The sequence below is a fragment of the Scyliorhinus torazame genome, chromosome 30, assembly GCF_047496885.1.
Source record: "Scyliorhinus torazame isolate Kashiwa2021f chromosome 30, sScyTor2.1, whole genome shotgun sequence".
NCBI lineage: Eukaryota > Metazoa > Chordata > Chondrichthyes > Carcharhiniformes > Scyliorhinidae > Scyliorhinus > Scyliorhinus torazame.
Window position 1 is genome coordinate 19054999 of NC_092736.1, and position 144179 is coordinate 19199177.

The 144179-nt window shown below is 50.6% G+C and overlaps 1 protein-coding gene and 1 long non-coding RNA gene across 2 annotated transcripts; both read left to right on the plus strand.

The window, feature by feature from the left end:
- Positions 1 to 31858: 31858 nt before the first annotated feature.
- insyn1 (inhibitory synaptic factor 1) lies at positions 31859 to 36803 on the plus strand. Its single transcript, XM_072492903.1, has 3 exons — positions 31859 to 32270; positions 32436 to 33545; positions 35037 to 36803. The coding sequence occupies exons 2-3, from the start codon at positions 33393 to 33395 to the stop codon at positions 35793 to 35795; spliced, it is 912 nt and encodes a 303-aa protein (XP_072349004.1). The 5' UTR covers positions 31859 to 32270; positions 32436 to 33392; the 3' UTR covers positions 35796 to 36803.
- Positions 36804 to 38634: 1831 nt separating this feature from the next.
- LOC140404409 (uncharacterized) lies at positions 38635 to 82144 on the plus strand. Its single transcript, XR_011938502.1, has 4 exons — positions 38635 to 39512; positions 41632 to 41704; positions 42724 to 42923; positions 81836 to 82144. It is a non-coding gene; the product is annotated as an uncharacterized lncRNA (long non-coding RNA).
- Positions 82145 to 144179: the final 62035 nt, after the last annotated feature.

The window sequence follows — 144179 nt, forward strand, 5'->3', positions numbered from 1 at the left end:
GGGGCCCCCCACGCTTACGGGAAATCCATGTGCGTGAGTGCGCTGCAGGTGAAGCGGAGGACCCAGTCCGTGATTCTTAGGAGGTTGGCAGGGTCAATGTTGGGAGGATGTCTCCACTCATGGGAGAGTGTAGGACTAGAGGACATAACCACAGGGGTGCTCATTTAAGACAGATTTGAGGAAGAATTTCTTCTCTCAAGGAGTGGGGAATCTTTGGAATTCTTTACCCCAGGAAGTTGTGGAGGCCGAGTCCTTCAGCATCTTCAAAGCTGAGATTGATAGGTTTTTAATCAGGATGCGAATTAAGGGTAATGGAGAGAAGGCAGGAACATGGACTTAGTGATTGTTAGATCAGCCATGATCTTATTAAATGGCAGAGGAGGCTCAAGGGGCTGAATGGCCTTCTCCTGTTCCTATTTTGAATGGGCCTCGTATGAATTCAATTCAAATCAGATACAGAAAGAGAGATAATGAGAAGAGAAGAGAGAGAATATGTTGTAAGGGTCCTTCCTGTTTATTCCCTTGTTTCTCCTATCTTTATTTTTGCTGTAACCATTTTGATCCATGGATGTTCCATGGACATGTGTCTTTAAGTAAAGCGGCAGAGGGAAGGAGGAATTCAAAAAGATGCAGCCTAGTATATGGTGTTGCTAGCTTTGGACAGTAAGACCCAGACTTTTGGGCACCCGAGAGATGGGGTGGGACTTGGTTTGATTGGTTGGTTGGTGGACAATGAATTGGCCAAAAGGCCGTATTCTGCCCGGTAGCAGCTGGCGATTGGGTCCTACTCGGGTAGAATGGTTTTCAGAGACCCAAGGAGCTCAGTTTGGATCCTGGAAACTCAGGGGAAAGGACTCTCTCTTTCTCTCTCTCCAGAGAGACTGTGAGTGGCTGAATGTCGGAACCTACAGAGATCCTGAATGAATGAATCTGCAGTGAAACCATTTCTGGGTGCAAAATGTGACCTGGATCTGAAAGCTTACTTTGTAGGAAGGTCTGCTTAAAGCAATCATCTGCGACAAAGACTCTTTTTCTTTTTCTCATTATTTTCACCCCTCTCCTCCCCTCTGTGTTTGTTTGTATTGTTTGTGCGTTTAGAGGATAGGCTAGTTAAAGTGGGGGATTAGGAATTAGATAACAGTCAACCAGTTGTAATGGCTGCATATTTCATGATTGTTCTTGTTATCAATAAAAAAATGGTTGTGTTTAAACTTACAAAGCTGGTGATTGTAATCATCAAACAGCCAAGGGGCCCAAAGACTTTTGGTATTTTTCTGAGAATTATTTGCTGATTTAATTGTGCTCCGACTCTGGGGCAAGTGGGGCTGCAATTGACTGCGCGCTAGCCAGGGCATCGTAACAAAATTAAGTGTCATGTGAGAGCACCTTTAAGAAATGGGTGTTTATAAATGGGTGTGTATATAAATATCTGTAGTGAGAGTACCTTTAAGAAATGGGTGTTTAAGAAATGTACCTTTAAGAAACGGGTGTTTATCAGTGATGTCAGAGTGTGGATGGAACTGGGCTGTCTTGTCAGCTTTTTACTTTTGTTTTAGTTTTGTTTGCTGCAGGGTGTGTTTTAGTTTCATTTTCAGTGTTGGAGCTGAAGCCAGACCAAACAGGTGCACTGCTGTTCTCTCTGCCATCAAAAGACTATCTCTTGATCATTTGGTGAATTCAGAATTATAAATGTTCTCAGTAGTGAATGTACACCTGATGTGCTTCTGTTGAAAGGTGTTTCTTTTGTCTTCTGGATGTTGTTTGGGAAGTTATTACGGATTACTTAGTGTTGTATTCTTTGGGGGTTGTATTTGAATTAATGGTTGCTAAGATGTTCACTGTATGTTTCAAAAAGATTAACTTGAGATCATAGAATAAACATTGTTTTGCTTTAAAAAATACTTTTCCATTTCTGCTGTACCACACCTGTAGAGTGGGCCGTGTGCTCCCCATACCACAATCTATTAAAAGTTGTTGGTCAGGTGAACTCCATGATACACTTTGTGGTTCTCTAAACCCTGGCCCATAACATAAGAGAGTGAAAAGAAAACTAAGAAAAGAATGAGAACATTTTTAAAACCTCTAATATCTGATTGCCACTGGCAGCAAGGAACAGGAAAAATATTAATTGTTCCATTTCTGGGCTGGAGAGATTAATTGGCAGGGCAGGAATATTAATCTCATTAAAAAGGTGCTTACACTGTTACACAGCTAACTACTTGAGGCAGGTTTAATTGGTGATTAACACACAGGGAGGTTGAGCGAGAACTCTAGTTTTCGAGAGGTGAATGTTATCCGATGTCTTGTGTTCTTCATTGCCATGCGTTGCTGGAGACTGCATGCTTTCCTGTTCTGGCTTTCAGAATATGAAAAGGATGTAGAGGCACTGGAGAGAGTGCAGAGATTTACCAGGATGATATCAGGAACGCATGGGTATACCTATCGGGAGGGGATTGACAGACTGGGCCTCTTCGTTCCTGAGGCTGAGGAGCGACCTGCCAGAATTATTTAAATTCTGAAAGGTTTTGATGGTGTGGATACAAAGAGAATGTTTCCTCGTGTGGGGAAGAGCAGAACTAAAGGCCGTCAATCGAAGATAGCTACGAGGAAATCCAGCAGGGAATTCAGAAGAAACTTCTTTACTCAAAGAACGCTGAGAATGTGGCACTCGTTCCCACAGGGAGTGGTTGAAACGAATAATATGGATGCATTTAAGGGGAAGCAAGGCAAGAATATGAGGGGAAAAGGAATAAAGGGCTATTGTGAGGCATTTAGATGTGGAAAGATGGGAGAGGACCCATGTGGAGCTTAAACATAGGCATGGAAGGTTGGCAATGGACTGATTGGTATGGACTTGTTGGCAATGGACTGGTTGGCATGGGCTGGTCATCATGGACTGGTTGTCATGGGCTAGTTGGTATGAACTGGTTGGAATGGGCTGGTTGGTATGGGCTGGTTGGTATGAACTGGTTGGCATTGACTGGTTGGCATGGACTGGTCAGGTTGAATGGCCTGTTCCTACGTTATCCTAGGTCATTAGTAACAACAGGTATAATTAAACCCATCATTACTTTGCTAGCAAAGGCTGGGCCAATGCGTTTTTAAAATTTTTCCCATTGCTACACATCTCTGCAGAGGACTGAGCAGAGAGCTGGTCAGGGTTAAAGCGTCAGTGATAACTTGACATTGCATGAATGTCACTGGTTTCTCCTTCACAGTGCTGTGCAAGTGGACAGGTGAACACGTGGAGAGTAGCCTGGATGCATTTAACTGCACCTCAAGCTGCACAGAATGAAATATTTCTCACATCACGTTTTCATATGAATAAATATCTAGCTTTTCAGTAAAGAAATAGAACTGCTGATGTGAAGTATTTAACTTGCTGCATGGTATTTTCTGTGCAATTGTTGACAGCAGATGCAGAACAAAAGGCTAGATAATTTGAACATTTAGTAATCTGGGAAAGCTAAATTCCAATCCTAGTCCCACACTTTGTGGATTTGACTTAATTTATTCAGAATTCAGGGAATACAAAGTCAAAATCAGTAGAGATTGTTGAAAAATCCAACCACTTCCCCTATGCCCTTTACAGGGAAACCATTGTCCTAACCTGGCCAGGATGTTGTCTGATCCTGGATAATTACTGGAGCCAATCTACACTCAGTCTTCCATTTATTTACGGAGCTGAACATTACAAGCACGCACCTCTGAACTCAACTACACATCCGTTTCAATCATGGGTTCTTTATGTGCGCTCAGGTGAAATGTTATGAAGCAGAATTGGTTTACAATTAACATTTGTGACTACAATCCTACTATAATAATCTGTATTAGTGTCACTAGTAGGCTTGCAGTAACACTGTAATGAAGTTACTGTGAAAATTTCCGACTCGCCACACTCGGGCGCCTGTTCGGGTCACAGAGGGAGAATTCAGAATGTCCAAATTACCTAACATCACGCCCGAATTCTCCGCTATCCGGCGGGGCGGGCTGTACCGGCGCCGAGGAGTGGCGTGAACCACTCCGGCGTCGGGCTGCCCGGAAGATGCAGAATCCCCCGCACCTCCAGGGGCTAGGAGCCTCCGCCGGCCGGCGCGAGTTGGCGCATGCGCCGGCCATGGCGGACTGTTACAGCGGCTGGCGTGGAGGGAAAGAGTGCCCCCATGGCCCAGGCCACAGGCCACCGTGCCCCCCCCCCCGGGGCTAGATCCCCCGCACACACCCCCCGAGGACTCCGCAAGCCGCCCGCAGAGCCAGGTCCCGCCGGTAAGGACCTTGTTTGATTTACGCTGGCGGGAGCGGCCGAGAACGGACAGCCACTTGGCCCATCGCGGAGCGGAGAATGGCCGGGGGGTGGGGGACACTGCCAACGGCCCCCGACCGGCACGACGCGATTCCCGCACCCGCTGAAAAGCCGGCGCCAGAGATTCCGGCAGCCGGCATCGGGGCGGGATTCACCTCGCCCCCCCCCCCCCCCCGGCGATTCTCCGGCCCGGCGGGGGGTCGGAGTGTCCCGCCCCACGTTTTCCGGGACTTGTTGGGGGAAACCGGAGCACCCATGGGAACTCACGCAGACACGGAGGGGGGGGGGAATGTGCAGAGTCCTCACAGGCAGTGACCTAAGCCGGGAATCGAACCTGGGACCCTAAAGTGGACCACATTAACGTGGTTAACACTTAAATGCCTTGTGAACTGCCATTGCAAGCTTGCCAGTTGTATCAAACTCGTTTGCGGGAGCAACTAGTGATGCAGGAGATGGTAGACCCTGTCGGATGGCTCCCTGAGCAGACTGTCAAGGCCATTTGGCAGAATGCCTCATCACCAAAACCTGCAAACAAGAACCAGGGGCGTCATTCTCCGACCCCCCAGCGGGTCGGAGAATGGCCGTTGGCCGCCGTGAATCCCGCCCCCGCCGGTTGCCGAAGTCTCCGGTACCGGAGATTGGGCGGAGGCAGGAATCGGGCCGCGCCGGTTGGCGGGCCCCCACGCTCAATTCTCCGGCCCGGATGGGCCGAAGTCCCGCCGAGAAATTGCCTGTCCTGCCGGCGTAAATTAAAGTAGGTATTTACCGGCGGGACAAGGCGGCGTGAGCGGGCTGCGGGGTCCTGGGGGGGGCGCGGGGCGATCTGACCCCGGGGGGTGCCCCCACGGTGGCCTGGCCCGCGATCGGGGCCCACCGAGGCGCGGGCGGGCCTGTGCCTGGGGGCACTCTTTCACTTCTGCCTCCGCCGTGGTCTCCACCATGGCAGAGGCGGAAGAGACTCTCCCCACTGCGCATGCGCGGGAAACTGTCAGCGGCCGCTGACCCTCCCGCGCATGCGCCGCCCAGGGATGTCATTTCCGCGCAAGCTGGCGGGGCAACAAAGGCCGTTTCCGCCAGCTGGCGGGGCGAAAATCCCTCCGGCGCCGGCCTAGCCCCTCAATGTCGGGGCTCGACCCTCAAAGATGCGGAGCATTCCGCACCTTTGGGGCGGCGCGATGCCCGTCTGATTGGCGCCGTTTTGGGCGCCAGTCGGCGGACATCGCGCCGTTGGGGGAGAATTCCGCCCCAGGATCTAGTTTGACTGGTGGTGAGAAAGGGCAGCCCCATCAGATCCTTCCTTCATGCCCGGAATCTCACCCAGCCTGCAACTTGACTGTGATGGGGAGGAGACTGTTGTTCACCTCCTTGTGGAATGTGCCTTTGCAAAGATGGTCTGGAGAGAGATGAGGGGATGGATTCTCCCAAAAATGGGACTATGCCCCCACGCCAGCGTAAAAACACTGGGGTTTTACTCTAGAGATTCCTGGAAAAAAGATCAGCTAATTCAATGCCCTGCAGGGACCCGGAGTAATTCACTCAGCTTTAGCTGCGGATATGGGCCCCTGCAATTCCGCTTCGGAGTCCGCGCATGCGCATAGCGGCGGCCTCCAGTGGCCGCGCCGAGCTCCATGACGGATTCGGAACGCGGAGCCGCACACAAAAATTGGAACCCCCTCCTCCAATCGGCCACGCGCTCGAGCTTCTAACCACGTGGATCTAACATCTAACCCCCGGCCGCCTATAAGGTCCTCCCACCGGTATCTGATCCCCCCGCCCCCCCCCCGCCCCCCCCCGCCCACCAGGGTGGCCACGGACTGAATCGGCAGCCGCCACACCAGCATCACGACCGGCAATAGGTGGTTAGTACCACACCGCCGGGAACTCGGCCGGTCGGGAGCGGAGGATCGCTGGGCTGGCCTCTGGCCATGGGCCCCCGGCCGCGCGGCGCACTCCGTGATCACGCCCATTCTCGGGTCCCGAAGAATCACCAGACCGGCAGCCGGGCCCGATTTCGGCGGGATGCAGGGCTCTGAGCTCCACGGGCTGTTCCCAGGAACGCACACCGAGACAAACGTCAGCTGTTTCTGGAGGATCATCAAGACGGTGAATGATGCTCTTTGGTCTGCCCGAAACCTATTGGTCTTCCAGTGCAAGAAATAGTCCCCGATCGAGTGTTGCAGACTGGCACATTCCAAAGCCCAGGATTCTGTGCTGAGGGATGCGCTAAAGCTTGGGGCAGCCGCAGAGAGGCGCAATGGGGTAAATTCACTGTCTAAGATCTTTCAGACCAAGCTGGTTCCCTGTGAAGGGTACAGGGGAAGTAATTGGATTTTACAACAATCTGACATTTTATTCCCAGATTTTTTACAAACTGATTCAAATTCTCAAACTGACATGGTAGCTTTATTAGAACATCCAGTCACAGTGAACTGAGGTGAGGGGGGGATTGTATCGAACCTCCTCGGGCTGCACAACTTACTTTGAATGCATACGGTGAATATTAAAATATGTCGCAATTGTATGAAAGCACTGCAGTGTGTAGCCCAATCTATGTGGACAACTTCAACACCATTGCACCTTTAGCAATGACCATTTTGAAATGTCTGTAATGTTTCTTTGACTGTCCACCATCTACAAGGCACAAGATGGGTGGCACATTAGCACAGTGGTTAGCACTGTTGCTTCCCAGCGCCAGGGTCCCAGGTTCGATTCCCGGCTTGGGTCACTGTCTGTGCGGAGTCTGCATGTTCTCCCCGTGTCTGCGTGGGTTTCCTCCGGGCGCTCCGGTTTCCTCCCACAAGTCCCGAAAGACGTGCTGTCGGGTGAATTAGGCATTCTGAATTCTCCCTCCGTGTACCTGAACAGGCGCCGGAGTGTGGCGACTAAGGGCTTTTCACAGTAGCGTCATTGCAGTGTTAATGTAAGCCTACCTGTGACAATAATAAAGATTATTATTCTAACATGGCGTGTGTGGAGAACCTGGGGCGGGATTCTCCCCTACCCGGAGGGGCGGGGGGGCTCCGATCGCGGGCCAGGCCACCGTGGGGGCACCCCCCCGGGGCCAGGTCGCCCCGCGCCCCCCCCCAGGACCCCGGAGCCCGCTCGCGCCGCCTGGTCCGGCCGGTAAGGGAGGTGGTTTCATTCACGCCGGCGGGACAGGCATTACAGCAGCGGGACTTCGGCCCATTGCAGGCCGGAGGATTGCCGGGAGGGGGCCCGCCGACCGGCGCGGCGCGATTCCCGCCCCCGCCGAACGTCCGGTGCCGGAGAATTCGGCAGCCGGCGGGTACGGGTTTCACGTCGCCCCCCCCCGGCTATTCTCCGACCCGGCCGGGGGTCGGAGAATCCCGCCCCTGATTATTATTGCACTTTGTGTGACGGCCATTTTGAAATGTTTGTAATGTTCTTTTAGATATTGTACGAATGAAGTTTACCTTTGCAACAAAAGAAAGATGACTAGTAAACAGTGGCCTTATCTGCGGTGTGTACATTCCAAGAATGAATAAGAAGTGACTGTTAATGTATACTGGCATTCAATGCAAATAGATAAGACATTATTTACACACACCAGGTCACTTTGGTCCCCAAGCATGTCATACATGAAGTCAATGTTCCTTTATTAAATATGTATAAATGCACATCAACCTTAGAAAACTGCAAACTGGATAACAAGGATAAACAGCAATGGAAGCCCAACAGAATATAGATTTGGTGCCTCCTGACTTATAAGCATTAATCAATGGCAGGGATGTGCTCCAAGATTGAACTGCAATAATTCTCATGGTCTGACAGCCTGCTCTTGATGCATGATACTGTGCCATGCTAGACCTTTCTATTGAAGGTCTTTGCAGAGCCTGTTCTGTGATGCCAATGGTTAGCTGCCTTGTGCTATAGTTCAGTGCAGTATCTCAGTAATAGTATGTAGTAAAGATTATTACCCCCCCCCCCCCCCCCCCGTGTATAATACATCGACAATTACAACAATTTTGACATTATTGCTGGAAAGAAACACATGTCGCCAAAGCTTCTCATCTTGCGCTTCTCAGGCCAAGTGCAAGAACGCCAAATTTCAAATGATAACAGCAGTTTATACGACAGGAGCAAAAGGAGTGTTGATTGGTTGGCAAGACAACGCTGATTGGCTGGTGGATTGTCATAGCGAAAGCAAAGGGGAACTATAAGCTCCCCAAACATCCAGGAAATTCAAAAAGGGAACAAGACTTGAACATATTCCTTTTGTTTGCAGAGAACAGGCCCCTGCTTCTGAATGGAATTCGATTATTCGAGAAGGTATAAATGAGCCGCGTTATGATCTCGATGGACTATAAGAACATAAGAACTAGGAGCACGAGTAGGCCACCTGGCCCTTCGAGCCTGCTCCGCCATTCAATGAGATCATGGCTGATCCTTTGTGGACTCAGCTCCACTTTCCCGCCTGAACACCATAACCCTTTATCCCTTTATTCTTCAAAAAACTATCTATCTTTATCTTAAATTGGTTGTTAGTGCGGCTATTAGCGCGCTCAGGATTATTCAGCAAGTGCTGCCCAATGGTGGAATCACATCTAACAGTAGGCGTCTTGTTTTGGGTTTTGCAATTGCGGGCTGGTTGAGTACAGTCTGCAGTCTATTGTCAACAAGGACTCGTCTACATCATCACACTGACTACACCTCACGGGTATGGCTTGAATGTAAAATACTTCAAGATACCCTGAGATCATGAATGGTACTATATAGATTCAAGTTCTCGCTTTCTTTCTGTTATTGTCTTGTATCCAATACACATTTCCTGAGCGACATCCTACTTCCTGTAACATTCTTCCCATCATATTTCCTTGTTAAAGCCTCCTTTTTGTATGCAGTGGGTCCTCCAACTCACAGTGGGCAATGCCATATCAGGGTCAGAATTCTCAGGCCCTTTGCTGGTTTCCCGAAGGCGTAAGTTGGCTTCCACGGGAATTTCCGTTGACAGCGGTGGGAGCAGAGAATCCCGCCGTCAGTGCTGCCTGGGAACACGCGGCTGGGGGCGGCGGGGGGGGGGGGGTGGGGGGGGGGGGTGGCGGAGAATCATCCCCAGGACGACTGACAATAAATCTTGCTTGTAGAGCGCAATTCCTTTAAGCACCATGCTTTCTTCCTGTACCACATTCCCTATCAACTTTTGCCAAACCCCTGTTGTTATGCAAACAGAAGATCTGCCAGCAAAGCCTCAGGAGCTCTATTGGTTTTATGTAAAAACATTTGTTCCCATCATAATCAAGCAGAGATATTTTCCTCAAATACTTTATTTATTTCGACATCCGTTCATGCGATGCAGACACCGCTGGTTAGGTTAGAGTTTATTGAACATCACCGGTTGTCCTTGAGAATGCGGTGGTGAGCTGACTCCTTAAACCGCTGAAGCCCACCTAGTTTAGGTCCACCAACAGTGTTGTTAGGGAGGGATGCACAGGACTTTGAGACAGCGGCAGTGAAGGAACGGTGATAACCGGGGGAGGAGCCTGCAGGTGGTGCTGTCCCCGTGCTGCCTTTGACCTTCCCTGTGTTAGAGGTCATGGGTTAGGAAGGCCCCGTTGAAGGAATCTCGGTGAGTTGCTGCAGTGCGTCTTGTGGATGGCAGACACTGTTGGCACTGTGCATTAATGGTGGAGGGAGTGAATGTTTAAGGCGGTGGCTGACATGCCAATCAAAAGGCTGCTTTGTTCTGCCAATCGAGCTACAATTTTTGAGTTGCTGAAATGGAGATTTATGTTATAAGACTAGTTGACCCACTAGAGGGTAACAGTTTTAAAAATTAATTTACGGGATGTGGGCGTCGCTGGTTAGGCCGGCATTTATTGCCCATCCCTCGTCACCCTTCAGAAGGTGGTGGTGAGCTGCCTTCTTGAACCGCTGCAATCCTTGAGGTGTAGGTACACCCACTGTGCTGTTAGAGATGGAGTTCCAGGATGTTGCCCCAGCGACAGTGAAGGAATGGCGATAGATTCCAAGTCAGGGTGGTGAAGACGTGGAGGTACATTTGGTACAGGAATTGAAGTGGACGCGAGCAATAGTCATTCCCAAGGATGATTGACTCCGATAACCAATTAAATTAATTCTGAACCCTCATTAAAGAGTTTGCACTCGGTTTTCTGCCTAGAGCTTCAATTCATGACCTCGCGATACAGCAACCAACTAAACAGGAGAAAGCTTAGCCTTGGTGGGGGGTTGCTGTTGGGGATTGACAACGCTGCCTGTACAGAGCATGTTTGATACACGTCGAGAGACTTTCAGAGGACACCTCTGTCAATACTTCACCACATTGTCAATACTTCACCACATTGTCAATACTTCACCACAATGTTTATTCTGGAAATTCCCTGAGGCCTTCATTAAGGGTGCCAGGGTGGCACAGTGGGTTAGCACTGCTGCCTCACAACCTCAGGGACCAGGGTTCGATTCCAGTCTTGGATGACTGTGTGAAGTTTTCACATTCACCCCCGTGTCTGTGTGGTTCCCCCCCGTGCTCCGGTGCCCTCCCACAGTCCAAAGATGGTTAGGTGGATTGGCCGTGCTAAAATTGCCTCTTGGCATCCAAAAGCTGGGTGTTGTTACGAGGTTACAGGGATAGGGTGGGGGAGTGGGCCTAGATAGGGTGCTCTTTCAAGAGGGTCAGTGTAGACTCGATGGGCTGAATGGCCTTCTTCTGCACTGTAGGGATTGTATGATTAAAGAGGTTGAGTGCTGTGCTAATTAAGTTATTGGACACTTTTGAGGCGTCATCAAGATAAAGGAAATGGCTGGTCATGGGCTCGAGGGAAGGACTAGCAGAGGAGGAGGTGAGGCTGGGTAGAGTAGCACCCGCAGCTGGAGGAGGGAGGAAGAGGGACGACAGGAGGGCGAGGGGGACAACAGATCTGTGGGACTTGATTGTCAAGTCGGAGATGGGAAACTGTCTCCTCGAACAATTAATAGGTCTCACCCACGCGAAGCAATCTTCAAATGTTGGCACCTTAATGGGTCCAATTAGTGCAGCCAAGCTCCAAGAGGAGGGAGGGCGGGCTCCGTTTTGGAGCAGGAACCTCAAAGGCAGGTGATGGGACCAGTGTCTGCCTTGAGCAAGAGAGGGCGCACCAGTTCAAAGGGCAAAAATCCTCTACCTGTGCTCAGGGAATTGGCCAGACAACCAGCCAACTGGTATTGTGCCCGGTCTCGTAGTAAAGCCACGAGCGGCAACCAAAAAGTTACTGCATGACTTTGTATGCACTAAACATTAATGTGCTGTAGACTGTTTGGGTTGGGTAATTTTACAATTTGAAAATTGGCTTCCGCCTCCCTCCACCCTTGCCACATGGTAGAATCTGCAGAGCAGTTGTCTGCCTGGGCACTCTCCGGAGCACGTGAGCCATGGTGTCACTGCTTCAGGCTTCACAATATCAGAAAACTGGACCAACAATGGTGAAGTTGCAGGGGGAGGACCAGCAGTGCCAGCCTCTGGTGAAGGGGGGCAGTAGGTACCTGTTCCATGTCTCCCACGACCTGCCATAGTAATAGAATCATAGAGCTTTACAGCATAGAAAGAGGCCCTTCAGCACTTAGTGTCCAATGATGCACAGGTTAGGTGGATTGGCCATGATCAATGCGCGAGGTTACGGAGACAGAGCGGGGGAATGGGCCTAGGTAGGGTGCTCTTTCAGACGGTCCCTGCAGAGTCAATGGGCTGAATGGCCTCCTTCTGCACTGTAGCGATTCTTTGTTCTACGTTCTAAATGCACTTGCACAGCTATAACACACAGACAGCACACAAATATCTACACATACACTCAAAGGCAACATGCACACTTAAATGTTGATAGTGCCCTGATGCATGTAGGTAGCTCACATACAAACACATGGACAAACACACACAAATAACATACATATGAACTCAAAGATAATACACACACATACATACACATACGAAACAGCGATACTCATACACACTATTCTAAATTAATACTTTGTTCACCTGTGTGAGGGACGGTATGTGTATTGAAATCAGGGAGAAGGGATGTAAGAGATTAACATAGATAGAGAAGAGGTTCTGAGTTCTCTGGCAGGCTTAAAGGTAGACAAATCTCCAGGGCCAGATGAAATGTATCCCAGGCTGTTGAGTGAGGCAAGGGAGGAAATAGCAGGGGCGCTGGCAATAATTTTCAATTCCTCTCTAGTCACAGGAGAGGTGCTGGAGGACTGGAAGGTCGTCAATGTGGTACCATTATTCAGAAAGGGAGCGAGGGATAAACCACCAAACCACAGGTCAGTCAGTCTAACCTCAGAGGTGGGGAAACGATTGGAAACAATTCTGAGAGACAGAAATTAATCTGCATTTGGAGAGACCGGGATTAATCAAGAACAGTCAGCATGGTTTATTAAAGGGAGGCCATGTCTGACCAACTTGATTAAGTTTTTCAAAGAGGTGACCAGGTGCGTAGACGAAGGAAATGCACTCGACATAGTCTACTTAGACTTCAGCAAGGCTGTCGATAAGGTCCCACATGGGAAACTGATAACAATGGGATTCAAGGAAATTTGTCAAATTGGATCCAGAATTGGCTGAGTGTCAGGAAGCAGAGGGTGATGGTCGAGGGGTGTTTTTCTGACTGGAAGCCTGTGTCCACTGGGGTCTCGCAGGGATCAGTGTTGGGGCCCTTACTGTTTGTGGTTTACATAAATGATTTACATATGAATGCAGGAGGGTTGACCAATAATTTTGCGGATGATACAAAAATTGGTGGGGTGGGAAATAGTGAGGAGGATCGCCTTCGATTACGAGAGGATATAGTCGGGCTGGTCAAATGGGCTGATCAGTGGCAAATGGAATTCAATCCGGATAAGTGTGAGGTGATGCACTCGGGCAGGACAAACAGGGCAAGGGAGTACAGGATAAACGGCAAGACCCTGGGAAGCACCGAGGATCAGAGGGACCTTGGTGTGCATGTACATCCGTCCCTTAAGGTAGCAGAGCAGGTGGATACAGTGTTTAAGAAGCCATATGGTACACTTGCCTTTATTTGCCGAGGCACAGAGTTTAAGAGCAGAGAGGTTATGTGCGCAGTTCTGGAATCCACATTGCAGGAGGGATGTGAGAGCACTGGAGAGGGTGCGGAGGAGATTCACCAGGATGTTGCCTGGGCTGGAGAGAATGAGTTCTGAAGAGAGATTGGATAGACTGGGGTTGTTTTCCTTGGAGCAGCGGAGACAGAGGGGGGACATGATTGAGATGCATAAAATAATGAGGGGCATAGATAGAGTAATTGGGAAGAGACATTTCCCCTTGGTGGAGGGGTCAATGACCAGAGGGCATTGATTTATGGTAAGGGGCAGGAGGTTTTGAGGGGATGTGAGGGGAAACCTTATCACCCAGAGGGTGGTGGGAGTCTGGAACTCGCTGCCTGAAAGGGTGGTGGAGGCAGGAACCCTCACAACATTAAAGAAATATTTAGATGTGCGATCCCAGGGCAGGCAAGGTTAGACCAAGTGCTGGAATATGGGATTAGAATGGTTAGGTGGTTGTTTTTGACTAGCACAGACGCAATGGGCCAATGAGCCTTCTCCCGTGCTGTATGATTCTATGACACTGTCTATAAGTAGAAATATAAGGCTTGGGGTGGCCTGGTGGCACAGTGGTTAGCACCGCTGCCTCACGGCGCCGAGGACCCGGGTTCGATCCTGGCCCCGGGTCACTGTCTGTGTGGAGTTTGCACATTCTCCCCGTGTCTGCGTGGGTCTCACCCCCACAACCCAAAGATGGGCAGGGTGGGTGAACTGGCCACGCTAAATTGCCCCCTTAATTAGAAAAAAAAAAGAATTGGATACACTAAATACATTAAAAAAAGAAAAATAAGGCTGAGATTGAGGAGGCCACATTGGGATTTGTTACTGTCTAGCGGGCACCTGAAAAGCTGTGTTAACACAGCTTTTATTTTAAAAAAATCAATTTCAGGGGAAATAAAGTGCTGTCGTTACATTTATGAATGGAAATATAATTAAAAAGCACAATCGAGTCCATTGAAATGTCAGCATTTACTACGTTTGCGAAATAGAAAGAGCTGAGAGATGTGGATGAGTGGGAGGCGGGGCCTTTATGTGTATGAATGCGGTAGCATACAGTAGGAAGTATCATTGCAATGCTTCAAAGTGTTCAATTATCATGATGGCCATTGAAAATTATAGGGAAGTGATGCTGGCATTGTTGGTAAGAGTATTGCAACTCTCTCATATTCATTGAACCGTCTATGATTCTGGGTGTGGGATTCCTCCCATTACGCTGGTAGTTCCACACAGCAGGCCAGCTTAGACTGGGTATTCAATTGGATAAGTGGTGGTGACAGCATTGCCATGTTTTTCATTGGAAATCTGGGTCTAACTTCTCCCTGATATTAATTGCCCAAGCAATTAAAAATGTTGACATAGGTGTCTCTACTCAGGGCCAGCGAAAGATCCTGGAATAAACTCCGCACAGGGAAAGGACAAGAGTGGACCCATGAGACTTGCTCCATCCAGGGGCAATGGCCCCGGCACCATTGATTCACCAGCTATAAGAGGCTGAAAGAAACACATGTGAGAACTCGATTGGATTTTTCCTGCTTGTTGTACTTATTTCCTTGGTAAATGTAGTGTCATGTGAGAGTCCCTTTAAGAAATGGGTGTTTATAAATGGGTGTGTATATAAATATCTGTAGTGCGAGTACCTTTAAGAAATGGGTGTTTACTACTACAGTGATGTCAGAGATTGGGTGGAGCTGGGCTGTCTGTCAGCTTTTTATTTTTGTTTTAGGCTGTTTGCTGCAGGATGTGTTTTAGTTTCGTTTTCAGTGTTGGAGCTGAAGCCAGACCAAGCAGGTGTACTGCTGTTCTCTCTGCCATCAAAAGACTATCTCTTGACCATTTGGTGAATTCAGAATTATAAATGTTTTCAATAGGGACTTTAACCTGATGTGCTTCTGTTAAAGGTTTTGTTTTTAAGTCGTATGGATGTTAAAAGGAAAGCTTAAAGGATTACTTAGTGTTGTCGTCTTTGGGGGTTGTATTTGAATTAATGGTTGCTAAGATGTTCACTGTATGTTTTAAAAAGGTTAACTTGAGTTCATAGAATAAACATTGTTTTGCTTTAAAAAATACTTTTCCATTTCTGCTGTACCACACCTGTAGAGTGGGCCGTGTGCTCCCCATACCACAATCTATTAAAAGTTATGGGTGAACTCCATGATATACTTTGGTGTTCTCTAAACCCTGGGCCGTAACAGTAGTGTGGACCCACATCCTGAGGAAAGCACCGGGCGTGTCCTGCTTCTCAATTCGCTGCCTCTCGTCCTCTAAGATGCTCCTTCAGCTATAGACCACACTTTACCACCCTTCCTGTCGAGGGGTCTTCCGGTTCCGCCTAAGGCGACCTCCTGTGGTGGGTTCCCGCGGTGACAGAAACGGCGAGCCACACCAAACACCGTAGACATCAGCGGGACCAGAGGATCCTACCAACAGCCAATGGCGTGCCAACTCCACCACTCGAAAATACGTCATGAGGGGCAGCACGGTGGCACAGTGGATAGCATTGCCGCCTCACGCCGCTGAGGACCTGGGTTCGAATCTCGGCCCTGGGTCACTGTCCGTGTGGAGTTTGCACATTCTCCCCGTGTCTGCATGGGTTTCACCCCCAGAACCCAAAGATGTGCAGGATAGGTGGATTGGCCACATTAAGTTGCCCCTTAATTGGAAAAAATGATTGGGTACTCTGAATTTATAAAAATAGAAAATACGCCACGGGTACGGAGGCGGTGGGGCACAAACACCCGCCCTAAACATTTGGTCACCTCGACCTACTATCTCCCATTGGTTCATAGTCAAATGCCCTTTGTTACCCCTGTACGCTTTGTGACATTAAGGGTTTGCGATGTTTTATTTCATGAAAGCCACTATAGAAATAACAAGTCGTTGTTGCTTAATAGCCTCTCGTAGCAGATTGCCCAGCAAATAAACATCAGCATTGAGGGTTATGTGTTAACTGATTATAATAGCATTCGAAAGTGAAAATCATTTTTAGTTGAGCATTTTCCCTTGACGTTCCCAATTGATAAAGCTCTGGAAATAGATGCACTGCCTGTTTTGTTATGCTCTTGACAGAGCATAAGCTGCTTCCTTGATGTGCACTCTGACAAAGGAAGGTTCGGACTTGGAGATAGCTTTAACACATTTATTAAACTGTTAACGATTCTCCTACTTGGATTCGACTCTCCTGTTAATCCTGCTATAGCTACTCAGACTGACGAACCAGTCTGCTACAATCCACGTGGTGGGTGTGATGTGTTTCAATCAACACTGTGTCTGTACTCACTAAGTGTCTCCACTGGAAAGAGACTGAGCATGAGTGCTGTGTCCTTTTATATGGGTTGGGGTAATGCCCCCCTGTGGTGGTGTCATGTCTGGATGTGTCTTGAATGCCCATTGGTCATGTCCTACCTTACTGACCTATTGGTTGAATGTCTGTGTGTCATGATCTCTCTGGTGCTCCCTCTAGTGTTTATCTAGTCTTAGTGTATTTGCATTAACCCCTTGTGTATTTACAGTGATGCATATCACCACACTGCCTTTCCTCTCTGTGGGTGATAGCACTTGGCCTTGGGATGGGGGTAACTGCGACTCAAAATGGGGTTACACATTGCACTGTTGCCCATTTTTCAGTATTCTCCATTCCCTTACCACCCATCATTCCTCTGGTGGGAGAAGACGAGAGCGCGAGGTGGGTATAACCTCAAATTCGGAACTAGGCTATTCAGGGGTGATGTCAGAAAGCACTTCTTCACACGCGACAGGGTGGAAATCCGGAACTCGCTGTCCCCAAAACGTTGTTCAGGCTTTGGGTGGCAGGAGTCAAGTGAGCCTTTCAGAACTGGGAGAGTTAGGAGACTATATTTAGCCCACCTGCCACTAAGGCAGACAAAGGGAAGGCTGACCAGTGCACTCCGACCTCTCCCCTCCCCCAATCCCCATCCATCCCACCCCCAGTGCAACAACACACACCCTCCAGCTCACTAGAATAATAAAATGGGGAAGCTCCTAGTAATAGAATCTTTATTAGTGTCACAAGTAGGCTTACATTAACACTGCAATGAAGTTACTGTGAAAATCCCCCAGTCTCCACACTCCGGCGCCTGTTCGGGTACACAGAGGAAGAATTCCGAATGTCCAATTCACCTAATGGCACATCTTTCGGGACTTGTGGGAGGAAACCGAAGCATCCGGAGGACACGGGGAGAATGTGCAGTCTCCGTACAGACAGTGACCCAAGCGGGATTCGAACCTGGGGTCCTGGTGCTGTGAAGCAACAGTGCTAACCACTGTGCTACCCTGACGCCCATAATGGTGTCTTCTTCACACAGAGGGCTATTGTAAGCAGGCAAAATTTGTGCGGAGCAGAAACACTGGCATTGACTGGTTGGGCTAAATGGCCTCTTTCTGCACAGTAATAATTCCATTTAAATGCCAAATAGACCTTGTGGTTCAGCGGGTAGCCTCCGAGCAGGAGCTCCAGGCTTGAGTCCCATTCTAGGCCTTGATGGGCAAGAAAGTTATGTTCATAATGCGGCCAAACGGGTTCATTATCAAGCTGCAAGTCCTTTCAAACGCACCAATGTCTGGCGTTAAGAGTGGGAGAGACTCCTGGTCAGACACGCTTGACGTGGAGTGGCGCAAGCTATGAGCCCCCTGGCGACAGACTAGCTCCGGAAACAGATGACTAGGTGCGCAAAGAGAATTGGAATAGGAATGTTGAAACGTTGAATGCTTTCCCCTGAGTGAGCAATTGAAGCAGAGGCATTGCTTTAAAACAAAATTGGGCAATTAGCTGTGTAGAAAAGTGGAGGAGGGCACAGGGAATGGCAGTACAATAGGTAGCTGCTGCTACAGACCAGCACTGACACAAAAAACACCGTAAGAAGTCTACCAGTGCCGGCAACTCCACATCATGGCTACCATCGACACAAAAAACACCGTAAGAAGTCTACCAGTGCCGGCAACTCCACATCATGGCTACCATCGACACAAAAAACACCGATAGTTAACATGCAGGGACTGTAAGCAGTTAGGAAGACAAATGATATGTTAACCTTTATTGCAAGGGATTTGGAGTACTATATTCGAGTACTAAGCATAGTTTGGGTTACTAAGTTGTGGTGGTATGTATTAGGGGTAATACGGTACACCACATGTCGACAGGCTATTGGTGGAGGGATGCCAGGTCCTGATAGGATCTGCCACCTACTGGACTCCACCCAGAAATGCCGGTATAAGAACCCAGTTTTTCCCTCCATTTCCCTCAGCAGTTGCATTCTGTAACCACGCTGCTGGGGATAAAGTTCTGCTTAATAAAGCCTTCAATTGACATTACCTCAACCTGCCTCGCGTCATATTGACGGTGCTACATAAGTATCGTTTGGTCACCATACCCAAGGAAGAATATATTTGTCTTAGAGCGGGTGTATCAAAGGGTGATGGAGTTGTCGTGTGAGGAGAGATTGAGTACAATTGATCGATATAAGAATGAGAGATGGTCTCATTGAAATATTTAAGGCTTGACAAGGCAGGTGCTGAAAGATTGATTTCCCTGGGGGGGGGGTCCAGAACTAAACGTCATTACCTCAGGACAAGGGGTCCGCCATTTTGGACTGAGGTGAGGAGAGATTTCTTCAGTCAGAGAGCTGTGAATCTTTGGTACAATGCACCCCAAAGATCTGAACTCACTAATACAGTCAAGAGTGGGGGTGAAGGACAATTGGACACTCAGGGATATGGGATAGTGAGAGATGTTGAGGATTAGCTATGATCTTATTGAATGATCGAGAAGGATCAAGGGGCCACATAAAATCCTGTGTTCTGACGTGGGAAGATTTCCTTGGTGCTGAAACTTTATGATCTGTGAAATGCTATGCTTTAATGCATTAATACCATGCTACTTCCAATTCACATACCCATGCTGTTTTGTATGCTACACCTTGTGGTCCCAGGTTGTGTAATAATGCACACTGGGATTTCTTAACACGTATCACCAGCTAAATTAAACATTTGATTGTTTCTCTTCCTATTTTACATTACATGAATCATTTTTATTTTTTTTAAAGCTATTAGAACATAGGACATACAGTGCAGAAGGAGGCCATTCAGCCCATCGAGTCTGCACCAACCCACTTAAGCCCTCACTTCCACCCTATCCCTGTAACCCATCCTAAACTTTTTGGTCACTAAGGGCAATTTATCATGGCCAATCCACCTAACCCTGCACATCTTTGGACTGTGGGAGGAAACTGGAGCACCCGGAGGAACCCCACGGGAGGCACAGGGAGAACGTGCAGAATACACACAGACAGTCACCCAGCGGGGAATTGAACCTGGGACCCTGGCGCTGTGAGGCCACAGTGCTATCCACTTGTGCTGTCCTGTTTTCTGGGATAAATCCATTATTGGTATCTATTCTGGCCAGAATTTGGGCTTTAGGCAATAGATGGTAACATTGATGGGACCTCCTACGCGTACCCAGTCCCCATTGGAAATCAGAGATCTCTCAAAGCTTTGCCTCGCCTCGGTATTCAGATCTCAACCCAACTATGATTCCAACACAATATTTCTTGCAGAAATCAAACATTCCATATGATCCAAGACTTTTAACATATTTTATTTGTTTATTTAATCTCTTTGTCACAACTATCATCGTAAATCTAAATTCTCAATATTCATAGGTCAATCTTCTTTGTCTCCACCAGCATACACAAGTTATGTCCCCTTAAAGTTTAAATAACTCAGTACAGGTAAAAAAATAACTTATGCCACCTTACTAAATAGTGGAGGACACCCCTCCATTATCTCATCATTGTTCTTCACATTTCTTTGTTCATGATCTGCGTGATCTGCACGCATTCCGTATTTTATCCCTTTAGGGTACTGGTCTAATATTTATCCCTTAATCAACATGGATCAAACAAGTGATGTGGCCGTTATCATTTTGCTCTTTATGGGTTCCTGCAGCCTGAAATTGGGCTGCCATTTTTCTTTTTATTCATTCGTGGTATATGGCCGTCGCTGCCTGGGCAACATCTGTTGTCCATCCCTAATTGCTCTTCGTGGCTGCTGAGCCATTTCAGAGGGCATCTAAGGATCAGCTACATTGGATCTGAATCCGTAGCCAGGCCAGGGGAGGATGGCAGATTTCTTTCAATGAAGCGAACCATGATGGGTTTTTATGGCAATTCCTTCACGGTCATCAGTAGACTTTTAATTCCAGGCTTTTCTTTAAGTTCAAATTTTGCGATTGCCATGGTGGGATTCGAACCCAGGTGTCTCTGGATTACTAGCCTGGTGACAATACCACTTCGCCACCGTCTCCTGCATTACAAAAGTCGCTACAATCGAAAAGCACTTGGTTCGTCGTGAGGCATTTTGAAATGAAATGAAAATCGCTTATTGTCACAAGTAGGCTTCAAATGAAGTTACTGTGAAAAGCCCCTAGTCGCCACATTCCGGCGCCTGTTCGGGGTGGCTGTTACGGGAATCGAACCGTGCTGCTGGCCTGCCTTGGTCTGCTTTCAAAGCCAGCGATTTAGCCCTGTGCTCCTGAGGTACTGAAGGATGCTCTCTAAATGCTGGCTCTGTCCTTTATAAGCTGGACCTTGGCTTAGAACCAATCCTGACGGTCGGACGCACTCTCCCTCATAGCAACCTTGAGGAGCTTGAATCCAAATATCACTGGAAATAATTCCTCCCAGGTGTCGTGTTGGGTGTTCCGATACACAAACGAACCAACACGGTTGTAGATGGTACAACTCTGTTTTATTGTCCTGTACAATAATAACTAATAACTGCTGGCTGAGGTTCGTACTTCACCAGCTAACCTGTGGACCCAGCCCTTTCACTATCTTGGTGAGGCACTCAGCACATGGTCTATGTCTGAGTGGCACGCTGTGAGCTCTGTGCTCTGAGCTATCTCCTGGTGAAATGAGCGGGAACTGTGGTGTTCCCTGTTTTATAGTGCGTGTGCTCTCACTGGTGATTGGCTGCGATGCTGTGTGTGTGTTGGTTGGTCCAACTACCTGTCCATCAGTGTGTGTGTGTGATTGCACCATGATATGTTAATGTGGTATATCATGACATCCCCCCTTTTCACAAGGATATGTTCCCACATGCTAATAAATATTGGTGTGTGCTGAGCGCATCTGAGCATGTGTGTGCAATATTTACAGCATGTACATGAGGCTAAACTATATACAGAGGAAGGTGTCAGGTGCAACAGAGCAACGAGGTTGTACCTCAAACAAAACAAGTGCAATCATCAAATATCGAAAGAGAACTCCTGGAACGACAAGAAAGAAACACGTTAACATTATTGCACAACAATTCAGTGAGTCCAATGTGCAAACAGGCTCATAAGTCAAGTCTATCAGGTGGGCGACGAATTCGGGTTGACCGTTAGGGTGGCACACCACTCATCGCCCGGATCAATGCTGTGCACTGGCATCAGCTGGTGGTTCCGACCTGGGGACATCCGGTTCTTGTGGATTACCGCAATGCGGAAGGGTTCCCGGTCGTCGGTATCACAGGTCTGCATGATGTCAGGATATGGCTCAGTGTATGGGGGCTGAATGGCCCGCACGTCCCTGCGAGGCTGGCGGAATTGCGGAGAGTTGGCAGGCTGAGCTGATCGACAGCAGGCAGCGTAGAGGCCCATCCTGCCACAGCGGAGGCATTGTCGCGTTTTGGCCGGACATTGCCGCTTTAAGTGTGCGGATCCACAGTTGCCGCACGTTGTGACATCATGGCGTTCATTGCGCCACCGCGCATGCACGGTGCGATCCTGCGTAGAGCACGCATCCCGTCCCTCTGCGTCAACGTCCCCTCTTTTGGCGCGTACAAGCGCGGGAGGCCTTGGAAAGCATGCAAAATGGCCGCCCTCGTCCGGGCCGCGGGCCGGGAGGAACTCGATCGACTGGACCCGCTCGGGCTCGTAGGACCCCTGCCGTGCCGATTCGGCCGCCTGGATTTGGGAGTACCGGCTGGTCGCGTTTTCGTGGAGGACGCAGGTCTCGATGGCAGTGGCTAGGGTGAGGCACTTTATTTTGAGGAGCTGCTGGCGTAGGGTGTCCGAGGTGACCCCAAAAACTATCTGATCCCGAATCATGGAGTCGGAGGTGGCCTCATAACCGCAGGACTGCGCGAGGATACGGAGGTGTATCAAATAAGATTGAAAAGGCTCATCCTGACCCTGCAGGCGCTGCTGGAAGAGGTACCTCTCGAAGCTCTCATTAACTTCCACACTGAAGTGTTCCTCAAACTTTAGAAGGATCGTTTTGTATTTTGTCTTGTCCTCGCCTTCCGCGTATGCCAGGGAGTTGTAGATGTGGATGGCGTGTTGCCCTGCCGTGGAGAGGAGGAGGGCGATCTTCCTGGTGTCCGATGCATTCTCCCTGTCTGTGGCTTCTAGGAAGAGCTGGAAGCGCTGTTTAAACAGCTTCCAGTTGACGCCAAGATTTCCAGCGATTTGGAGCGGCTGCGGTGGGCTGATGGTGTCCATGGAGCAGGATGGCGGATTTCTGAAGAGGTGCAGGTAGGTCTCACAGTCGCTGGCTAGTTTCCAGTCCTGATATCATATCGTGTTGGGTGTTCCGATACACAAACGAACCAACACGGTTGTAGATGGTACAACTCTGTTTTATTGTCCTGTACAATAATAACTAATAACTGCTGGCTGAGGTTCGTACTTCACCAGCTAACCTGTGGATCCAGCCCTTTCACTACCTTGGTGAGGCACTCAGCACATGGTGTATGTCTGAGTGACGCGCTGTGAGCTCTGTGCTCTGAGCTATCTCCTGGTAGAATGAGCGGGAACTGTGGTGTTCCCTGTTTTATAGTGCGTGTGCTCTCACTGGTGATTGGTTGTGATGCTGTGAGTGTGTTGGTTGGTCCAACTACCTGTCCATCAGTGTGTGTGTGATTGCACCATGATATGCTAATGTGGATATCATGATACCAGGGGATTCCACCAGGGAGAAGGCCTGACTCTAATACAAGCTGATAATATTATGCTTGGTGCAACAGTGCAATTATACTCATGAAGATGGTCCCTGTTTAGTAAATATAGTGAAACAGTGGGCGGGATTTTCATCTCACTCTTTTATTCTATAGCGGCAGAGGGTGGCGTGCCAGTGGCTGACAGCGAGATCTTTTGGTCTCACTGTTGTCAACGGGGTTTCCCGTCGATCGCACCACTCATGCCACCAGCCAGACTATAAGATGCCACCAGTGCGAACGGCCAGAAAATCCCGCTCTATATACAGAAACAAATATATAATCCTCAAGGAACAAAATTAGAATTTTAACACAGTAGAAGAAGACTCCAAAAACATGTTTATGAATGTGTTGGTCACCAAATCAAATTTATGTGACGGGATTGTCTGGTGTCTCAGCTGCATGTTACTCGGTGGTGCACCATTCGCTAGTGGCGGGATTGTCTACTCCCGTCGCTTGACAATGTGATTCCCATTGAAGCCACCCCATGCTACCGGGAAAGCCATGGGCAGAGGTGGGCTCCCGGCGGGACCGAAGAATCCTAATGGCCGGAGAATCCTGGCACCTATCTCTATGAGGTTAGTAAATGTGTTGGACTGCTATAACAGGGGCTATCCCACCACAATTCAGGCTGTAAAGTGGCAAATCTTAACTACGTCAAGCCTATTATTGGAAGGATCATTGCTGGATTGAGATGCGGAGAGACCCTAATAGTCATGTCCCTCAAGATCAAAGAGCATAAAATTCTCTAAAAGATATACATTTATATGCAAGCTGCCAAAACTCCATGTCAGGGAGAAACAGGATGGAAAATATTGCACATTATGACAGCTACACCTGAAAGCTTCCAAACCGCAAGCTTTGAGAAATTAATTTTATAAGTGAAGGCATTTTACCCACACGAATACAATGCACCGAATCAATACTCAAAAAAAAGCATATTTTGAACGAATGCTTTATTATTAGTTATGCAGCGGGTGCTATTGGTTTCTGGAGTCATGTAACAAAAAACTCGGGATGACTACTGAGGTTCTCACAGTTCTCACTATAATCTTGTACAGCTGGGTCCCCGGGAGCTCCGACACAAAGGAAACAGCTCTCCTGAAACTCAAGCTTTAAGGAGTTGCACTTTCCACTCTGAGCATTTATTTTATGAGTTGTGACTTTTCTTGAACCTAACTCTCAAGGGTGTGAATCTTCAGCCTTACGAGCAGCTTAAATTGGCCACAGACTGTGATATTTGCAACTGTTTGTCAGCATCTAAGATGGTCAGAGCACCGCACATATGTATTTTCCCGAATATATTTATTATCAGTCTCCATTTATTCAATTAGAGGCATCCAATATTTCTGATTAACTCTCTTATTCACATTCCTGGAAGATATGCGATGTTGAGCCATATTCGTATGGCGCTGATTAAATCTGGGGAGTTTTATGAGATTAGCGTGCTACATCCCAACGCTACAAGTTTAGATTATTACTTGCAGAACTCTGTGGCCTTGTTCACAGTAAACTGGAGGAGGCAGTGTTTTATAAATGTCATTTGTCTCTTCATTGCCACTATGGCCTCAATGGCATCGCCTTGTTTTTTTTCTGGCTTTCTTCAAACCTCGACCCACACCTCAAAAAATGATCCGGCCATCCGAATTTTCTTCCTCCTCTTCTATTTTTCCCCTCAATTTCTCCTTCAATCGTTGCCACGAACAGGCTGACAGGTCCACATTTCAATGTCGGTGCTTGGCTAATGTTCTCTCTCTAACTGTGCTCGACAACAAGGACTCTTACTTCAGACTCCTATTCACTGACTACAGCTCCGCCTTCAATGTCATAATCCCAACCTTCAACACCATAATCCCAGCCAAGCTCATATCAAAACTCCAAAACCTAGGACTTGGCTCCTCCCTCTGCAACTGGACCCTCGACTTCCTGACCCATAGACCACAATCAGTAAGGGTAAACAACAACAACTCCTCCATGATAGCTTTCAGGGTGGGGGAGTGGGCCTAGGTGGGGTCCCCTTTCAGAGGGCCGGTGCAGGAAAGGCCTCCTTCTGCGCCTTAAAGATTCTATGGTTCAGGGCAGCACGGTGGCACAGTGGTTAGCAATGCGGCCTCACGGCGCCGAGGTCCCAGGTTCGATCCCGACTCTGGGTCACTGTCCGTGTGGAGTTTGCACATTCTCCCCGTGTTTGCGTGGGTTTCGCTCCCACAACCAAAAGGTGAATTGGCCACGCTAAATTGCCCCTTAATTGGAAAAAATGAATTGGGTATTCTAAATTTGTATTAAAAAAAAGATTCTGTGGTTCGGTGATAATCGACGATATTTTCATAGTCACCTACTGAGGCTGGTTTTTAATTCCAGATAGATCAATTGAGTTAAATTCCACCATCTGCCATTGTGGAACTTTTACCCATGTCCCTCTGAGCATTGACCCGGATCTCTGGATTATGCATTCAGTGTTATTACCATAATGTCACTATCTCCCCCGATTTAAACTGTCCATTTGTCCTTCTCCATCCAGTTTATTTTGAGCATGTTCGACCATGTCTACATTTCAAAAGCAGCTATCCTCCTTCAGAGTCCATCTCTCGCATCGGTAGAATTTAATACTCCGTGCTGGTGACTACTAGATGACCTTTTAGCTGACACTTTTGGACTTTCAGATGTCATAGGGTTGAAAGTTCACCTGGGTGAGGGCACAGGACAGGGCTGCCTCATCTCAGCTTCTGATATTTAGTTTGCTTGCAGTTAATGGAATGAAACGTCAGCTACCGTGTAGAATGGGCAGCTGGTCTTATATAGCTTTTCTTTGCACTGTGACATAGGAAATTCAAGATCAAGGCGCATTGCCTTATGTAGGCATTATTGAATGTGAAATATTGTTGTGTTGAAGTGCTCATGTATGTCCTTTTTAATGCTGCTGACATCAATGGCGATTAAGATTTGGGTCGAGTCAGTTAAGAGGCTGCAGATACTCTGGCTCCAGTAATTCATGTTCCTGCATCATTACTATTATTTCAGTGAGACACAGAATTTTGCACTGGACAGCGTGTGTGCTGGACAGAGAGCTTGTGCATATCCAAAAAGATATTAAAATATTACTGATCGATCTCCCACAGCTTTGCTCAGAGGGATTCTGTACTTATGTGATTCGATAAGAATAGGAGGATTTTCAACAAAATGTTAAGGGGGAAATGTGAATGTGGGAAGTATTAAATGAAGTGTGATACAGAAAGAAAGTGCCAAGGATGTGCAGGTCAGGTGGTTTGACCATGATATATTGCTCCTTGGAATCCAAATGATGTGTAGATTATGTGGATTGGCCATGATCAATGCATGGGGGGGGGGTGTCACGGGTAGCGGGCGGAGGGGGAGGTCACGGGTAACGGGCGGAGGAGTGGGCCTGCGTAGAGTGCTCTTTCGGAGGGACGGTGCAAACTCGATGGGCTGAATGGCCTCCTTCTGCACTGTAGGGATTCTATGGATTCTACGGACTCTACTCAAGATTTATAATATGTAGATAAATACATACTCAAAGGGTATTGTTATCCATAGAATCCATACAGTGCAGAAGGAGGCCATTCGGCCCATCGAGTCTGCACCAGCCCTACCAAAAGTACCCCGCAACCTGCACATCTATGGACACCAAGGACCAATCCAGCATGAATATCTTATATTAAGGTATCAGTTTATTACTAGTCTGTTGATTGCAGTTCTATTCTTCTCACCCAGGCAAAGCTGCCATAGACCCAGGTAAACCATAAGCTTCTATCCTCTTTGAGGGGGAGAGCTCACTGGTGGTCATTTAACCTGAGGATCACCACACTTCAGGCGAGGGGCAAGATTGAGAAGGCAGGGCCTTCGAGAATAACCTCAGCCGGTACGGGAATTGAACCCACGTTTCCTGACCTCGCTCCGCATACCAGCTGTTCAGCCAACTGAGCTAAACCAGCCCCAGGTATGCTTGACTTGGTCATACACTTGCATCTGTGTCAGGCCTCGATTGGAGTATATAATCTAATCTGATACTCCTCGCAACAAATTGCCATACACGTACATTCATAACCTAAATGTGCAAGGACAAGTTAAACAGAGATGTGGTTAGACTCCCCGCTCTAGCACATCTAGGCTGACACTCCAGCGCAGTACCGAGGAAGGGCTGCACTGTCAGAAATTGCCTTTTCCAGGTGAGATGTTAAACTCCAAGCTGCTCTCTCAGGTGAGGGCGATCTCAACACTCGATGTGAAAGTCGGAGCATTCTCAATAATATCCGCTAATACCATCAATTTAATTGGATCTTTCTGAGTGGGATCCGGCTGGGAGAAGGAGCCTGGATTGTAGCAAAGGGAAGCACTCACCCATGCCAGAACCAATAGGTTGAAACCTGCCCTGTTTTACAACCTCCCTTCAACCGGAGGGCGGCGATCAGAACTTGGTAAGGAACATGCAGACATTTGAGAAGGTATTAGAGAGGATGCAGAAAATGGTTCCAGGGTTGAAGAGCTGCAGTTCTAAACTCAGATTTGGAGGCCGGGATTCTCCATGACCGCGCCGGGTCGGAGAATCGGCGGAGGGGGCACGAGAATCCCGCCACGCCACTCCGACGCCAGGCTGCTGATTCTCTGATCGGCACCAGTTGCGCCTGTGCGGTCGCCGCGGCGACGGTCTAGGGCCGCTGAAATAGGCCCCTGCAGCGATTCTCCGCGGGCGTAAGGCCGAACTCCCGCTGCCGTGGTTCAAACCTGGTACCACCCGGTGGGAGCCCCGACCCGTCGATGTGGACGTCCTGGTTGGGGGGGGGGGGGGGCAGGGGGATCTGACTCTGGGGACGGGGGGGGTGGGTCCTCCACGGGGTCCAGGCCCGCGATCTTGGGCTTACTTCCTTCCGCACGGGCCCGCTGTTCGGTCGCCGACTTGTTGCTCCGCGCTGGCGCAGAGACGGCAACCACGCACATGCGCCGGCACGGAGATGGCCGGAACGCGCATGACCGCGCCGGCCGTTGCGCGCATGGTGGGACCTCGCCGGCCATGCAGGGCCGGCTTCCGTCACCAGGGCAGCGCACAGCACTCCGGCGCCGTTCTAGCCCCCCGAAGAACAGGAGAATTACTGGGCCTGGAGGACCGTTGTCGCCGCCGTGGCTCGCGCCGGTTTTGGCGCCGGCGTCAACACTTGGCCGCGATATCGGAGAATCCCGACCGGACAGTTTAGGGCTGTTTTCCTTGGAGAGAAGCAGGTTGAGGGAGGAGATTTGATAGAGCTATTCAAAGGTCAGGATGGGGACAATGGAGAGGATGAAACTGTTCCCGTTTCTGAAAAGATCGAGAACGAGCCATCGGAGAGTTAAAGCAATCGGGAAATGAAGAAAAAGTGATATGAGGAAAAGGAATATCACCCAGTCAGTGGTTAGGTTTGAAATGCACTGGTTGGGAGTGTGCTGGGGGTATGCACTGGTTGGGGGTAGGTTCAATTGAAATAGTCAGGCAGGGTGAGGGAGGGAGGGAGCATGGTAGCACAGTGGTTAGCACTGTTGCTTCACAGCGCCAGGGTCCCAGGTTCGATTCCCGGCTGGGGTCACTGTCTGTGCAGAGAGAGTCTGCACGTTCTCCGTGTCTGCGTGGGTTTCTTCCGGGTGCTCCGGTTTCCTCCCGAAAGATGTGCTTGTTAGGTGAATTGGACATTCTGAATTCTCCCTCACAGTGAACCTGAACAGGCGCCGGAGTGTGGCGACTAGGGGATTTTCACAGTAACTTCATTGCAGTCTTAATTAAGCCTACTTGTGACACTAATAAAGATTATTATTGTTGTTTATATTATTAAGTAAATTGTTATCTTGAAAGGAAGAATGTGCAGGGTAAACAAGAACATAGGACAGAACTGCGCCATTCAGCACGTAGAGCCTACTCCATCATTCAATATGGTCATGGCTGATTGGACACTTCAATGCCTTTTACATCCACTATCCTCATAACCCTTTCCATTATTGTCAATCAGAAATCTATCAATCTCTGCTTTAAACATACTCAAAGACTGAACTTCCACTGCCCTCTGGGGTACAGAATTCCAAAGGTTAACAACCCTCTGAGTAAAGACATTTCTCCTCATCCATAGAATCCCCTAGAGTGCAGAAGGAGGCCATTCAGCCCATCGATTCTGCACCGACCCTCCGGAAGAGCATTCAACCTAGGCCCACTCCCCGGCCTATCCCTGTAACCTCCCCCACCCCCATTGATCATGGCCACCCCACTTAACTGTGGGAGAAAAGCGAAGCACCCGGAAGAAACCCACGCAGACACGGGGAGAACGTGCAAACTCCACACAGTCACCCAAGGCCAGAATCGAACCCGGTCCCCAGGTGCCGTGAGACAGCAATGCTAGGCTGGACGGGATTCTCCGCCCGATTGCGGCAGCGGGATTCTCTCGGTCCCGGAGCAGCCGGGCGGACTCACAACGAAGGGTCCGGGTGAGGTAGTCCTAAGTAGCAACCCACCCCTCCCTTTATTTTTTTTTTGGGGGGGGGGGGAGAAGCCAGGGAGGGGAACGGGAACTGGGCGAGGGTTACCCATTTGGCAGGCTGGTGTGCAGAGAGGACGGGCCGAATGGCCTTCTTCCTCTGCACTGTTAACCCTTTCTACTACTCAAAGAAGTCTCCAGCAAAGTCAGAGAGGCTCCAGTGAGTCCCTCTAGTGGCTGAGGGCGAATTCGTCTCAACGTTGGCTGCTCACCCTCGGCGAGGAGGGGATGGAGTAAGGGGGGGGGGAACAAAGCAGATTTTCTGATGGGACCCCTGGGTGCCACCGACAACCCGGATTGCAGCAAAACACTACTCATGGCTCCAATAAAACACTCAGGAACTCATCCCGCCATGTCCCGCAGTGCCCAACATTGCCCAGAGCTGGCATCTGATGGCTGTGGCGTTGGCATTTCATTACTGGGGGGAAAGAGGAGTTATTTTGGAAACTTTTGCATTCCCCATTGAGTGGCTATAGGAAATGCAGGGAGTGCAGTTATCAATCTAAACTGGTCTGTTGAACTGCCGAGAGAGGGAGTTTGCTATCTGTGTGCAGTATGTGTTTGTTTGCTGAATTTGATCGAGATTTCTGCAGTGTTGAAATGCAACATTGAGGCAGTTGTTTTAAAATTTGCATTGGGGCAATGGCCCTTCACACTGCACAGCTTTATAGAGGGGGGGGGGGGGGCATCCAATCACCCTTGGGATGTAGCAGCAAATAATTAAATGAGAGGGTGCACTGGTTTCCTATTTTGTTTTGCAAACGTGATTTGTCAGTGGAGCCAGAAAGAAGGATCATTTAGACCCGGAATGTTACCTCTTGTTTGTCTCCCCACAGCTGGGTATGTCCAGCATTCTATGTCAGAGAGAATCGTCTCTCTCTCTCTCGTCCCCTCCTCTCTCTTTTTGCTCTCCCCCTTTCGTTCTCTCCACCTCACTTTCTCCCCCTCTCCTTTCGCTCTCTTTCTTTCTCCCTTTCACAACTCTCTCTTGCCCCCCTCTTTCTCTCCCCCCTCCTCACCTCCACTTTCTCATTCCCTTTTCTTCTCTCCCCTTCCCTCCCCCACCTCTCTTCCTCCTCCACTCGCTTTCTCCCCTCCTCATCTCACCCTCCCTCCCCTTTCCCCAGCTCCTCTCGCTCCCTCCCCTCCTCCTCTCTCTCATCCCCTCCTATCTCCCTCTCATTCTCTCTTTCCCCTCCTATCTCTCTCCCCCCTCCTCTCTCTCTCTCTTTCTCCCCTCCCATCTCCTCTCTCTCTCTCCCTCCTCTCTCTCCCCCTCCTCTCTCTCCCCTGCTCTCTCCCTGCTCTCTCTCCCCTACTCGGTCTCTCCCTCTCCCCTGCTCTCTTTCTCCCACTCCTCTCTCCCCCTCCTCTCTCTCCCCTGCTCTCTCCCCCTCTCCACTGCTCTCTTTCCCACTCATCTCTCCCTCTTCCCTCTCCCCTCCTCTCTCTCCCCTACTCGGTCTCTCCCTCTCCCCTGCTCTCTCTCTCCCCCTCCTCTCTCTCTCCCACTCCTCTCTCCCTCTCCACTGCTCTCTCTCCCACTCCTCTCTCTCTCCCTCCTCTCTGTCCCCTGCTCTCTCTCCCTCCTCTTTCTCCCCTGCCCTCTCTCTCCCCCACTCTCTCTCTCTCCCGCTCTCTCTCCCTCTCCCTTCCTCTCTCTCTCCCCCACTCCTCTCTCTCTCTCTCCCACTCCTCTCTCCCTCCTCTGTCCAGTGTGTTCTGTCTGTCCAGTGTGTGTGCTCTGTGAGCGGATGGAAGGGGACAGACATCCTGCGGAGCGGCTGCTGTGGGGAAGGGCTCTGACGCAGCGAGATGGGGATGGGGGGAGGCTGATGATAATCGCAGCAAAACTCATCCGCAATGACCACTTACTCCCGACACACCACCCCCTCGGATTGGGACTCCCACTCTGTGTGTGAGTGTGTGGAGGGGGGGGCTGTTGGGTGGCGGTGGTGGGGGGAGGGAGGAAGCAATAAAAGAAGAGGTAAACATGCTTAAAATAATGATACATTGATGCTCTCAACATTAATGCTGGGAGTCTGAAACGTGTGTCTCTTTTGTGTTACATCTTGCTGGCAATACGCATGCTCGCGTCGATTTCAATGATGTTTCTTGTTAATTCCACCCCCCTCCCCTCTCCAGTGAGAGAATGTGGATGGATACACCGAGGAATCATTATTAGATGGTGGAGAGAGTGAAAGGGGGAGGTTTGGCTTCAGAAAACCGAGCTCATGGTTTGCTCTGCACCCTGTCTGTTAACTGGTATTAAAAGTGGACCCCCCTCCTCCCCACTCCCCTCAAACCTCTCCCTTCCCTCCCTCCTCTCCCCCCTTTCTGCAGCCAGCTATCGGAAGTTGGAAGGGATTTATTTTAAACCTTGCTCGGTGAGTGTGCCTTTGTATTTTGTTTTATGTAATTCCTTCTCTCCCCCCCCCCCCCCCCTTCTCCTCTGCCCCCAACCCCTCCTCCCAGGAGAGAGATGCCCCAGGAGAGGCGGAGGGGAGGGTTAATGGTCCCGCTCTTTACCGATGTGGCTCTTGTTCCTGCAGGGTTAACGCGAGCAGAGGGCGGATGGGTGAGCGGTTTGTGTGGGGGCATTCCACGGAGGCACAAAGTTGCCCAGACACATCCTGAGCCGGACGTGGGCTCCAAAAACAGGCGCCTTTCTTAATTCAGCAACGACCGTTGGAAAGCTGAGATACATTTCTCATCTCCATTTTAGACAGAAAGAGAGAGAGAGAGGAGGATAACACAGATTAATCTGTGCAAACCTGTGATTCAGAGAGACCGTACCCCCTCTCCACACACACACACACCAACCTCCAGCCATGTAGGAAAGAGAGAGAGGGAGAATAGCATAGTGATCTCTGCAAACCTGTGATTCAGAAAGCAGAATTGCCCCCTCTGCATACACACACACGGACACAGACACAGACATACAGCAACCTCCAGGCATGTAGGAGAGAGAGAGGAGAATAGCACAGTGTGATCTGTGTTAACCTGTGATTGAGAGAGACTTACCCCCTCTCCCCACCCACACACACACTAACCTCCAGCCATGTAGCAGAGAGAGAGGGAGGAGAATAAGAGAGAGTGATCTGTGCTAACCTGTGATTCAGAGAGACTTACCCCCTCTCCCCACCCACACACACACATACACACAGACACACACACCAACCTCCAGACATGTCGGAGCGAGAGAGGGAGGAGAATAATAGCACAGTGTGATCTGTGTTAACCTGTGATTGAGAGAGACTTACCCCTCTGCACACACACACACACAGACATTCAGATACTACCATGTAAAAGAGGAGGAAGAGAGAGAGGATAGAGGGAAGGAGAGGGAGGAGAGAGCGCGAGTGAGAGAGATCCCCGGCAAGGTTGCTCCTGGCGTTCTGGGGTGAAGATGGTGAGTCCTCCTCGGTGTCAGCCACGGCCAACTGCAGGGAGAGTCAGCGGCGAAGAGCATGGGCGGCGTGGCCCGCCGCATCGAAGCCCTCTGAATAATGTCAGCGAGGGAGAACTCTCCCAAGCAACGGAGTGAAACCTCAGCGCAGACCCCGGTGAAGGAGGTGATCCGCAACCGCATGAAAATGGTCATCGACCAGCTGGAATCTATCCTGCAGGAGCTGAAGGAAGTGGCGAAGGAGCTGAAGGAGGTACATCCAGATTTATTTCCTATTTATTTATTTGTTCCCCTCTCTGCAACTGGCCCAGACTGTCACCACTCCGAAATTAACATTCCCCATGCACCTAAAAATAAAAGGGTCTCCCTCCCCATGCTGTGCGGTTTTAACATTGCAAAGTAGGACAGTACAGTGGCTAGCACAGTTGCTTCACAGCTCCAGGGTCCCAAGGGTCCCAGGTTCGATTCCTGGCTTGGGTGACTGCGGAGTCTGCACCTTCTCCCCCGTGTCTGCGTGGGTTTCCTCCGGGTGCTCCGGTTTCCTCCCACAGTCCAAAGACGTGCAGGTTAGGTGGATTGGCCACGCTAAGTTGCCCCTTTAGTGTCCAAATAGGTTAGGTGGGTTACGGGGATAGGGTGGAGGCGTGGGGCTTAAGTAGGGTGCTCTTTCCAAGGGCTGCTGCAGACCCGATGGGCCGAATGACCTCCTTCTGCACTGTACGTTCTCTGATTCAAACATAGACCCACAGTATTGAAGTTTCCCATCAGAAGCACAGCATATTGATTTGAGTGTAGAGTGGGGGAGAAATTGGTAAGGAAGCAGAGAGGGGGAGAAGGGAGGGGGGATGACTGCTAAACTTTATCCATTTAACATGCTGTTACCCCCCCCCCCACTTCCTCCTTCAGAATGGGGGTGGGCAGAGGGTCTTCCAAGTTGCAGACCAACCCCAATCCCCTTTAGACTGCAAGCTGTGTATGTACAGATGTCTGCTGTGAATTAGTGCATACATCTTGCTGGAGTAGACTTTGGCCAAAACAGCAGAGTCAAGGATCAAACATCTTTCTTTCTTTTTTTTTTGGCCAATCTTATGATTGCTTCCACTCCGCTGACAAACACTGCCGTCCATTCTTGACCAGACAGCAAACCCCCTCCCCCCCCCCCCCCAAAGCAGAAATACACCTATCTCATGATAACCGGTTCGATCTCACTTGCTTCCCCCTTGTAATAGTGAATTGAACATCAACCCATCTCCTTCTGAACTGTTAGACGTTAAGGCTCCCCTCGTCCTGCTGCCTCTCCAAGGTTGGCTTTGTTTGTTGTTGAAGCTGGCTACTTTCTTTTAATTCATTGATTGCTTTGCGGATGGCTAACGGCCACACACATACACGTTGACTAAATAAATCCTGGGACTGGTAGCAGGCGGGATGGTTTCCCAAGATTTCTACTACTCAAGATTCTTGTCACCACTTCGAACCATGTTTGTGTGTACTGGTCATTTAAATGGCCCTTGTCTTTGAATGAATGGTGATTGATTTAAATCTGTGTTTCCGAGTTCCGACTGCTGTTACCTATTAGTTACAGATTCAGGCAAAAATGTATGCACAGTTACAAATGTTTAATGCTTAACCTATGGTATGACTGCTCCCTCAATCTACTTGAGTTTCCAGGTACGTTTTTCTCAATTAGTACTTCTAGGGTTTGGCTTCGTGAATATTTTCAAAGCCCCTTGTCTTCCCATTGTAGGTAGTGAAGCAGATTGACAGACTGACATCTGATTTTGATTTCGAGATGGAGCCCGATGACTGGACAATTGCCACAATTAGTAGCACCTCCAGCAGCGACACTGCGAGAAATCACGACAAGTATGGCCTCTTGTCTGACTACGGGCAGCTGGGATTCCTGACTCCGGACATCCTCTCGGATAGCTGGGAGTTCTGCTCCTTCCTGGAGCTGCCGGTGGAGTCGAGCAAGGTGGAGGTGGGAGGGGATGACAAGGAGGCTCGCCCCACCCCATCGGAGCCAGACTACAGGATGATGAACGGAGGGCTAATCCCAAATGGACCCAAAGGCTGTGCCCCCGACTCGTCCAGCGAGGAGACAATTAGCAGCGCCCCCAGCCACAAGACGCTGCCGAGGACCTCGGGCACCAGGGAGAGAGTGCGTTTTAGCGACAAAGTCCTCTATCATGCGCTGTGCTGCGACGACGATGACGACGATGATGATGGTGGCGGCGAGCTAGAGGAGCAAGCGAGCGCTGCCACCACCACAAATGACGGTCACGAGAGGGCTAGTGGTGCAACACCCAAAGCATCATCCTCATCATCCGTCTCCAGACCACGTCACCAGCAGCCGGCAGTGATAGCCAAAGGCAACCCCTCCACCAGGAAAAAGATCATGCGGAATAACAGCACACAGACAGTGTCCCACAAAAGCACTCAGACAGTCCTGTCTTATGGCTCCTCTAAGACACAACAGAACTCAAAGAAAGAGGAGGCAAAGTAGCCCCCCCCCCCCCCTCCCCAAATTCCCCAACTTCCTCCCGCCCCAGATGGGAAGCTGCTTGACTACCTATTGGCATCATGACGCTCAGGGATTTTCAATAAAATATATTTCAAGAAATGTTTTACAGAAAAAGGTAGATTCCAAAATTTTGCACCCATTGACTGCATAAAGAAAAGCACTTTAAGGATCTACTTTTTTTTTAGCTTTATTTTACCTGGTACCTTCAAGATTGTAGGAGGCTTTTTATTTTTGTCTTAAGTCGCAGTATCTAATCTTGCCTGAGTACTGTGCCTGTAAATAGAGCGTGCTTCCGGACAAGCCTTTCTGTCTCTGTGCCCTGCTTCATGTGGCATTGCCCTGCAGTTGATAATGACTTCCATTACGTTTTTTCTTTTAAATTTCCAAAACAATTAAATCTGTCCCAGTTCAATTGGTTCTTTTTTTTTTAATCGGAAAAAGGATTTCCAGCTGCAGTCTTCTGTTCCAAATGCTTTCAATCCAGAGTATCTTGGCACTTTGATCAAGCATTAACCCACTTCAGATGATGTAGCATCCATGTGAATAGCATTAGGTAAAGCTACAATGAAGAGAGAGGAATTTTAAAAAAAACTGATGCACCATCCTTTAAATGAATATTTGAATGGGCTGAAAATTTTTTAACCTTCGGAATTTTATTTACAATGATGCATAAAATGCTTCCATAATATTCAGCGGGAGATTTAACCCATTGAGTGCTACCTAACTCTAGATTGAAGTACATTTGGAAATTGCCCTTACCGGTACAAAAGCAACAGTCTGTAATGTTATCCTTTTGACATATCAGATAAAGGACAGAGCAGTGGTTTGAATCAAGTCAGAAGTATTTTGGTTTCTTTTTTTGAAAGACACTGTGAAGCAGTCTGCTTGGAAAAAAAAGTTTACATGTTTGATTTGTAGGTCATATTGTATTGTTTAATGCAAACCATTGACTCATTTGATGCAATAAATTAGTGTCTACTTTATCTAATATATCACGAGTTTCAAGGTTAATTTAAAGAAAAAAAACATACATTGGGGCTGATATGTAACATGTAACTCAGCTAACAGTGCAATAATTGCCATACAGCAAATGAAGATCAATATTAAGGCAAGAACAATACAGCACAGGAACAAGCCCTTCAGCCCTCCAAGCCTGTACGGTCATGATACCAACCTTGGCCAAAACCCTCAGCACTTCCGTATCCCTCTATACCCATCCTATCCATGTATTTGTCAAGATGCCTTTTGAATGCTGTTCATGTATCTGCTTCCACAACCTCCCCTGGCAACGCGTTCCAGGCACTCACCACCCTCTGTGTAAAAAACCCGCCTCGCACATCTCCTCTAAACTTTGCCCCACGGACCTTAAACCTATGCCCCCTGGCGACTGACCCCTCCACCCTGGGAAAGAGTACCTGCCCATCCATTCTATCCATGCCCCTCATAATCTTGTAGACCTCTATCAGGTCACCCCCTCAACCTCCATTGTTCTAATGAAAACAGTCCGAGTCTATTCAGCCTCTCCGCATAGCTAACACCCTCCAGACCAGGCAACACCCTGGTAAAACCTCCTCTGCACCCTCTCCAAAGCCTCCACATCCTTCTGGTAGAATGGCGACCAGAATTGTGCGCAATATTCCAAGTGCGGTCTTACCAAGGTTCTATACAACTGTAGCATGACTTGCCAGTTTTTACACTCGATGCCCCGCCCAATGAAGACAAGCATTCTATATGCTTTCTTGACTGCCTTGTCCACTTGTGTTGCCACCTTCAAAGACCTGTGTACCTGCACGCCCAGATCTCTCTGACTGTCTATATTCCTAAGAGTTTTGCCATTTATGGTATATTTCCCCTCTATGTTAGACCTACCAAAATGAATATCTTACATTTGTAAGAAGAATAAGCTGGCTGAAAATAATAGTCTCCCAACATTTGAAATAGGGATGCCAGTAACATGCATTTACACTAAAGAACTTTCCATTGGGCTCTTGGAATAAGTCGGCAATATACTGTTGTATATAGACAGAATCATGTACTTTGTAACCTATATCACCCTGGTGCTGAGAGGGGAACTGTGTTTCAATTGTGACCTGTGCCTTTACGGTCATAATATCTGCTCAATACAATTGTTTATATATACATATATCTTTTTTTGCAGTCAGGAAGAAATCTTTTTGTTCTAAAAGTGTGGTAGAAAGAATTGTGGCATGTGGCAGGTATAGTTTAAGGGTACAATACCAATGTTTTATATTTTTCAAAGATGTTTTGTTAATTTTTATATTTAGAGGACCATAATTACATGTGCGAGTCAATCAAAATTCCTAGCCATGGTGGAATGCATAAGGTTGTGTTTTCCAAAATGACCTTAAAGATTGGTGAAGAGCATTGAGCCGATGATGAGTGGAATAGCATCTTCCGCATGCGAACGAACAGAACCAGTGTTTATGCGCCATGGGTTTTACACACTCCCATTTGGACTTTGTGGGTGTTGTCCTATGTTTCACTCTCTTGACGCTTTTTCTTAAGGGAACTGGCCTACTGCGTGTTTCGTTATGGAGGAGGTTTACAACACTCCCCGAATGTAAATGAGCCCCTCTGCCTTTTTGTTCGCACCCAGCCCCCCCCAAAAAAGCCAATGAAAACTAAAATTCTGCTGTTAGATGTGATGCCGTGTTCGGACAGCACTTGCTGAATAACCCTGAATGCGCTAATGGTACACCAACAACCGATTTAAGATAAATCAGATAAATTGGCTCACTTACGCTTGCTGGAAGTGCATACATTAAATGCAGGGACCCGTTATGTGCAAACAAAAGGAATATGTACCTTTTTTGTGAATGACCCGGGAAACTTGCTTTCTCCATGGGAACACCTCAGCCGATCTAAGCCGACTTGCCAGCCAATTAGCAACCTTTTGTCCGGTAGCATAAATTGTGATCGTTTGAAATTTGGCATTCTTGCATTTGCCCCCATGAGTCCAAGGCAGAAAGCTTCAATAACATGTCTCTCCTTTTCAGCAATAACAACACACAGAGGAATGCTGATGCCAGTTATGAACCACTCGGAAGTTAATTATGGAAAATGATGGCTGACTGTAAATTAATCAGAACAGCAGTGAAGGGATTTGCTCCTTATTAAAATCTGCTGGTGTCTACAATTAGATCAGAATCTCAAGTTCACTAATGGGGTTTTTCATCATTATGTATAAAGTTAGCGAATTTTCATCCTGAGTAAGGTTCTCCCTGGTGTCAATGGGTGCAGGCCAGCGTTAGAACCTGATATGAAATTTGTTTGATGGTGTGGCCTGATTAAGTTGAGCCAAATAGGGTAGCACGGTGGCACAGTGGGTAGCACTGCTGCCTCACGGCGCCAAGGTCCCAGGTTCGATCCCGGCTCTGGGTCACTGTCCGTGTGGAGTTTGCACATTCTCCCCGTGTTTGCGTGGGTTTCCCCCCCACAACCCAAAGATGGGCCTGGAAGGTGGATTTGTCACGCTAAATTGCCCCTTAATTGGAAAAAATGAATCGGGTGCTCTAAAAAAATTTTTTTAAAGTTGAACCAAATATCATAGATCAAAGAGCGCTGCTAGTGTTCTGAATGAAGGTTGTTGAGACGCGCGAGTATTTCAAATGTCGGATGTGCTATCATGTCAGGATCTGCAACAACAAAAAAACGCCAAGTCATTCTTAAAGATGAAATGTATCCATTTTGACTTGTCATTCCGATCTGCATTTGCATGACATCTGTACACTTACTGCTTGCTACCTGCCAGTGCTAGCTTGCTCCGTGTTTTATGATTTCAGAACTGCTGATGGGGGCAGGGGGGGGGGGGGGCAGGAAATATTTGGTGGAGAATTTACAGGAATCAATTCTACTCTGCGGTAATATGACCTGGCGAGAAGCACAGTGGCAGCTGGCCCAGTTTATGTCATTTTGACGTTACTGAAATGGGGTTTCTATATAAAATTTCTGCTCCGGGCTTGCTATGCCCAGCTGTCATGAAGCATAAAGCGGCGGCAGAAGAAGACTGAGAGACACCAGCAAGTACGTAGACATTAAAGGATTATGTGGTGGTTGCAACTGATATATTTCCCGTTTAACAGATGATGTGATGTTTTGCACAGTTGGACGCACCTTACGCACTCTGTTAGTCTAACCATAGGGTGATTGACTCCGGAACCATGATCAATCTGCCTGCTAATAGCTTATAGTTTTGTAACTGTATCGCAGGATCCATTTTACAATAAGGAAACCTGAACTAATTAAGTCACGAGGCTGTTACCTTATTCATGATATCAGTAAGATGGTAGAATGGCGATTTGGTATGAAGAAGGGGTGAGGGGGAGGTGCTTTAGCAGAACCGACAGAATCCGAGCATAGTACATCTTGGATTGTGGCCATTCTGACGATCAAGCCTGCTCCTGCTATTTAAAACAGCAAACCAGCTCGTCCCACTCCCTCAGTCTTTCCCCACGTTCCTGCATTTGATTCTCAATCACACATTTACGCGGTGGCGTAGAGGTATTGTCACTGGTCTAATAATCCAGAGACCCAGGGCAATGCTCAGGGGACCCAGGTTCAATTCCCACCAGGGCAGATAGTGAAATTTGAATTCAAACAATTTGGAAGTAGAAGTCCAATGACCAACCATGAAGCCATTGTCGATTGTCGTCAAAACCCATCTGGTCCACTATGTCCTTCAGGGAAGGAAATCTGCCCTCTTCCTCCGGGCCCGGTCTGGCCTACATGTGACTCCATATCCAGTGCAATGTGGTTGACTCTGAAATGCCCTCAGCGATGGGCAGTAAATGCTGGCCCAGCCAGCAACGCCCATATCCCATGAACAAATTTTTAAAAATCGCTTTTGTACCCTTTCCAAAGCCTCTCTCCTAAAAAGTGATGCCCAGAATTGTGTCCAAGAGTTAAATTAGTGTTTTGTCTAAGTTTAGCATAACTGGCTTTCTATCCTTCTATTTCCACAGTCCAGAATCTTTCGCGCTTTTTTAATTGCTTTGTTTACCCGCCGCCATCAAAGGTTTGGACCCAAACTCCCCCAGGTCTCCCTGTTCTTGAGACTCCTTAAACATTGTGTCATTTAGCAAGTCCGTTCCTCACTCTTCTGGGGAAAAAAAAGTATCAACTCAAACCTTTCTGAGGTTTGATCTTCCACGTGTCGGCCTATTCGGTCAGCCTATCCTTAAAGCCATCTTCCTCACTGTTATCATCGTCAAATTGTATGATCGTGCCCTCTTCCCCTCAAGTCCAGGGGCTGGTTTAGCACAATGGGCTAAATGGCAGAACAATGCCAGCAGTGCGGGTTCAATTCCCGTACCAGCCTCCCCGAACGGGTGCCAGAATGTGGCGACGAGGGGCTTTTCACAGTAACTTCATTGAAGCCTACTTGTGACAATAAGTGATTATTATTATTATGACCGTACATCAAAAAACGGTAGCACAGTGGTTAGCACGATTGTTTCACAGCTCCAGGGTCCCAGGTTCGATTCCTGGCTAAGGGTCACTGTCTGTGCGGAGTCTGCATGTTCTCCCCGTGTCTGCGTGGGTTTCCTCCGGGTGCTCCGGTTTCCTCCCACAGTCCAAAGATGTGCGGGTTAGGTGGATTGGCCATGATAAATTGCCCTTAGTATCCAAAAAGGTTAGATGGGGTTACTGCGCTGTAAAGTCTATGATTCTATGATCAGTGGTTCCAAGACGGAACTCCTTAACTAACGATGATTCATGATAGCTTCCACCAGTGCATCAATGCTTTTTAATGACTAATAATTCGAATGATTCATTTTCATAACTGATGTGAAATCAGCGCCTGGATCTAAAAGGTTTTGCATCATTGTTTCTGCATTGGAGAACAACCTGTCTGCCTGGTTCGGTCAGAGGTATGTAGCTTTTAAAATAATACTTCCAGTCCTTTGTGCACATTTTTTTGCCATGCCATGTCTCAGGAATGGAGTTTGTGTCTTTCTTGGTTAAGGCTCCGTAAGTGATCTTCTTCAATCACTGTGTTTACAATGCAGCATGGGATAATGGTTGTGAAAGATGGATTGCAAGGGGAGGGAGTTACAGTGAAAATCTATTAATCCAGAGGACCGATTATCAGTCCTTATGCGACGTCCACTGACCCAAAGCTTTCTTGAAACATAATGATGCATGAATGATACACACTGTATTTAATGTGCAGGTCGTTCTGCGGCATGGTAGCACAGTGGTTAGCACTGTTGCTTCACAGCGCCAGGGACCCGGGTTCGATTCCCGGCTTGGGCCACTGTCTGTGCGGAGAATGCACGTTCTCCCCGTGTCTGCGTGGGTTTCCTCCGGGTACTCCAGTTTCATCCCACAAGTCCCGAAAGACGTGCTTGTTAGGTGAATAGACATTCTGAATTCTCCCTCCGTGCACCCGAACAGGCGCCGGAATGTGGCGACTAGGGGCTTTTCACAGTAACTTCATTGCAGTGTGAATGTAAGCTTACTTGTGACAATAAATATATTGTAAAGATATTACATTATAAGATCAGGGGTTTGAAAGACACATTGTGAGCTGTAACTCTCTAGCACCTCCTGCTCGATTATGTCACTCTGCAGTATATGTCTTGAAACTGACATCTTGCCCATTATTTTTAGGAAGTTGCCGGATTGATGCATTAATTGGCCATTAAACTTTCTGCAGAAAGTTGGGTCCTCATACTGAACTGTTTAAGTACCCTTTTAACAATGTGATAATTGTCGCTGCATCGCAAATCAATCTCGGATACCCAATTTGAACCTCATTCTTGCATGCAATAAATTAGTCTTTGCGATTTTAAACATGCAACATTTTTAATTGATTCGTTACTTTCCCTTTCTGTTTTTTGTTTCTTCCCCTAATCCAATTTTTTTTGTCCTCTCTTTATTTCTCCAGCCTCACTTGAGTTGACTGTGATTTGGCCTCCGTCTTCTGCGTCCCTCCTCCTTTCTCAGTCCTTCAATCTCATTGGTCGTACAGAGGTAGAATGTTGGTCCTGTCATTCATCGAGGTGGCAGGTGCCCTGATGTCCTTCTGTACCATTTCCAGCACAGTCTCCCTGCAAGTTACGGAGCAAAATGTTTTCAGGCTGAAAGGTGAGGGAAGAAGTTTTAACTAAAGGTATATTCCACAAGATGCCTCATCCTAGCAAGATTTGGGTGAGTATAATTTATTCTGTCTCTTATTTTGCTCAAGTGTGGAAGCCATTCCAGCACAAATGGTTGTCATAGAATCATAGAATTTACAGTGCCGAAGGAGGCCATTCGTCCCATCGGGTCTGCACCAGCCCCTGGAAAGAGCACCCCACCCAAGCCCACGGTTCCACCCTGTCCCCGCAACCCGACCCAACCTTTTTTGACACTAAGGGTCAATTTAACATGGCCAATCCATCTAACCTGCACATTTTTGGACAGTGGGAGGAAACCGGAACACCCGGAGGAAACCCATGCAGACACGGGGAGAAAGTGCAAACTCCACACGGACAGTGACCCAGAGCCAGGATCGAACCTGGAACCTTGGCGCCGTGAGGTAGCAGGGCTAACCCACTGCTCCACCGTGCTGCGCTGGCTCTTGTTTGAGACACTTGGAAAGCAACATCACACTTGATTGTGTGCTGTTGAATATATCTGGTATATTAACCATTAACAAAGGGGCATGGCTGAAACCCAGTTCATGACGCCGCCGCCAGTGGACATGATCATGTGCGCAGGGGGTACGTGATAAATGTGACACAAAAGGAGGTTGTCCATCATGGTGCCTTAATCCCTCACACAGGCTTAGCTCCAAAGCAAGGTCGTTAAGATTTGGGGATCAAAATTACAAGCGCACACGTGACATATTTGTCTGAAATCTGTCCCTGTTACTTTAGTCAAGGAGCTAAACTATTGGTGTCGTAACACCCTCACTGAAGTAACACTGAGGAAAATTCAGATATTTTAGACTCAATGCTTACCTTTATTGGATGGGGCATTGAGTATAAAAACTGACAAGGCATGCTGAGTTGTATAGAACTTTGGTAAGACCGCACTTGGAATATTGTGCACAATTCTGGTCGCCACGCTACCAGAAGGACGTGCAGGCTTTGGAGAAGGTGCAGAGGAGGTTTACCAGGATGTTGCCTGGTCTGGAGGGTGTTAGCTATGCGGAGAGACTGAATAGACTAGGACTGTTTTCATTAGAGCGACGGAGGTTGAGGGGGTGACCTGATAGAGGTCTACAAGATTATGAGGGGCATGGATAGAGTGGATGGGCAGGCACTCTTTCCCAGGGTGGAGGGGTCAGTCACCAGGGGGCATAGGTTTAAGGTCCGTGGGGCAAAGGTTAGAGGAGATATGCGAGGCAGGTTTTTTTACACAGAGGATGGTGAGTGCCTGGAACACGTTGCCAGGGAGATTGTGGAAGCAGATACATGAACAGCATTCAAAAGGCATCTTGACCAATACATGGATAGGATGGGTATAGAGGGATAAGGAAGTGCTGAGGGTTTTGGCCAAGGTGAGTATCATGACCGGTACAGGCTTGGAGGGCAGATGGGCCTGTTCCTGTGCTGTATTGTTCTTTGTTCAAGTCCCCAGAGCATTACTCGGGGTCTCTTGTCACGCGTCCTGCAACAATACAGCACCGCCACCAGGGGGAACTCCCCAACTCTTCTTTGCAAAATGGCATGGGAACATTTTTATGTTCACCTGAGAGGGTGGAAGGCGTGTGAGCATAACGCCTCATCGAAGCGACAGAAACTCTGACAGTGCAGGACTCCCTCACTTACTGCACAGGAGAGTGTTAGGCTAGAGCAGGATGCGACTCCACAACCTAATAAATCAGATGCTATGGTTCAGATGAGGAATTAACTGCTTTATTTGATTTACACAGCTGCAGATGGTTTGATTATTCTGCCACGAGATATCACAATAGTCCCTTGCAAGATGTAAATTTTTTTCATCAATTGTTAATAATGCCAGGATAATGGGAGATATTGTTAAGACAACTGTAAACCTTACATTATTTCTCAAAGCCACTAATTTGAAATTAGGAATCTTCCTTTTAGGACAGAGATGTGGAGAATTTGTTTGCTCTCAGACGGATGTGCGACTTTGGAACTCGCTGCCTCAGGCGGCAGGGTCAATAAATATTTTTAAGGAGGGGGGTTCTTGCGAAGGAAGGGAATCAAAAATTATCGGGGTTAGGTGGGAACGTGGAATTCGAACACACAAACAAATCCGCCATGCTCTTATTGAATGGCAGAGCAGGCTCAAGGGGCTAATTAATAATGACAATATTATTGTCACAAGTAGGCTTACATTAACACTGCAATGAAGTTACTGTGAAAATCCCCGAGTCGCCACACTCCGGCGCCTGTTCGGGTACACTGAGGGAGAATTCAGAATGTCCAATTCACCTAACAGCACATCTTTCGGGACTTGTGGGAGGAAACCGGAGCACCCGGAGGAAACCCACGCAGACACGGGGAGAACGTGCAGACTCCGCACAGACAGTGACCCAAGCCGGGAATCAAACCTGTGACCCTGGTGCTGTGAAGCAACAGTGCTAACCACTGTGCTATCGCCCTCATTCTGCTCCTGTTTCATACGCAGGTACTTGTTAACTTCTGATTTTATTACTCACTACACAAGGCTGCACATTAAAAGAATTTTAATCAGCTCTGCTCCTCGAAAGGGATCGCTGACCTGTCATAATGTGAACTATTTACCTTTCGTCATTTAGGTTGAGGGATTACTAAATGAACTGTTATCAGTCTGGGAATTAAAATAAGACTTTGATGGAATTTTCTGTGGTCGAATGATAACAAGAAATTATTTGGCAATCAAATATATTATTACTCAAGTTGAATATTGGCAGACTGGCTATTAGAAACTGATAGAGGCGTGAAAATGTTTTAATGGAGTTTTACACTTCCAGAAGTTCTTGTTAACTGGCCTGTTACTCATTTAGACAGCCAGGACCACAGGTTAGAAATTCATACCACTAAAGGAGCATTATTACATCAGCCTCCTGTTAGACAACTTTCCTGATGTTGGGTCATATAGAAGTTAGCAAAACTGCAAGTCTGGCTGATGTGCGTGAGGGATGGTAAATATGCCAGAACCCAAATACTGCTACTGCCAAGGTAAGCCTGTGACTGCAGTATTATTCCCGACATACTTGGAATTATAATAATAATCTTTATTAGTGTCACAAGTAGGCTTACATTAACACTGTAATGAAGTTACTCTGAAAAGCCCCTAGTCGCCACACTCCGGCGCATGTTCAGGTACACTGAGGGAGAATTCAGAATGTCCAATTCACGTAACTAGCACGCCTTTTAAGTCTTGTGGGAGGAAACCGGAGCACCCGGAGGAAACCCACGCAGACACGGGGAGAACGTGCCGACTCCACACAGACAGTGACCCAAGCCGGGAATCGAACTCGGGTCCTGGTGCTGTGAAGCCACAGTGCTAGCCACTGCGCTACCGTGCCGCCCTATTGCGACAAACCACTCCTTTTCTCATAGTGTCGCTACTTCAGGGTTCTTTCCTGTGCACCCCAGCATCGTTCATGTCAGTCACCCTGCCAGAGTACAATACATTTTCTTCTCCTCAAAATTAGGATCGGAGATTCTGAAACTACCGGTGCTAGATTAGCACGTCGACTCTTAACACCTTGGTCTGACATTTCCCCCACTCTCTCAACCGAGACCTTAAACTATTCATTTTGAACAACTTAAAATCTCCACTAAACAGCGAGGGACTTTCAGGTGAACACAGTAAGCTTTGTAAGTTAGTCCAACACGCTGTACTTGTAGGGCCTGACTTTAACTCTGCTCTCAGTGGTTGGGTTTTGAGTTGGTTCAAATATCCTCAGTCAGCTATTGGTTGTACTCTTGGCTGTGATAGAGCCTGTTCCAAGTTCAAGCCCCTCCTCTAAGGATTGAGCACCAAAATCAAGGTTGACGTGGATTACTGAGGGAGTGCTGCGTTATCGGAGGTGCTGTCTTTGTGATGAGTCGTTTAGCCCAGATCCTTTCTGCCTGCTGACCCCATGCGACTATTTCGAAGAGGGGCAGAGGGTTTATCCCCAGTGTCCCGGACAACAATTGACCCTCAGTCAACATCCCAAAAAACAGACAAAATGGTTATTATCAAATTGCTGTTTGTGAGATCTTGCTGCGTGCAGATTGGCTGCTGAGTTCCCTCCATTACAACAGGGACTACACGTTCAAAAGCGTTGCATTGGCATTAAAGGGCTTTGACACTTCCAGTGGTCATGAAAAGCGCTGTATAAATGCAAAGTCTTTCTTTTTGTCTTTCTCCCAACAGGAGAGTGGGGAGGGGATGGTGGTGGGGGGCTGTGTGGCAAGTGGCCTGATAATGGGCGAAAAACCTGGCAAGGCTACGGCTGCGGACTGGCCTACTGGTCCTGCCTGGATTAACTGCAAGGCCAGTGGGTGGCGCTAAGTGTTCAGTGGCAGCCAGGAGTGTGTAGGGACGGTCTGAGCAACCAGTCAAGGAAGATCATGAGATTGTGGATCAGCAGGTTCTCGGAACGAGGCCCAGTGACCACTTGAGGAGCTCCTGCTCCTGGCCCACTAGGCAGTTCTAAAAACAGCAGGTTCTTGATGATTACTTTGGACAGTCAGCATCTTTTACCTGTCATGGCCAGTGCGGAACACTGGGTGGCATATTGCAACCAGTGGCCAATTAAAAGCCTCCTGTCGTGGCTACCATCCAATTAGAGATGCTCGCTGACGCCCAAGAGTTGTTGATTGATAGGGCAGGCATCTTGGGCTGTCACCGTAGCAGCGCTGTCATTAGCAGTGGCCATTACTGAGGTTATGACACCATGGAGAGGATACCTCAACAGCAAGAGCACCCTCAAAGATGGGTGAAGTAGATTGAGTGGACACCATGGCCAGGCAGGCATTGGTGATTGGGAGCTCTGATGAGGTATTGATCATGGAGCAGGGGGCTCCAACATGCCCATGTAGGAGGGCTGTCTTGAACATGCATTTACCCAGCAGTCTTTCCTCACGGGATACTCTCCTGATGCAGACAAAATGTTTCTGGAGCCAGGAAATGGCTCTTAATTGGCTGTTTTAAGTTGCTAAATGTACTGACTAGCGGGGTGGGGGTGGGGTGACCTGCTAACATTTCCACTGCTGGCAATGCGCCATTGTGGCGGCAAGATACAAGGCTCCCATCCCAAAGCCATCCTCCACCATTTCAGTCCATCGCCAAAGGGCATGGAAAATCTAGCCCACAGTCAGCATTGTAATGCATGGAAAGAGCAAAACTGCAGGGAAAAAACTTGCATATGCTTTAGCGTCCTTATACACAATACAACCTGTTATGATCTCCGTAGAAACAAATAACTTATAAAATAAATCCAGCTTCCAAAGTCATTTTTAAGACTTTTACTGTAACAGACAGACTAAAAGCACAATGACTAAACACTATTGTTCTAAGCAACTTATACTTTGCACTGCAGAACAGACATTTTTCCCTTTGATTTTTAACATAATTATAAAACTTGCTTCACTGCCTACCATACGAGAGATTCTTAAGGATGCTGATTGGCTGGCAGATCAACTTTGATTGGTTACCATGGGGAATGCACCAGGGAACTATTGTCCCCCACACCTTTGTTTAATTCAGAAATAATGCAAGGCCTGGACATGTAACTCTGTGAGAAAAGGGAACTTGCCAACAAATTGGCACCCTTTTCTTATGAAGCATTAATTGTTATTCCCTTTGAAATTTGGTATTCTTGTGTCGGTCCTGATGAGTGCAGGATGAAAAGGTTTGACAGCATGTCTCTTGGAACCTGTCAATGATGGAAGTTTGAGAATCACTGATTTAAGCAAAGCTTTGGAACTGCAGGTTTGAAGACAATCTGTTGCTGCTTTATCTCAAAACAGAGCAGAACTCTGGCTGCCACCTTGATAATGAGGGCAGAACATGAACATAATTGAGGAATGCTTGATAAGACAGCAGAACCAATCCCACAACCTAATGCTTCAACAATCGAGGTGGAGATGTTCTTCCCGATAGCAATACCTGTGACGCTGGTCACGACAGTTGCTGTTATCACGTTAGCCTCCTGTGCACTCTCTCCACAACCACTGATTCTTACTTGCGCATATCTAACTTACAGGGCAGTCTTCTCAATACCGGGACGATCAAACATCAGTTTGGCCGGCACGGTCGCACAGTGCTTAGCACTGGTGCCTCACAGCGACAGAGGCCTGGGTTCAATTCCGGCCTCAGGTGACTATGTGGAGTTTGCACATTCTCCCCGGGAGAACGTGTGAGTTTCATTTGGGTTCTCCGGTTCCCTCCCACAGTGTAACGATGTGGGGTTGCGGGGTTAGGGCAGGGGAGTGGGCCTAGGTAGAGGGCGCTTCCAGTGGGTCGGCGCAGACCCGATGGGCCGAATGGCCTCCTTCTGCACTGTAGGAATCCTATAGTCCTGTGGTTCTATGGGTAACCATTCTGGCAGTGATCTCCATCCAATCACAAAGAGTTCCCTATTGGATCTGCACTGCCTCGGACTCTCTGGGAAGATAGGAGGAAAAAAGAGAGAAGCAATGGCAAGGTTAAATTCTCCAAGTCCGGCAACCTTCCAGTTTTCATTTGTTGCCGCTTAAGGCATTCCTCGAATGAGTAGCCATTAGTCCACATTTCTTTGCGGGTTTGGCTTCTTCACAAAGCTGTGTTTGTTTCGTTCTGAAGCACCGACCTGCATTAATCTCACTCCTCCACTCATCCCCCCCCCCCCCCCCCCCACACAGACACACACAAACATCCCCCCATCCTCGTCCAGAATATGGGGTGGGATTCTCCGACCCCCCGCCGGGTCGGCGAATCGCCGGAGGCTGGCGTGAATCCCGCCCCCGCCATGTCCTGAAGTCTCCGCCACCAGAGATTTGGCGGGGGCAGGAATCACGCCGCGCCGGTCGGCGGGCCCACCCCCCGCCGATTCTCCGGCCCGCGATGGGCCGAAGTCCCGCTCCTGTCCCGCCAGCGTGGTTTAAACCACCTTTTGAATGGCGGGACAAGGCAGCGCGGGCGGGCTCGAGGGTCCTGGGGGGGGGGGTGATCTGGCTCCGGGAGGTGCCCCCAAGGTGGCCTGGCCCGCGATCGGGGCCCACCGATCCGCGGGCGGGCCTGTGCCGTGGGGGCACTCTTTTTCTTCCGCCTTCGCCGTGGTCTTCACTATGGCAGAGGCGGAAGAGACCCCCTCCCCTGTGCATGCGCGGGGATGACGTCAGCAGCCGCTGACACTCCCGCGCATGCGTCGCCCGGCGAAGACCTTTCGACCCCGGCTGACATGGCGCCAAAGGCTTTTCCCGCCAGCCGGCGGAACGCCAACCACTCCGGCGCGGGCCTAGCCCCTCAAGGTGAGGGCTTGGCCCCTAAAGGTGCGGTGACCTCCGCACCTTTGGGGCGGCCCGACGCCGGAGTGGTTCCCGCCACTCCATCCCGCCGGGATCCCCCGCCCCGCCGGGTAGGGGAGAATCCCGCCCCAGATGTCAACCAGAATCACAGAACCTCTACAGTGCAGAAGGAGGCCATTCTGCCCATTGAGTCTGCACTGGCCCTTGGAAAGAGAACCCTATCTAGGCCCATGTCCATACCCGGAACCCAGTAACACCCCCCCCCCCCCCGCCCCTCCCAACCATGTTTGGATGCTTAAGGGCCAATGTTTATGCCTGGCCGATCCACCTAACCTGCCCCACCTGTGGACTGTGGGAGGAAGCCAGAGCACCCGGAGGAAACCCACGCAGTCACGGGGAGGAAGTGCAAACTCCACACCCGCGGTCACCCAAATTGGCAGTCGTGCTAACCACTGTGCCCCCGTGCCGGCCAAAATCCCATTTTTACGACTTCTTTTTACGAATAATTGCAGATCATCATTTTATCGCCGAGAGCGGAACGGCAGATGGCTAAGCCAAAGTGCCTGTTTCTGTCGATGAAAGAATGGACAAACAAAGTCATTTTCTTTCAGCAGCATTCTTTTCATTTGCCCAGGCTGATCTCGCTTTGAGCAAATGACCTTGGAACCCTGAACACGGTCAAGGCTTTAGGGGTTGTTCCGTCAAACACCAACAAATATCAAGCCACATCGAACAGATGAGATGTAGGGCAACTATAAATAATTTGTATCAAGCTCATTTGCAGGGAGCGCCTAGAATAATACTTTTATGGAAAATCTAACAGCTTACAGTAGCTAATCTTGTCTCCTTTTTTGGGGGCAATTGCAGGTGCGGCATTTAAATGTGCTTTAAATCAGATTTGAATCTGATTTTCCTGAATCCTGAAGGCAGCCAAAATCCGAAGGATGGACAAATCCGCAGGGAGCAGGGGTTAAAATATGCTTGGATGCCGAGCGTTTTGTTTCCAATGCAGATTTCTCTCATAAGCAGGGGGGGGGGGGGAGAGAGTCACAGTGAGGTTACAAGATGAACAGCGCTTCAACCGAATCCACGATCCCTCGTGACCATTTTGAATGCTTGAGGTTATCTCCGAAACAGCCGGCTCCACGGCTGGGATTTTCTGCTTCTGCGCAGGCGGCCTGGTGCTCCGGAAAGAAGCAACTACAGGTTAGTGAAGGGAAAAAGCCAAACCCATAATGAGATGTGGTCTAACGGTGACTTATTTCAGAGGGATGTATGAAGCGGCAACAAGTGTTGATTAGACAGTAGCCTTGAGCTGGTGCTTTGATGCACACACACTGATGACATTCAGCTCTGCGTGACTCTCTTGACTCCTCCATCGCCCTTGATTTGTTACGCTGCTTGACTTACATCCAGTCTTTCTTTTTTAATTCATTCGGGGGATGTGGGCATCACAAGCAAGGCCAGCATTTATTGCCCAACCCAACATGCCCTTGATTTAAGTGACTTTGCTAAACCATTCCAGGGGGCAGTTCAGAGTCAACCATATTGCTGAGGGTCTGGAGCCATGTGGATGGCCAGACCGGGTAAGGACGGCAGATTTCCTCCCCTGAAGGTAATTTGTGAACTGGATGGGTTTTTACAACAATTGGCGATGGTTTCTTCGCCATTGTTAGACTTTTAATTCCTGATTTTGATTGAATTTAAATTCCGTGACGGAATTCGATCCGGGTATCAGCTTGCCCAGAATGAAACAATCTGTAGAAACCTGGAAATCAGAATATTGGTTAATAAAATTAGATATTTGTCCCAGTATTGGAGACCGGGAAACTATCATTGACTGTTGTAAAAATCTGGTTCAGTAATGTCCTTTAGGGAAGGAAACCTGGTCCGGCCCCCATGTGACTTCAGATCCACCGCAAGGTAAGGAATCTGAGCAAGTCACTTAGTTGTACCAAACACCGATAGAGAAATTAAAAGGGAATAATGCTGGAGAACTACTCTGCATTGACTGAGGCATCAGAAAAAGCAATGCCATGTCACCTTTGCAAAGTTTCCCTGAGTAACATCTGGGGACTTGTGCCAGAATTGGGAGAGTCATCCCACAGATTAGCCAAGCAAAATCCTAACATAGTCACACTCACGGAATTATGGGTAACAGCTAATGTCCCAGACACCACCATCCCCATCCCTGCATGCGTCCTGTCCCACCAGCAGGAGGCAGTTGGCAGGGTGTTGCCCTGAGAGTACTCCCATTGATTCCGGATCCCATGGCTGCCGGTCAAAGAGGGGGAATGATTACCATCTCGATTACCTCCTACCATTCCTCAGCTGGTGAACCAGGCCACCACCACATTGGACAGACTCAGAGAAAACACGGAGGATGGACATTGAAGTCATTCACCCTGAGTATTTCAGTAATAGCACAGTCCAAACTGCCTCAGTAACAACACAATCCAAACTGCCTCAGTAACAGCGCAGACAAAACTACTGCCTCAGTAACAACACAACCCAAACTGCCTCAGTAACAACGCAACCCAAACTGCCTCAGTAACAACACAGTCCAAACTGCCTCAGTAACAATGCAGTCCAAACTGCCTCAGTAACAACACAGACAAAACTACAGCCTCAGTAACAACACAGTCCAAACTGCCTCAGTAACAATGCAACCCAAACTGCCTCAGTAACAGCGCAGACAATACTACCGCATCAGTAACAACACAGTCCAAACTGCCTCCGTAACAATGCAGTCCAAACTGCCTCAGTAACAACACAACCCAAACTGCCTGAGTAACAGCGCAGACAAAACTACTGCCTCAGTAACAACACAGTCCAAATTGCCTCAGTAGCAACGCAGTCCAAACTGCCTCAGTAACAGCGCAGACAAAACTACCGCATCAGTAACAACACAGTCCAAACTGCCTCAGTAACAACACAACCCAAACTGCCTCAGTAACAACACAGTCCAAACTGCCTCAGTAACACCACAACCCAAACTGCCTCAGTAACAACGCAGACAAACTACTGCCTCAGTAACAACACAGTCTAAACTGCCTCAGTAACAACACAACCCAAACTGCCTCTGTAACAGCGCAACCCAAACTGCCTCAGTAACAACACAGTCCAAACTGCCTCAATAACAACACAGTCCAAACTACGTCAGTAACAACACAGTCCAAACTGCCTCAATAACAACACAGCCCAAACTGCCTCAGTAACATCACAGCCCAAACTGCCTCAGTAACAACGCAGTCAAAACTGCCTCAGTAACATCACAGCCCAAATTGCCTCTTTAACATCACAGCCCAAACTGCCTCCATCACAACACAGTCCAAACCGCCTCAGTAACAACACAGTCGAAACTGCCTCAGTAACAACACAGTCCAAACTGCCTCAGTAACAACACAGCCCAAACTACCTCAATCACAACACAGCCCAAACTGCCTCAGTAACAACACAGCCCAAACTGCCTCAGTAACAACACAGCCCAAACTACCTCAATCACATCACAGCCCAAACTGCCTCAGTAACAACACAGCCCAAACTGCCTCAGTAACAACACAGTCCAAATGCCTCAGTAACAACACAGCCCAAACTACCTCAATCACATCACAGCCCAAACTGCCTCAGTAACAACACAGCCCAAACTGCCTCAGTAACAACACAGTCAAAACTACTGCCTCAGTAACAACACAGTCCAACTGCCTCAATAACACAGTCCAAACTGCCTCAATAACAACACAGCCCAAACTGCCTCAGTAACAACACAGTCCAACTGCCTCAGTAACAACACAGCCCAAACTGCCTCAGTAACAACACAGCCCAAACTGCCTCAGTAACAACACAGTCCAAACTGCCTCAGTAACAACACAGTCCAAACTGCCTCAGTAACAACACAGTCCAAACTGCCTCAGTAACAACACAGTCCAAACTGCCTCAGTAACAACACAGTCCAACTGCCTCAATAACAACACAGTCCAACTGCCTCAATAACACAGCCCACACTGCCTCAGTAACAACACAGTCCAAACTGCCTCAGTAACAACACAGTCCAAACTGCCTCAGTAACAACACAGTCCAAACTGCCTCAGTAACAATACAGTCCAAACTGCCTCAGTAACAACACAGTCCAACTGCCTCAATAACACAGTCCAAACTGCCTCAATAACAACACAGCCCAAACTGCCTCAGTAACAACGCAGCCCAAACTGCCTCAGTAACAAAGCCCAAATCTGTGTAGTCCTGAATGAAATATTTGCCAGACTAGACTTGCAGCTGATGGTGAGGGAACCAACAACATGGACAAGAACCTATTAGAACTACTCCTCACCAATCTACCTGCTGCAGATATATATGTACAACATTATAAATAAGAGTGACCATTGCCCATGCCTTGGCATACCATTGTACAAAATGGGATGGATTCAGTATGGATCTAGGAGCCTCAAAGCTTTTATAAAAAATATATATTTATTAAAGATTTTTAACACAATTTTTCTCCCTTACAAACAATAACCCCCCCCCCCCCGTAACAAAAAAAAAACGAGAAATCGCGCAGAGCAAGATATATACATGGCAAAATGATATATTTACACAGCTTTGTACACTGGCCCTCACCCGTACGTGCCAGTTTCCCCAACCCTTCATGTTATCTCTTGCTCATCCACCCTCCCAGGCAGTCCCCCCTTTCCCTCCCCCCCTCCCAGGACGTCCCCTCCACCCCCCTCCCCCCCCCCCCCCCCCCCCCCCCCCCCCGGGTTGCTGCTGCTGCTGACCGACCTTCCTCTAACGCTCCGCGAGATAGTCTAGGAACGGTTGCCACCGCCTGTAGAACCCCTGCGCAGACCCTCTCAAGGCGAACTTAATCCTCTCTAACTTTATGAACCCAGCCATATCATTTATCCAGGTCTCCAGGCTGGGGGGCTTCGCCTCCTTCCACATTAGCAAGATCCTTCGCCGGGCTACTAGGGACGCAAAGGCCAGAATGCCGGCCTCTTTCGCCTCCTGCACTCCCGGTTCGTCCACTACTCCAAATATTGCTAGCCCCCAGCTTGGCTTGACCCGGACTTTCACCACCTGAGATATTGCTCCCGCCACTCCTCTCCAGAACCCCTCCAGTGCCGGGCATGACCAAAACATCTGGACATGGTTCGCCGGGCTCCCTGAGCACCTTCCACATCTGTCCTCTACCCCAAAGAACCTACTCAACCTCGCCCCCGTCAAGTGCGCTCTGTGGACCACCTTAAATTGTATCAGGCTGAGCCTGGCACATGAGGAGGAGGAATTAACCCTACCTAGGGCATCAGCCCACAGACCTTCCTCGATCTCCTCCCCCAGCTCCTCCTCCCATTTACCCTTCAACTCTTCTACCAGCACTTCCCCCTCTTCTTTCAACTCCTGGTGTATTTCCGACACCTTGCCCTCCCCGACCCAGACACCCGAGATCACCCTGTCTTGAACTTCTTGTGCCGGGAGCAACGGGAATTCCCTCACCTGTCGCCTTACAAAAGCCCTCACCTGCATATATTTAAAGGCATTTCCCGGGGGTAACTCAAACTTCTCCTCCAGTGCCCCAAGGCTCGCAAACGTCCTGTCGATGAACAGGTCCCCCATTCTTCCAATCCCCGCCCGATGCCAGCTCTGGAACCCCCCGTCCATCTTCCCCGGGACAAACCGGTGGTTACCCCTGATCGGGGACCACACCGATGCTCCCATTGCACCCCGGTGCCATCTCCACTGGCCCCAGATCCTTAGCGTTGCCGCCACCACCGGGCTCGTGGTATACTTTGTCGGCGAGAGCGGCAGCGGTGCCGTCACCAACGCCCCCAGGCTCGTTCCTTTACAGGACGCCATCTCCATCCTCTTCCATGCTGCCCCCTCTCCCTCCATCACCCACTTGCGGATCATCGCCATGTTTGCTGCCCAGTAGTAGCTCCCCAGGTTTGGCAGCGCCAACCCTCCTCGGTCCCTACTGCGTTCCAGGAACCCTCTCCTTATTCTCGGGGTCTTATTCGCCCACACAAACCCCATAATACTCCTGCCTACTCTCTTAAAAAAGGCCTTAGTGATCACGATGGGAAGGCACTGAAACACAAACAAAAACCTCGGAAGGACCACCATTTTGACCGATTGCACTCTACCCGCCAGCGAGAGCGGTAACATGTCCCATCTTTTGAAATCCTCCTCCATTTGCTCCACCAACCTCGTCAGATTCAGTTTATGTAGGGTCCCCCGACTCCTGTCTATCTGGATCCCCAGATACCGAAAGCTCCCCTCCGCCCTCCTCAGTGGTAGGACCCCTATCCCTCTTTCTTGGTCCCCCGCCTGTAATACAAAGAGCTCACTCTTCCCTACATTGAGCTTATAGCCCGAAAACTCCCCAAACTCCCTTAGAGTCTTCATGACCTCCACCATCCCCTCCATTGGATCCGCCACGTACAGCAACAGGTCATCCGCATATAGCGACACCCAATGCTCTTCTCCCCCTCGGACCACCCCTCTCCATTTATTAGACTCCCTCAATGACATGGCCAATGGTTTGATCGCCAATGCGAACAACAGGGGGGACAGGGGGCACCCCTGCCTCGTCCCTCGGTACAGTCGAAAGTACTCCGACCTCCGCCGGTTCGTCACTACACTCGCCATTGGGGCTCTGTAAAGGAGCTTAACCCAATTGATAAACCCTACCCCGAACCCAAACCTACGCAACACCTCCCAGAGGTACTCCCACTCTACTCGGTCAAAGGCCTTCTCCGCATCCATAGCTGCCACTATCACCGCCTCTCCCTCCTCCGATGGCATCATTATCACGTTTAAGAGCCCCCACACATTGGTGTTTAGTTGCCTGCCCTTTACAAATCCCGTCTGGTCCTCGTGGATTAACCCCGGGACATAGTCCTCGATCCTCGTGACCAGCACTTTTGCCAGCAACTTTGCATCCACATTGAGGAGCGAGATTGGCCTGTACGATCCACATTGCAGTGGGTCCTTGTCCCGCTTTAGGATCAAAGAAATTGTCGCTTCCGACATTATCGGGGGCAGGGTCCCCTCCTCTCTTGCCTCATTAAAGGTCCTCACCAGTAGCGGGGCCAACAAGTCTCCGTACTTCCTGTAGAACTCCACCGGGAATCAGTCCGGTCCCCGGGCCTTCCCTGCCTGCATGCTCCCCAAACCCTTGCTCAGCTCCTCCAACCCAATTGGTGCCCCCAAACCAGCCACCTCTTGCTCCTCCACCCTCGGGAATCTCAGCTGATCTAGGAATCGTCTCATCCCCTCTTCCCCCGCTGGGGGCTGGGATCTGTACAGCTCTTCATAAAAGGCCTTGAATACCTCGTTTATTTTCGTCGCACTCCGAACCGTGGCTCCCCTTCCATCTTTGACTCCCCTTATTTCCCTCGCTGCCATCCTCTTACGGAGCTGGTGTGCCAGCATTCGACTAGCCTTTTCCCCATACTCGTAGGTCGCCCCCTGCGCTTTCCTCCACTGTGCCTCCGCCTTCCCTGTGGTCAACAGGTCAAACTCCGTCTGGAGCCGTCGTCTTTCCCCAAGTAATCTTTCCTCCGGGGCCTCTGCGTATCTCCTGTCCACTCTCAAAATCTCCCCCACTAACCTCTCCCTTTCCATACCCTCTGTCTTCTCCCTATGAGCCCTAATGGAAATTAGCTCTCCCGTGATCACCGCCTTCAACGCCTCACATACCACCCCCACCCGCACCTCCCCGTTGTCATTGGCCTCCAAGTACCTTTCGATACACCACCTCGTCCGCCAGCAGTCCCACATCCAGCCGCCACAACGGGCGTTGGTCCCTCTCCTCTCCCAGCTCCAGTTCCACCCAGTGCGGGGCATGGTCCGAAACGGCTATAGCCGAATACTCCGTCCCCTCCACCCTCGGGATGAGCGCCCTACCCAGAACAAAGAAATCTATCCGGGAGTAGGCTTTGTGTACATGGGAGAAGAAAGAAAATTCCCTGGCCTGCGGCCTTGCAAACCGCCATGGGTCCACTCCCCCCATCTGATCCATAAACCCCCTAAGTACCTTGGCCGCTGCCGGCCTCTTTCCAGTCCTTGATTTGGAGCGGTCCAGTGCTGGATCCAACACTGTATTGAAGTCCCCTCCCATTATCAGGCCTCCTATCTCCAGGTCCGGAATGCGCCCCAACATGCGCTTCATGAATCCAGCATCATCCCAGTTCGGGGCGTATACGTTTACCAACACCACCCACGTCCCTTGCAGCCTACCGCTCACCATTACATATCGCCCTCCATTGTCCGCTACAATAGTCTTGGCCTCAAATGACACCCGCTTTCCCACCAATATTGTCAGCCCTCTATTCTTCGCGTCCAGTCCCGAGTGGAATACCTGTCCTACCCATCCCTTTCTGAACCTGACCTGGTCCGCCACCTTCAGATGTGTCTCTTGGAGCATGGCCACGTCCGCCTTCAGTCCCTTTAAGTGCGCGAACACTCGAGCCCTCTTCACCGGCCCATTCAGGCCCCTCACATTCCACGTTATCAGCCGGATTGGAGGGGCTCTCACCCCCCCACGCCCCGCCGACTAGCCACCTCCTCTTCTGGGCGTCCCGTGTCCACACCTCCCTCACCCTCCAGTCCCCCAGAGGGGGGACCCCCGCCCCGACCACCTCTTCTGTGTCCCATTCCCTTTCGGCCAGTGCAGCAGCAACCCTTTTTCCCCCCCTCCCCTCCCCCCCGCTAGACCCCTGTCTAGCTTTTTTGCTCCCCCCATGTCACTCCCGTAAGTCAGCTGACGCCTGCTGACCCCGGCTTCCCCCGCCGTCCCATTGACCTCCCCGCGTGGGAGTCTCCCAATCCATATGCATTCCTTCGTTCCCCTTCCCGCCTTTCTTCCCGCGCGCGGGACAAAAACCCCGTGCTTTCCAAAGCCCGCTCCGCCTCCTCTGGCGCAGCTCCTGTCGCGGCCTTGTCTCTCTCCCCCAGCCCATGTAACATTTCCTGCGCGTAATTGACCCCCTATATACAACAACCATCACACATCAAACCCCAAAACATCCCCCCCACCCTCACAAACCCTCAGTTAGAGTCCAACTTTTCGGCTTGTACAAAGGTCCACGCCTCTTCAGGCGTTTCAAAGTAATAGTGTTGGCCCTTGTATGTGACCCACAGTCGCGCTGGCTGCAGCATTCCGAATTTCACTTTGTTCCGGTACAACGCCGCTTTGGCCCGGTTGAAACCCGCTCTCCGCTTTGCAACCTCCGTGCTCCAGTCCGGGTATATTCGGATCTCTGCATTGTCCCACTTACTGCTCCGCTCCTTCTTGGCCCATCTCAGTACCCACTCTCTGTCCATGAACCGGTGGAACCTCACCACCATCGCCCTTGGCGGCTCATTTGCCTGGGGCTTCTTCGCCAGCACCCGATGTGCCCCGTCCAACTCCAGCGGCCTCGAAGGGGCCTTCGTGCCCATCATCGTCTCGAGCATCGTGCTCGCGTATGCCCCGGCATCAGCCCCCTCCACTCCCTCAGGGAGACCCAGGATTCGCAGATTCTTTCTCCTCGACCTGTTCTCCAGGTCTTCGAGTCTTCCCGCCCACCTCTTGTGTAGCGCCTCGTTCTGCTCCACTCTCACCGCCAGGCCCACGAGCTCGTCCTCGTTCTGACTGACTCTTTTCTGTACCTCCTGGATCTTAGCTTCGTGGGCCTTCTGCGTGATCCCAAGTCCTTCAATTGCCGAAAGCATAGGCGCCAACATCTCTTTGCGCATCTCCTCGCGCTGCTCCTCGAAGCAGCGCTTGATGAACTCCTGCAGCTCCCCTTTGTCCCTGGCCACTGCCATTTTGTTTTCTTTCCCTCGCTTCTCCCGTTGCTCCAGTGCCGCTCCTTTGGCCGTTACACTTCTGGTCCGTTTCATAGAAGTTGGCAGTGTTTGCTTCACCAGTATGCCCCAAAAAGTCTATGTAAACTCCTGAAAAAGGTCTGAAAGTCGGTTCCAGACGGGAGCTGACGAATGCTCGACCTACTCCTCCATGGCCGCCACCAGAAGCCTCGTCCCCGCCTCTTCAATGGCCTTGGTAGATCCTTTCACAGTTGTTCCCTCTGCTGCTAGAATTCACCTTTGATAGAGTCAAGTCAGGTTGCAGCTTTAAGCTTGCCCTTCCCCCGCCTGCATGCTGGAAGAGGCCTCTGTCTATTGCTGCAGATCAAGCCAAATCCTTCACTGTTTCTGCCGGGTCTGGCAGCCAAAAGACACAACATTCCTGGGGGACACCGTCAGGGGAATGTTGCAGTCTTCTTCCCACACCGGGAAATGTCAAACAAATGCTGTGGGGGCCCTGTAAAAGAGCCCAAAGGTCCGTTCCAAGCGGGAGCTGCCGAATATGCGACCTAGCTCTGCATAGCCGCACCCGGAAGACAGGAGCCTCAAAGCTGAAGGTCGATGAGACGCTGTGGCCCATCAGCAGTAGCAGAATTGTACACAGTCCAAACTGCCTCAGTAACCACAATCTGTAACTTCATGGACCTGGGCATGTCGCTCACTGTATCAATATCATCAAATCAGGGGATCAACCCTGGTTCAATGAAGAGTGCAGGATGGCATGCCAGGAGCAACACCAGGCAGACCGAAAAATAGGTAGTCAACCTGGCGAAGCTACAACCGAAACCATAAGCAACAAGTAATAGACAGAGTGAAGCAATTCCAGAACCAATGGATCAGATCTAAGCTCTGCAGTCCTTCCGCATCCAGTTGCAAATGGTGGTGGACAATTAAACAATTCGCTAGAGGAGGTTCCACTGCTATCCCCGTTCTTAATGATGAGCAAGCCTAGCACATCAGTGCAAAAGACAAGGCCAAAGCATTTGCAGAAATGCAGAGGGGCTGATCCATCTCGGCTTCCCCCTGGGGTCCCCAGCATCACAGATGCCAGTCTTCAGCCAATTCGATTCACTCTACGTGATATCAGGAAATGGCTTAAGGCATTAGATACAGTAAAGATTATGGTCCCTGACAATATCCCGGCAATAGTACTGAAGGCTTGTGCTCCGGAACTAGCTGCACTCAGAGCCAGGCATTTCCAGTACAGCTACAACACTGGCATCTACCCTGCAGGACAAATCCAACCTGGCCAATTATCGCCCTATCAATCTACTCTTAATTCATAGAATCATAGAATTTACAGTGCAGAAGGAGGCCATTCAGCCCATCGAGTCTGCACCGACCCTTACAAAGAGCACCCTACTCAAGCCCACGTATCTACCGTAACCCAGTAACCCCCACTTACCCTTTTTGGACACTAGGGGCAATTTAGCATGGCCAATCCACCTAACCCACACATGTTTGGACTGTGGGAGGAAACCGGAGCACCCGGAGGAAACCCACGCAGACAGGGGGAGAACGTGCAGACTCCGCACAGACAGTGATCCAAGCGGGAATCAAACCTGGGACCCTGGCGTGGTGAAGCAACTGTGCTAATCACTATGCTACCGTGCTGCCCCCAGCAAATTATCAGCAAAGTGATGGAAGGGGTCATCAACAGTGCTATCAAGGAGCACTTACTCAGCTCACTGGCACTCAGTTTCGGTTCCAGTAGGGTCACTCAGTTCCTGAGTTTTGATCCTTGCAGTTTTAGGCCGAACATGGACAAAAAGATGTAACCTGCGCTGAGGTGAGAGTGACTGCCTTTGATATCAGGGCCATATTTGACCGTGTTTGACATCAGGAGTTCCTTCCAAGACTGAAGTCAGTGGTAATTGGTGGGGGAAACCGTGCGCTGATTGGAGTCATACCCACACAAATAGGTTGTAGATGTTGGAGGCCAGTCATCTCAGCCAAGGACTTTACTGCAGGATTTCCTCGGGGTCGTGTCCTCGACCCAACCATCTTCAGCTGCCAGTGAATGGCGTTACCATCGGCGAATCCCCCACAATAAACATTTGACCGGGAACTGAGCTGGACAAGCCATGGAAATATCATAGCTACAAGGACAGGTCAGAGAATGAGAATTCTGAGGTGAGTAACTCACGTCCCAACGCCAATCAAAGCCTGTTTACCATCTACAGGTAACAAGTTAGGAATGTGACGGGGTACACTCGAGTTTCTCGATGAGTGTTGCTACACTCAAGACGTTTCACAGTACACAAGACAAAACAGTCTTCTTGATTGACACCCATCCACCAATTTTAACATTCACTCCCCTCAGCGGTTGCCACTCAAGTAGATAGAGCCGTGAAGAAGGCCTATAGTGTGTTAGCGTTTATTAACAGGGGGCTTGAGTTTAAGAGCCGCGGGGCTATGCTGCAACTATACATGACCCTGGTGAGACCACATTTGGAGTATTGTATGCAGTTCTGGTCACCTCATTATAGGAAGGATGTGGAAGCATTGGAAAGGGTGCAAAGGAGATTTACCAGGATGCTGCCTGGTTTGCAGGATAGGTCTTATGAGGAAAGGTTGAGGGAGTTAGGGCTTTTCTCTTTGGAGCGGAGGAGGATGAGAGGCGACTTAATAGAGGTTTATAAGATAATGAGGTGGATAGATAGAGTGGACGTTCAGAGACTATTTCCTCGGGTGGATGTAGCTGTTACAAGGGGGCATAATTATAAGATTCAGGGTGGGAGATATAGGAGGGATGACCGAGGTAGGTTCTTTACTCAGAGAGTGGTTAGGGTGTGGAATGGACTGCCTGCTGTGATAGTGGAGTCGGACACTTTAGGAACTTTCAAGCGGTTATTGGATAGGCACATGGAGCACACCAGAATGACAGGGAGTGGGATAGCTTGATCTTGGTTCCGGACAATGCTCAGCACAACATCGAGGGCCGAAGGGCCTGTTCTGTGCTGTATTGTTCTACGTTCTATGTTCAGCACCGATGCACTGAATCAGTTCTGCCACCTACAGGATGCACTGCAACAACTTACTAAGGCTCCTTTTGACAGCACTTTCCAAAACCAATGTCCTCTATTACCCAGAAGGACAAGGGTAGCAGATACCTGGGAACCCCACCACCTCAGATCCCCCTCCAAGACACTCACCAGCCTACCTTGGAACAATATTGCTGTTCCTTCACTGCCGCTGGGTCAAAATCCTGGAACCCCATCCCTAACAGCACTGTGGGTGTACCTACACCGCATGGGTGGTTCAAAAAGGCGGCTCACCACCACCTTCTCAAGGGGCAATTAGGGTTGGGCAACACATGCTGGCCCAGCCAGCGACGCCCACATCCTATGAAAGAATAAATAAGAAACTCACTTGTGTCCAGCTGAATTAAACAAAAATAAAGGAACCGCAGAGTGAACATTTTCTAAAAGGAACACGTTTGCCAACTGACTCCGCGATCTCTGCACCGCTCTGATTCCGGCCTCTTCAGCCTCCGAACAGGGTAGATGCAGGAAGGATGTTCCCGATGGTGGGTGTGTCCGGAACCAGGGGTCACAGTCTGAGGATACGGGGGGAGACCATTTAGGACAGAGATGAGGAGAAAATTCGTCACCCAGAGAGTGGTGGGCCTGTGGAATTCGTCACCACGGGAAGTAGTGGAGGCCTAAGCATTGTACGTTTTCAAGAAGCAGTTAGATACAGCACTTGGGGGGAAGGGGATCAAAGGATATGCGGGCGTGGGTGGGAAGGTGAGATTGGGCTATTGAGTTGGATGATCAGCCATGATCATAATGAATGGCACTGCAGGCTCGAAGGGCCGAATGGCCTGTTCCTGCACCTAGTATCTATGTAACCATGGGCAGCTGTGCCTTCAACCACTTGAGCAATTAGCAAGAACTTCTCTTCAGCTCGCTGTCTGTCAAAGCTCTAATGTGTCCTGAGACCTCTTTAAGCACCTCCATGTCAAATTCTTTGACCATGTTCCTTTGAAGCTTGTTGGGACTTCGTATGGAATTCTGTTAACCCTAACAATTAGATTGACCCATAGGAACTAATGTATACATTTTATGTATCGATATATCAGTGGATGGATAAAGCTGCTGAATATCCCTTTAATTATAGTGGATAAGGAGGGACCGAGGCTCAGGTATTTAAGAATTCAGCCGGCATCTATTGCTTCCAGTAAATCAGCAGTGTAAACGTGATTGATGGAAAATAGCAGCAAAAATGCAAACTCTGGAGAACTGAAGCTGATGCTTTATTTAAGGAACTTAATTCAATGGCCACAGTGTCATAAAATGTGCTATTTACTTTTGTATGTGTGACTGATTGTCGTAAGAGAAAAAACGCGCGGTTACTTAAGCCTAATAAATTATATTTGATCCATGGTTTGTTTGTACAACCTGAGGAAATGGAGAAGGAACACCCCTCGTTGCCCCAGAGAGGCAGTCCTTTTTAACAGATGAGATTTGCTGTAGTGTGAAGCCCATTCGGTTTTTTTTGTCCGTGATTTCCCACCATCTGCCTGGTCGCGGTACCTCCCGACATCCCATTTTGAGGTCTGTGCTCCCGGACAAAGGGCGGAGTTTTTTCCTTATTTGGCAGAGGAGTGACCAGCGGGCGGGAAAACCGGTTGGAAGCCTCTGGCCCCAAGCGTGGCTTCCTCTGCCATATTATGAGCCTCTTTTCTTTCAATCTCAAGTTAAAGTACCCAATTAAATTTTTTTTCCCAATGAAGGGGCAATTCAGCACGGCCAATCCACCTAGCCTGCACATCTCTGGGTTGTGGGGGTGAGACCCACGCAGACATGGGGGGGTGGGGGAATGTGCAAACTCCACACGGACAGTGACCCGGGGCTGGGATCGAACCTGGGTCCTCGGCGCCGTGAGGTAGCAGTGCTAACCACTGTGCCACCGTGCCACACAATATTGTCAGCCTCTTAGAAGTGAGTGGTGCATCTGTGGAATTCTCGACCACAGGAAGTAGTTGAGGTCAAAACGTTGTGTAATTTCAAGAAGGAATTAGATACAGCTCTTGGAGCTAAAGGGATCTGGGGAAGGCAGGATCAGGGTATTGAACTTGATGTTCAGCCATGATCATAATGAATGGTGGAACAGGCTCGAAGGGCTGAATGGCCTCCTCCTGCTTCTGTTTTCTATGTCTGTTTCTATGTAAAAAGGCAAGGGGGGGGGAGGGGGCTCACGATGTAATGCTGGCAACACAGGTTTTCAGACGATAAAAAGGGCTCCCCAATTAAACTCCCCCTTGACCTCCCCCCTTCCCCTCACCAAACACCTCCCTCTCGCACGGGCCGACCTACCCCACCACGCAAACTCTGGGCGGCACGATAGCACAGTGGTTAGCAGAGTTGCTTCACAGCTCCAGGGTCCCAGGTTCGATTCCCTGCTGGGTCACTGTCTGTGCGGAGTCTGCACGCTCTCCCCGTGCCTGCGTGGGTTTCCTCCGGGTGCTCCGGTTTCCTCCCACAGTCCAGGTTAGGTGGATTGGGCCATGCTAAATTGTCCTTAGTGTCCAAAAAGGTTAGGAGGGGTTACTGGGTTACGGGGATAGGGTGGAGATGTGGGCTTGGGTTCTTTCGAAGGGCTGGTGCAGACTCGATGGGCAGAATGGCCTCCTTCTGCACTGTAAATCCTATGATTCTATGAACGCCCCACACAACGCCACACAACCCACCAAACACCCCCTCCCCTCCATTGAACTAACCCCCTCCAACTCTCCCCACCCCCCCCCCCACTCCCGGAACACCCCACCCCATCCCCAGAAATCACCTTCCCTCCTCCTCCCGGCCCCTGTCATCGGTGGGGGGGGGAGGGGGAGGGGGCAGGGACAATCGATCAGGGAAATCCTACCACCGTGACCCCCACTCGATTCTCCGCCCCCTTGCCCCTCCGCCACCACAGCCCTTACCCCTCCCCGAGTAAATGGAGGCGGAAAATGTATTCAGATTGCAGCAAGTTGCTACAGCGGTGAACCTGAAACCGCTGGAGCTTCTTATAAACGATCAACTACAAAACAAAGCTTCCCTCCAAATGCTGGACTGCTCAGATATTGTGAGGTCAACACTGAAATTGGACAGCGGCTAATGGCTTTTGAATTCCAGCGTGGGGGATGGATGTGGACAATCGGTTGGATGAGAAAAATGACGAAGTAGTGAGTGTCCTCGTGTTGATTCCCAAATTTCTTTCTCTGTCAGTCTGGCCTCAATAAAAGTTGAGATGGATTCGCACGTAAAAAGAAGTTATTTATTTAGCTTGCAAGCTTGATTCATTTCATAGAAATATAAGAGACATCCAGTTTCCTATATCCCAGAAAGCGAATGAACAAAGAAACAAAGGGATCTCTGCAAATCAATTCAAATGGTATCAAGTTTCACATACTCGACGCCCATAGGTCAGCCTATATCCCTCCTGACCTGTTTGATCTATTCTGATTGGCTCACTTCCAATCCCTTTCTCTGGCCCCTATCAATGCAGCATCACTCTCATAGACACACCTCTTCCTGCTTTTTCCATGCGGTCTCAAATCCCTTTCTCCCTAACTGCCAGAATCAAAGTGGCTTATTTCTACATTACATTAACTAGTATCTCTAAAGTAACTATTTTATATCACATTCGTCACTCGTGCAAGGAAGAATGAATGAAAATCCCCCGTTTGACAGCTTTCCAATTAGATCCTGCGGAATATTGCTGACTTTGGGAATTCGCCAGTTTCAAGCATTTTGCATCATGATTATGAATGTGGGAAGGGACCACTTCGCCCCTTGTACTTCTTCCTCCATGTGATCATGGCTGCTCAGTGATCGAACTCCAGGCGCAATCTAATGGAGGTGAAACAGACGGCGCGATCTTCCCAAACGGAACAAAGTCCACTCGCAGCGGCGGGAAACACGTGGCCATTCAACGCGCCTCGTGTTGAATAAGGAGACCTGAACAGGCGAAGTCCAGCCGAGGCCGCCCGCAGGCCCCGTTTTGTACAATGGGGAGCTCCGCCCGCTGGAACGCCCCGTTGTGGCGAGAGAATGGCATTGCAATCTCAAGGGCCCCCAAAAGAACCCCCGACTTCCCCCCCCACTCCCCCATGCCCCAACGCAATATGGGAGGGTCTCTGGGGGCCCTGCCCCAACACCCACGCTGGGCAATCTAGGCCTGATTGCGCGACGTACAAAATGCCTGCTTGGCACCTTGGCAGTGCCAGGTTGGACTGCCCGGGCATCAACCAGCCCACATTGGGGGCCTTCGATCCCCTTGGAATCCCGCACCAGTCCCGTTCCGGCTGGTCACGGTTTGTGGGGACCAGTGCCAAACGGTGCTCGGCCGAGATCTCCGAGGCGAAGGGATTGAATCCCAAAGGCTCAGGTACCTCGGCAATCTGCAGGATTCGCCTCGTTGAATCTCGCGAGGCGCTGCGGGCCGGATAGCTCCCGGGAGCGGGGTCTCCTGGCTTTCACCGGCCATGCTGTGCCGCGGCGAGCTGCTTTTCCGACGCAGTGTGGCCAGAGGATCGCGCACAGAGTCCCCTTTTGGGCGCATTTAGCCAGGTGTTTCCCACGCAGCCAGCGCCGAGAATGACCTCGCTACTAAACGGGACCCTGCTTCATTTTTGGGCCCAGGCGAGGAGTGTCCACACTTAGGCTCATTTCCTGCATCAACAAGCTCAGCTCGCCAGTGCAGGAAAGGATAGGGATGCCATCTTACCCGATCTCTGGAACCCCCCCCCCACTGTGACTTCCGGACACCCCCAACACACCAACTTAACAATTAGGTGGTCGCCGAGCCCCGTAACCCCCCCCCCCACACACCCCACTTCATAAGGGCAGGCACTTGCGGGCCCAATCCCTGGCATGGGCAAAAGCCACTTGGGCACCTTGGCATTGCCAACCTGGCATCCTGACAGTTCCACAGCCAGCCTGGCAGCCCAACCATGCCACAGTGTGAAATTTGAGTAGAGTCTGGCGCACCCGATCATTTGGCATCTGCAACCACAATTAAAGTCAGGAGCCCTGGGCTCAGAGCTTGCTCACCTCCAGCTGCAGGTCCAAGGCCTTTACGCCCTGTCAAGTGAGGCTCTGCACTGGGAGCTCCTTCCCTGGAAAATGTACCATCTTGAGTCATTCTTCTTCTGGAGGCCAGCTGATCAGTGCACTCCACAGGCTCTGCCCGACAGAGATGATTGGGTCCACTCCTACCCATTTTGCGTCAACACCCAGCATGTGCAATTTCAGAGAGATACATTGAACATGAGGATGCCATTTTGCCACCATAATTTGAAGGCTTCCTTCCCAATGGATGAAGTTGGAAAAAATATTTTCAGTTGACCTCATAATGAAGTGCACATGTTTATTTTATACCCAGGGAATCATTTTAACGTAATATCCATCCTCCACAATTCAGTGGATGACTAACTGGAACCCGTGCCCATTTCACACACCATCTGTTTTTACCCTTTGTGACTTCAGTGGAATGGGGGTGACCAGGCAATCAGTCCGAATCTGCCAGGTCCACCCAAGGACGAATGTGGTGCATTACAAGCTTAGCGCCCTTATTGGGGCTATTCTGAGTCAGGTATAACTCCTAATAAATTCCTCTCAATCAGGCAGAGAGATTCAGAACGCAAGAACACATGAGTCCACTGAATCTCATCGTTGTTTCACTTACCCCGTGAAGCAAGTCCCCAGGGACCCTCGCTTCTGGTCGGAAGCACCCTGGCAGCCAGGCGCGACCTGCTCCGGGGACAGCGTTGGGTGTGGAGTTTGTCCGGGGTGGTGCACCTGACACACGGTAACGCTGGTGTCCTCAGGCATGCGCAGGCAGGATAGGGACGCCCTGTGGAGCAGAAGGGCAAAACCTCGCTTGATCTTGATTCTCAGGACGGATACAGACCGTGAAAACGGCGCCTCACGATCGTTCGGACATTGCGTTGAAATAGAGGATCACCATGTTGAATGGTGGAGCTGGCTCGAAGGGCCGAATGGCTCGAAGGACCGAATGGCTCGAAGGACCGAATGGCCTATTTCTGCTCCTATTTTCTATTCCTATGTTTCTCTGGTCAATCTCCACCTGAAGCAAAAAAGCCAGGCGACATTATTACCTTCCTCCTGAGAGCCTTTATTTTTGATTCATTATTAACCACATTCCTGGATGTTGTAAGGTTTCAGGTGACTCTTCGAACTAAAAGAAAATAGGCGTTGAGTTCTTGAGTTATTGATGCACAGAAATGTATTGAACAAGCAAGCTTGCAATTCAGTGTTTATATAAAAACATAAATTACAAAATTAGATAACCCCCGAAAAGAAGGTGTGGCTAGTTCATATTTCCAATAGAGAATGCAAAGTAAAATTTTTGGCACAATCTATTGGCCATGCTCTGTCCGAAAAGCACGGCGCCGCGGCACATCGTGGCTGGTAAATGACGGGAGTCCTCCCTCCCAGTATCTACCCGGCTCGCTACGCCTCACGAGATCTGACGCAATCTAGCGAGACATTGCGATATGAAGTCCGCCCATTGCAGTTCCCTGAGGTAACCAAGGGGCATTCACGCCACACTGGGACACCTCAGGGAAGCACGGTTCAGTGCTGGTCCCCACGAAGGGGAATCAGGACAGAACAGCACTTGTGGGGGCCTCCCAGAGGATCGGAGGCATTCAGGTGCTTGCCCCCCAGGGCAGGGTGGCACCATGGCACTGCCAGACTTGCACCTTGCCACTGCCACCTTGGTGCCAGCCTGATACTGTCAAGGTGCCAAGCGGTGATCGGGTGCCCTGTGCACGTGAGGTGGATTGCAGGGGTGGGGGGCGGCTAGGACCTTTTGGTGAGCTGGAGCTTTGGGGGGGTTCGGGGTTGCGTCTGTGAATCGAGAGATCGGGACGCCATTCAAAATAAAGGTCCTGATCTCTCCCTGCACCCCGGAGTTTCAGTAAGGGGGGATCCTCAGTGCAGGAAACGGGACAAAATGTGGCCCACGGCCTCTAACCAGAGTCGAGTTAGATAGCGTGTTTCCTGGCGCTGTGAGCCCCGGGAAACACGTGGCTAAACGTGCTCACTGTGGGACATAGTCCCCCTATGGCTCGATTGCGCCCTTTATTGGGCGAGATGTTCTGGTCACGGCCGCCCCAAGACTGGAAATTCCCTCCCGAGGTCAACGGACCTGTCAATGGTCCACCAAATTGTCTGGCCCCGCCCCTGACGATTCCCAAGGTGGGCGGGGCCAGAAAGTTTACCCCAATATTTTAAAAAAGAAAAGGATTTCAATTAACCATTAAAGTTCGGTTATCTTAGTCCCTGAGTGTGTGTGGGACTCATTAGGTTCAAAACAATCTAAAATCATTCGAAGTATGCTCACATACTTGAAGTAATTCTTTGGGGTTGTATAACTCATTGTTACATGCAAGGTGTATCTGTGAATCATTACAGATCAGCCTTTATTGATTTCTCAATTTTGGTGAAAGAGCAACCCTATTATGATGAAGGTGTTCACAATTCTATGGAATGTTGTTTCGACTTATTCTTAGAAAGTTAGATAATAGTTATTTTGGTCAGGTTTTGTTTTCGCTGAGTCAAAGCCAGGCTTCCAGCAAGATTTAACAAGGCATTTTTTTCAGGTAGATCTTTCTTTCGTAGGATGTGGGTGTCGCTGGCCAGGCCTGCATTTGTTGCCTGTCCCTAATTGCCCCTTGAGAAGGCGGCGGTGAGCAGCCTTCCTGAACCGCTGCAGTCCATGTGGTGTATGTGCACCCACAGTGCTGTTAGGGAGGGAGTTCCAGGGTTTTGACCCAGCGGCAGTAATGGAACGGCCGATATATGGGGCGGCACGGTAGCACAGTGGTTAGCACGGTTGCTTCACAGCGCCAGGGTCTCAGGTTCGATTCCCGGCTTGGGTCACTGTCTACGAGGAGTCTGTACGTTCTCCCCGTGTCTGCGTGGGTTTCTTTGGGGGCTCCGGTTTCCTCCTACAAGTCCCCAAAGACGTGCTTGTTAGGTGAATTGGACATTCTGAATTCTCCCTCTGTGCACCCGAACAGGCGCCGGAGTGTGGCGACGAGGGGATTTCCACAGTAACTTTATTGAAATGAAAATCGCTTATTGTCACAAGTAGGCTTCAATGAAGTTACTGTGAAAAGAGCTTCTTCAGTGTTGTTGGAGCTGCACTCATCCAGGCAAGTGAGAAGTATTCCATTACACTACTTTTATTTAAATAAATATTTTTATTAAAGTTTGCATCCTAACACTGTACAAGAGATGGTTATTATTTACAATTTACACGTTCCTTTTCAGCACCCGCGTCTCCGTCCCTCCTTTCTTTCCCTCCCCCACCACACTTACTCCTCCCCCTTGCTACTGTCTCCGGGTCCTATCCTAGGGCCTTCCCTTCACCATAGATGGTGTGCTTTGGCATTTGTTTTACACTTATAACTTTGTGACGGGCCCTCTGGTCCCTGTGTAGGTCTCTCCCTGGGTTCGCCTTTGGCGTTTCCTTGGGTCTCTCCCTCCTGTTGCCCCTGCCCCCCCCCCATGTGGCTCATTGTGGCTCCCATGCGTCTTCCCCCCGCCTGCCCCCGTTTTACTCATTGTTGGCTTTATCTGGGGAAGATCAAATACACCATCCGTGGGTCAGATGATGGTTTCCACGAAGCATGGGGGCCATTCATCAGCCTGTTCCAAGACCTGTTCGAAGCCATCACACTCCTGACTTGTGTCTTGTAGATAGTGGAAGTTACTGTGAAAAGCCCCTAGTCGCCACATTCCGGCGCCTGTTCGGGGAGGCTGTTACGGGAATTGAACCGTGCTGCTGGCCTGCCTTGGTCTGCTTTCAAAGCCAGCGATTTAGCCCTGTGCTAACTGTGCATCGGTGGCAGAGGGAGTAGATGTTTGTGGCTGGTTGCGAGATAATTATTGCCCAGTACACCAAGGATAACCACCCTGCTCTTCCTCTGTGCCATGGGATCTTTTATGTCCACATGGGTATAGATATTGCCTCACAGCATCTCCGGCAGTGTAGAGCTCTCTCAGTATTGGCGGTGTCAGCCTAAATTCTGTACACAAATTTTACAACTTGTGTAGGGCAGCACGGTAGCATTGTGGATAGCACAGTTGCTTCACAGCTCCAGGGTCCCAGGTTCGATTCCGGCTTGGGTCACTGTCTGTGCAGAGTCTGCACATCCTCCCTGTGTGTGCGTGGGTTTCCTCCGGGTGCTCCGGTTTCCTCCCACAGTCCAAAGATGTGCAGGTTAGGTGGATTGGCCATGATAAATTGCCCTTAGTGTCCAAAATTGCCCTTAGTGTTGGGTGGGGTTACTGGGTTATGGGGATAGGGTGGAGGTGTTGACCTTGGGTAGGGTGCTCTTTCCAAGAGCCGGTGCAGACTCGATGGGCCGAATGGCCTCCTTCTGCTCTGCAAATTCTATGTTAAGCCGAGCCACTAGAGGGAGCTAAGGGACTACTATAAATTGCACTGCCTCTTAAGCTAAAGGGAGGAGTTTAGACTGGAATTAGTTAAGATATAATAGTTATAAATAGTAGATAGAAATAGTGTTAGTGAGTGTAGTTTAATTGTTACATGTATGTTTGGTATTTAAAATAAGTGTCAAACTCAAGTTTAATAGTTCTAATAAAATTAGTTTAGTTCTTCAAAAGAAAAGATCCCTTGGCATAATTATGAGGAAGGGCAAAGGAGTTCTCCCAGTTTTTCCTCTGTGGAATTTAGAGGTAACACTAGTTTGCAAGTGTGTAGCAACTTTACAGAATCAGTGTTTTGTACAATGCTTTAAAACGTCTGCCCCACACTTCCAGCTCGTGTATCTTTGTGATCACCACGCCTTTCATCCTGGAAACCCCTCACAAAGATCACCATAATTATGTTTGATTGATTAAGTCTGGGTGCTGACTCAGAGCAAAGTAAGCAGACACCACAGAAGCGATCGGAAACTGAGCTGGAAGCGTGGGGCAGACGTTTTAAAGCATTGCACAAAACACTGTTTCTGTAAAGTTCCTGCACACTTGCAAACTGGTGTCACCCCTACATTCCCCAGAGGAAACACTGGGAGAACTCCTTTGCTCTTCCTCATAATTGAGCTAAGGGCTCTTGTACACCTATTTATAAAGAGCTAGACAGCACCTTGATTTAACATATCACATGAAATAATTGCGCTCGAGTGTCAACTTTGAAACATGCCAAGCAAGGCCCTGGAGTAGGTCTTGAACCTACCATATCCGAACACAGATGCAAGAGTAGTACCACTGAGCCACAGCTGACACTTGAAAGAAGGAGTAAATATGATGGCTGGTTGTCTGGGCATGAATGTTTGTGACATTACACCCTGCGCGGGAGGGCACAGGTCTTTGCGAATGTGCAGCTCAGTCTCAGTCTCGCAGCTGGATTTCAAACTCTGCAGGCACATCCCTGAATGCTGGCTGTGCCAAAGCACAATGAGCCCTCCAGGCAACACAGAAACCGCCCCGTTAAGAGCATGCTGATGCCATAGCCTTTGAGGGCAAAGTTCTTGAAAGACGCCGAAATGAGCTCCTGCATATCTTCAGCTTGTGCCGTGGGATCCTGAAGTCTAAGGGTGCCTTCTGCACTGCAGTGAACGTATTCCAAACATTGTGCACTGTTTGAGAACCCAGCCACCTGAATCAGAGATACATGTGATGCAAACAGATTGAAGCTGTCAGCTCATCATGGTATGTCAGCTGCTGATAACGGCAAGCCTACCCGAAATGATGTCTACTGATTTGGATTTTCTGCTTCACCAACGTGAAGCTGTTTCGGTAGCGCAATTCAAACTGCTGCAACTTGCGATAAATCTGCACCCCCCCCCCCCTCACAGCCATTTTTCTTTTGTTTTGGTACCTACATTCGTGCCTGGGAGTCTGTTTACGAAGTAGCTCTTGGAAACATAGAATCCCCTACAGTGCAGAAGGAAACCATTAGGCCCATCGAGTCTGCACCGGCTCTCTGAAAGAGCACGCTGCCTCGGCCCACGCCCCCACCCTCTCCCCGTAACCCCACCTATCCTTTTGGACACTAAGAGGCAATTTAGCATGGCCAATCTGCCTGACCTGCTCATCTTTGGACTGTGGGGGGAAACCGGAGCACCCGGAGGAATTCCACGCAGGCACGGGGGAGAATGAAAAATGAGTGAGTGCAAACTCGACACAGACAGTCACCCGAGGCCGGAATTGAACCCGGATCCCCGGCGCTGTGAGGCAGCAGTGCTAACCACTGTGCCACTCTGCCTCCCCATATTCCAGTCGCAAAGTCCACTTCATGGAGTGGGGCTTTTTTTCCCTGGAGATGTACAATGACTGCACTAAAGACATTTATTCACATGTTGCGGCATAAGGCTGAAGAATATTCCATTCCTGTCACATGCATCCCATAAGACGTCGGAGCAGAAGTAGGCCATTCGGCCCATCGAGTCTGCTTTGCCTTCAATGAGATCATGACCGACCTGATGTGATAATCCTCAACTCCACTTTCCCGCCTTATCCCCATAACCCTTGATTCCCTCACTCATTAAAAACCTGCCCCATCGCCTTGCAGACCCAGCAAATACTTATCAAAGGTGACATCGTCTTACAGAAGCGGAGGAGCACGAAGCTTATAGTGCAGCGACGAGACCAGTTGTTCAACATTCATCCCTGGCACCAAGATTCAACTCGCATCGTCATTTAATCAGCGGAGTGTGCGTTCCTCAGCCACCTTTGAAGCCACGAGACAAGCAGCTCTTTGAAGTCTGGCACGGATGACGAGATGAGAGCCCAAGTGTCCCTCAGGGAAATCAGGCTTTATGGAGCCCCCGGGGGCTTGCGAACAGATCACTGAACAAAATGAGTCCGTTTCTTCCCATTGTGAACACAGATAACCATATTTTAGATTTCCTATTGACACAATACTTTGTGCTGATGCTGGAGAAAGAGCACATTTGTAAATGTTGCGTGTGGCAGCATCTTGCACAGCTGCTTGGCTAATGGCAAACGTGTCAGCGCATAAAGTGGTGAGACTGAGAGCTTTTAATGCACCCTGCCACGGTTGTTTAAATCTCATTCTGACATGATGTCGCTGGCCTGCTTCAGAACTTACTCTCTGTGTGAGGAAGCGAGAAAAGAGAGGCTTGCTTTCTTGTAGTGACTGTTTCGTTTCCCCAAAGGGCTTGTCCCTGCCAATTAAATATTTTTTAATGCACGCTCACTGTTGTAATGTGACGAAACACAGCCGTCAATTTACGCACAGCAAGCTCCCACAAACAGCAATCTTATCGTGGCCAGGCCATCTTTTTAATGACACTGCAATGGCACTGTGATGACGCAAACAACTGAGGTTGTTTAGCACCGGACTACGTGGCTGGCTTTGAAAGCAGACCAAGGCAGGCCAGCAGCACGGTTCAATTCCCGTAACAACCTCCCCGAACAGGTGCCGGAATGTGGCGACTAGGGGCTTTTCACAGTAACTTCATTTGAAGCCTACTTGTGACAATAAGTGATTTTCATTTCCTTTAATTTCAATGAAGTTACTGTGAAAGGCCCCTCGTCGCCACATTCCGCCGCCTGTTCGGAAGGTGATGTCCAAATCACCTAACAAGCACGTCTCTCGGGACTTGTGGGAGGAAACCGGAGCGCCCGGAGGAAACCCACGCAGCCACGGGGAGAACGTGCAGACTCCGCACAGACAGTGACCCAAGCTGGGAATCGAACCTGGGACCCTGGCGCTGTGAAGCAACAGTGCTAACCACTGTGCTATCGTGTCACCCATACAAGGGATGAAGAATGGCAAAGGCACCAGGGAAGAACCCCCTCTGCTCTCCTTCAGGAAGGCATCATTTATGCTCACCCTAAAAGACCTGCTTAGATGTTTGGTCCAAAAAGAAGAGGGTATCTCCACCTGCGCAGCACTCTCTCAGTACTGTGCTGTAGTCACAGCCTTGGTTTTTGAATTCAGATCTTCCGAGTGGGAGCTGAACCCACAACCGTTTGGACCAGACACAGGAAGGCTGAGCCGCAACGGACACCTGGGGCGGGATTCTCCAACCCCCCCGCCGGCGTGAATCCCGCACCCGCCGGCTGTCGAATTCTCCAGCGCCGGAGATTTGGCAGGGGCGGGAATCGCGCCGCGCTGGTAGGCGGCCGCTGGTAGCGGGCCCCTCAGTGATTCTCCGGCCCGCAATGGGCCGAATGTCCACCCGATTTTTGCTGGTCCAGCCAGCGCCGGACTGATTTACGCCCCGCCAGCTGGCAGGAAAGGCCTTTGGTGCCCCGCCAGCTGGCACGGAAATGACATTGCGTTAGCGGGAGCGTTAGCGGCCGCTCACGGCATCCCCGCACATGCGCAGTGGAGGGGGTCTCTTCCGCCTCCGCCATGGTGGAGACCGTGGTGAAGGCGGAAGGAAAAGAGTGCCCCCAGGGCACAGGCCCACCCGCGGATCAGTGGGCCCCGATCACGGGCCAGGCCACCGTGGGGGCAACCCCCCGGGGCCAGATCGCCCCGCGCCCCCCCCCCCCAGGACCCCGGAGCCTGCCCGCGCCACCTTGTCCCGCCGGTAAGAAAGGTGGTTTAATCCATGCCGGCGGGCCAGGCATTCTAGCAGCGGGACTTCGGCCCATCCGGGCCAGAGAATCGGCGGGGGGCGGCCGCCAACCGGCGCAGTGCGATTCCCGCCCATGCCGAATCTCCGGTACCGGCGGGGGCGGGATTCACGCCAGCCCCCGGCGATTCTCCGACCCGGCGGGAGTCGGAGAATCGCGCCCCTGATCTCTCGACCCCCCCGACACCCTAACTCACCAGTTTGGAGGTACATGAGACAACCCGCACCCCACCCCATTCCGACAGGGCACCCCCCCCCCCGATCTGCAACTGGGCACAATGCCAGCTTGGCACCATGGTAGCGGCACTGCGAGGGTGCCAGGCTGGCAGTGCCAGGTTGTCCAGCTGGCGCCAGCAGTCCATCTTGCCCGGAGGCTGACCACCATTTGTGGGGACCAGCACTGAGCGCTGCCCGGCTGGCCAGGCCGATCGATGCCAGGTGGTCGATCGATCCGGCATCAACGCGGTTAAGTGGGTTCTTACACTCACTTATCCATGCGAGAAAATGGGCGGGCCCCAGGTCGCAACGTCTCACGAGATTTGGTTAGATTTCGCGAGGCCTAACGGCCATCGGGAATCCCTGGGGAGGCCTCTCCTGGGATCTACCAGCCGTGTCCCACCCCGAATCCGGCAGGACGCATCCGGTACATCGCACCCTGTACAACAGGTATTTACTCTTTAGCTCGCTGGTCCACACGACCCAGGGTCCTGCTCCCAGGGCTCCGCGCAAACTCCCCATTGGCTGGAGTTCACGTGCTCCTGTGCGATTGGTCCCGAGCTGGTCACATGGTCTGTGGAGCTCGCCCCCCCCCCTTAAAAGGGTACCACGGGCTGGTTTAGCACACTGGGCTAAATCGCTGGCTTTTAAAGCAGACCAAGGCAGGCGAGCAGCACGGTTCAATTCCCGTACCAGCCTCCCCGAACAGGCGCCGGAATGTGGCGACTAGGGGCTTTTCACAGTCACTTCATTTGAAGCCTACTTGTGACAATAAGCGATTTTCATTTCATTCACTTGTACAGCAGTTTAAAAAATATCTCCTTCGAAATATGTTCACTTGTTTTTAACCAAATAATGTGTCCATGTTGTAATTCATAGGGCATTCCTGGGACAAAGATGGTGTTGCCTTGCCTGAAATGAAGTAGGAAGAAAATGAAAATGAAAATCTCTTATTGTCACGAATAGGCTTCAAATGAAGTTACTGTGAAAAGCCCCTAGTCGCCACATTCCGGTGCCTGTTCGGGGGTGGGGGCTGATACGGGAATTGAACCGTGCTGCTGGCCTGCCTGGGTCTGCTTTAAAAGCCAGCGATTTAGCCCAGTGAGCTAAACCAGACAAGGCGAGAGGGAAAAAGTTGTTAAAGAAAACCAAACATGTTAACACTCGAATCTATTATTTACACAAACCTACCAGAACCGTGTACGCATGTTATTTGCTTGATCTGTTTGGTATGACCTGATTGTTGGTGGAGCCGCTAATATAATTGTGATGGATAGTCCACCTCACATGAACATACAAATTAGGAGCAGGAGGTAGACCACTCGGCCCCTCGAGCCTGCTTTGCCAATCAATAAGATCATGGCTGATCTGATCTGATCACGTTCCTCTCTACTCCCGATAACCTTTCGCCCCTTTTCTTCTCAAGAATCTTATCTACTTCTGCCTTAAACGACATTCAAAGAATCTGCCTCAGCCTCATTCTGAGGAAGAAAGTTTCAAAGCCTCACAGCTTCTGAGAGAACTTTTCTTTCGCCTTATCTCTGTCTTAAATGGACGACCCCATATTTGTAAGCAGTGACCCCCTCGTTCTAGGTTTTCACACATGAGGAAACATCCTCTCCACGTCCACGCTGTCAAGACCCCTCTGGTTCTTACGCGTTTCAATCCAGTCGCCTCTTGCTCTTGTAAACTCCAGCGGAGGCATGTCTCACCTGTCCAACCTTTCCTCATAAGATAACCTGTCCATTCCAGGTATTAATCTAGTAAACGTGCTCCAGTCCCGCAAGGATAAAGGAAAAACCTTAACGATCTAGGCGTCTTCGGCCTACAGCTCCTGCTCCCACCCATCTCCACAGTAACTCCCGAGCCAAAGCCATTGGTTAAAACTTCACAATGACATAATCAAAACCTGGCATAGGTATGAAAAGAAGGTTCCTGCTGACGGCATTAATGGCATGAGGGCCTTGGTGGCAAGGCCAGACATTTGACGCCCATCCCTAACTACCCTTTAACTGAGTAGAGTAGAGGCACTATCACGTTGGTCTGGAGTCGCTTGTGGGCTAGGCCAGGTAAGGATGGCAGATTTCCTTCAGTGAAATATTTGGGCCTGTAGGTTTTTTTTTTACAAGAATCAATGATCAGGTCATGGTGACAATTATTGAGATTAACTTCACCACCAGCTGCCATGTGGGATTTGAACTCATGCCCCAGAACATTAGCGCGGGCCTCCTATGCTACTAGCCTAGTGATATTACCACAACACCACCAAATCCCACCTTTCAGCGTGCTTTTCGATCATAAGACATAAGGCAGAGGAGCAGAATTGGGCCATTCGACCCATTCAATCATGGCTGATATTTTTCTCATCCCCCATTCTCATGCCTTCTCCCCATAACCCTTGATCCTCTTAATAATCAATAACCTATCTCTGTCTTAAAGAAACTCAGTGATTTGGCCTCCACAGCCTTCTGCAGCAAAGAGTTCCACAGATTCACCACCCTCTGGCTGAAGAAATTCTTCCTCATCTCCGTTTTAAAGGACTGTCCTTGAGGCTGTGCCCTCGGGTTCTAGTTTTTCCTACTCGTGGAAACATCTCTCCACGTCTACTCTATCTAAGCCTCTCGGTATTCTGTAGATTTCAATGAGATCCCCCCTCATCCTTCTAAACTCCATCGAGCTTTATTTTCAGATAAAGGTAGATAGTTTTTTGAAGAATAAAGGGATTAAGGGTTATGGTGTTCGGGCCGGAAAGTGGAGCTGAGTCCACAAAAGATCAGCCATGATCTCATTGAATGGTGGAGCAGGCTCGAGGGGCCAGATGGCCGACTCCTGCTCCTAGTTCGTATGAGTACAGACCCAGAGTCCTCAACCGCTCCTCATATGACAAGCTCTTCATTCCAGGAATCATTCTTGTGAACCTCCTCTGGACCCTTTCCAAGGCGAGCACCTGCTTCCTTCGATACGGGGCCCAAAACTGCTCACAATACTCCAAATGGGGCCTGATAGAGCTTCATACCTCAAAAGAACATGCAGTGTATAAGTAAATCCAAGACTTATTATCGCTAGCTCAAAGGATAAAAACTGACCGCCAAATTACTCTCTCACAGCATCAAAGCTTTTTCTCCTGTTGACAAAAATCAGTATAAAGAATATATTCAAGGCTGAGTTGCACAGATTTCTGGTTGAGTCAAAGGTTATGGCAATCAGGCATTGAGGCGAATCAGATCACCCACGATCTTAGCGAATGGCATGCAAGTCCAATTGGCTGTATGGCCTCTCCTGCCCTGATTTCTTACGATCCTTAACGAAAAAAAATCAGAAATCCCGAGGAGCATCGCATTTCATCTTCCGTTTCATGAATATATAATAATTTGCTGTGACTGTTCTCTGTGATGTATCGGCCTGGCTCAGTACCATCCATGGCCCATTGGTACCACTGCTGCCTCCGCGGCAGGAGTTTGTGCATTGCTATCTCACTCCCGGGGCTAGAGCACAAAGCGTAGACTGGCGCTCCAGTGCTGTACTTGAGGGAGCGCTGCACTGTTTGCAGTTGCTATCTTTTGTGTGAGATGTGAAGGCTGCCACAGTATTTTACAAAAAATAAAGCTTGGCCATGTGGTATTATCATAACTATTAGCATTGCAAGAGTTAATGTAGTGTCGAGAGTAGCCACTAGAGGGAGCTACAGTTACAACTATATAAGGCAGTAATGCTAGACCTTTGGGGAGGAGTATATGCTGGAGTTAGCTGGTGAAGGTCATAAGAGCAGATAGTGCAAGTGAGGTTAGATCATAGTTTAAACCAGTTGTGAGATTAGCAGTAGATAAGTGTAGTTAAATGTTATTGATCAATTGTGTATTCTTAAGGAGGACGTGTCGAATCCACGTACTAGTAAATAAATAGTGTAAATAAAATCATAGCTTTGTTTAAGTTAAAGCTATTTTGTGGCCTTTGTGAACACTGCGCCAACCATCCTAAAATAAACTACACAAGAACACCACAGGCCCTTTTCCCTGGTGTTGAAGCCACTGCTCAAACTTCAGTTATTACCACTGTGCGCCAATTGTCCACTGTATTTGGCCCATGTTGTGGCCCAGGGTTTAGAGAACCCCAAAGTGTATCATGGAGTTTACCTGACCCACAACTTTTAATAGATTTTGGTTATGGGGAGCACACAGTCCTACTTTACAGGTGTGATGCAACAGAGGACTAAAGTACTTTTAAATTAAAACAATGTTTATTTATGAAACCAGTTAACACTTTATAAACCCACAGTAAACATCTTAACAACTATCAACACCAATCATCCCCACAGATGCAATATTCTATAAGTAATCCTTAATCTTTCCTTGGAACATCCATAAGACGAAAGACCCTTTTTAACACAGAGATCAGGTTTAAATTCTCTACTGAGAGCAGTTATCACTTTGAAATCATCCAAATGATCTGGAGACAGTCTTTAGTTTGCAGAGAGATCCTTATACAGCTCTTGCTTTTCCTGCAGCTATCCAGATCTCAAAACGAAACTAAACACGCCCTGTAGCTGCCTGCTCAAAAACGAGAGTGAAAGACAGACAGCCCAGCTCCACCCACTCTCTGACATCACTGCAGCTATTCGATAAACACCCATTTCTTAAAGGTACATCCACTACAGCTATTTAATAAACACCCTGTTCTTAAAGGTTCTCTCACATGAGACCCATTCAAATCATGACTGGACTCCAAAAGCACTTTATTGACCAGAAAGCACTTTGGACCATCCTGAGATCAGGCGCTTTATAAATGCACGTTCTTTCTTTTGATGAATTTACAAATTACTGGACGCACTACAATATCCATTTGTGTCACGTTTGGTACCATTCCTTTCCAGTGTTAAGAATATGGAACAAAGGTGGATAAATGAGCTGAAGGGCAGATCAGTCTTGACCTAATTTTTAAAAATGTGTCTTTCACAGGAGATGGCCATCGATGCCTAGACTGGCATTTATTGCCCATCCCTAATTGCCCCTTGAGAAGGTGGTGATGAGCCTTCCCCTTGAACCGCTGCAGTCCCTGAGGTGTAGGGACACCGACAGCGCTGCCAGGAAGGGAGCTCCAGGATTTTGACCCAGCGACAGTGACGGAACGGCCGATTTATTTCCAAGTCAGGGTGGTGTGTGCCTCGGAGGATGAATGTCGGAAGAGGCTCATGGGGCTGAATTGCCAACTCTTGTCCCTACATGTTGTAGCTGAAGAATAAAACAAATGTGTTGCTTAAAAATTCATCCTGAACCCTCTGACTATATCACCATCCATGACAATGTTGCCTATTAGATTTATAAATTACCACAGTTACACGTCCAACATGTACATATGGCATTTTTGTTGCTAGCCATTTGTTTGATGGAAGGTATTAAATTAAAATGTCAAAAAAAGGTTGGCTTATGGTGTTCAGGCCGCCCATTAATAATAGCTTTAATTGATGTCTTAGTCATTGTGTGAAAGCCTTGGAGTTATTTGCAATTACAACAAAAGTTGGTTGCTGCCAAAAACCATTCTGCTGTAAGTGCTAAACGGACAGCGATGTTACTGCAGTGGGGATAGCTGCACTTATGGAGCGCCTGCAATATCACAATGAAGACAATCAGTTAAAACAATCGTTAGGAACTCAAGATAGATTTAAGTACGTTGCATTTATATTTGTGGGTGTTAGGAACAAGATATAGCTTTAAGTTTAATTTTCATTCTTTACAGCCAGGCCTTCCAAGCCTGGGCCAATCATGATTCCTGTCTAAACTAAAACCTTCTGCACTTCCGGGTCCGTATCCCTCTATTTCCATCCTATTCATGTGTTCGTCAAGATGCCTCTGCAACGTTGCTATCGCATCTGCTTCCACCACCTTCCCCGCCAGGTACTCACAATCCTCTGTGTAAAAATGTTGCCTTGCACATCAGCTCTAAACGTTCCTCCTCGCACCTACATTCCCTAGTAATTGACTTTTCCACCCTGGGAAAAAGTGTCTCACTATCTACCCACTCTGTCCATGCCACTCATAATTTTGCACTTTTATCAGGTCACCCCTCAACCTCCGTGAAAACAATCCGAGTTTATCCAACCTCTCCTCATAGCTAATACCCTCCAGACCAGGCAACATCCTGGTAAACCTTTTCAGTACCCTCTCCAAAGCATCCACATCCTTCTGGTAATGTGCCGACCAGAATTGAATGCCAAAATTCCAAATGTGGCCTAAGGCTCTGTACAGGTGTAGCATGACTGCTCAATTTTTATACTCAATGCCCCGACAGATGAAGCATGCCATATGCCTTCTTAACTACCTTAACCATCTGCTTTGCCCTTTTCAGTGACCTGTGGACCTGTACACCTAGATCTCTCTGACTGTCAATACTCCTAAGAGTTCTGCCATTTACTGTATATTTCTTTCCGGTATTAGACCTTCCAAAATGCATTACCTCACATTTGTCCGGATTAAACTCGATCTGCCATCTCTCCGCCCAAGTCTCCAACCGATCTCTCTCCTGATGTATCCTCCAAAAAAAACCTTCGCTATCCGCAACTCCACAAACCTTTGCATCATCCGCAAATTTACTGAGCAGAATAGCTACATTTTCCTTCAAATCATTTATATATATATTACAATCAACAAAGGTCCCAGCACAGATCCCTGCGGAACACCACTACAGCATTCCATTCAGAAAAACACCCACCATGACTCTGTGTCTCATATGACAGAGCCAGTTTGTATCCATCTTGCCAGCTCACCTCTGATCCCGTGTGACTTCACATTTTCTACCAACCTGCCATGAGGGATCATGCCAAAGGCCTTACTGAAGCCCATGTAGACAACATCCACTGCCTTTCCTGCATCAATCAACTGCATCACTTCCTCAAAAAACTCAATCAAGTTAGTGAGACACAACCTCCCCTTCACAAAAGCATGCTGCCTTTCGCTAATAAGTCCATTTGCTTCCAAATGTGAATAAATCCTGCCCCTAAGAATCTTCTTCAATAATTTCCCTATCATTGACGTAAGGCTCACCAGCCTAAAATTTCCTGCTACCCTTCTTAAACAAAGGAACAACATTGGCTATTCTCCAGTCCTCTGGGACCTCACCTGTAGCCAATGAGGATACAAAGATTTCTGTCAAGGCCCCAACAATTTCCTCGCTTGCCTCCCTCAGTAGTCTGAGGTAGATCACATCATGCTCTGGGGACTTATCTACCTTAACTACTTTTTAAGATGCCCAACACCTTTTTGATAACAATGTGACCCAGAATATCTGCACCCCCTTCCCTAGACTCATCATCCACCATGTCTTTCTCTTTGGTGAATACTGATGCAAAGTGCTCATTTAGTACCTTAACCCATTTCCTCTGGCTCCACAGATAGATTCCCTCCCCTGTCCTAAAGTGGGCCAACCCTTTCGCTGGCTACCCTCTTGCTTTTTATATATGTGTAAAATGCCTTGGGATTCTCCAAAATCTTATTTTCCAAGGACTTTTCATAACCCCTGTTAGCCCTCCTAACTTTTTGCTTAAATTCCTTCCTACTTTATTTACCCACTGAAAATTAATGTTTCGGTATTTTATTTGATAGTCACATTGATTTGTGGTAAAAAAAAACAAAATCGTCATTAATTTATTCATGGTCCTTGGGCGGCACGGTAGCACAGTGGTTAGTTCTATTGCTTCACAGCGCCACGGTTCGATTCCCACTTGGGTCTCTGTCTGTGTGGAGACTGCATGTTCTCCCCGTGTCTGCGTGGGTTTCCTCCGGGCGCTCCGGTTTCCTCCCACAAGTCCCGAAAGACTTGCTTGTTGGGTGAATTGGACATTCTGAATTCTCCCTCTGTGTACCCGAACAGGCACCGGAATGTGGCGACTAGAGGCTTTGCACAGTAACTTCACTGCAGTGTTAATGTAAGCCTGCTTGTGACACTAATAAAGATTACTATATAAAAATAATGAGGGGCTAATTCATCAAACCAGTGTTCCCAGTGTCACCGGGATTGGCAAATGAATTAACCGCCCCCCAAACCTCCTGATCCTCCAGTGATTTCAGTCAATAGACACAAAAGGTGTCTATTTGTGTCTATAGACCAACACTCCCAGCAAACATCTGGAAATCCCGATTGAGGAATTGGCACCTGGGGGTTAATGTTAGCTGCTCCCAGAGTAGATCTGCAACTTTGCAGGGTATTATTTGTCGTGGTTTTATCGGAGATCATTTTGGAGCAATGCGGTGAGGAGTCACCACAGAATCATCAAGCTCATGGATTGGTTGGATGTTGACCGACTTGCTGAGCGTTTCTTTCTCTCTCTTTTACTTTATGAATTGGATCCAGCGCGGCCTCATTAAGTCGATGAACACAGAACATGGCTGCTGGCACAGTCGGCTGTATAGCCATCTGATCCATCTGGCTCTCCCCCCTTCTGAGTTCCTCATCACAGTTCAAGATAATTTGCTCCAAGTGGAAGTCACCAATTAGGACTAATGAGCAGCATTTAAACATATATCCTAAAAATACGAAGGGGGAGGGCAGCTATGATCTTCAGACTCAACTGGACGTGATAACGAACTGTAACAAAACAGTGTGGGGAGAAGCCATTTCTTTGGGAGAAGTTCGTACTGATCGACGTTTTGAGACATTTCATGCAGCTGGATGGACTTAAATACAAGGATTGCATCTCGCTTTGTGTGGGTTGGTTAGCTCAGCTGTCTAGACGGTTAGAGTGTGATGCAGAATGGAGACTAACAGCATGGGTTCAGTCCCCATCCCAGCTGTGCTAGGCCATGGAGGCTTGCCTTCCCTAGGCTTGACGTGGTGCCCCCTCAAGCTATACAGCAACTTGTCTCCCTCTAATGGAGAGAGACGTCTCTGGTTCTTCGTGGGCTAATTACCAAGCTACCTATACCTCTTCATCTTTCAGTACCAGTCTTGGACTGGAACAGAAAGATCTGCTGACTGGAAGACTATCTTACGGACTGATCTTTGGGGGAGGGGGAATGATGTGGGAGATGGGCATGTAGGAATCAGTAATTCTCATTCTTGACTTGTCGCCAGCATCTGGTCTGAGTTAGGCTGCTGGTACAGATATAGATAGATAGGTAGATAGATAGATAGATATATAGAAAGATAGATAGATACACGTATCATGATAGGTAGATGGATGTACAGGTATATAGATAGATAGGTAGATAGATAGATCGATCAATTGGTAGTTTGGCGGGGGAGGGAGAGGGTAGGGGGTGGCGGGTGGTGATGCATGGTGGGCTGGTGGGAAGGTAATGCAGTAGAAGACTAGGCACCCAGAGATGAGGGAAGGAAAGATGGCAGGGTGTGAGGCAGGGGAAGCAGGCAAATGCCAGGTCAGCGTCAGATCCTGAGGAAGGGTCTGGAGACCACGGAGAGGGAGGCCTGGATTGGATTGGATTTATTTATTGTCACGTGTACCGAGGTACAGTGAAAAGTATTTTTCTGCGAGCAGCTCAACAGATCATTAAGTACATGAGAAGAAAAGGGAATAAAAGAAAATACATAATAGGGCAACACAACATATACAATGTAACTACATAAGCACTCTGGCATCGGATGAAGCATACAGGGTGTAGTGTTAATGAGGTCAGTCCATAAGAGGGTCATTTAGGAGTCTGGTAACAGCAGGAGGAAGCTGTTTTTGAGACTGTTCGTGCGTGTTCTCAGACTTCTGTATCTCCTGCCCGATGGAAGAAGTTGGAAGAGTGAGTAAGCCGGGTGGGAGGGATCTTTGATTATGCTGCCCTCTTTCCCCAGGCAGCGGGAGGTGTAGATGTAGTCAATGGATGGGAGGCAGGTTCGTGTGATGGACTGGGCGGTGTTCACGACTCTCTGAAGTTTCTTGCGGTCCTGGGCCGAGCAGTTGCCATACCAGGCTGTGATGCAGCCAGGTAGGATGCTTTCTATGGTGCATCTGTAAAAGTTGGTAACTTTGGTAAGTCCGCCTGGGGTGGAGGGGAAGAATTCCTGCCCCTCATGGCCCACAAGCAGTGCAAGAAAAGCATGTAGCTGTGGAATTGGCAGCTCCTCAGGTTTAGGAAACCACCCAAAAGCAATAAAAATCAGCATAATAGGGAAATAATAAATAAATAAAATAGATTTTTCAGAATACTGGTCCGAACTGTGTTATTCGTTGTGGGCAAGCTGACAACTCTAAAATCCAAACGGGTGCTAAAATGTGAGGCACACGGACTCATATAAATATTATTATTACTGACTAGAGTTTTACTTCTGACCAGAAGGAAAAGTACTCGCCCACCTGGTTAGATTTCCTAATCCTAAGACCTGTCTGCCTGTCCTGGGGAGGTTAAAATACACCGTCCTCGTTTCAGTCTGGAGTTTTCATCGACAGAATTTAATGCAGGCCAAGAGGTCTCGCTTGGAGAGCTGGCGAGGACACAGTGTTGCATTCTGGGAAGGCCCACAGTATTTAATGCCAATCAGGCACGTGGCTGGCCATCCCCAGGATCGAGGCCCCCCCGGGGTCAGATGTCCAGCCAGCCAAGAGCTGCCGGCCAACCACTAGGCCATCAGTCCTTCATCGGTAGGCAGCACTACTGGGGAGACGCCCACCTGAGGCCCAGGATCGACAAGGGGCCAGGTCGCAGGTGAGTGATGGCGGGGCGGGGAGTCTTTGATGGTTGGGGCGGGGGGGGGTTTGGTAGCTTGGGAAGGGGTTGGTTTTTAGAGGCCTCCCGCTTCCCAATACTGCCTCTCCCAAACAGACACAGCAAAATCTTTGAATGGGGCCTGCAAGCAAATCCAACAGAACTTGCTTCATAAGAACATAAGAACTAGGAGCAGGAGTCGGCCATCTGGCCCCTCGAGCCTGTTCCGCCATTCAATGAGATCATGGCTGATCTTTTGTGGACTCAGCTCCACTTTCCGGCCCGAACACCATAACCCTTAATCCCTTTATTCTTCAAAAAACTATCTATCTTTATCTTAAAAACATTTTAATGAAGGAGCCTCAACTGCTTCACTGGGCAAGGAATTCCATAGATTCACAACCCTTTTGGTGAAGAAGTTCCTCCTAAACTCAGTCCAAAATCTACTTCCCCTTATTTTGAGGGTATGCCCCCAAGTTCTGCTTTCACCCGCCAGTGGAAACAACCTGCCCGCATCGATCCTATCTATTCCCTTCATAATTTTATATGCTGCTTGGTATCCCTGCCCCTTGCCTGGTGGATCTCAGCGGTGGCCAGATGAGACCCTTCGGCGAGAATTCCTGTCACAGACTTAATCGGGGTAGAGGTGGGAATGCAGTGGGGTCACCACCCTTCTGGCCAATAATGTAAATGCTCCTCTCCATCATCATACTCCCCACACAGGAGGGCATTAAATTCCACCCCATATTAGTACAATGTTCAATTTCTAAGAAACAAAAAACGACATTCATACAGGACCCTCTCGATGTCCCAGTGCGATTTCCAGCACTGTATTCCTCGACAATGAAGTACAATTGAAATGTAGGGAACTCAGCTGCCAACGTGTGCACAGCAAAGAGCAGGGCACAAGCTCAGAAATAGAAAACATAGAGGCAAAAGTCAAGACACCCACAGTGCCCCCACAGGCCGGGCGGAAATGCTCCCATGACCCAACCAGAGAGGTCAATAGCACGCAGGTGGAGAGGAGTGGGGGGGTGGAACGAGGCCCCAAAATTCGATTTCACACCAGCGTGAATTTGCAGCAGGGTTTTCCGATGCCTCCCGCCATGCCTCCTCTCTCCCCCCCCCCCCCCCCCCCCCATGCCCGATACATCAGCAGAAGAACAGGCCAGTCCCGAACACATCTGGACCAACGTGATGTGCAAAACGTCAGGACTTACCTGAAGAAAGCCTGGGCCTTCCTCTGGAGTTCAGGATGGAGCCCCCCGGCCATCCTGGAATTCCTCCCGCTGTCTTAGACACCTAGGGCAGAATTTGTCTCTTAATGGACGTGGGGCAAGCACTCAAAATAGGAGACAATCCCTTAAAATGCAGGACACTTGGTCACCCTGCAATAGGAAGGCACAGCAGAAGCCATGTTTCGACACAGGGCCCGATTAAACTAATTAGGAACAAAGTCCCATCGCGAGCACGTTTCCTGGAGCTTAGAGCGGCAAGAAATACGACACAACTCGCATCGTATAAGGGATCTCAGTGGGGATCATGCGGCCAAGGCCGCACTTAGCCCCTTTTTTATCCAGGAGAGCCCCGCTCATCAGGACTTCCCAGTGTAGCAAGAGATCGGGACGCCATTATTAATTAGCGTCCCGATCTCCGAGGCTCCCAAACCTCCCCCCACAGCCCGAAAGCCTTATGGGAGGGTCCAACCCTCCCCCACTAACACCCATGCCAGACACCCCAGCCTGATCGTAAATGCACAAAAATTGCCAGCTTGGCACCTTGGAATTGCCAACCTGCCAGTGCCCATGGCAGTGCCACCTGGGCACCTTGGCAGTGCCAGGGCAGCACCCTGCCCAAAGAGCATGCAGCTGTGGGCTTCCAATCCCCTGGGAAATCCCCACAAGTGCTGTTCCATCTGGTCCCTGTTTGTGGGGATTGGGAAGGGGATGAATCCAAAGCACCAGGTACCTCGGGAAACTACATGTTACAGTGAGACTAGCTGTCTCTCTCTAATATGCAGATTTGCCAAAAATGACTGGTAGTGTCATGTGAGAGTCCCCACTGAGCGGAATTCTCCCGGCCCTGCGCCGGGCCGGATAATCCCCGCAACCGCGCCAGGCCGCCCCGACGCCGGCAGGCCGGGCCGCTCTACGTGGCCGGGCCGCCAATTCTCCGGCCCGGATGGGCTGAGTGGCCGCTCTAGAAAGGATGTCCCGCCGGCGCCGTCCAGGCCTGGTCGCAGCCGGCGGGAACTCTGTGCGCAGGGTCGGGGGATGCCTGTGGGGGGGGGGGGGGCACCGACCCCGGGGGGGGGGGGGCCTCCGATGGGGCGCCGGCCCCTGAACTCCCGCGCTATGTTGCCTCAGGGCCGGCGTGTTGAGGGAGGCCACCACGCATGCGCGGGTTGGCGCCGGCGCCACTGCGCATGCGCCGATCCCGCGACGCACAGTTCGCGCCGGGATGGGAGGCTTGAGAGGCATGAACCGCTCCAGCGCCGTGCTGGCCCCCTGTAGGGGCCAGAATCGGTACTCCCAGCGGCCCGTTCATGCCGTCGTGAAATGCAACGCCCTTTCCGACGGCGTGGACATTCTGCCGCCGAATGGGAGAATCCCGCCCCACGTTTTTATCAAATGGCTGCAGTGATGTCATTGTGTGGGTGGAGCTGGAATGTGATTCTGCTTTTTTCTTTCGTTTTGGGCTGGAAGCTCTTTTTGGCTGTGTGTTTTAGTTTCACTTTCAGTTGGAGAGCTGCATTCAAACCAAGCAGATGTATGCTGGTCCCTCTCTCTGCATGCTAAAGAATGTCTCCAGATACTTGATGATTTCAAAGTAATACCTGTTTCTGTAGAGAATTCAAACCTTTGTTAAAAAGTGTTTTGGCTGATGGATGTTGTTCGGAAAGTTACTAAGGGTTACCTATAGAGTACTATATCTTTGGGGGGTATCAGTGTTGATAGTTGATAAGATGTTTACTGTGTGTTTATAAAATGTTAACTGGATTCATAGAATAAACATTGTTCTTGTTTAAAAAGACTTTAGCTCTCTGTTGCATCACACCTGTAAAGTGGGCCCTTGTGCTCCCCATAATCAAAATCTATTAAAAGTTGTGGGTCAGGTGAACTCCATGATATACTTTGGTGATCTCTAAACCCCAGCCCATAATAGCAGGATATACATCGCAGCGTCTCGTGAGATCGGGTTGGATCTCACGAGGCGTTGCAAGTCGGGTAGATCCCCTCCAGGCTTCTATCGGCCACGTTGCGCCGCGGCGAGCTGCTTTTCGGGCGCAGTGTGGCCATTGGATTGCACCCACAGTCTCATCACAGAAGATGGCAAATTTGCAATCAGATATCGAAACATGTCCAGAATACATTAGAAATGATAAAGCGTGAGTTGAGACATGAGTTGAAAGCTGCCATCTAATTTTAGCAATGAAATGATGCCCAAAATGACCCCTTCAATGTAGCGCTGTTATCTCCACAGGCATCACTCCATTGGTCTGTGATTTCAGCCAACTCCTCAGGGGCGTACCTTTAATTTCAGGGGACAGTTAGGAGTCAACCACACTGCTGTGGGCCTGGAGTCACATATAGGCCAGACCGGTTGCCAAGGGCTGATTTACTCTCCAAACGGGTATCAGTGAACCCGATGGTTTTTAAAAAAATGACAAATGGATGATAGTTTCTGGGTCACCTTTACTGAGACTGGTTGTCAATCCATGAATTATCAATTGACTTTAAGTTCCATTAGCTGCCATGATTCGAACCCCTGTTCCTAGAACGATATCCATGTACAATGGTCGGAATTCTCTGGCCGTTGGGATTTTCTGTTCGCGCCGGCAACGGAAGCCCACCCACGGATTTCCCGGCGGCGTGAGGTGGTGTCAATTGTAATTCCCACTGTCAAGTGGCGGGGGTAAGGAATCCCGCCATCAGAAAACGGCACCCCGCCGAGACACACGGGGCTGGGAGATAGGAGAATCCAACTCAATGTGTATATAATTGGCTGGATTCTCCACAGTCCCACACTGAACACGATTTCGGCGCGGGGGGCGGAGAATCAATGTTCCCGACCGAATCGAGAACAAAGAACAAAGAAAGGTACAGCACAGGAACAGGCCCTTTGGCCCTCCAAGCCCGTGCCGACCATGCTGCCCGGCTAAACAACAATCTTCTACACTTCCTTGGTCCGCATCCCTCTATTCCCATCCAATTCAGCCCGGCTGAGGAATTCCTCACCTGAGGAAGGAGCAGCGCTCCGAAAGCTAGTGATTCAAAACAAATCTGTTGGACTTTAACCTGGTGTTGTAAGACTTCTTACTATATAATGCACAGTTGACAATAAACATCTACACTCATCTACTACTAATCTCTAAACTATTACATTAACTATGTTCTGCTCTCACTCACACACTATCTTTCCTTCAGTCTGTCCTCTAGCTTTCTCCTCAACCTCACACCCACAAGGCTTAGCATCAATGCCTTTTATAGTTCTACACCTAGCTCCCTCTAGTGGTTGATTTGGATATAACATTAACATTTACAGTTCTTTACATTTATGATAATGTCACAGGAGGTTGAAAAATTACATTTTATTTCGTCAGGGCAGACACTTTTGACCTCCCAGCGTTTACTCCTTGTGGACCCCAGAGTTGACCGAACACACTTTCGATTGTGCTCCGTGCGCTTTCCTTGGGATTGGCCGTCTGAAAGCGGACAGGAAAGCATCTGGAATTACCCGAGGTTCACTCGGCACCAAGCTGAAGGGAAACAGGCTGCGGACAAAGAGGAAAACATTGGTAATTGCAGCACATCATATTAAACCCCCCAAAATTCCAGAATTGTCCAGGAGCTCATTCTGCATCGACAGAAATAATACAGGTGAATGAGTCAGATACAGCATTGCAGCAGGACACTGAATGGTTGGCTGTTTACTTGAAATGAAAATCGCTTATTGTCACAAGTAGGCTTCAATGAAGTTGCTGTGAAAAGCCCCTAGTCGCCACATTCCGGCACCTGTTCGGGGAGGCTGGTACTTGAAGGAAGTGTTGAAAATTGAAGGCTTGCCCGACTGTCAGTGTCTCTACAAATATCGCTTCATCAAACAGTGTTTTAATCAAACTAATTTGACACTTGATAAAGAATGAAGAAAAAAAATCAGATTTGACTGGGCTGCCTTATTTCAAATAGCCACCAAACCAATTTCCCTCACACGTGTATTTTTATTTATTTTCCCTTGGCTTCTTTTAAAATCTCCCTTTCTCTGTGGACAGTATGGATATCCCACTGAGCCTCAATTGACAGACAGTCCCTGGTACCTCATGGGTGTAACATGATCAACAGCAGGCAATTCAACTGTCGCAAGCGTTGAGAGTCGACCCATATGCTACCCTTGCCCAACCTCTAAAGCTGCGCAAGAGTTGGCAGCAGTTATATAACGATTGAGAGAAGGGAACCGTGAGGGTCACTGGCGCCGATCGTAGCTGCCTCACCACTGACACATATCAAGAGTGACCTCAGCCAACCATGTGTCAGTCACGCCTCGGTGGGTACCCATCCAATCAGGGATCAGGAGGTTATAGTTTGAAATCTCATTCCAGTGACAAGTCCATGCTGATATTTCACCTCGTAACACAGGACTGTTGCACGATTGGTGTCTGGTGGCTGATGTGTAGCACTTGTGACTCAACTCTCACCTTTAAGTCAGTGGGTCATTGGTTCTGGAGGATTCGCACAAGCCAATGCTCCATTGCAGTACTGAGGGAGTGTTGCAGTAATGAGGGAGTGTTGCAATGCTGAGTGAGTGCTACAGTACGGAGGGAGTGCTGCAGGACTGAGAGTGCACTGCAGTATTGAGGGAGTGCTGCAGGACTGAGGGAGTGCTGCAGTATTGAGGGAATGCTGCAGTATTGAGGGAGTGCTGCAGTATTGAGGGAGTGCTGCAGTATTGAGGGAGTGCTGTATTGAGGGAGCGCTGCGGTATTAAGAGGGTGCTGCAGCATTGAGGGAGTGGTGCAGTATTGAGGGAGTGCTGCAGTATTGAGGGAGTCCTGCAGTGATGACAGAGTGCTACAGTATTGAGAGAGTGCTGCAATACTGAGGGAGTGTTGCAGTAATGAGGGAGTGCTGAAATACTGAGGGAGTGACGCAGATCTGAGGGAGTGCTGCAGATTTCAGGGACTGCGGCAGGACTGAGGGAGTGCTCTAGTATTGAAGGAGTGCTGCAGTATTGAGGGAGTGATGCAGTACTGAGAGAGTGCTGCAGTACTGAGGGTGTGCTGCAGTATTGAGGGAGTGCTGCAATACTGAGGGAGTGCTGCAGTACTGAGGAGGTGCTGCAGCATTGAGAGAGTGCTGCAGTATTGAGGGAGTGCTGAAATACTGAGGGAGTGCTGCTGGACTGAGGGAGTGTTGCAGCATTGAGGGAGTGCTGCAGTATTGAGGGAGTGCTGCAGTATTGAGGGAGAGCTGCAGTACTAAGAGAGTGCTGCAGTATTGAGTGAGTGCTGCAATACTGAGAGTGTGCTGCAGTACTGAGGGAGTGCTGCAGTACTGAGAGAGTGCTGCAATACTGAGGGAGTGCTGCAGTACTGAGAGAGTGCTGCAATACTGAGGGAGTGCTGCAGTATTGATGGAGTGCTGCAATACTGAGAGAGTGCTGCAGTACTGAGAGAGTGCTGCAGTACTGAGGGAGTGCTGCAATACTGAGAGAGTGCTGCAGTATTGAGGGAGTGCTGCAATACTGAGGGAGTCTGCAGTACTGAGAGAGTGCTGCAGTACTGAGGAAGCACTGCAATACTGAGAGTGCTGCAGTACTGAGGGAGCACGGCAATACTGAGAGTGCTGCAATACTGAGAGAGTGCTGCAGTATTGAGAGAATCCTGCAGTATTTTATTTATTTTAAATTTAGTGTACCCAATTACATTTTTTCCAATTAAAGGGCAATTTAGCGTGTTCAATCCACCTACCCTGCACAACTTTGGGTTGAGAGTGCTGCAGTATTGAGGGAGTGCTGCAGTACTGAGGGAGTGCTGCAGTATTGAGGGAGTGCTGAAATACTGAGGGAGTGCTGCAGAACTGAGGAATGCTGCAGGATTGAGGGAGTGCTGCAGTACTGAGGGGGTGCTGCAGTATTGACGGAGTGCTGCAGTATTGAGAGAGTGCTGTTGAATTGAGGGAGTGCTGCAGCATTGAGGGAGTGCTGCAGCAATGAGGGAGTGCCGCAGGACTGAGGGAGTGCTGCAGGACTGAGGGAGAGCTGCAGTCCTGAGGCAGTGCTGCAGTACTGAGGGAGTGCTGCAATACTGAAGGAGTGCTGCAGCAATGATGGAGTGCTGCAGTACTGAGGGAGTGTTGCAGTACTGAGGGAGTGCTGCAGTATTGAGGGAGTGCTGCAGTCCTGAGGGAGTGCTGCAGTACTGAGGGAGTGCTGCAATACCGAGGGAGTGCTGCAGCAATGATGGAGTGCTGCAGTGCTGAGGGAGTGTTGCAGTACTGAGGGAGTGCTGCAGAAATGAGGGAGTGCTGCAGAACTAAGGGAGTGCTGCAGTACTGAGGGAGTGCTGCAGCAATGAGGGAGAGCTGCAGTACTGAGGGAGTGCTGCAGTACTGAGGGAGTGCTGCAGTACTGATGGAGTGCTGCAGAAATGAGGGAGTGCAGCAGAAATGAGGGAGTGCTGCTGTACTGATGGAGTGCTGCAGAAATGAGGGAGTGCAGCAGAAATGAGGGAGTGCTGTTGTACTGAGGGAGTGCTGCAGTACTGAGGGAGTGCTGCAGTACTAAGAGAGAGTTGCAGTATTGAGGGTGTGCTGCAGTATTGAGGAAGTGCTGCAATACTGAGGGACTTCTGCAGTATCGAGGGAGTGCTGCAGTATTGAGGGAGTGCTGCAATGCTGAGGGTGTGCTGCAGTATTGAGGGAGTGCTGCAATACTGAGGGAGCGCAGCAGTACTGAGGGAGCGCAGCAGTATTGAGGGAGTGCTGCAGTACTGAGGGAGTGTTGCAGTTTTGAGGGAGTGCTGAAATACTGAGAGAGTGCTGCAGTACTGAGGGAGTGTTGCAGTTTTTAGGGAGTGTTGCAGTACTGAGAGAGTGCTGCAGTACTGAGGGAGTGTTGCAGTTTTGAGGGAGTGCTGCAATACCCAGGAGGTCTGCAGGATTGAGAGAGTGCTGCAGTACTGAGGGAGTGTTGCAGTTTTTAGGGAGTGCTGCAGTATTGAGAGAGTGCTGCAGTACTGAGGGAGTGTTGCAGTTTTGAGTGAGTGCTACAATACTGAGGGAGTCAGCAGTATTGAAGGAGTGCTGCAGTACTAAGGGAGTGCTGCAGTATTGAGGGAGTGCTGCAGTATTGAGTGAGTGCTGCAGTACTGAGAGAGTGCTGCAGTATTGAGGGAGTGCTGCAGTACTGAGGGAGCACTGCACTACTGAGAGGGTGCTGCAGTATTGAGGGAGTGCTGTAGTATTGAGTGAATGCTGCAGTACTGAGGGAGTGCTGCAATACTGAGAGAATCCTGCAGTGTTTTTTATTTTTAAAAAATAAATTTAGTGTACCCAATTAAATTTTTTCCAATTAAGGGGAAATTTAGCGTGTTCAATCCATCTACCCTGCACATCTTTGGGTTGTGAGGGCGAAACCCACGCAGACACGTGGAGAATGTGCAAACTCCACACGGACAGTGACACAGAGCCGGGATCGAACCTGGGACCTCGGGGCCATGAGGCAGCAGGGCTAACCCACTGCACCACCATGCTGCCTCCTTATCCTGCAGTGTTGAGGGCGTGCTGCAACACTGAGGCGGTGCTGCAATACTGAGGCGGTGCTGCAGTATTGAGGGAATGCTGCAGTATTGAGGGAATGCTGCAGCATTGAGGGAATGCTGCAGTATTGAGGGAGTCCTGCAGTGCTGAGAGAGTGCTGCTGTATTGAGAGAGTGCTGCAATACTGAGGGGGTGTTGCAGTAATGAGGGAGTGCTGAAGTACTGATTGAGTGCTGCAGATTTCAGGGACTGCTGCAGGACTGAGGGAGTGCTGCAGTATTGCATGAGTTCTGCAGTATTGAGGGAGTGATGCAGTATTGAGGGAGTATTGCAGTACTGAGGGAGTGTTGCAGTATTGAGGGAGAGCTGCAATACCGAGTGAGTGCTGCAATACTGAAGGAGTGCTGCAATCCGGAGGGAGTGCTGCAATGCTGAGGGACTGCTACAGTGTCGAGGGAGTGCAGCAGTACTGAGGGAGTGCTGCAGTATTGAGGGAGTGCTGCAATGCTGAGGGTGTGCTGCAGCAATGATGGAGTGCTGCAGTATTGAGGGAGTGCTGCAATACTGTGGGAGTGCTGCAATACTGAGGGAGCACTGCAGTACTGAGAGAGTGCTGCAATATGGAGGGAGTGCTGCAGTATGGAGGGAGCACTGCAGTACTGAGAGAGTGCTGCAGTATTGAGGGAGTGCTGCAGTACTGAGGGTGTGCTGCAGTATTGAGGGAGTGCTGAAATACTGAGGGAGTGCTGAAATACTGAGGGAGTGCTTCAGAACTGAGGAATATTGCAGAATTGAGGGAGTGCTGCAGTACTGACGGAGTGCTGCAGTATTGAGAGAGTGCTGTTGAAATGAGGGAGTGCTGCAGCATTGAGGGAGTGCTGCAGGACTGAGGGAGTGCTGCAGTACTGAGGGAGTGCTGCAGGTTTGAGGGAGTGCTGCAGTCCTGAGGGAGCACTGCAGTACTGAGGGAGTGCTGCAATACTGAGTGAGTGCTGCAGTACTGAGGGAGTGCTGCAGAAATGAGGGAGTGCTGCAGAAATGAGGGAGTGCTGCAGGTTTGAGGGAGTGCTGCAGTCCTGAGGGAGCACTGCAGTACTGAGGGAGTGCTGCAATACTGAGGGTGTGCTGCAGCAATGAGGGAGTGCTGCAGTACTGAGGGAGTGCTGCAGTACTGAGGGAGTGCTGCAGTACTGAAGGAGTGCTGCAGAAATGAGAGAGTGCTGCAGAAATGAGGGAGTGCTGCAGAAATGAGGGAGTGCAGCAGAAATGAGGGAGTGCTGCTGTACTGAGGGTGTGCTGCAGAAATGAGGGAGTGCTGTAGTACTGAGGGAGTGGTGCAGTACTGAGGGAGTGCTGCAGCATTGAGGGAGTGCTGCAGCATTGAGGGAGTGCTGCAGTACTGAGGGCGTGCTGCAGAAATGAGGGAGTGCTGCAGTACTGAGGGTGTGCTGCAGAAATGAGGGAGTGCTGCAGTACTGAGGGAGTGCTGCAGTACTGAGGGAGTGCTGCAGAATTGAGGGAGTGCTGCAATACTGAAGGAATGCTGCAATCCTGAGAGAGTGCTGCAATACTGAGGGAGTGCTGCAATACTGAGGGAGTGCTGCAGTACTAAGAGAGAGTTGCAGTATTGAGGGAGTGCTGCAGTATTGAGGGAGTGCTGCAATACTGAGGGACTGCTGCAGTGTCGAGGGAGTGCTGCAGTATTGAGGGAGTGCTTCAATGCTGAGGGTGTGCTGCAGTATTGAGGGAGTGCTGCAATACTGAGGGAGCGCAGCAGTACTGAGGGACTGCTGCAGTGTCGAGGGAGTGCTGCAGTATTGAGGGAGTGCTTCAATGCTGAGGGTGTGCTGCAGTATTGAGGGAGTGCTGCAATACTGAGGGAGCGCAGCAGTACTGAGGGAGTGCTGCAGTATTGAGGGAGTGCTGCAGTTTTGAGGGAGTGCTGCAGTACTGAGGGAATGCTGCAGTATTGAGGGAATGCTGCAGTATTGAGAGAGTGCTGCAATACTGAGGAGGCGTTGCAAAAGGAACAAAGAACAAAGAAATGTACAGCACAGGAACAGGCCCTTCAGCCCTCCAAGCCCGTGCCGACCATGCTTCCCGACTAAACTACAATCTTCTACACTTCCTGGGTCCGTATCCCTCTATTCCCATCCTATTCATGTATTTGTCAAGATGCCCCTTAAATGGCACTATCGTCCCTGCTTCCACCACCTCCTCCGGTAGCGAGTTCCAGGCACCCACTACCCTCTGCGTAAAAAACTTGCCTCGTACATCTACTCTAAACCTTGCCCCTCTCACCTTAAACCTATGCCCCCTAGTAATTGACCCCTCTACCCTGGGGAAAAGCCTCTGACTATCCACTCTGTCTCTGCCCCTCATAATTTTGTATACCTCTATCAGGTCTCCCCTCAACCTCCTTCGTTCCAGTGAGAACAAACCGAGTTTATTCAACCGCTCCTCATAGCTAATGCCCTCCATACCAGGCAACATTCTGGTAAATCTCTTCTGCACCCTCTCTAAAGCCTCCACATCCTTCTGGTAGTGTGGCGACCAGAATTGAACACTATACTCCAAGTGTGGCCTCACTAAGGTTCTATACAGCTGCAACATGACTTGCCAATTCTTATACTCAATGCCCCGGCCAATGAAGGCAAGCATGCCGTATGCCTTCTTCACTACCTTCTCCACCTGTGTTGCCCCTTTCAATGACCTGTGGACCTGTACTCCTCGATCTCTTTGACTTTCAATACTCTTGAGGGTTCTACCATTCACTGTATATTCCCTACCTGCATTAGACCTTCCAAAATGCATTACCTCACATTTGTCCGGATTAAACTCCATCTGCCATCTCTCCGCCCAAGTCTCCAAACAATCTAAATCCTGCTGTATCCTCCGACAGTCCTCATCGCTATCCGCAATTCCACCAACCTATGTGTCGTCTGCAAACTTACTAATCAGACCAGTTACATTTTCCTCCAAATCATTTATACATACTACAAAGAGCAAAGGTCCCAGCACTGATCCCTGTGGAACACCTCTGGTCACAGCCCTCCAATTAGAAAAGCATCCTTCCATTGCTACTCTCTGCCGTCTATGGCCTAGCCAGTTCTGTATCCACATTGCCCGCTCACCCCTGATCCCGTGTGACTTCACCTTTTGTACTAGTCTACCATGAGGGACCTTGTCAAAGGCCTTACTGAAGTCCATATAGACAACATCCACTGCCCTACCTGCATCAATCATCTTTGTGACCTCCTCGAAAAACTCTATCAAGTTAGTGAGACACGACCTTCCCTTCACAAAACCGTCCACCTCTCACTAATACGTCCATTTGCTTCCAAATGGGAGTAGATCCTGTCTCGAAGAATTCTCTCCAGTAATTTCCCTACCACTGAAGTCAGGCTCACCAGCCTGTAGTTCCCGGGATTATCCTTACTACCCTTCTTAAACAGAGGAACAACATTGGCTATTCTCCAGTCCTCCGGGACATCCCCTGAAGACAGAGAGGATCCAAAGATTTCTGTCAAGGCCTCAGCAATTTCCTCTCCAGCCTCCTTCAGTATTCTGGGGTAGATCCCATCAGGCCCTGGGGACTTATCTACCTTAATATTTTTTAAGACACCCAACACCTCGTCTTTTTGGATCTCAATGTGACCCAGGCTATCTACACACCCTTCTCCAGACTCAACATCTACCAATTTCTTCTGTTTGGTGAATACTGATGCAAAGTATTCATTTAGTACCTCGCCCATTTCCTCTGGCTCCACACATAGATTCCCTTGCCTATCCTTCAGTGGGCCAACCCTTTCCCTGGCTACCCTCTTGCTTTTTATGTACGTGTAAAAAGCCTTGGGATTTTCCTTAACCCTATTTGCCAATGACTTTTCATGACCCCTTCTAGCCCTCCTGACTCCTTGCTTAAGTTCCTTCCTACTTTCCTTATATTCCACGCAGGCTTCGTCTGTTCCCAGCCTTTTAGCCCTGACAAATGCCTCCTTTTTCTTTTTGAAGAGGCCTACAATATCTCTCGTCATCCAAGGTTCCCGAAAATTGCCGTATTTATCCTTTTTCCTCACAGGAACATGCTGGTCCTGAATTCCTTTCAACTGCCACTTGAAAGCCTCCCACATGTCAGATGTTGATTTACCCTCAAACATCCGCCCCCAATCTATGTTCTTCAGTTCCGCCTAATATTGTTATAATTAGCCTTCCCCCAATTTAGCACATTCATCCTAGGACCACTCTTATCCTTGTCCACCAGTACTTTAAAACTTACTGAATTGTGGTCACTGTTACCGAAATGCTCCCCTACTGAAACATCTACCACCTGGCCGGGCTCATTCCCCAATACCAGGTCCAGTACCGCCCCTTCCCTAGTTGGACTGTCTACATATTGTTTTAAGAAGCCCTCCTGGATGCTCCTTACAAACTCCGCCCCGTCTCAGCCCCTGGCAATAAGTGAGTCCCAGTCAATATTGGGGAAGTTGAAGTCTCCCATCACCACAACCCTGTTGTTTTTACTCTTTTCCAAAATCTGTCTACCTATCTGCTCCTCTATCTCCCACTGGCTGTTGGGAGGCCTGTAGTAAACCCCCAATATTGTGACTGCACCCTTCTTATTCCTGGGGCGTCATTCTCTGACCCCCCAGAGGGTCGGAGAATGGCCGTTGGCCGCCGTGAATCCCGCCCCCGCCGAAGTCTCCGAAGGGAGAAAAGTCGGCGGGGCGTTAATGGCGCCGCTGCCGCGGAGAATGTCACGGGTCTGCGCAAGGCAGCCGATTTTCGGCCTGCCGATATTCTCCCTTCCGGATGGGCCGAAGTCCCGTCGACGTGATGACCGTTCACGTCGACGTGAATCAAACCACCTTTTCATCGGCGTGACCCGGTGCTCCAGGCTCACGCCGACCAGCGTGGAGGTGAGTGACGGCCTGGGGGGTTGGCTCTGGGCAGGAAATGGCGTGGCCGCAGTCTGATTGCGTGAGGAGAGGTGTGTCTAGGGTTGTGTGTGTGTGTGCGGCGGGGGGGGCGGTGGTTAGAGTAGGCTGGGCTCCGGGGGTGTGCCGGGAGGGGGGTCCGTGCCGGGGAGGGGGATGGGGGGGGGGTCCGTGCCGGGGTGGAGGTTGGGGGTTGGGGGGGGGTCCGTGCTGGGGTGGAGGTTGGGGGTTGGGGGCGGTCCGTGCTGGGGTGGAGGTTGGGGGTTGGGGGGGGGTCCATGCTGGGGTGGAGGTTGGGGGTTGGGGGGGGTCCGTGCCGGGGTGGAGGTTGGGGGGGGTCCGTGCTGGGGTGGAGGTTGGGGGTTGTGGGGGGGGTCCGTGCTGAGGTGGAGGTTGGGGGGGGGGGTCCGTGCCGAGGAGGGGGATGGGAGGGCAAGTGAATTGGTCCACCTTGCCAGGTGCCAGCCTCCAACAGTTGGACCCATGCGGTCCATGCCACCTGGCTGGGGGGAGGAGGGGATATGGGCAATGATGACATGTCGTCGTTCCCCTCCCCCCTACCAGGCCGTCATGTTTTCAGATCATCCAGCGATGTTGGCCGCCGTGGTGGCAGCCGCTCATGTCTATGTTGCCCTGGATGAGGAGGAGGAGGAGGAGGAGGAGGAGCGTGCCAGAGAGGCGGCGCAGGCTGCCGCAGAGGCGCAGGCGGCAGCCGCCCAGGCTGGAGGGACACCTGACCGACAGGACGAGGAGGGGGAGGAGGACGTCGCGGCCCCACGGCAACGGAGGCACCCGAGGGCGCCCCATGTGTACCGGCCCCGGCAGTCATACCAGGACCTCACGGACCGGGAATGCAGGAGGAGACTCCGGATGAGCTGGGAAACCGTGGCACACATCTGCCACCTGCTGGCACACCTGTCACCGCGTGGCACTGGCGGGGGACACCCTCTCCCCGTGTCCGTCAAGGTTACGGTGGCCCTGAACTTTTATGCAACGGGGTCATTCCAGGCACCGAGTGGGGACCTGTCCGGCATATCGCAGACATCGGTGCATCGGTGCATCCGGGCAGTGACAGATGCCCTATATGCCATGGCGCACCGCTACATCCGCTTCCCCATGGACCGGGCCAGCCAAGATGCCCGGGCCGTGGGCTTCTCTGCCGTGGCCGGGTTCCCCATGGTCCAGGGCGCGATCGATGGGATGCACGTCGCCGTGCGGCCACCTGCAGATAACAGGGCCGTGTTCACTAATAGGAAGGGGACCTATTCGATGAACGTACAGGTGGTCTGCGACCACCGCATGATGATCCTGCACGTCTGCGCCCGTCACCCAGGCAGTGTACACGACTCATTCGTGTTGTCGCGGTCATCCATCCCCGGCATGTACGAGGGACGCCATCCCCGGCTGAGGGGCTGGTTGCTGGGCGACAGGGGCTACCCATTGCGATCGTGGCTGATGACGCCTATACGGAGGCCACGCAATGAGGCGGAGAACCGCTACAATGATGCCCATGTAGCGACAAGGGGAGTGATCGAGAGGTGCTTTGGCGTGCTGAAGATGCGTTTCAGGTGCCTGGACCTCTCTGGGGGCGCCCTCCAGTATCGGTCAGATAGGGTCGGCCGCATCATTGTGGTGTGCTGCGTCCTGCACAACATAGCCCAGCAGAGGGGCGATGTGCCGCAGGCAGAGGAGGGCGGAGTGGAGGAGCAGCAGGAAGAGGCGCAGTCCTCCCCAGATGAGTGGGATGGGGGCAATGGTCAGGGCAGACGGGGTAGACATAGGCGGGTGGCTGTCCACCGTTACCGGCTGGCCCAGCGGGCACGGGACAGACTGATAGACGCCCGCTTCACTGACTAGATGGGCGTGGGAATCGGGTAGTATGGCCACAGACCGCACACCATGGCAACAGCCGACCACCCCCACCCCCCACCCATCCACCCACCCAGCACCCTCACCCCCCTCCCCAACCCTACCCACCCCACCCGCATGCACACCACCCCCCCCCCATTGCCGATCCACCGGCGGCACAACGGGCCGGGCTCACACAGTTGCGGGTGGACGCGTGTCTATCGCAGGCCATGGAGGATGATGACAACCCGCCCTGCGATGAGCTCCTGGCTCTACATCGTTGGACTATGTCTGACCCATGGCCACAGTACCACCATCCACCCGGACCATCCCTGCATGCGGCTGTGACACTGCAGCGCACGGTCCCGTCGTCCCGTCCTCTGCCCGGGGGATGTTGATGGCGGCCCAGGGGGAAGGGGGCAGACTCACCTGGGGCTGAGGTAAGACCACCCCTCACACACATACTTGCGCTCAACGTACATGACACCCCCGCACATTTTGGACAGAGCACAAAGGCAGCTTCGGTAGGTGTAACATTGACTTTAATAACGAAAGGTGTTCATGCACGTGCCCTCGCCCCTAAAACTCATCTGTGCCCTGCACCCGTGCCAACTTACTCAGTGTCTAATTGTTTGGCCTTACGGGCCCTTTGACTACTTCTACGTGGTTCCCCAGATGGTACAGCAGAACTGGAGGTGGACTCCTGTGATTCCTGCCCTCTGACACTGGATCCCTTTGGCAGCCGTTTCCTGGGGCGTCCTGGCCTAGATGGGCCAGGCTGCGGCCCGGGCGACTGGGATGGCGAGCTGCCAGCCTGTCCTGCCCGTTGCCCACCCGATGCACCTGGGACGGAAGGGGGGGAGTCCGAGGTGTCGCGGTGTACCGGGACCTCCCCTACAGAGGGAGCCGGGACGGAACACACCACCTCCTCCTCCCTCGGGGTGCCCGATGGCCCCCAGGCCTCTACATGGGTGGGGGATGCGAACGGACTGGCCATCCGACGCCCCCCCCGACATCTGGCGCTGCCAGTCCTGGAGGCCCGTGCTGGTCTCGACAGGGGTCTGCAGGTTTGCAGCCATGGAGCCCAGGGGGTTGGCAAACCCTGTCTGTGACAGTGCGACGCCGGCTCGCACATGGCCACTGGCGCCGATGCCCTCAGCGATGGCCTGCAGAGACTGGGCCATGGCCTGCTGAGACTGGGCCATGGCCTGCTGAGACTGGGCCATGGCCTGCTGAGACTGGGCCATGGCCTGCAGAGACTGGGCTATGGCGTTGAGCGCCTCTGCCATCTGGCGCTGGCACTGGCTCATGGCCTCCTGTGAGAGGGCAGCCATTTCCTGGGCCACAGACGCCGCCTGCACTGAAGGCCCCAGGCCTCGCAAACCGTTCCCCATGTCTGACACCGTCACACCCATTGCCTCCACCGCGGACGCCACCCGTGCGGTGTCAGCCTGGGTGGCACGCATGACCGGCACCACTCCCAGCTCCTGGACGCGGGTGGACTCCTCCACCTGCGACAGCAGCTGCCGCAAGCCGCCCGTCACCCTCTTCGCTCGTCTCCGGGTCGGTGGTTGCATCGGATCTATGTGTGGGTGTGGTAATTCCAGGAACCCGGGATCCATCTGGGCGGCAGATGTTCGCTTGGGCTGGGCTGCCCTCCGACCGCCCGGTCCCTCTGCTGCTCCTACCTCCACCTGCTGTACCGGGACGGCTGTGTTGTGTGCACCAGTGAGTGTACCAGACGCCTCATCACTAAAGTGCCCAACCGTGGTGAGTGTTTCTGCGATGGTGGAGGGTGTTGGTGACAGCAGTGGCGTTGTGTCGTGCTCTTCGTCCCACTCTGAGTCCATGGCACTTTGGGGTGGGGGTTCGTCTCCACCCATCCACTCTGACTCACTGTCCGGTATTTCGTCTTCCTGGGTAGTGCTGTCCCGGGTAGTGCTGTCCCGGGTAGTGCTGTCCCGGGTAGGGGTGTCCTGGGTAGTGCTGTCCCGGGTAGGGGTGTCCTGGGTAGTGGTGTCCTGGGTAGTGGTGTCCTGGGTAGTGGTGTCCTGGGTAGTGGTGTCCTGGCTCGGATGTGACGGGGGCCTGTGGCTGCCCCCCCATCGCTGGGTGGTCGCTCCCGCACGTGACGGGGGTGTCGTCTCCCTGTTGCTCCAGGTCTCTCCGTCTCCTGTGGTCTCCGAGGGGCATCCTGCGGGCGTCGCATGCTGGAGGGTGCGGGTCTCTCCGTCTCCCGTGGTCTCCGAGGGGCATCCTGCGGGCGTCGCATGCTGGAGGGTCCAGGTCTCTCCGTCTCCCGTGGTCTCCGAGGGGCATCCTGAGGGCGTCGCATGCTGGAGGGTCCGGGTCTCTCCGTCTCCCGTGGTCTCCGAGGGGCATCCTGCGGGAGTCGCATGCTGGAGGGTCCGGGTCTCTCCGTCTCCTGTGGTCTCCGAGGGGCATCCTGCGGGCGGTCTGCATCTGCGGGGATGTGTGCCTGGACGTTTGCTCCTGCGATACACAATGAAGCATGCATGGTTAGACATCAGGCAGTGATCAGGTGATATGGGGGAGGGGGATATAGGGGAGGGGGGATATGGGGATGGGCTGTCGGTGGCTCACTTGCTACTACGCCCCCGACCTCTGCATCAGCAACCTCCCGGTCCTCAGGTCCACCAGCCATTTCCAGGGCCCTTTCCTCGTGTACGGTCAGTGGCCTCTCATCAGCGGGCCCTCCTCCAGTCCTCACATGCTCCCTATTGTTGTGTGCGCGCTTCTCCTGTGGGTGGGCGGGGGGGGGGGTGGCAGGGGTAAAAGGCAACACTGTTAGGCAGGTATATGAATGCACGCCATCGGTTGCGCGTGCATTGCAGAGGTTAAGGTTAGGGCTATATTCACTTGGGGATATGGGGGAGGGGGGGATATGGGGGATATGGGGGATATGGGGGAGGGGGGGTTATGGGGAGGGGGATATGGGGGATCGGGAGGGGGATATGGGGGAGGGGGGATATGGGGGAGGGGGGATATGGGGGAGGGGGGATATGGGGGAGGGGGATATGGGGGAGGGGGGAAATGGGGGAGGGGGGATATGGGGATATGGGGAGGGGGGGTTATGGGGAGGGGGGGTTATGGGGGAGGGGGGGATATGGGGGAGGGGGGTTATGGGGGATGGGGGAGGGGGGATATGGGGATATGGGGGAGGGAGGGATATGGGGAGGGGGGATATGGGGGAGGGGGGATATGGGGGATATGGGGGAGGGGGGATATGGGGGAGGGGGGATATGGGGGAGGGGGATATGGGGGAGGGGGGATATGGGGGAGGGGGGATATGGGGGAGGGGGGATATGGGGGATATGGGGGAGGGGGGATATGGGGGAGGGGGGATATGGGGGATATGGGGGAGGGGGGATATGGATATTGGGCAGGGGGGGAGGCTCACCCTGCCTGCTCTGATCAGGTCGTTCACCTTCTTGTGGCACTGGGTGCCTGTCCGTGGTGTCAGGGCCACAGCGGTGACGGCCTCTGCCACTTCCCTCCAAAGACGCCGGCTGTGGCGTGGGGCAACTCTGCGGCCGTGCCCGGGATACAGGGCGTCCCTACTCTGCTCCACCGCGTCCAGGAGCGCCTCCACATCGCGTGACTCGAACCTCGGGGCTGAGCGACGGCCAGCCATCCAGTCGGGTGTTGCGGTCGGGTGTTCCGGTCGGGTGGGGGGGAGCAGCGCGGCCTTATGAGCCGTCACGCCGTGCAGCGCGTATGACGCTGCATGGCGTGAACCACTGCGCAAGCGCGGATCCCGTTACGTCGCTGCTAGCCCATTTCGGGCCGGAGACTATCGACCCATTTTTCCGACGTGACGTAAGTCAGATTTGCGCCGTTTTTTGCGCCGATCGGCGGACTTTCCGCCGATAACGGAGAATTTCGCCCCTGATCTCTACCCATATAGACTCACTGCCTTCTGAGGTGTCCTCCCGCAGTACAGCTGTGATATTCTCCTGAGGGAGTGCAGTATTGAGGGAGTGCTGCAGCATTGAGGGAGTGCTGCAGGGTTGAGGGAGTCCTGCAGTGCTGAGAGAGTGCTGCAGTATTGAGAGAGTGCTGCAATACTGATGGGGTGTTGCAGTAATGAGGGAGTGCTGAAATACTGAGGGAGTGCAGCAGTACTGAGTGAGTGCTGCAGATTTCAGGGACTGCTGCAGGACTGAGGGAGTGCTGCAGTATTGAAGGGGTGCTGCAGTATTGCATGAGTTCTGCAGTATTGAGGGAGTGATGCAGTATTGAGGGAGTATTGCGGTACTGAGGGAGTGCTGCAGTATTGAGGGAGAGCTGCAATACCGAGTGAGTGCTGCAATCCTGAGGGAGTGCTGTAATCCTGAGGGAGTGCTGCAGTACTAAGAGAGAGCTGCAGTATTGAGGGAGGGCTGCAGTATTGAGGGAGTGCTGCAATACTGAGGGAGTGCAGCAGTACTGAGGGAGTGCTTCAGTATTGAGGGAGTGCTGCAATGCTGAGGGTGTGCTGCAGCAATGATGGAGTGCTGCAGTACTGAGGGAGTGCTGCAGTATTGAGGGAGTGCTGCAATGCTGAGGGTGTGCTGCAGTACTGAGGGAGTGCTGCAGTATTGAGTGAGTGCTGCAGTATTGAGAGAATCCTGCAATATTTTATTTATTTTTAATTTATTGTACCCAATTACATTTTTTCCAATTAAGGGGCAATTTAGCGTGTTTAATCCACCTACCCTGCACAACTTTGGGTTGTGAGTGCGAAACCCTCGCAAACACAGGGATGATGTGCAAACTCCTCACGGACATGACCCAGAGCCAGGATTGAACCTGGGACCACGGCTGCAGGGCTAACCCACTGCGCCACCGTGCTGCCCCCCTTATCCTGCAGTATTGAGGGAGTGCTGCAGTACTGAGGGAGTGCAGCAGTATTGAGGGAGTGCTGAAACACTGAGGGAGTGCTGCAGAACTGAGGGAGTGCTGCAGTATTGAGAGAGTGCTCTTGAATTGAGGGAGTGCTGCAGCATTGAGGGAGTGCTGCAGCAATGAGGGAGTGCTGCAGTACTGAGGGAGTGCTGCAGTACTGAGGGAGTGCTGCAGTATTGAGGGAGTGCTGCAGTACTGAGGGAGTGCTGCAATACTGAGGGAGTGCTGCAGCAATGATGGAGTGCTGCAGTACTGAGGGAGTGCTGCAGAAATGAGGGAGTGCTGAAATACTGAGGGAGTGCTGCAGAACTGAGGGAGTGCTGCAGTATTGAGGGAGTGCTGCAGTATTGAGGGAGTGCTGCAGTCCTGAGGGAGTGCTGCAGTACTGAGGGAGTGCTGCAATACTGAGGGAGTGCTGCAGTACTGAGGGAGTGCTGCAGAAATGAGGGAGTGCTGCAGAAATGAGGGAGTGCTGCAGAAATGAGGGAGTGCTGCAGAAATGAGGGAGTGCTGCAGTATTGAGTGAGTGCTGCAGTACTGAGGGAGTGCTGCAGTATTGAGTGAGTGCTGCAGTACTGAGGGAGTGCTGCAGTACTGAGGGAGTGCTGCAGTATTGAGTGAGTGCTGCAGCAATGATGGAGTGCTGCAGTACTGAGGGAGTGCTGCAGTACTGAGGGAGTGCTGCAGAATTGAGGGAGTGCTGCAGTACTGAGGGAGTGCTGCAGCAATGATGGAGTGCTGCAGTACTGAGGGAGTGCTGCAGTACTGAGGGAGTGCTGCAGAATTGAGGGAGTGCTGCAGTACTGAAGGAGTGCTGCAGTACTGAGGGAGTGCTGCAGTATTGAGTGAGTGCTGCAGCAATGATGGAGTGCTGCAGTACTGAGGGAGTGCTGCAGTACTGAGGGTGTGCTGCAGAATTGAGGGAGTGCTGCAGTATTGAGGGAGTGCTGCAGTCCTGAGGGAGTGCTGCAGTACTGAGGGAGTGCTGCAATACTGAGGGAGTGCTGCAGCAATGATGGAGTGCTGCAGTACTGAGGGAGTGCTGCAGAAATGAGGGAGTGCTGCAGAAATGAGGGAGTGCTGCAGTACTGAGGGAGTGCTGCAGTACTGAGGGAGTGCTGCAGCATTGAGGGAGTGCTGCAGCAATGAGGGAGTGCTGCAGAAATGAGGGAGTGCTGCAGTACTGAAGGAGTTCTGCAGTACTGAGGGAGTGCTGCAGCAATGAGGGAGTGCTGCAGAAATGAGGGAGTGCTGCAGTACTGAGGGAGTGCTGCAGTACTGAGGGAGTGCTGCAGAAATGAGGGAGTGCTGCAGAAATGAGGGATTGCTGAAATACTTTGGGAGTGCTGCAGAAATGAGGGAGTGCTGCAGGACTGAGGGAGTGCTTCAGTACTGAGGGAGTGCTGCAGAAATGAGGGAGTGCTGCAGAAATGAGGGATTGCTGCAGTACTGAGGGAGTGCTGCAGTACTGAGGGAGTGCTGCAGTACTGAAGGAGTGCTGCAATACTGAGGGAGTGCTGCAGAAATGAGGGAGTGCTGCAGGACTGAGGGAGTGCTGCAGGACTGAGGGAGTGCTGCAGTACTGAGGGAGTGCTGCAGAAATGAGGGAGTGCTGCAGAAATGAGGGAGTGCTGCAGGACTGAGGGAGTGCTGCAGAAATGAGAGAGTGCTGCAGAAATGAGGGAGTGCAGCCGTACTGAGGGAGTGCAGCAGAAATGAGGGAGCGCAGCAGTACTGAGGGAGTGCTGCAGCATTGAGGGAGTGCTGCAGTAATGAGGGAGTGTTGCAGTTTTGAGGGAGTGCTGCAATACCCAGGGGGTCTGCAGTATTGAGGGAGTGCTGCAGTATTGAGGGCGTGCGGCAGTACTGATGGAATGCTGCAGTATTGAGGGAGTGCTGCAGTACTGATGGAATGCTGCAGTACTGAGAGAGTGCTGAAGTATTGAGGGAGAGCTGCAATACTGAGAGAATCCTGCAGTATTGAAGGAGTGCAGCAATACTGAGGGAGTGCTGCAATACGGAGGAGGCGTTGCAGTATTGAGGGAGTGCTGCAGCATTGAGGGAGTGCTGCAGGGTTGAGGGAGTCCTGCAGTGCTGAGAGAGTGCTGCTGTATTGAGAGAGTGCTGCAATACTGAGGGAGTGTTGCAGTATTGAGGGAGTGCTGAAATACTGAGAGAGTGCTGCAGAACTGAGGGAGTGCTGCAGTACTGAGGGAGTGCTGCAGTATTGAGGGAGTGCTGAAATACTGAGGGAGTGCTGCAGAACTGAGGGAGTGCTGCAGTACTGAGGGAGTGCTGAAATACTGAGGGAGTGCTGCAGTATTGACAGAGTGCTGAAATACTGAGGGAGTGCTGAAATACTGAGGGAGTGCTGCAGTATTGACGGAGTGCTGCAGTATTGAGAGTGTGCTGTTGAATTGAGGGAGTGCTGCAGCATTGAGGGAGTGCTGCAGCAATGAGGGAGTGCTGCAGTATTGAGGGAGTGCTGAAATACTGAGGGAGTGCTGCAGTATTGACGGAGTGCTGCAGTATTGAGAGTGTGCTGTTGAATTGAGGGAGTGCTGCAGCATTGAGGGAGTGCTACAGCAATGAGGGAGTGCTGCAGGACTGAGGGAGTGCTGCAGAACTGAGGGAGTGCTGCAGTATTGAGGGAGTGCTGAAATACTGAGGGAGTGCTGCAGTACTGAGGGAGTGCAGCAATACTGAGGGAGTGCTGCAGCAATGATGGAGTGCTGCAGTACTGAGGGAGTGCTGCAGTACTGAAGGAGTGCTGCAGGACTGAGGGAGTGCTGCAGAAATGAGGGAGTGCTGCAGAAATGAGGGAGTGCTGCAGAAATGAGGGAGTGCTGCAGGACTGAGGGGGTGCTGCAGAAATGAGGGAGTGCTGCAGAAATGAGGGAGTGCTGCAGTACTGAGGGAGTGCTGCAGTACTGAGGGAGTGCAGCAGTATTGAGGGAGTGCTGAAATACTGAGGGAGTGCTGCAGAACTGAGGGAGTGCTGCAGTATTGAGAGAGTGCTGTTGAATTGAGGGAGTGCTGCAGCATTGAGGGAGTGCTGCAGCAAAGAGGGAGTGCTGCAGGACTGAGGGAGTGCTGCAGTACTGAGGGAGTGCTGCAGTCCTGAGGGAGTGCTGCAGTACTGAGGGAGTGCTGCAATACTGATGGAGTGCTGCAGCAATGATGGAGTGCTGCAGTACTGAGGGAGTGCTGCAGTACTGAGGGAGTGCTGCAGAAATGAGGGAGTGTGCAGAAAAGAGGGAGTGCTGCAGTACTGAAGGAGTGCTGCAGTACTGAGGGAATGCTGCAGAAATGAGGGAGTGCTGCAGAAATGAGGGAGTGCTGCAGTACTGAGGGAGTGCTGCAGTACTGAGGGAGTGCTGCAGAAATGAGGGAGTGCTGCAGTACTGAGGGAGTGCTGCAGAAATGAGGGAGTGCTGCAGAAATTAGGGAGTGCTGCAGTACTGAAGGAGTGCTGCAGTACTGAGGGAATGCTGCAGAAATGAGGGAGTGCTGCAGAAATGAGGGAGTGCTGCAATACTGAGGGAGTGCTGCAGTACTGAATGAGTGCTGCAGATTTGAGGGAGTGCTGCAGAACTGAGGGAGTGCTGCAGTACTGAGGGAGTGCTGCAGTACTGAGGGAGTGCTGCAGTACTGAATGAGTGCTGCAGATTTGAGGGAGTGCTGCAGAAATGAGAGAGTGCTGAAGTACTGAATGAGTGCTGCAGATTTGAGGGAGTGCTGCAGAAATGAGGGAGTGCTGCAGTACTGAGGGAGTGCTGCAGTACTGAATGAGTGCTGCAGATTTGAGGGAGTGCTGCAGAACTGAGGGAGTGCTGCAGTACTGAGGGAGTGCTGCAGTACTGAGGGAGTGCTGCAGTACTGAATGAATGCTGCAGAACTGAGGGAGTGCTGCAGAAATCATTTATATAAATGATTTGGAGGAAAATGTAACTGGTCTGATTAGTAAGTTTGCAGACGACACAAAGGTTTGTGGAATTGCGGATAGCGATGAGGACTGTCTGAGGATACAGCAGGATTTAGATTGTCTGGAGACTTGGGCAATGAGGGAGTGCTGCAGTACTGAGGGAGTGCTGCAGTACTGAGGGAGTGCTGCATTACTGAAGGAGTGCTGCCGAAATTAGGGAGTGCTGCAGAAATGAGGGAGTGCAGCAGAAATGAGGGAGTGCTGCTGTACTGAGGGTATGCTGCAGAAATGAGGGAGTGCTGTAGTACTGAGGGAGTGCTGCAGCATTGAGGGAGTGCTGCAGCATTGAGGGAGTGCTGCAGTACTGAGGGCGTGCTGCAGAAGTGAGGGAGTGCTGCAGCACTGAGGGAGTGCTGCAGTACTGAGGGAGTGCTGCAATACTGAGTGAGAGCTGCAATACCGAGCTGGTGCTGCAGTACTGAGGGAGTGCTGCAGCATTGAGGGAGTGCTGCAGTATTGAGGGAGTGCTGCAGTACTGAGGGCGTGCTGCAGAAGTGAGGGAGTGCTGCAGTACTGAGGGAGTGCTGCAATACTGAGCGAGTGCTGCAATACTGAGGGAGTGCTGCAGTACTAATAGAGAGTTGCAGTATTGAGAGAGTGCTGCAGTATTGAGGGAGTGCTGCAATACTGAGCGACTGCTGCAGTATCGAGGGAGTGCTGCAGTATTGAGGGAGTGCTGCAGTATTGAGGGAGTGCTGCAATACTGAGGGAGCGCAGCAGTACTGAGGCAGTGCTGCAGTATTGAGGGAGTGCTGCAGTACTGAGAGAGTGCTGCAGTACTGAGGGAGTGTTGCAGTTTTGAGGGAATGCTGCAATACCCAGGGGGTCTGCAGTATTGAGGGAGTGCTGCAGTATTGAGTGAGTGCTGCAATACTGAGAGAGTACTGCAGTACTGAGGGAGTGTTGCAGTTTTGAGGGAGTGCTGCAGTACTGAGGGAATGCTGCAGTATTGAGGGAGTGCTGCAGTACTGAGGGAGTGCTGCAGTACTGAGGAGGCGTTGCAGTATTGAGGGAGTGCTGCAGCATTGAGGGAGTGCTGCAGGGTTGAGGGAGTCCTGCAGTGCTGAGAGAGTGCTGCAGTATTGAGAGAGTGCTGCAATACTGAGGGGGTGTTGCAGTAATGAGGGAGTGCTGAAATACTGAGGGAGTGCTGCAGTACTGAGTGAGTGCTGCAGTTTTCAGGGACTGCTGCAGGACTGAGGGAGCGCTGCAGTATTGAAGGGGTGCTGCAGTATTGCATGAGTTCTGCAGTATTGAGGGAGTGATGCAGTATTGAGGGAGTATTGCGGTACTGAGGGAGTGCTGCAGTATTGAGGGAGAGCTGCAATACCGAGTGAGTGCTGCAATACTGAAGGAGTGCTGCAATCCTGAGGGAGTGCTGCAGTACAAAGAGAGAGCTGCAGTATTGAGGGAGGGCTGCAGTATTGAGGGAGTGCTGCATTACTGAGGGAGTGCTGCATTACTGAGGGAGTGCTGTAGTATTGAGGGAGTGCTGCAATGCTGAGGGTGTGCTGCAGCAATGATGGAGTGCTGCAGTATTGAGGGTGTGCTGCAATACTGTGGGAGTGCTGCAATACTGAGGGAGCACTGCAGTACTGAGAGAGTGCTGCAGTATGGAGGGAGTGCTGCAATACTGAGGGAGTGCTGCAGTACTGAGGGAGTGCTGCAGTATTGAGTGAGTGCTGCAGTATTGAGGGAGTGCTGCATTACTGAGGGAGTGCTGTAGTATTGAGGGAGTGCTGCAATGCTGAGGGTGTGCTGCAGCAATGATGGAGTTCTGCAGTATTGAGGGTGTGCTGCAATACTGTGGGAGTGCTGCAATACTGAGAGAGTGCTGCAGTATTGAGAGAATCCTGCAGTATTTTATTTATTTTAAATTTAGTGTACCCAATTACATTTTTTCCAATTAAAGGGCACTTTAGCGTGTTCAATCCACCTACCCTGCATAACTTTAGGTTGTGAGTGCGAAACCCTCGCAAATACAGGGATGATGTGCAAACTCCACACGGACATGACCCAGAGCCAGGATTGAACATGGGACCTCGGCTGCAGGGCTAACCCACTGCGCCACCGTGCTGCCCCCCTTATCCTGCAGTATTGAGGGAGTGCTGCAGTACTGAGGGAGTGCAGCAGTATTGAGGGAGTGCTGAAACACTGAGGGAGTGCTGCAGAACTGAGGGAGTGCTGCAGTATTGAGAGAGTGCTCTTGAATTGAGGGAGTGCTGCAGCATTGAGGGAGTGCTGCAGCAATGAGGGAGTGCTGCATTACTGAGGGAGTGCTGTAGTATTGAGGGAGTGCTGCAATGCTGAGGGTGTGCTGCAGCAATGATGGAGTGCTGCAGTATTGAGGGTGTGCTGCAATACTGTGGGAGTGCTGCAATACTGAGGGAGCACTGCAGTACTGAGAGAGTGCTGCAGTATGGAGGGAGTGCTGCAATACTGAGGGAGTGCTGCAGTACTGAGGGAGTGCTGCAGTATTGAGTGAGTGCTGCAGTATTGAGGGAGTGCTGCATTACTGAGGGAGTGCTGTAGTATTGAGGGAGTGCTGCAATGCTGAGGGTGTGCTGCAGCAATGATGGAGTTCTGCAGTATTGAGGGTGTGCTGCAATACTGTGGGAGTGCTGCAATACTGAGAGAGTGCTGCAGTATTGAGAGAATCCTGCAGTATTTTATTTATTTTAAATTTAGTGTACCCAATTACATTTTTTCCAATTAAAGGGCACTTTAGCGTGTTCAATCCACCTACCCTGCATAACTTTAGGTTGTGAGTGCGAAACCCTCGCAAATACAGGGATGATGTGCAAACTCCACACGGACATGACCCAGAGCCAGGATTGAACATGGGACCTCGGCTGCAGGGCTAACCCACTGCGCCACCGTGCTGCCCCCCTTATCCTGCAGTATTGAGGGAGTGCTGCAATACTGAGGGAGTGCTGCAATACTGAGGGAGAGCTGCAATACTGAGGAGGTGCTGCAGTATTGAGTGAGTGCAGCAGCATTGAGGGAGTCCTGCAGTATTGAGGGAGTGCTGGAGTACTGAGGGAGTGCTGCAGTACTGAGGGAGTGCTGCAGGACTGAGGGAGTGCTGCAGAACTGCGGGAGTGCTGCAGAATTGAGGGAGTGCTGCAGTACTGAGGGAGTGCTGCAGTACTGAGGGAGTGCTGCAGGATTGAGGGAGTGCTGCAGTACTGAGGGAGTGCTGCAGAAATGAGGGAGTGCAGCCGTACTGAGGGAGTGCAGCAGTACTGAGGGAGTGCTGCAGTACTGAAGGAGTGCTGCAGTACTGAGGGAGTGCTGCAGAAATGACGGAGTGCTGCAGAAATGAGGGAGTGCTGCAGCATTGAGGGAGTGCTGCAGCATTGAGGGAGTGCTGCAGAACTGAGGGAGTGCTGCAGTACTGAGGGAGTGCTGCAGAAATGAGGGAGTGCTGCAGTACTAAGAGAGAGCTGCAGTATTGAGTGAGTGCTGCAGCATTGAGGGAGTGCTGCAGTACTAAGAGAGAGCTGCAGTATTGAGGGAGTGCTGCAGTATTGAGGGAGTGCTGCAATGCTGTGGGTGTGCTGCAGTATTGAGGGAGTGCTGCAATACTGAGGGAGTGCTGCAGAAATTAGGGAGTGCTGCAATGCTGAGGGAGTGCTGAAGTATTGAGGGAGTGCTGCAGCACTGAGGGAGTGCTGCAGAAATGAGGGAGTGCTGCAATGCTGAGGGAGTGCTGAAGTATTGAGGGAGTGCTGCAGTACTGATGGAATGCTGCAGTACTGAGGGAGTGCTGCAGAAATGAGGGAGTGCTGCAGTACTGATGGAGTGCTGCAGTACTGAGGGAGTGCTGCAGAAATGAGGAAGTGCTCCACTCTTAGAGGCTTTGACCTTCACAGCACAGAAAGGGGTGTTTCTCACATGGCTGTGCCAATCTGTACCATTATCTGACGTTGTATGCAATCGCGTTTCAGGTACTCATCTAAATGCTTCTTTAATGTTGTGAGGGTTTCCGCCTCTCCCACCCTTTCAGGCAGCGAGTTCCAGATTCCCACCACACTCTGGGGGAAAAGGTTTTTCCTCAAAGCCCCTCTAAATCTCTTGCCTCTTACCTTTAATCTATGCCCCCTGGTTATTGATCCCTCTGTTGTGTTGTGTAATTTGGAATAACACAAGCTGCCACTTGATGCAGTTTTGAGTAAAAGATGCTCCAGACTTTGAAGTGAGTTCAATGTGTTTTATTGAACTATTAGCACAGTTCTCAATGAGTTCGACTCTCTGCTAATCTAAATGTAGTAACTCAGTATAAGTGAGATACCACCCCCGAGTGTCCTGACTGCTCATTGGTCTTGTCCTATTCTATGTGTTCATTAGCTGCATGTTTGCATATCATGACACCCTCTAGTCAGGGGAAAGATGAATTCTTATCCACCCTTTCTATGTCCTTCATAATTCTTTACAGCTCAGCCTTTGCTGTTCGAAGGTAAACAACCCCAGCCTAACCGGCCTCTCTTCTTCGGTGCAAGGCTCCAGGCCAGGCAACATCCTGGAGAATCTCCTTTGCGCCCTCTGTAGGCTTGGAGGTGCTGTCTTTCTGATGAGCTGCTGAAGCAGGATTTAGTCTGTCCTCTGAAGTGCTTGCAGAAGATCCCGTGGCTCCATCGTGACGAAAGAGGAGCGCCGCTCCCCTCGATGCCCAATGAACATCACTCGAAAGCAGATCTCCGATCAATATGGCTATTTGTGACACCGTCTTGAGTGTCAATTGGCTGTTTCATTTCCTGCGCTTCCAAAATGGCTTCAGAGTCTGTGAAAGTTTGGTACATTCTCAAGTCACAAAACATAATCTAGAAATGCAAGTCTTATAAGAACCTAAGAACTAGGAGCAGGAGTAGGCCATCTGGCCCCTCGAGCATGCTCCGCCATTCAATGAGATCATGGCTGATCTTTTGTGGACTCAGCTTCACTTTCCGGCCCGAACACCATAACCCTTAATCCCTTTATTCTTCAAAAAACTATCTATCTTTATCTTAAAAACATTTCATGAAGGAGCCTCTACTGCTTCACTGGGCAAGGAATTCCATAGATTCACAACCCTTTGGGTGAAGAAGTTCCTCCTAAACTCAGTCCTAAATCTACTTCCCCTTATTTTGAGGCTATGCCCCCTAGTTCTGCTTTCACCCGCCAGTGGAAACAACCTGCCCGCATCTATCCTATCTATTCCCTTCATAATTTTATATATATCTATAAGATCCCCCCCTCATACGTCTAAATTCCAACGAGTACAGTCGCAGTCTACTCAACCTCTCCTCGTAATCCAACCCCTTCAGCTCTGGGATTAACCTAGTGAATCTCCTCTGCATACCCTCCAGTGCCAGTACGTCCTTTCTCAAGTAAGGAGACCAAAACTGAACACAATACTCCAGGTGTGGCCTCACTAACACCTTATACAATTGCAGCATAACCTCCCTAGTCTTAAACTCCATCCCTCTAGCAATGAAGGACAAAATTCCATTCGCCTTCTTAATCACCTGTTGCACCTGTAAACCAACTTTTTGCGACTCACGCACTAGCACACCCAGGTCTCTCTGCACAGCAGCATGTTTTAATATTTTCTCATTTAAATAATAATCCCTTTTGCTGTTATTCCTACCAAAATGGATAACCTCACATTTGTCAACAAACTTCTTTTTCTTTGATGTATATTGTTCAGTCATTCCATGTATACGGTGATACATTTAGCTCATATTAAACAATAAATACCGACAGACTTTGTGAAATAGAACAGCACAGTGCTACGTGCCTATTATCTCCCAGTTACCCTTCCTGGTGATTTAGATTTTTGTGTTATGTGCTAACATAAGGTATAAAGGTGAACTGATGTACATTGTTCGGATAAATACTTTATCAGTACATACTGTAATTGTGAATTATTAATGGATAATTACTCTCATTAAATTATTAATGTTAACAATGCTGTCATGACTGTGATATTAGTCACATTATATAATAGTACAGTGTCAACAGGTTTTTCTCAAAACCTATGTGTTCCAAATTTCAGTTCTGTTGCAAAGGAGAAAAAGAGTTACTTGGGACACCACTTCACCCAATTATTGAGCCAAAATGTGACTGCATTTAATGAATGCAAAGAACAAGGAAAAGTACAGCACAGGAACAAGCCCTTCGGCCCTCCAAGCCTCTGCTGGTCTAACCTAAAACCTTCTGCACTTCCGTGGCCTGTATCCCTCGATTCCCTCCTAATCATGGATTTGTTAATATGCTGTAGGTTTGGGAAGAATTGCGCCCAGGCTGAACTTAGAGTTTTGAATCTGGCTTCCATAGCCTGATTAACTCTAAAAGCAAAAATGAGACTCCCTTCGCTCGGGAATGTGTCTCTCTCTGTAGACAACATAAGAACTAGGAGCAGGAGTAGGCCACCTGGCCCCTCGAGCCTGCTCCCCCATTCAATGAGATCATAGCTGATCTTTTGTGGACTCAGCTCCACTTTCCCGCCCGAACATCATAACCCTTAATCCCTTTACTGTTCAAAAATCTATCGATCTTTGCCTGAACGAGGTAGCCTCAACTGCTTCACTGGGCAGGGAATTCCACAGATTCACCAGCCTTTGGGTGAAGACGTTCCTCCTTAACTTAGTCCTACATCTGCTCCTCAGGATATGCCCCTTAGTTCTATTTTCACCTGCCAGTGGATATATATATATATATATATATATTTATTAATTCAGAGAATGTCAATGTCACTGCCTGGACCAGCATTTATTACCCATCCCTAATTGCCCTTGCTGGGCCATTTCAGAAGGTACTGTGGTGAATTTCACCAGTGCACTGTGATATCATGTTACTGCTGTATCGTGTTACGTTATGTGTTTAACCCTGTGGGCTCCACCTATGGGCCATTGTACGGCTTCACCCACAGGGGGATATGTCGGGGCATGTACGGGCTCGCCCATGGCTCCACCCCTTACAGGAAGTATAAAGGCAGCTGACCTGCGGGGCCGCATTCATTGTTGTACCGGTCACAGGCAGGCTCAGTTGCAAGCTGATTAAAACCGTGGTTTACTTCTCAACGTGTCTCTCAGTGAATTGATGGTCGCATCAGGCACTTAAGTGTTCACCACATTGTGCGTCTGGACTTACATGTAGACCAGACAAGGCTGGCAGATTTCCTGCCCTAAAGGACATTAGTGAACCAGATGGGTTTTTTACAGCAATCAACAATGGTGTCAAGGTCATCATTAGACCTTTCAGATTTTTATTGAATTCATCTGCTGTGGTGGATTTTGGAACTGGAGTACCCAGAGCATTACGCTGGGTCTCTGGATAATTAATTCAGTGACAATACCACTGAGTGGGCCACCGCCTCAACCGCCTCCCCCTTATATATATAACATATTTGGGAACACTCCCGCCTATGAGTTCCTCTCCAAGTCACTCACCATCCTGACTTGGGACTACAATGTCTGGGTCAAAACCCTGGAGCTGAAAACACTGTGGATGTTTTCAACATTAACTTGGAATATTATGTCCAGTTCGTCGCCTCATTACAGGAAGGATGTGGATGCTTTGGAGAGGGCGCAGAGGAGATTTACCAGGATGCTGCCTGGAATGGAGGGCATGTCTTATGGAGAAAGATTGAGGGAGCTAGGGCTTTACTCACTGGAGCGAAGAAGGCAGAGAGGTGACTTGATAGAGGTGTACAAGGTGATGAGAGGCATGGATAGAGTGGATAGCCAGAGACTTTTCCCCAGGGCGGAAATGGCGGTCACGAGGGGACGTAACTTTAAGGTGATTGGAGGAAGGTATAGGGGAGATGTCAGAGGTAGGTTCTTTACACAGAGAGTGGTGGGTGTAGTGATCTGTACATCTGTACATACATCTGCACATACACCAGGGACTACAGACAGAGGTAACGGCACAGCATCACTAGAGGGCAGCATCAGAGACGGGTATAAAGGGTGCAGCCCAAGGCAGGATCCGCCTCTTTCAGAAGCACAGGGCTAGGGAGCAGCAGCACACAGGGATAGCTCAGCATCGGCAGTTTACCTCAGCTTCAATGGTCATACCTCTTGACTGTTTTACATCTAGTTGAGCTCTGGAAGCAGAACGGACCCTTTGAATAAAGTGTTTCTGTTAACTGTAAGTCGACAGTCGTTATTCAGCATTAGAGAATAACATAGTGGGTGTGTGGAATGCACTGCCAGCGGAGGTGTTGGAGTCAGAGTCATTAGGGACATTTAAGCGACCCTTGGACAGGCACATGGACAGCAGTAAATTGAAGGGGTGTAGGTTAGGTTGACCTTAGATGAGGATAAATGGTCGGCACAACATCGTGGGCTGAAGGGCCTGTACTGTGCTGTACTGTTCTATGTTCTATGTCCCTACAATTAATGAACTTCTACATTCCAAGAAGGGATCTCACCACCACCTTCTCAAGGGATAGGATGCATGGGTGATAGACTCCGGCCTAGCCAGCGATGCTCACATCCTAAAAATAAATAATTGCCGTGTTAATGTAAGCCTACTTGTGACACTAGTAACGATTATTATTATAAACAGGCAGGGAAAACCTTTGTTGCACATGTCATCCGTTTGTTAGCCCCCCCAACATTGCTGTGCTCACTCGGCACAGCGCTGAAACCTGAGCCTTGATTTCCGTACGGAAACCCTCGGAGTGGGATTTGAACCCAGAACCACGTGACTGTGCGACCAACGGAGTCATCACTGATGTGTTGGCTACTCTGCTACACAGACGAACCAACACGGTTGCGGATGGTACAACTCAGTTTTATTGCTGTCATTTATTTACAGTGGTAAACTGGTTACTGAGGTTCGATCATAACCCTAGAATCTGTGGACCTATTCCTAATACTATCTTGTAGTGGCACTCAGCACATGGTGAATGTCTGAGTGGCTTGCTATGAGCTCTGTGCCCTGAGCTGTCTCCTGCTGGAATGCTCAGGAAGTGTCGTGTTCCCTGTTTTGTACTGTGTATGCTCTTGCCTGTGATTGGCTGTGGTGTTGTGTGTGTGTTGATTGGTCCGTTGATCTGTCCATCAGTATGTATGTGCTATGATGTTTACCTGAATATCACGACAATCACCACCACCCACTGGTTGCCCTTGCATTTACCAGTTCTGGCCGAGCCATCTCTCCCTATGTTCTCTGGGCCACCACCTCTGTCAGCCATTCGCGAAGAGGACATTTCCTGCTGCGAAGGAGGATCGATGGTCCGCGGAATCATTCCCCAATCAGGGTCATGAGGAGAAAGGAGCTTTCGCCCGCGATCTGAATCTGCCACCCAGAATCCAAGAACTTTGAAGTTTTGGAGATTTCCTTTGATGTATTCCACACTGCGATGGGCTGCCGATTGTGCAAGCAGAGATGATTATTATTCCTAACGCATCACAGTCTGCACCAACCTAGACAAATAATGGAACTGTCAGGTGGCAGGTAAAACACATCTTCCACTTTCAGCTTTGCAAAGGGAATACATAAACTGCAGTGCCTTTATTGTTGTGACTTTATACAAACTGAGTTGTCTCCTGAAGGCCGTAAGGTCACGTTCACTTCAGTAGGGTGGCATGTGGTGCAGTGGTTAGCACGGGGACTGCGGCGCTGAGGACCCGGGCTCAAATCCCAGCCCTGGGTCACTGTCCGTGTGGAGTTTGCACATTCTCCCCGTGTCTGCGTGGGTTTCGCCCCCACAACCCACAGATGTGCAGGCTGGGTGGATTGCCCCTTAATTGGAAACAAAATAATTGGGTACTCTAAATTTAAAAACAAAAATGTTCCCCTCAGTGTTTCTATTGCGAGGGGTCAATTGGAGGCTAATTTCTTTTAGGTACATAAAATTCAGAGTGCCTTAAGCCTTCCAAACCAATGATCACTACCATCTAGAAGGTCAAGGGCAGCTGATACCTGGGAACCCCACCACCTGGAGGTTCCCCTCCAAGACACTCACCACCCTGACTTGGAAATATATCGCCGTTCCTTCACTGTCGCTGGGTCAACGTCCCTCCCTAACAGCACTGTGGGAGTGCCTACACTACATGGGCTGCAGCGGTTCAAGAAGGTAGCTCACCACCGCCTTCTGAAGGGCAATTAGGGATGGGCAACAAATGCTGGCCTAACCAGCGACGCCCACATCCCGTAAATATGAATTAAAACAATTAAAGCAAAAGTACGTTTAACTGAAAGATAATCCCAATTAAGTAACAATGGACAATTCCCTCTGAAATCAAGGAGTGCTTTAGATTGATGCGCAGAGTATTTTCTAATGTTATTTTCCCCAAAATGTCCAACAGCTCTTTAGAATTCTCAGCTCCAAACACATGCAACTTCCTCAGGGCTCCTAAGTGAACAGTTTGCTGCCTGTTAAACAGCCCGTGAAAGGTCCCCAACCATCAACGTCAATTGAGAGGGGGCAGTGTACAACTGGCTGCCAATTCTCTGCCCAAGGTTCCTCACCTCTACCGGAGTTGATCTTCAACATCAATGAATCGGATAGTGTGAGGGTTGTCTCAATTACACTGGAATTTTAAGTCAGTTGAAGTGTCCTAGCTTCAAACGCAACGATCAAACGCAATATCATTGCCAACAACCACTTGAATTTACATGGTGCCTTTACATATGAAGGTTACATAAGTAGACCACTTCGCCCCTTGAGCCTGCCCCACCATTCAACCAGATCATGGCTGATATAATTATAACCTTGACCCCCCCTCCCTGCCTACCCCCCATAACCTTTCATCCCCTCGCTGATCAAGAACCTATCCAACTCTGTCTGAAAGATATTCAAGGACACTGCCTCAAACATCTTTTGAGGAAGAGAATCCCAAAGTTTGACAATCCTCTGAGAGAATTACCTCATGTGTTTTAAGTGGGTGACACCTGGGGTTTGATTCTCCATTCCTGCGGCTGAGTGCCGACGCTGGTGTGGGAACTGGGGCATTTAACGATGCCAAAATCGGCGGCAAGCCCTCACCGGTTCCGGGACCGGTGAGGGGCTAGCAGCGGCGCCGGGTTAAACTCCCGGTTTCCGCGGCGGTTGCGCTGTACAACATGGTGCCTGCAATAGACGGACCCGACCTGCCAAGTACGACCCCACAGGACCACCCCGTGGCCATCTCCCCCCACCAGCCCTCGCGGAAGCCCCCCCTCGACCTGCAACACGGCTCCCGGCCGACTGTAGCGGTGCTGGACACAGTCCGCAGCCGCCATGACGGGTTCCCCGACCGCTCAGACCACTCGTCAACCGCACGGTCGGGAGCTCGCCCCATCGGGGGTGGAGCATCGGGGGAGGGACTTCTGATGACGCGCCAACGGCATGCGGCGCGTGATAACACCGTTTCGGAGGGGACGGAGACCAGCGTCAAACCGGTGCCGCCCCCAATTTGGGTGTCGGTACGGATTCTCCGCCTGATCGCCGATTACGATATCGGCGTCAGGCAACGGAGAACCCCGCCCCTTATTTTTAAACAGTGACCCATAGTTCTGGGTTCTCCTACAAAAGGAAACGGGCGTGTATTCTCCGTCCTGATGCACCCCCTCCGGCATCTGGATTCTCCCTCCCTCCAGCCGGCCACAATGGGGCTGGGAAATCCCTGGGCGAGGCTGGGCTGTCGGCACGACGGAGAATCCCGCCAGCGGAGAATCCAGCCCACCACCTTCTCCACACCCACCCTGTCGAGTCCCATCAGGATCTTACATGTTTCAATGAAGCCGCCGCTTACTCTTCCAAACGCCAGCGGACACAAGCCCCGCCAATCCAACCTTTCCTCATAAGACAACCGGCCCAATCCTGATGTCAATCTGCTAAACCTTCTCTGAACTGAACACATTTTCATCCTTCCTTAAATGAGGAGACGAACACAGTACCAAGTACTCCAGATGGGTCCTCACCATCGCCCTGGAAAACTGAATCAGAACCTCCTTTCAACAGAGTAAAGCCCCATAAAGGAGCAGTACCACAGAGCAAAAAAGGGCAGATTTAGAATGATTGCACTAGAAAGGCTGCAGAGGAGATTCACCAGTATATTGGCTGGGCTGGAGCGTCTCAGCTATGGATACCCTGGGGCGTGTTTACGTTGGAGCAGAGACGGCCATGCAGACTGGGGGCTGGATTCTCCCAAAATGAGACTATGTCCCCACTCCGGTGTAACAACGGCGGAGTTTTACCCCCGGGATTCCGAGAAAAATGTTGAACGAATTCAATGCCCTGCAGGGTGCTAGCAGGGACGCTCGCAGTGAATCTCGCAGCTTTAGCTGCAGCTACGGGCCCCCGCACGTCCGGTTCGGAGTCCGTGCATGCGCACAGCGGCGGCCGCGCGTGCTCCATGGCGGACTCGGACCGCGGAGTCACACCGAAAAAAGAGACCCCCCCCCCCCGATCGGCCTCGCGTCCGAGCCTCAACCCCCGCTCATTAATGCCCCGGCCACCTATAAGGCCCCCCCATGTCTCCGATTCGCCCGGCCGCAACCAGGGCGGCATCCCGAACGGCAATAGGTGGTTAGTTCCATGCCGTCGGGAACTGGGCCGGTCAGGAGTGGAGGGCGGGCCTCTGGCAATGGGCACTCGGCTGTGCGGTGTACTCCGCGGTCACGCCGATTTTCGGGGACCGGAGAATCGCCCGACCGGCGCCGGGCCCGATTACGGCGTGAAAGCGGATCCTCCGCCCCCGCGCCGGCCCGCGATTACGGCGCGGGTCTACGGAGAATCCAGCCCAGGGTGGGCCATTTTCTGTGACGAACCGTCTGAACAAAATTGTAAGGACCCCTTTCACGCACGGTGAAAGAAGAGGGGTGAACGTTTAAGGAGGGAGTTCCCGGGTTTAGGCCACCTAAAGACATGTCCGCCAATTCTGGGATGAAGGAAACCAGAGAAGACAGGGAATTCAACAGCCTTCTAACTGTTTCAGGCAGCCATGAAGTTGAACGTAGAAGTTAAGGAGGAATTCAGTGTGAAGTCATTCACGAATGCGTGAAGATGGTTATTAATCAGATGTATTCCAATGGACAATGGCTGGCTGCCTGGCCATTAAGTGCTTTATTCTCTAAAATACCAGCAGTATCGTCCTGGCAGATGGCACCTTTAAATTCAGAAAATGTCCCGTTGGGTTTTTCTCTGCATCTCACTCTGTCTTATAGACTTAATAGAAGCCCATAGATGATTTGAAAATCCCATTTCACCACAGTACAAGGGGTAAACAAGTAATGGGTCCTTTCTGAATCGATGATGAGATTGACCTATTTTTAAATTATAGTCAGAAAACAAAGGGGAAAATTCAGATATGCAAGAACCGAGAGGCTGGAATAACTGACAGAAACAATAGAATCTTACATTTGTAACTGTCACACAATATAAATGGCATCACGGCCAGAAAGTGGTTTTGCGCTCACAATCATTCAGTGATTTGAAAAATATTAAGCAGCCCAAACTTAATACGAAAGGATGGGGTGAAAACTATTTTGGCTGGAGCTGAAGAAATATTTTCAGAGGGGTAAACAACGTCACGCTGGAGACATTTGCATGAGTCTAATATTGATTTTAGTTGGAGGTGATGTCAACAGGCCTCCAACTATGCTGTCACATCAAGAACTAAGTCAAGAAAATCAAATTAACTGGGGGATCAATTAAAGAGACGGTCCCGAATGGAAATGACCTGAAACAACAAATGAGTCACAAATGAATCTTGAGACATTAAATCAAAATGTGATTAACGGGATCAAAAGGCACACTAGCCCCTGCGGTGTCCAACCGGGCACGGGAGGTCTCAAGGATGCCCGTCGACACGGCATGCTCCCTTCCCAGGGACACCCGGCTGCGAACGTAGCCGGGGAGGCGGGCAGGCCGTCGGGTCGGACAACCCTCTCGATCGCCCGCCGCCTGGACCTGTTGATGGCAAGCTTAGCCAAGGCCAGGGGCAGGCGCACGAGGTAGACCTCCTCTCGACCCGCCCCTCGCCGCACCGGGCGCCCGTGGATTAGGAGCGTGGGGCTGAAATGAAAACAAATCTGCCACAAAAGATTTTTTAAATACCTAAAGAGGGAGTGTGGTCTATTACAACTGATTTAAACGTGGACTCCACAAGATTGCAAAAATGGCAGGTACCTTGGGAGTCCATGAACTGGTGCAACCTACATGGAACATAGAACATAGAACATACAGTGCAGAAGGAGGCCTTTCGGCCCATCAAGTCTGCACTGACCCACTTAAGCCCACACATCCCTATCCCCGTAACCCAGTAACCCCACCTAACCTTTTTTGGACACTAAGGGGCAATTTATCATGGCCAATCCATCTAACCTGCTCATCTTTGGACTGTGGGAGGAAACCGGAGCATCCGGAGGAAACCCACGCAGACACGGGGAGAACATGCAGACTCTGCACAGACAGTGACCCAAGCCGGGAATCGAACCTGGGACCCTGGCACTGTGAAGCAACAGTGCTAGCCACTTGTGCTACCGTGCTGCCCTACAGTTGCATGGATACCGCCATGTGCAACACCCTCCAGCCTCGGTCCCCGATGTTGAGTGGGAGGACTCCTCTGTAAACCTCTACCCATGGACGGCAACAAGGCGTGTCTGGGTGATGGGAGAGGGCAAGGAACTCAAGGGTCAACCCAATGTCGGCTCTGCAATTTGCAATGTCAACAGGCCTTGGTGTCAAGGGCACATTTAAAAAATTTGCGGTGAAACCAAACTAATAAGCATTGCGAACCGTGAAAGCGATAGTGCAGCACTCCAAAAAGGAGCCAGGCAGGTTGGTGGAATGGGCGGCCAAGCGATAGATGACATTTTGTGCAGAGAAGTGTGAAGTGATTCATTTTGGTTGGGAGACCGCAGAGAGAGAGAGACAATGGACCAAATTTCCCGGCCGGACATTCCCGCCGGCGGGATCTTCCAATTCAGGTGATGGAGACCCCCCCCCCTGCAGCGGGTTCTCCCCGTGGCACGGCCAGCGAACAATGCAACAATACCAATGACATTGGCAAGGTCCTGCTGCCGGCCAATGGTGAGCCACTTCAGGTGCAGGAAAACACACCACCGCGGATCGGAAAATCCTACCCTTTAAATCTAAAATAAAGTGTACAATTCTAAAGGAGGTGCAGGATTGATTGATTGATATTTATTATCACATGTACCGAAGTACAGTGAAAAGTGTTTTTCCGCGGCCAAGGGAACGTACACAGTACGTACATAGTGGACACAAGAATAATCGACAGAGTAAATTGAACAGTTGGTACCTCAACAAATAGTAATTGGAGAGCAGCAGCAGAGGACATCGTGAATAGTGTTGTTACAGGGAACAGATCAGTCCGAGGGGGAGTCGTTGAGGAGTCTGGTAGCTGTGGGGAAGAAGCTGTTCCTATGTCTGGATGTGCGGGTCTTCAGACTTCTGTACCTTCTGCCTGGTGGAAGGGTCTGGAAGAAGGCAATGCCTGGGTGGGAGGGGTCTCTGACAATGCTGTCTGCCTTCCTGAGGCAGCAGGAGCTGTAGGCAGAATCGATGGGAGGGTGGCAAGCTTGAGTGATGCGTTGGGCTGAGTTCGCCACACTCTGCAGTTTCTTGCGATCTTGGGCCGAGCAGTTGCCATACCAGGCTGTGATGCAGCCGGATAAGATGCTCTCCATCACACATCTGTAGAAGTTTGTGAGAGTCGACGCTGACATGCCGAATTTCTTTAACTTCCGTCGGAAGTAGAGACGCTGTTGGGCTTTCTTGGCTGTTGCTTCAACGCGAGTGGACCAGGACAGACTGTTGGTGATGGTGACCCCCAGGAACTTAAAGCTATCGACCATCTCCACTTCGGAGCAGAGGAACCCGGGTGTTTATGTGTATAAATCATTGAAAGTGGCAGGACAAATCATTGAGAGCGCAGTTCGTATAAGCATCCACTATCTTGTGATTTATTAATCGGGCGTAGAGTACAAAAGTAAGGAAGTTACTTTACAATTGTATAAAACACTGATTCAGCCGCAACTGAAATATTACGTCCAGTTCTGGATACCGCACTTTAAGAAAGATGTGAAGGTATACGAGTGTATAAAAGACTCACAAGAATGTTCCCAGGGACAAGGAGCTTCAGATACGTCGGCAGACTGGAGAAATTGAGACTGTTTTCTTTGAAGAAGAGAAGGTTGAGCGGAGATTTGATCGAGGAGTTCAAAGGCACGAGGGGCCTGGACAGAGGGGAGAGGGCGAATCTGAATTCCCATTGGTGGAAGGATTGAGAATGAGAGGGACACAGATTTAAGGTAATCGGCAACGGGAGCCATGGAAACACGATGAGAAACCTTTTCAAGCAGCGGGTGCCAGGGGGTGGGGGTGGGGGGGGGGGGGTGTTAGGATCTGGAATGTGCGAGTCAGCAGATGGTGGAGTCAGATCCAACCGAGGCTTTCAAGAGGGAGTTGGATTGCTAACTGAAGAGCAAGGAATGTGTAGGGCTACGTGGCGAAGGCAAGGGAATGGCACTGGGTAAACGGCTTCTGGGGGGATCCAGCATAGTAATGGCGGGCTGAACGGCCTCCTTTTTGCAATGCAACAATTCTGGGAACTGTGAACACAAAACTAAAGAATAAAAGACTAACGGCTGATTTGATTTGTGATGGTCCGTTTGCTCAATGTAATGGAATACTGAGTCACTCTGACTGGGAGGCCATCGTTTAAGGTTTGATTGGGGATGGGTGGTTTAAGGAGAAGAGGGTGGATAGGTATGGGTAAATGTGAAGTGACAGTTTGCCACATCCATATGTGTTGTTTTTCATAGAATTTTTTTTTCATAGAATTTACAGTGCAGAAGGAGGCCATTCAGCCCATCGAATCTGCACTGGCTCTTAGAAAGAGCACCCTACCCAAGCCCACACCTCCACCCTATCCCCATTACCCAGTAACCCCACCTATCCCCATTACCCAGTAACCCCACCCAACACTAAGGCCAATTTATCACGGCCAATCCGCCTAACCTGCCCATCTTTGGACTGTGGGAGGAAACTGGAGCACCCGGAGGAAACCCACGCACACACGGGGAGAACGTGCAGACTCCCATAGACAGTGACCCAAGCCAGGAATCGAACCTGGGACCCTGGAGCCGTGAAGCAATTGTGTTAACCACTATGCTACCGTGCTGTAGGTAAAAGGAACGGACGGCACCCCGCCCTTACCAGGTCCAGGCTACATGTGACTCCAGATCCACAGCAATGTGCCCTCTCAATCCAAGGGCAATTAGGGATTGGCAACGAAGGCCGGCTTCGCCAGTGATGCCCACGTCCCATTGAAGAATAGTCTTTTTAAATGAGTGAAGCTAACAAGAGGGTAGAAAGGTAGGAGAGGTGTACCAGTTCATGGTGGTAGAAGTGATAGAATCGTGAAAGCAGGGCACTCGGCCTATCATGTCTGACAGTCCAAAAAGAGCTACTGTGCCTGATCCCACCTAACAACTCTTTATCGCTTTTATAACTTATTAAAATTCAAGGTATTGGTGAGGGACAATGGAAGCAGCTAACTAAAATTTGCCTTATATGAAATGGAATAAGGTAACGCAGCATTGCATGGATCGACTTCACATTGTGGAATAATAATAAAAATCTTTATTAGTGTCACAAGTAGGCTTACATTAACACTGCAATGAAGTTACGGTGAAAACCCCTAGCCGCCACACTCCGGCGCCTGTTCGGGTACACGGAGGGAGAATTCAGAACGTCCAATAAGCACGTTTTTCGGGACTTGGGGGAGGAAACCGGAGCACCCGGAGGAAACCCACGCAGACACGGGGAGATTGTGCACATTCCGCACAGACAGTGACCCAAGCCGGGAATCGAACCCGGGGTCCCTGCCGCTGTGAGGCAACAGTGCTAACCACTGTGCTACCGCGGCCTCTGTGGCGACTTTACCTTTACTTCTGCTCCTTCCAGCAGCTCACCATATTCCTACACCCTGCCGCCCCATTTTGATCTCTGCAACCTCCACCCTGGGCCGCTAACTGCACAAGATCACAGCTTCCATATTCCTCTGCCTGATTGTGCAAAGCATTTCAATACGTTGTTTTTCTGTTTTCTCTATTCCGTAAGTATTCCAGTCAGTCTAAATGAATGGCAGGAAATCCGAATTTGGTGACGGAATTGGCGATAGGCTAGAGGATTCTTCGAAGGGGAATGATAATCCTTCCCAAAATAAGAACACGCTCGGCAAACACATTCGAGACATTCAGGATGCAGATTGGAGATGGGTTCGGTCAATTAACAAGGAATGCGATGGCCTTAACTTGCTCGTGACATTTCTTAGGCATCCGAGCTACATTGATATAGAAATCAGTCAGGCGAATAATGTATTATTCAACCTCCTTAAAAAAAAACATTAATATAGACTTTGAGACGTCCATGCTAACAGCAAGAAGTCCACTGAATATATCCATCCAACAGCTTTTACAGTAGGAGAGATTCTGGATGGTGCTACTTCCAAAGCAGAGCGTGGGGTCATTTGGAAATATATCACCTTTCGTGCTGTATAAATTATCAGTAGTCTCTGACCTCAGAGCTCAAACATGGTAAATAATCCGTGCTGAGCTAGAGATCCAGAAATAATGATCTCAGCACTTGAGAGCTGACGCTTGTGTAGTGATTCACCTAATTATCACATCTTGTATACTTAAGGCTATTAGATTGTCTCCATTATTTATATATACAGTTGTCACTCTACTTTCAAACAAAACAATTCCAAAAAAAAAAAATGCAAAATGAAACATTCGGAGAGATCAACTTCATGTTGGATTTGAAGCAGTAAGTATGCATAATTGACTAAATGTCATTGCTTATTATTTTTATGACACCAGCTAGTGGTTTTCAGTGATAAGTATATCTATGACAGCATTATCAACAGTAACTGTGGAGAAAGCTACAGTCTGTATCGCCTCAGTAGTTGATAGAAAACGCTGATTAACTGTAAATTGTTTCTTCTTCTTCTTGGGCGATTCCCTCAGGGTCGAGGGTGACTTGCTTCCACTCCGGGGAGCTGGGTTCTGCGGTGGCTGGAAAATCCAACCCTGGACCCGCAGACTCTGCCACAGGCTTGGCAGCTGGTGTTTGATTGGGTGGGTGGGACGCTCTGGATTCTGCGCCCTCCTTCCGCTGTTTCCGCTCCACCCCGCGACGCTCGAGGTGATTGGCGCCTTCGCGGATGCTTTTTCTCCGGGTTTTGCGTTCTCAGGCAAGCCATTCCCACGTGCCGGTGGGAATGTTGCATTTATTTAGGGGAGGCTTTCAGAGTGTCCTCATAGAGTTTCCTCTGCCCTCCTGGTGATGGCTTGCCGTTGCGGAGCTCGGAGTAGGCACTTGTTTTGGGAGTCTTGTGTCGGGCATGCGGGCACTGTGGCCCGGCCCATCGCAGCTGGTCGAGCGTGACCAGTGCCTCGGTACTGGGGGAATTGGCCTGGGAGAGGACGCTCACGTTGGTACCCTTATACTTCAGTGGATTTGCAGGATTTTGCGGAGGCAACGTTGGTGGTATCTCTCCAAGGATTTGAGGTGTCTGCTGTACATTGTCCGTGGTTCTGATGCACATAGGAGGGCAGGGACCATGGTTGCTCTGCAGACCATGCGCTTGGTGCTGGGTTTGAGGTCTCGGTCTTTGAACACTCTATTCCTCAGGCGTCCGAAGGCTGTACTGGCGCATTGGAGCAGATGTTGGATTTCTTCGGCAATGTCCGCTCGCACTGAGAGGAGGCTCCCGAGGTATGGAAAATGATCCGCATTGTCCAAAGGTTCACCATGGATCTTGATGGTTGCGGGGGTGGGGGGGGGGGGGGTCAGTTTTATGTGGCAGGTGCGGGCCCTTTCTCTCAAATGCTTTGGTGACTACGTCAACGATGGTTTGTAGTTCGGCCTCTGGATGCGCTCACTCACAGGCGTCATCTGCGTACTGCAACTCGATGACAGAAGTTGGGGTGGTCTTGGTTCTGGTCTGGGGGCTTCAGAGGTTGTACAGTTTCCCGCTTGTCCAATAAGTTAGCTCCACTCCAACGGGAGCTTCTGGGTGACGGAGTGGAGTGTTGCTGCGAGGAAGATGGAGAAGAGCGTTGGTGCGATGATGCAGTCATGTTTGATCCCAGTTTGCACACATATCGGGTCTGTGGTGGTTCTGCTGGTGAGGATCACGGCTTGCATGTCACCCTGGAGCAGGCAGAGAATGGTGACAAATTTCTGCGGGCAGCCGATTCTGAGGAGGATGCTCCACAATCCCTCGCGGTTGACAGAGTTGGAAGTCTTTGTGAGATCGAAGGAGGCCATGTACACAGGTGGCTTCCTGCACTTTTCCTGGGTTTGTCGCCCTCTGAAGATCATGTCCATTGGGCTTCCTGATTGGCGGAAGTCGCACTGAGACTCAGGGAGAAGCCATTCAGCCACCGGAAGGAGGGGTTGAGGAGAATTCCCGCGATACCTTTTCCCATTGCGGAGAGTACGGAAATCCCCCTGTCATTTCCGCAATCAGACCTGTCTCCTTTCTTGAAGAGGGTCACAATTAAGGCGTCTCTGAGATCACCCAGCATGCTCTCTTCCTTCCAGACAAGGGTGATGAGGTTGTGGATTCTTGTCAAGAGTGCCTCTCCGCCGCATTTTAATACCACTGCGGGGGTTCCAACTGTGCGGAAGGGTGTGTCACGGTTGAGGAGGTCCTCGAAGTGCTCTCGCTAGCGGGCATTGACGGCCACTCTGTCTTTGATGAGCGCCTCTCCGTTTTGGGCTCTCAGTGGGGTGGGCCACTGGGTACTCGGGACGTAGATGGTTTTGATTGTGCTGAAGGAGCTGCGCGCGTCGTGGTTGTCGGCGAGTTTGCTGAGTCTCCTGCCCTCTTTCCACCCACCATCTGTTCTTTAAGTCACCGGTTCTTTGTTGCTCCTCGGCCTTCAGTTGCCAGTAGGCTTGTTTCCTCACACTCGAGTTTTATTGGAGCTGCCAGTTCAGGAAGGCCTTGCGCTTGCGGCCAAGAATATCCTGGCTCTCCTTGCAAATTGTTTCACACCCAACTGAATGTGTGATGGATTCCATGGCCTCATTGGCTGTTGTGTGTGGGATTGTAGAATTGTCTGAGTCAGTTAGCTGAACGGTTGGTTCATGCTGCACTGCCATGCCAACAAGGCGGGTTCATATTCTCCTACCGGCTGATGTCATCTCAATCCCGGTGGCACAGTAGTTAGCCCTGCTGCCTCGCAGTGCAAGGGGCCCAAGTTCAATTCCGGTCTTGGGTGACTGTGCGGAGTCTGCACGTCCTCCCCGTGTCTGCGTGGGTTTCTTCCAGGTGCTCCGGTTTCCTCCCACAGTCCAAAGATGTGCAAATTAGGTGGGGGTTACAGGGATAGGGTCGGTGATGTGGGCGTAAGTATGAGGTTCTTTCAGAGGGTCGGTGCAGACTCAATGGGCCAAACGGCCTCCTTCTGCACTGTAAGAATTCTAATTTTAAGAAACCTTGCCCCTTGGCTCAGGCCTGGTGGCCCTCAGGTTAAATCACCAACAGGCAGCCTCTCTCTCAAATAAAGGGGGAGCAGCTTACGATCATCTGGGACTGTGGCGAATTTTATAGAATTGCGGTATCTGGCAGTGTCGGAAGCTGTCATTCGGCCCATCGTACCTGGCCTAGCTCTCCGAAAGAGCGATCCATCCAGTCCCACTTCCCTGCTCTTTCTCCACAGCTCTGCAAACCTTTCACCGAGCATTTATCCCATTCCCACTACCGAATCTGCTCCCACTATCCTTTCAGTCAATGCTTTGCAGATCTTTACAATTCACTGCGGTTTATTTGTTCTCCCACATCCCATCCAGCTCTTTAATTTTATATCCAACCGTTCGTGGGACGTGGGCGCCTCAGGCTGGGCCAGAATATACTGCCCATCCCCAAGTGCCCTTGAGAAGGTGGTGGTGAACTGCCTTCCAGAACCGCCATGCTCCATGTGGTGTAGGTACGCCCACAGTGCTGTTAGGGAGGGAATTCCATGATGCTGACTGAGCGACAGTGAAGGAACCTTTGCCAAGAACCTTACACTTTTGGCCCACTGATTTCTGCCCCAGTGTTGTCAGTGTTTTCATGTTTGCAGTTGTGTGTTTGGAATAGCTAGGCCTAAAGTGCACAGACATGATTGCACCTCGGGGTCAGTCAAGACTTTAGGTCATGATTTGTCCTCGAAGGGTCTAAACTTATGGGAGGCAACGGCATGGTGGTATTGTCGCTGGACAACCAATCGCGAGACCGAGGGTAATGGTTTAGGGACCCGGGGTGAAATCCCAACACAACAAATGTGGAAATTGAAGTTCAGTAAAAACTTTGGAATTAAAAGTCCAATGATGACCATGAAACACATGTCGTCAAAACCCATCTGATACACTAATGTCCTTTAGGGAAGGAAATCTGCCATCCTTACCTGGTCTGGCCTCATCCCATGGATGAATAATGAAAAGACGAATGATGGGCGCGATTCACCAAATGCCAGCACATTTAGACGCATGTTTCCCGGCGCCCGCAGTGCCGGGAAACACATGGCTATTTGTGGTAAACCACTGTTGCACCTGTATTAGGTGATGTAAGGTAGGACCTGTACTTACAGATTCACCGGTAGTCCCTGCCTGCTGGCTCCACCCAGTAGGCAGAGTATAAATATGCGTGTCCTCCATTCAGCAGCCACTCCGCCAGCTGCTGTGGGAGGCCACACATCTGAGAGCAATAAAGCCTCAGTTGTATCCAACTCTAGTCTTTGTTCAATTGATTGTGCCTCAATTTATTGCTCTAAGATTTTCTAAAAGGTGGGCCTCCGAATCAAACCAGATCGCCTGCAGCTGGATCCGCAATCAAGCGATGCCAAAAAGGACTTTAATCCCTGGCTAGCTTGCTCCGAGGTGTACATCAACTCAGCGACCACCCCTGTCCCGGAGGCTCAGAAGATACAGATCCTGTGCTCAAGGTTGAGCTCCAACGTGTTTCCGCTGATCCAGGACGCCCCGAACTACGCCAATGCCATGGCGCTTCTCAAAGAAAACTACGCACAGAAAACGAACACGCTCTTTCCCAGGCGCGTACTCGCCACTCACTCTCAACTCCCTGGTGAGTCCATAGAAGATTCCTGGTGGGCCCTACTCCCACTCGTCCGGGACTGTGACTGTCAGGCCGTTACGGCCACGGAACATTCAGACCTTCTTATGCGGGATGCGTTCGTAATGGGGATTGGGTCGGACCTCATACGCCAAAGAGTGTGGCCCCTGTTAGAAGGGGCCACGCTCGACCTAGCTGAAACAAAGAAGCTAGCACTCTCCATGACGGTTGCCTCACATAACATTCAGGCCTACCCCACCAGCCGTACGGCCCACCCCTCCTACCCCTCGTGAACCCTACAGACGGCTGCCCCAGCGGTGGCCTTACCCAGCCAGTACGCCTGCGCCACACGCCAGCCCGCGCACCCCGGGGGTCCCCGATGTTACTTCTGAGGCTAGCAGAAGCACCCTCGCCAATGCTGCCCGGCCCGCGCTGCCCTTGGCAAGGCTTGCGGCAAAAAATGGGGCACTTCGCCGCAGTGTGCCAGGCCCACGCAGTCGCCGCTATCGCCCCCACCCCCCTACACACAATGGGCGCTGCCATCTTCATCTCCCCGGACCACGCGAGGCCAGTGGGCGCCGCCATCTTCACCGTCCCGGACCACGTGCGGCCAGTGGGCGTGGCCAACTTCACCTCCCGGAGCCACACGTGGCCAGTGGGCGCCGATATCTTCTCCCCCCCCAGTACACGTGCGGCCCATTGGCGCCGCCATCTTGTCCAACCCCCGCAACGTGCGGCCTATGGGCGCCGCCATTTTGTCCCCCGCAGGATCTACAGGCGCCACCATCTTGTCTCCCCCACGGGACATGGACACCAACAGCATTCCAGGACCTGGGCCCCCCAGGCTCCCCATCATCCAACGTCAGTGACGACCGACCACGACTTGCCTCAGTGACGATCGACCAGTCTCGTCCGCACAACCTGGCCAGCGCATCAACCAGTGTGAAAATCAACGACCACGTGACCTCGTGCCTGCTGGACTCCGGGAGCACCGAAAGCTTCATACACCCGGATACGGTAAGGCGCTGCTCCCTCGTGGCACACCCCGCCAACCAAAGAATTTCCCTGGCCTCTGGATCCCATTCCGTCGTGATCCGGGGGTTCTGCACGGTCACACTCACGGTCCAGGGCATAGAATTCAGTGGCTTCCGCCTCTACGTCCTCCCTAACCTCTGCGCTGCCCTACTACTCGGCCTGGACTTCCAGTGTAACCTCCAGAGCCTAACCCTCAAATTCGGCGGGCCCCTATCACCCCTCACTGTGTGCGGCCTTGCGACCCTAAAGGTCGATCCGCCTTCCCTCTTCGCCAATCTAACCCCAGATTGCAAACCCGTCGCCACCAGGAGCAGACGGTACAGCACCCAAGACAGGACCTTCATCAGGTCCGAGGTCCAGCGGCTGCTTCGGGAAGGCATCATCGAGGCCAGCAACAGCCCCTGGAGAGCCCAAGTGGTAATCGTTAAAACTGGGGAGAAACACAGAATAGTCATGGACTACAGCCAGACCATCAATCGGTACGGGTAGCTCGATGCGTACCCCCTCCCACGCATATCTGATATGGTCAATCAGATTGCACAGTACCGGGTCTTCTCAATGGTAGACCTCAAATCCGCCTACCACCAGCTTCTCATTCATAAATCGGACCGTCCATACACTGCTTTTGGGGCGGACGGTCGCCTCTATCACTTCCTCAGGGTTCCCTTTGGCGTCACTAACGGGGTCTCGGTCTTCCAAAGGGAGATGGACCGAATGATCGACCGGTACAGTTTGCGGGCCACCTTCCCGTACCTGGACAATGTCACCATCTGCGGCCATGACCAGCAGGCCCACGATGCCAACCTTGCCAAATTTCTCCACACCGCCACTCTAATCAACCTCACCTACAACAAGGACAAGTGCGTGTTTAGCACAACCTGCTTAGCCATACTCGGCTATGTGGTCCAGAACGGAGTTCTGGGCCCGATCCCGACTGCATGCGCCCCCTCATGGAGCTTCCCCTCCCCCACTGCCCCAAGGCCTTCAAACGCTGCCTGGGGTTCTTCTCGTACTACGCCCAGTAGGGTCCCAAACTATGCGGACAAGGCCCGCCCACTCATTCAGCACAGCAGGCCTTCGCCCGTATCAGAGCCGATATCGCCAAGGCCGGGATGCACGCAGTAGACGAGACACTGCCCTTTCAAGTAGAAAGCGACGCATCGGACGTCGCCCTAGCCGCCACCCTCAATCAGGCAGGCAGACCCGTGGCATTCTTTTCCCGCACACTTCATGCCTCAGAAATTCGGCACTCATCCGTCGAAAAAGAGACCCAAGCTATCGTTGAAGCTGTGCGGCATTGGGGGCATTACCTGGCCGGCAGGAGATTCACTTTCTTCACTGACCAATGGCCGGTAGCCTTCATGTTCAATAACACACAGCGGGGCAAGATCAAAAATGATAAAATCTTGCGGTGGAGGATCGAGCTCTCCACCTATAATTACGAGATTTTGTATCGCCCGGCAAACTCAACGACCCCGCAGACGCCCTATCCTGAGGTACATGTGCCAGCGCACAACTAGACCGACTCCGGACCCTGCACGATAGCCTTTGTCACCCGGGAGTCACATGGTTGTACCATTTTATAAAGGCCCGCAACCTGCCCTACTCCGTCGAGGAAGTACGGACAATCACCAGGGACTGCCAGGTCTGTGCGGAGTGCAAGCCGCACTTCTACAGGCATGACCGTGCGCGCCTGATGAAGGCCTCCCGCCCCTTTGAATGCCCCAGCATGGATTTCAAAGGGCCCCTCCCCTCCACCAACCGAAACACGTATATTCTCAGTGTGGTCGATGAGTACTCCAGGTTCCCCTTCGCCATCCCATGCCCCGACATGACGTCTGCCACTGTCATCAAAGCCCTAAACACTATTTTCGCTCTGTTTGGTTTCCCCACCTATATCCACAGTGACAGGGGATCCTCATTCATGAGCGATGAGCTGCGTCAGTTCCTGCTCAGCAGGGGTATCGCCTCCAGTAGGACGACCAGCTATAACCCCCGGGGAAATGGGCAGGTAGAGAGGGAGAACGGGACGGTATGGAGGGCCGTCCAACTGGCGCTATGGTCCAGGAACCTCCCAGCCTGTCGCTGGCAGGAGGTCCTCCCTGATGCACTCCACTCCATTCGGTCACTGCTGTGCACCGCCACTAACAACACACCCCATAAACGTCTTTTGGCCTTCCCCAGGAAGTCCACATCCAGGGTGTCGCTCCCGACTTGGCTCGCAGCTCCAGGACCCGCCCTGCTCCGCAGGCACGTCCGCCTCCACAAGGTGGACCCACTGGTGGAAAGGGTGCAATTGCTCCATGCCAACCCCCAGTATGCCTACGTGGCATACCTCGACTGCAGCCAAGATACTGTCTCCCTCAGGGACCTGGCACCAGCAGGTTCCACATACACACACCTCTCTGGCCCGGCTCCATCCCCCCTCCCCCGACGCTCCCAGCATTAACCCCACCAGGACCATCCGTCCTTCCCCTCCCCACGACCGAGGATGAAGAGGATTTAGGCACGCTCTCGGAGCCACCGAATGTCAGGCCAGCATCGACATCACCGCCACCGCTACATCGCTCCCAGCGGAACATCAAGGCACCAGACCGGTTAAATCTCTAACTGGCATCGGACTTCAAAAGTCCTTTTTTTTTTCTGATCAAATACTGTAAATATAAATTCATTGCTGTATATAGTTCTCCACCACCCCCGCCGGACTCAATTTTAACAGGGGGTGAATGTGGTAAACCACTGTTGCTCCTGTATTAGGTGATGTAAGGTAGGACCTGTACTACAGGTTCGCCGGTAGTCCCTGCCTGCTGGCTCCGCCCAGTAGGCGGAGTATAAATATGCGTGTCCTCCATTCAGCAGCCATTTCGCCAGCTGCTGTGGGAGGCCACACATCTTAGAGCAATAAAGCCTCAGTTGTATCCAACTCTAGTCTTTGTTCAATTGATCGTGCCTCACTATTCTACGCAATTCACGTTGTATAAGGGGCCTCAGTGAGGAATGCACGGCCGAGGCCCTGCACTGTATAGTGGGAAGCTCTGCTCGCCAGAACTCCCCAGTGCAATGAGAGATCAGGACACCATTTAAAAATAGCGCCCCGATCTCCGAGGCCCCCCGAAGTGAGCCCTGACCTCCACCACCACCCCCCCCCCCCCCCCCCCCACAAGCTGAGCACAGTATGGGAGGGCCCCCGGCCTCCGCGCGCATCTCCCCAACAAGCATCAAGCATGCAGGGGACACCCAGCCCCATCGCACACATGAACAAATGTCACCTTGGCCGTGCCAACCTGGCACCCTGGCTGTGCCCACACTGCTGGCAGTGCCACCTGGGCAAATTGCCAAGGTGCCAGGCTGACACTACCAGAGTGCCCAGGTGGCACCAGCAGTGCCAGGGCATCGCCCTGCCCAAAGGGCATACAGCTGGGGGCCTCCGATCCCCTGGGAGACCCCCACGATTGCCATTCTGTCTAGTCCCCATTTTGGGGGACCAATTTTTTTTTCTTCAAAAAATATACTTTATTCATAAAATCTATCATAAACATTACATTTGATTTGACTGTAAATTTCCATCAGAGTTACACATTCCCTTGACTTTCTTCCATTCAATTTTGATAACCTTACACACATATCGTTTTTTACGTCACAATTCCTTCTTAAACATTTACATTGTCATGTTTCTTTTCACCTGAGGAAGGAGCAGCGCTCCGAAAGCTAGTGACATCGAAACAAACCTGTTGGAATTTAACCTGGTGTTGTAAGACTTCGTACTGTGCTCACCCCAGTCCAACGCCGGCGTCTCCACATCAGGGGCGAGATTCTCCGACCCCCCGTCGGGTAGGAGAATCGCCGGGGGCTGGTGTGAATCCCACCCCCGCTGGTTGCCGAATTCTCCGGCACCGGATATTCGGTGGGGGCGGGAATCGCGCCGCGCCGGTTGGCGGGAATCGCGCCGCGCCGGTTGGCGCCCCCCCCCCCCCCCCCACCCCGGCGATTCTCCGGCCCAGATGGGCCGAAGTCCCGCTGCTAAAATGCCTGTCCCGCCGGCGTAGATTAAACCACCTACCTTACCGGCGGGACAATGCGGCGCGGGCGGGCTCCGGGGTCCTGGGGGGGGGGGGCGCGGGGCGATCTGGCCCCCGGGGGTGCCCCCACGGTGGCCTGGCCCGCGATCAGGGCTCACCGATCCGCGGGCGGGCCTGTGCCGTGGGGGCACTCTTTTCCTTCCGCCTTCGCTACGGTCTCCACCATGGCGGAGGCGGAAGAGACTCCCTCCACTGCGCATGTGCGGGAATGCCATCAGCAGCCACTAACGCTCCCGCGCATGCGCTGCCCGGAGATGTCATTTCTGCGCCAGCTGGCGGGGCACCAAAGGCCTTTTCCGCCAGCTGGCGGGGCGGAAATTAGTCCGGCGCGGGCCTAGCCCCTTAAGGTTGGGGCTCGGCCCCCAAAGATGCGGAGCATTCCGCACCTTTGGGGCGGCGCGATGCCCGACTGATTTGCGCCGTTTTGGGCGCCGGTCGGCGGACATCGCGCCGATACCAGAGAATTTCACCCCATGTTTGTTTTATACATTGGAGTGTTGGTGGCCCGGACCGAGGGGGGTTTACACTGTTACCCACCCCTCGGTGTACATTTGCTGGTAAGACCTTACACAGTGGTCTTTCCCCATTGCGCCTTGGCGGCAGCTGCCCCAAGCTTGAGTGCGTCCCTCAGCACGTAGTCCTGGACCTTGGAATGTGCCAGTCTGCAACACTCGGTCGAGGACAGCTCTTTGCACTGGAAGATCAGCAAGTTTCGGGCAAACCAAAGAGCGTCTTTCACCGAGTTGATGACCTTCCAGCAGCAGTTGATGTTTGTCTCGGTGTGTGTCCCTGGAAACAGTCCGTAGAGCACAGAGTCCTGTGTCACAGAGCTGCTCGGGATGAACCTTGACAAATACCACTGCATCTCTCTCCAGGCCTTCTTTGCAAAGGCACATTGCGCAAGGAGGTGGGTGACCGTCTCATTTCCCCCACAGTCACCCCGAGGGCAGCGTGCAACGGCGCTGAGCCTTCGGGTGTACACGAAGACTCTGACGGGGAGGGCCCTTCTCATCAATGGGGGGACCAATGTTGAATGACGCTCGCCCGAGGTATCTTAAGCGAAGAGGATGAATCCTAAAGCCTCAGGTACCTCGGGAGTCTGCACATTAAAGTGAGACTAGCTGTCCCGCTCTAAAATGCAGATATGCCAAAAAGTGACCCCCCCCACAATGGGTGGAACGTACATCGCAATGTCTCGCGAGGTCGTGTTGGATTTTGTGAGGCGTTGCGAGTCAGGCAGATCCAGGAAGCGGGGTCTCCCGGCTTTTCCGATGCAGCGTGGCCACTGGACCATGCCCCAAGTGTCATTTTGGTGTTTCCCACCGGCTTTTTGGGTGAGATCAGGACCTGGATTCACCCACACATTGGGCCCGTTCTAACCGAATTGCAACAGAGTCCCATGTCGAACACGTTGAGTTGGGTGTTTCTTGACGCTCGCAGTGCTGAGAAAGACCACGCTATCGAACGGGACTCATGGCGCCGGAATATGGCAACTAGGGGCTATTCACAGTAACTAAGCCTACTCGTGGCAATAAGCGATTATTATTATTATTATTATTAATAATCTAGAATGTTAATGATGGACACCCCACCGGGGCCACACTTAGTCCTGTTTCCTGCACTGAGGAGTACCGCTCACCAGAACTTGCCAGGCATCTCATTCAGGACACAGCACCTCCAGCAATGCAGCACTCCCTTGGTTTGGCATTGGAGTGTCAGCCTTGATATTGTGCTCTGGTCTGAGTAGATCACAGACCGGATGATTCAGAGGCAGCAGTGCTATCAATTGAAGCATAGCCGACACTCTTAATGTAGACAGTGAACTGTTTTGCAGATACTTCCTCTGAGGTTATTTAGTTTAGCTTAAGCTAAAAGGGATGAGTAGGAACAGTCATCATTTTGATTGGTGCAGCAAAGATCAGGTATGTTTACCCACTGCAAACATGCGGCATGTCTCAATTGACTATGACGATCGGGGACAGGGGCAGTCACATTTTGAGCGGTGCTAAAAACCAGCCCTCTACTCAAAGGAGTAACAGAAATAAACCAGGGAGGTGGGGGGGGGGGGGGGGGAAGCAGGGAAATGAGAGCTGGAAGGAAGGCACTGGATACAATAACGAACGTGGCATCTCCAGGAGTAGGGAACGAGGAGAATGAAGACGGGAGGAACGGCAGAAGCGGCGGTGAGCGCGAGACGGCAGCGAGATCCGTCCAGGAGAAGCAAGCGACAACAACACCAAACGCATTCGAGTATTGCCCACTGTAATTGTCTCTCCGGCACCCGAATGTATATTTACCTCCCCGGTCCACCACCCCCCTCCCTCCCGCAAACAGTCGCCAACTTATGTGTTGTAAATAATTTTGCCAGTTGTACAGAGTTGCTGCTGCTGAGCTGGTGCACAATACCCGACCAGTTATTCTATTTTATTTTTTATTGTATTTTTTATTTTTTATTTTTTTATTTTTTACTATTTACTATTTTCTTTTCTTTGGTATGTTTGAGTGTGCCCTTCTCTTCTATATATGTGTGTATATATATATATATATGTTTCTTATCCTGTGTACAAAACGGTAAATATACTTTGTTCAAAAACCCAATAAAAAACATTTGTATAAATAATCCAGAATTGGGTGGACATTTTTGTTCTTTTCAGTCAGAGGAAATGTGTTTCTTCTAATGTCTGACAGAAAATGGATGGTCCCACTTGGCAGATTTCGCCTTTTTCACTTGTGCCCTGGACATGGATGAAGGGATTTGGGAAATGGTTAACGCTGTAAGGGGAACAACAGAGGCTCAGAGGAGTGAATGCCTCAATCTGAAGAGGTAGAAATGGGTCTTTGCGCTGTTGCATTGACTGCCCATAATAGGCTCCAACTAATGGTCTTCACTTCACTTCAAAGGAACTGAGGGGCTTGTTGAGCACACTGGGCTAAATTGCTGGTTTTGAAAGCAGCCAGCAGCACGGTTCAATTCCCGTAACAGCCTCCCCGAACAGGCGCCGGAATGTGGCGACTAGGGTCTTTTCACAGTAACTTCATTGAAGCCTACTTGTGACAATAAGCCATTTTCATTTCATCTCGTATTGAGTGAGGCATGAAAGTGTTACCACACACACAATTAATTCAACCCCGATTCTTAATTAATCACAATGGAAATACTTCAGTCCCATGGGTCATATTAATTCTCAGCTCCAATTCAATAGGGTTGAACACATCCAACAGTGACCTTCGAGTACATTGATCGAAGCTTAGAATCATAGAGTAGCTACAGTGCAGAAGGAGGCCATTTGGTCCATCGAGTCTGCACCGACCCCCTGATACGGTGCCCACTCCACCTACCCATCTAACTCCACCTAACCTTTGGACACTAAGGATCATTTTAGCCAATCCAGCTCACCTGCGCACACTTGGATGGTGGGCGGGAACCAGAGCACCCGGAGGAAACACACGCAGACATGAGGAGAATGTACCAACTCCACACGGTCACCCCAGGCCGGAATCGAACCCCGGTCCCTGGCGCTGTGAGGCAGCAGTGCTAACCACCGTGCCACCCTTTGCTTGACGGGCAAGGTTTGCTGGAATATGTGGAGTGGGGCTCACTGAGCTGCACTTTGCCGGAGATGGGACAGGTACGATGGGCCAAATGGCCTCCTCTTTGCCGTATTATCCCACGATTCTATGGTCCTAACCACCCAACTCGAAAACAAGTTGATCCTAGCCTCCACACACCGTCAGAAGTATTTGTCTTCCAATCATCTTGATTGTGATACATGGTTTGTCAGGTAGAATTGGTTGATCTTTGGCGAATCAGTAACAGCGAGTTGTTCTAAAAGGATTCTTGTGATTTGGGCCATTGGTAGCATTCGAACAGATTAGAGCCTATCCTTAAATCCAGGATCACATAGAGGTAATTAACTGTGATGATTAACAGCAACAGCTTTCAAATAGCATTGACTGTTACTCATTAAGCTCTTGAACCACATTATTCCTTGAGGCAACAGCAAAAATGGTTCTCTTTAATAATTCATTGCAAAAT

Bases quoted from the DNA above. Each gene is read 5' to 3' on its own strand.
- insyn1 (XM_072492903.1), top strand. From the start codon at position 33,393: ATGTCAGCGAGGGAGAACTCTCCCAAGCAACGGAGTGAAACCTCAGCG. The intron at 33,546-35,036 runs GTACATCCAGAT...TTCCCATTGTAG, and splicing joins TGGCGAAGGAGCTGAAGGAG to GTAGTGAAGCAGATTGACAG.